A 127,893-nucleotide genomic window follows, 5' to 3' on the forward strand; every position below is an offset into this window, starting at 1 on the left:
TTATATTTGTATCTGTACTTACTGGCTTTGCACTGCGGCCGCCAGAGGTGTTGCTAACACCCTGCAACATTGATGTCTTGCAGAGACACAGTGTTTGTGCCGACCCAAGAGCGTGTCACATCCCTGCGCTGTGCCGATGAGAGCCAACTAGCTCGAAACGGCCGTCCACAGCTGGGATTGTGGCACGCTTGATTTGTAAACATATGCCTCACGTGCAGCCATGGAGCATTCGCTCATTTTTATATTTGTATCTGTACTTACTGGCTTTGCACTGCGGCCGCCAGAGGTGTTGCTAACACCCTGCAACATTGATGTCTTGCAGAGACACAGCGTTTGTGCCGACCCAAGAGCGTGTCACATCCCTGCGCTGTGCCGATGAGAGCCAACTAGCTCGAAACGGCCGTCCACAGCTGGGATTGTGGCACGCTTGATTTGTAAACATATGCCTCACGTGCAGCCATGGAGCATTCGCTCATTTTTATATTTGTATCTGTACTTACTGGCTTTGCACTGCGGCCGCCAGAGGTGTTGCTAACACCCTGCAACATTGATGTCTTGCAGAGACACAGTGTTTGTGCCGACCCAAGAGCGTGTCACATCCCTGCGCTGTGCCGATGAGAGCCAACTAGCTCGAAACGGCCGTCCACAGCTGGGATTGTGGCACGCTTGATTTGTAAACATATGCCTCACGTGCAGCCATGGAGCATTCGCTCATTTTTATATTTGTATATATATATATATATATATATATAGTTGGAATAAATGGGAGACAGAAGACGAAAGTAGGGGAAGTAACAAAAAAGGGGTTTATTAAAACTTAAAAATCATAAAAGTTAGGGAGGATGTCTACGTTACGGCGGAAGCTCCGCCTTCTTCGGGACAAAAGAGCTAAATGTGGCCACGAGGCTGATAAGGGGCTTGAGAATGACGTGGTCGGTTGGGGGAATTTCCCGCCACCTGGCGGTTGTCAATTGGGGAAATTCCAGAGCGTTTCTGTGTCAGGTCCAGGAGTGGGGTCATCGTCCTTGTGGGTCAGTGGGGACCTTGATCTGGCTGAAACGAGAAAAGGCAACAGGGTCTTATCTAGGTTGTTAGACTTCTTATTGTTGACAGCATGCCAGGGTCCTCGTTAATGGCTGATCGGAATTTGTAAATTAGGTAAGATTCCCGTTGTTCCCGGGAGCGGTCGGAGGTAAAGTTCGACTGGAGAATAAAAACTGAGGCTTCGTTGATTGAATGTTCTGGTTGTTTGAAATGGCGTGAGACTGGGAGATTAGGTTTCTTGGTAACATCCGATCGGTGATTGTTGAATCTAATTCGGAAAGAAGTTTTTGTCTGACCCACGTATTGCGCCCGGCATGTGTTGCATTGGATTAGATAGATAACGTTGCATGAGTTACAGTCTACGTCTGCGTTGATCTTGACGGTAAAGTTGGAATTCGTACTTCTGACCGTTTGTGCGGTCTGCATTAACTTGCAAATCTGGCATCTCCTGCCATTACATGGATGACAGCACGCCGGAGGGCTAGTGGGTTCGCCTACTTTAGAGCGGACCAAGCTATCTTGTAAGTTACGTGTACGTCTGTAAGCGACATGTGGTGGATTAGGAAATATGTTTTTCGTGCGTTCTGACTGGAGAAGGATACTGTGGTGGCGGCTAAGTATGTTGTTAATGTTTGGGATATTTCCGGCGAATGTTACAGTTAAGTTCACGGCATTACTTTCTGATTTGTTTTGTCTTTTCTCCAGTAAGCTTAGACGGTTTGCCTTGCGAGCTCTGTTGAGAGCATCTTGAACTAGATCGGGTGGATACTGACGATCGACAAAGGTTTGTTGCAGCTGTTCTAAATTTCTGTCCAGATCGTCGTCATTCGAGCAGATTCTCCTATACCGAAGGGCTTGACTATAGGGAATGGCCAGTTTCGTGTGGCGAGGATGACAACTATGGAATGACAAGTACTGCTGAGAGTCTGTGGGTTTACGGAACAGATCAGACGTTAAAACTCCATTGGTTAGCTTAATTTGAACATCAAGAAAGCTAACAGTGACGGCAGAATAGGTGTGAGTGAAGTTAATAGAAGTATGGAACTCATTAAAATCGCGTATAAATTCCAATAGGCTGTCTTCCGAATCTCCGAATCTTCAGATCAGAAATATGTCATCAAGGTAGCGCTTGTATAAAGTGGGTTTGTCCTCACGCGTGCTCAAGAATGCTTCTTCTAGTGAACCCATGAATAGATTTGCATAGTTTGGTGCCATTTTAGTGCCCATAGCGGTGCCGTTGACTTGTAAATAGTGGCCATCGTTAAATTCAAAGTTGTTGTTCTTTAGGATCAGTTCTAGTAGAGTAGATACGACAGATGGATCACAAGAAGAATCAGAGTACTTTGAAAAAGCCGCCTCGGCTGCAGCTATGCCATCATCGTGGGGAATATTGGTATACAGGGAAGAAACATCTAACGTAACTAGGAGACTAGATGGGGGTGACTGACATTGATTTAGTATTTGCAGGAAGTGATTGGTGTCCTTGATGTACGATAGTAGTCGCGGGGGTATGTCCTTAAGAAGATGATCTACGAAACTAGATAGAGAGTTTTTCAGTGGCTGTCCCATTGCAGGAGACGATTGGACGTCCGGGGTTCCCCGGTTTATGAATCTTTGGGAGCATGTAGAATCTACCTGGCTTTGAGTTACGGGGAAGAAGGTATTCATATACCGCCGAATCGATCTTCTTTGCGGTCTTTAATGCCTTTAGATGTTTTGTGATATCTGAAACAATCTGTTCAGTGGGATCAGTGTCTAAAGTTTTGTAAAACGTGGCACAAGCCAATTGTCGCAGTCCCTCATCGATATAATCCTGCATATTCATTACGACAATTGCACCACCTTTATCTGCCCTTTTGATTATTAGGTTTTTCGATTTTTTAAGATGCGGCAGACTACTTTGCTCGGCTTGACTCAAATTTGGTTTGGTTTTGCGGGAAGAGGGATTATATGAAGTAATTATATCTTTTTGAACTGCTTTTATATATATATCAAGAGCTTTTTCGCGATTGGGCTCTGGCGTAAATTCACACGGTGGCTTGAAAGGTTTGGGTGTTGTATCAGGCTTATCATGAAAATACTCTTTCAGACGCATACGTCGGGCAAAATTATCTAAATCGAGATGGAGTTGGTATTCGTCTACCTTGTTATTATTTGGGCAGAATGAAAGCCCACGGCTAAGAAGTGATACTTCAGAATCGCTGAGGGGGTGGGACGACAAATTAACAACATTTTGAGGTGACGTATTGGTTGTGTTGTCATGAGCGTTAGGATTTTGATTGTCACAGTGTTCGGTTTCACCTTGGGAATCTAACGAGGGGGTAATTATGTTACTACTACCTGCGAGATTCGCGTTATATTTAGACATAAGGTCAGAATCTATCTGGTCCCTTGTCATTTTTTTACGTTTGGTGTTATTCACAGTTTCTTCCAAGTTCCTAGTGAACTGTGCCAATTCTGACTCATGCGCGTCCGTAAGGGTCACAGTATCGCGGATAGTTTTAGCTTGCTGAGATATTTCTGCAGTTGTTTCCTCACAGTGGGCTATTAGAACTTCCAGTAATGCAGTAGAGGCGTTGCTAAGGGTTTCATTCCATTTCTTTTGAAGGGTGTGGTTCAGAGGGAAGGTTGGCTGGAGCTTAATCGCGAGTCCTTTAGGAATTTTGTTATGATCGCTATAGACTTGCAGTGCGGTACGGTGGGAATTGTAGCGTATATATTTGTCGTTTAATTGTCGGATTTTGACCAATGTGAAGAGCGTGTCTAATTTAGTCAAATTAATGATAATTGACAGAGGTATTCAGGAGCTATCCCATCGGAAAAATTACCGGACATCATGCTCTACGGAGGTCGCACAGAATAGCGCACGATGAATTTTTCAGCGCAATCTTTGTTAGTCCGACGAAAGGAGGTTGGAAACCCAGCCCTCCCCGACATCGCAGAAAGAGATAAAACAGGCACGGCTTATCACGTCCGACTTTCGCTGGGATAATGCTTTCCCTCTCCCAATTTTAGGAACTGTTACTTTTTCTACTATCACTCTGTGGGCTGGCTTCGGAACCTTCTTTCGTCGCACTCAGAGCGATTGCGCTCAAAAAGTCATCGCGCGCTATGGTCCGGTGCTCCGAAAAGCATGATATTCGGCTATTTTTCCCGATGGGATAGCTCGTGAATATCACTGTGAATTATCATGAATTTGAGTAAATTCGGCACGCTCTTCATATTGGTGGGGTAAAAAAGTGACCTTTACTTGGCAAATTTCCGAGTTCAGTTCGCAAATATTTACATAACTAAACTTGGAGTACATGACATTCACATTAGGAGACGGCAAAAACCTAATCAGAACAAATGCTGTTGACCGCATGATTCTAGGTGGCGTAGTTTTTTTATTATAATTCAATGACACGTTTTCTGGGACACCCTGTATATACGTATATACGTATACAGGGTGTCCCAGAAAACGTGTCATTGAATTATAATAAAAAAAAACTACGCCACCTAGAATCATGCGGGCAACGGCATTTGTTTTTACTAGGTTTTTGCCACCTACTGATGTAAACTCGTGTTACGTAAGTTTAATTATGTAAATTTTCGCGAACAGAAGTCCGAAATTTGCCAAGTAAAGGTCACATTTTTACCCCACCAATGTGAAGAGCGTGTCTAATGTATTCAAACTAATGATAATTGACAGGGATATTCAGGGGTTATCCCATGAGAAAAAATAGCCGAACATCATGCTCTACGAAGCAAGCGCGCGACAAATTTTTCAGCGCAATCCTTGTCAGTCCGACGAAAGGAGGTTGGAAACCCAGCCCACACCTGCAACGCAGAAAGAGATAACACAGGTATGGCTTGTAGCATCCACTGATCTCTATGTATAAAGGCTGGATCGCGCATGGGAGAGGGGCTCGTGGGGGAGAGGCGTGCCTTCGGGCCGCCATGTTGGTGGGCCCTAAAGTGCTGTGTGTGCCCATAGAAAACAATGGGAGGCCACAGAGATTGTGAGTATTTATTGCGCTGCTAGCATTGATCGTTGTTTGTCATCACACAATTTTGTAAGGTGCCAGTATACTGATGTATCCTAACAGTGTTTCACAGGTGTCCCGGCGTTCGATTCTTAATTACGTTATGCTTTGCATTCCGAAACTAGACCGTCACCGCAGTGCAGCGCTGGGGATTGTACTACAGCACGTTTCCCAGCAAATATTTCAATAAGAAACGACTTGAGGTTAACAACAACCATGTATATATAATATCCCGTACTGCGTTCTGAACAAAAATTGTTCCATAAAGAGCGGTCCGGGAAAAGATATACTCGCATGGCAGAAAGAGATCGATCTGTAGAATCACAGCTGTTGTTTGAGCCGTGTATGCGTTTAGTATGATTTATATCAAGCATCGCCGCAGAAAGAGCCTTTTAGTAAACGACAGCGGTTCTTTGCCTCGCAAATATGGACACACCGAAGCAGCGCAAATAATTACTTCACGCAATTAGATCACACTCGTTAGGACAGTTAATCAAGTAGTGATATAAGCTTAATCAATTAAGTTACTTAGAAAGTGGTAACACCTCCTTGAGACACAGGACTTATCTCTTTTTGAACTAAGTACAGCCGTTCTATGTATGTTTGCTTCTTCCTTTATTTGTTCTGATTATTTGCAGGCGCGGTTGTGCCAAACTGAATGTCCTTCTCGAGCACTCACATGCTTTTGTTGAATACAACTGCAGCGTGAGAAAAGCTGCTTGGGGACGGGGTCCTGCTATCCAGTGCTGACTTTGTCATGCTTGTTATGTGGAGCATGTTCCAAAAAATGCAGCTCCACATATGGTCTTCAAGTTGCAACAGGACTATTTGGAGCTTGAAACAGTTGTGATTTTGACATTTTGGCCCTCGTGTACACAGTCTGTGAAACGCAAACAAAAAAGTATAACACGATATGCTTTTGTAATGAAGATCACTGATCATGAGTAAAGAGAATATACGAGTTCAAGTTTATTCAATATTTTATATCATTCATTATATTATTCAACATTTTATGTCAAGTTCATACAACATCAAGTTTATTCAAGTTCAAGATTTATTTCTTGCACTTATGCGTTTCAGGATACAATGAACGTGCAGGGAGGTCGCAAAAGACTACATTTATTGTTTTGTGACCTTGCTACAATGGCAATATATATTTTAGGAATGACAATGGACAGGTACGATCTCTCAATTTTAGGTTGGAATGAGCAATGAATAGCAACTTCCCTCCTGATATTTCCTCATATATGCTAAATTTTAAATTTAGTGTGATCGAATATGTGATAATATAATAATAATATATAAGAATATAAGATGTGATAAATGAATGTGATCAACAGTAGATGTAAACAACATGAGTAGCCAGAGAAGTGCATTCACGATAAATAATTTTCTTCTTATAGCGTATATGTGCATGCCTATTAACTGAAACAATTATCACAGTTCCCTGACAAGTTTTAATTTCTGAGAGTGTACTGTAGGATCAGGATCTACAACAGTTCATACAAGGTATTATATACAGTGAATGCCTTTAAAAATCCCATGTGACACATATGCCTTTGCTTTCTGGAGGTGCTGTGGTAGTCAAAGTTTGTGGGCATTACGCAGGTTATGCACCCATTTCTTGAGTATGTTGAGGCAGCTGTGAAGTAACTTGCATTGATGATGATTATTCCAATTTTTATGGTGCATCGACAACAAAGGAAATAATACATCAGAACATTGGTTTGGGTGCAACCAGTTAAAAATGAATATGTTGTTTAATAAATGCATTGGACAAATGTTAAAACATCAGTTTAAAACATGGTTTACAATCCCTGTATCTTCTAAAAATTAAAAAGGTTAAAAACTATTCTAAAAAGAATATGGGGAACTCTTCTAAAAAGAATTATAATCTCTAATTATTATATTGCTGGGTGAAGGAGCCTAAAGTCTAAGGTGTGTTTCTGATGTGAACACGTAAGAAAATATGCAAAACTGAGAGAGGCTAACCACAGTGCGTGCACTGAGGTTGTTCCTTCCTATAAAGTAGAAACCAGTGGATGAGGAACGTGATACTTACCTGTACACCCAGCCGTATCACACTGCACAGATTATTCACTGGGTAGCCCTCATGACGAAACCTGTATTGAGAGACCACTTTTGCCTTAAAAACTGCTACAAATAGCACGACACGCTACAGATTATTACTATCGTAACAAGCTGACGATACAGCTCAGACACAAAGGCGTTATTCAAGTCGCGCCACACCACCGTTACGTAGGATTCTTTGTCACAAATCAAACCAAGGCACAAAACAATACCAATACATGAAAAAAGGTGACAATCTTGGTCTCATTATGACGTAATACCGAACTTGTGCGCGAAGGTAATTCAAAGAAATGAATGTGGCACTTGCTTCCGCAGAGAACACCGTGTACCATGCTAGCAATGCATGCAAAAAAGCGCTCGAGTGCTTGCACATATATTGATGACAACACTACCTGTGTAGTGTAACATGTTCTTTCAAGCATATTATACACTCAAACTGTATTTGCCGGCGGGTAAAATGCAAGTGTGCTCGATTGAACGTCGGAAGAGCGATCAAGCAACCTGCATCCAGTGCTCGTTTTGGGCAAAAAAACACTTCATAATGGTCAACTAAATATACAGAATGGACGCCTATTTATTCCTTGATGAAGAGTGACTCACCTGTATAAATTTGGGCCCCGTAACCTTGCCAGTACGGTTGGTACGACCGTAATTGCAAGAAGTTGCCATGATCGCTGCGGCGACTGTTGTGGGTACAGTAAGATGGCGGCCGGTTTCTTCACGCTCGCGCTCCCAATCCGCGATCCAGCCTTTTACGATCGAGATCAGTGGTCGCATCCGACTTTCGTTGGGATCACGCTTACCCTCTCCCAATTTCAGGAACTGTCACTTTTTCTACTATCACTCTGTGGGCTGGGTTTGGAACCTCCTTTCGTCGGACAGCAAGCGATTGCGCTCAAAAAGATGTCGCGCGTTATGGTTCTGTGCTATGAAAAGCGTGATGTTCGGCTATTTTTTCTGATGGCGTAGCTCACGAATATCCCTGTCAATTATCATGAACTTGAGTGAATTCGACACGCTCTTCATATTGGTGGTAAAAAAGTGACCTTTACTTGGCAAATTTTCGAGTTCAGTTCGCAAATATTTAAAAAATTAAACTTACGATACATGACATTCACATGAGGAGTTGGCAAAAACCTAGTAAGAACAAATGCCGTTGACCGCGTGATTCTAGGTGGCGTAGTTTTTTTTTTTTTATTATAATTCAATGACACGTTTTCTGGGACACTCTGTATATACGTATATATATGTATATATACGTATATATATATATGTATATATACGTATATATATATATGTATATATACGTATATATATATATGTATATATACGTATATATATGGATACTCATTGAACGATGCGACAGCACCAGAGGACACGTGTTTCGCCGTGTTTGCGGCTCGTCGGCCCTGGGTAGCTGCGCATCGTTCGGGATTGGCAAACCAGGGGTCACTCAGCGAGCGATATACACCTGGGAGGGTGACTGAGCACTCCTCAATGCCACAGTGCAAGCCAGTGAATTATAAAGAGAGGGGAAAGCCATTAAAAAAATAAGTAAATGATGCTAGACGTGTTTGAAATTCAAACTTACAGATTAAAATGGCTTCTATGGCTGCACGTAGAGAAACAGATACTCATTGAACGATGCGACAGCACCAGAGGACACGTGTTGTTAAGAAAATTTATTGACATGAGCACAATGAGCACAATGGAATGTACAATGCAAACAAGGTAACAATGAATACAACAACAAGCTAACAGTGAATACAACAATCAATGGAGGTTAGAGTGGACAGTTAATTATTTACATCTTTAAATAATCACATATTTATAAAATGCACATCTTAAAACCGTGTATTTACAGTGTGTGCAAACGCTCCTAGATTTACACAGACACATGTCAGCACGTGTATAGGGCACTTAGTGTTGCCGAAGGATAATGATCCCATTCTTGATGGTGAACACATTTTCAGCTGCCCACGCGTGGACAAAGCCATCGAAATTTGTATTATGGAGCTCCTGCGTTAGGAACTCTTGCACCTCCCTGCGAAGCGATGTCACGGCCGCTAAGACGGGCAAAAACCTCGTATGTTTCACCATGGACCTGCTACGAGCCCGCCACAAGACATGAAACCCCATGAAAGTCACAAGCCTGCAGAGTCGATGCGTTGGAGATCGAGGCGTCGCGCGAAGCGCACCCCACTGGAACGGGACACGAAGAGAAAAGCTGTGTGCAGCTCGGGACCAAAAAATCCTTGAAACACGGACACGTGTTTCGCCGTGTTTGCGGCTCGTCGGCCCTGGGTAGCTGCGCATCGTTTGGGAATGGCAAACCAGGGGTCACTCAGCGAGCGATATACACCTGGGTGGGTGACTGAGCACTCCTCAATGCCACAGTGCAAGCCAGTGAATCATAAAGAGGGGGAAGAAAGCCATTAAAAAAATAAGTAAATGATGCTAGACGTGTTTGAAATTCAAACTTACAGATTAAAATGGCTTCTATGGCTGCACGTAGAGAAACAGATACTCATTGAACGATGCGACAGCACCAGAGGACACGTGTTTCGCCGTGTTTGCGGCTCGTCGGCCCTGGGTAGCTGCGCATCGTTCGGGATTGGCAAACCAGGGGTCACTCAGCGAGCGATATACACCTGGGAGGGTGACTGAGCAAGGGGAAATAGCCGAAGCTCTGTGTCTGCACGTTCAGCATAAGTTTATAATTTGATCGTGCACTCCCAGCCGAGGACAGCTGTTTCGCTCTACTTGGAGCTCGTCAGCCCGGCGCAGGGAAGTGACACGATCTTGGGTCGGTGCTAACAGTGTGTCTCCGCGACACATCAGTGTTTCACGGTGACGGCGCCACCTGTGGAGACCGCAGTGCAAACCAGCAAGTACATATAAAAAGGAAAAATAGCCGAAGCTCAAGCCAACGTGCAGCCACAGAGCTTCGGCTATTTTTCCTTTTTCGGCTTTTTTCCCAACAATATATATATATATATATATATATATATATATATATATATATATATATATATATATATTTTCAAAGTCACTCTCTAATGTTGGAGGCGTTTCATAGTGCGGTGCGGCGCCTAACTTGTACGTTTCGGGTATGCCGCTAATCAAATTATATGTGCTGATTATACTATAGGTTCTCTCGCTCATTTTAATCCATTGGTCACTCAGTTTAATACAAGCGCTACCCAATTTAATCCAGTAGTCAACCAGATTAATCTAAACACCGACCAATGTAATCCAAGCAACACGTGTAAATGTACTCCGATGTATGCCGTCATGGAAATTGTCATGACTGAGACTTTAATGATTACGCCAATGTATCATGAGTTTATGACTACTGATCCAACAACCCCTGGTTTTTGCAGTGTCATGCGGTGTTTTATGACCGCTTTTTGTCATTATGACATTTCATGACTATTTTCACGATATGGGCCATGAATTGCTTTTATGGGGGCTACCGCTGCTTCAAACAGTGTCATACAGTGTTTTGTAACTATACCGACGGTCATTATGACATTCCATGACTATTTTCATGATATATGCCATGAATCGATTTTGTGGGACTACCGCTGCTTCAAACAGCGTCATAAGTGTTTTGCAACTACCGACGTGCATTGTGACATTCCATGACTATTTTCATGATATGTGTCATGAGCCGATTTTATGGGACTCCGCTGCTTCAAACAGTGTCATATAGTGTTTTATGACTACCGATGGTCATTCTGACATTTCATAACTATTTTCATTACATGTGCCATGAATCGATTTTATGGGACTACTGCTGCTTCAAACAGTGACATACAGTGGTTTATGACGACCGATGGTCGTTATGACATTTCATTACTATTTTCATGATATATGACATAAATCGATTTTATGGGACTACCGCTGCTTCAAACACTGTCATATAGTGTTTTATGACTACCGATGGACGTTATGACATTCTATGACTATTTTCATGATACGGGTCATGACTCGACTTTATGCAGCTACCGCCGCTCCACACAGCGCCATGCACTGTTTCATGACTGCCGAGAGCCATTAAGGTATTAGTAGATAGTCATAAAACACTGTATGACACGATCTGAAGCAGCTGAGTTGCATCGAGTAGGGTCATGGTATAGATATAATGGAAATATCATGGAATGTCATAATGTCCGTCGGTAGTCATAAAACACTATATGACACTGTGTGTAGTAGCGGTAGTCCCGTAATGTCGATTCATAACACATATCACGAAAATTGTCATGGAATGTCATAATGGCCGTCTGTAGCCATAAAACACTTGGATAAAGCCGAGTCATGTCTAGACCCGTGCGAATAGTGGTTTGAAAACCGAAGCGAATAGTTATAGGGCCGAAGCGAATTCGAAGTGAATAGCCGATTTGGATATTCGAATACGAAGCGAATAACTGTAGAACCGACGCGAATACGAAGCCAATGGATGCAAAATCGAACGGCTTGCACGTATAGCCGGAGTAGAAATAAAGTGCAAACGTAACAACAACAACAACAATAAATGAAGAAGTGATGATGACATGGGATGTTTCCCCGTGGTAGCCACAGGACACTACCCCATTTCACAGTGGTTAATATGAGAGGATGAATTATGGTGAGAATGAAGGCAACGACAGGTCGGAGTTCTGTTTAGAGCTCTTCAAGGAGTCCAGTGGCCTGCATGAAAACGAAAAGGGAGCGAAGAGCACGGCACTGATGTTCAGGGGAGCTCCATGGGCCAAGTACTTTGGACAAGCTGAATGGTCTATGGTCGAGGAGTTCAAGTTGGCGTCGAAGTACCCGGCGTTCACACGTGTACCGCTCACAGTCCTCGATGATATGGGGGATCGTAGCTGGGGTGCGGCAAGCTAGGCACAGTACTGTAAGCACTGTAACCCAGCTTAGCACGGAACGCAGGGGTGAAGGCGACGTTGAGTCGTAGACGCCGCAGGAGTGTCGTAAAGCTGCGAGGGAAGCCACCTGGCATCCTAAATGATAATGACGGGTCCACTGCATGGAGGAGCGACCATTGAGTGATGTCATGCAGCCATTGCTGGCGGGCCAAGGGTGACACCAACGCAGACAAGTAGGAGCGCCTATCCCCGTTGGAGAGGATAATGGGCAGGGCTCTGGAGATACGGTGGGCCGCAGCAGCCGCCAAATCTGCCTCTTCGTTGCCCTGAATGCCGGTGTGGCCGGGGACCCACTGTAGGGTCACCCGGTGTCCCTGTTCGCCGAGAACCCTGAGCGCCGTCAGGATACTAACAACCACCGGGGCCAACGAGCCGCGGATGCCCATGGTTCCTACACATTGCAGGGCTGATTTTGAGTCGGTGTATATCACCCAGGAACGGGGAGGGTACTTTGAGACAGACTTTAGAGATAACAAGATGGCATACAGCTCCGCAGAGGTCGACGAAGTGCGATGTGACAGGCGGAACCCACATGATAGTGACTCCTCCGGTATGACAAAGGCAGCGGAGGAGCTATCCGACGTAGACGAACCATCTGTGAACACAGCCGTGCGGCCTCTGTAGTTTGTATCCATCATTTCCAAAGTAGACTGCTTGAGAACCGAAACGGGGATCTGGCTCTTCGGCCCCAGGAGGCCAGGGATGTGTGTCGAGAGGGGTGGGCTCGGCAGTGTCCATGGTGCCACTGAAGGGGCGGTCGGGGCAACAGTGAAGTCAGGGATGTTTCCAGATGTTGCTGTAACACATAGCGAGAGTTTACTGTTCTTCCGCCTACGTAGCTTTTGAACCAGAGGATGACGCCGGTGGTGAGCGAGCAACCGTAAGCAAACGTAAGCAGAGAACAGGTATATTTTAATTTGCAGCGGTATACGAGCGCCAAATCTCTGTCAGTATGCATTCAGAAGGTGGCGTTGCCGTGCAAAAACACTAGCTGCTCTACGTGATCCGGCAGAAGACTACCCCTTGTGGAAGTCACGATAAGGCCACAGACGGAGAGTAGTAGCTACTTGGGTGCCTGCAATAGAAATATATTTCCGTGCCCCGTTGGCAAGCTTGTACAGCTGCCACCCTGTAGCGCGCCACTATGATAGTAGTGCGACAGAGTGGACAGAGTGTCTCTTGCAGTTTCGCTGTAGATTAATTGTTTGTTCTTGCGTGGCTTTTTGCGCGGCTAATATTCCCATAATGTAGTAGTTCCATAATGTCGACTCATGGCACATATCACGAAAATGGTCATGGAATGTCATAATGGCCGTTTGTAGTCATAAAACACTTATGACACTGGATGAAGCACCCGTAGTTGCATAAAGCCGAGTCATGACCCAAATCATGAATATAGTCATGGAATGTCATAATGACCATCCGCAGTCATAAAACTGACACTGTTTGAAACAGCAGTAGTCCCATAAAATCGATTCATGGCATCATAAAAACAGTCAAGGAGTGTCATAATGACCGTCGGTAGTCACAATACACTGTATGACACTGTTTGAAGCAGCAGTAGTCCCATCAAATCGATTCATGGCACATATCATGAAAATAGTCAATGAATGTCATAATGACCATCGGTAGTCATAAAACACTGTATGACACTGTGTGAAGCAGCAGTAGTCCCATAATGTCGATTCATGGCACATATCACGAAAATGGTCATGGAATGTCATAATGGCCGTCTGTAGTCATAAAACACTTATGACACTGTATGAAGCAATGATAGTTGGATAAAGCCGAGTCATGACCCAAATTATGAAAATAGTTATGGAATGTCATAATCACCATCGGTAGTCATAAAACACTGTATGACACTGTTTGAAACAGCGGTAGTCCCATAAAATCGATTCATGGCACATATGAAAATAGTCAAGGAGTGTCTAATGACCGTCGGTAGTCACAAAACACTGTACGACACTGTTGGAAGCAGTGGTAGTTCCATAAAATCGATTTATGGCACATAATACGAAAATAGTCATGGAATGTCATAATGACCGTCGGTAGTCATAATACACTGTATGACACTATTTGAAGCAGTGGTAGTCCCATAAAATCGATTCATGTCACATATCATGAAAATAGTCCTGAAATGTCATAATGACCATCGGAAGTCAAAAACATGTATGACACTGTTTGAAGCAGTAGTCCCACAAAACCAATTCATGGCACATATCATGAAAATAGTCACGAAATGTCATAATACAAAAAGTGGTCTTAAAACACCGCATGACACTGCAAAAACCAGGGGTTGTTGGATCAGTAGTCATAAACTCATGATACATTGGCATACTCATGAAAGTCTCAGTCATGACAATTTGCATGACGGAATACATTTACACGTGCTGCTTGGATTAAATTGGGTAGCGCTTGGATTAAGTGACCAATGGATTAAAATGAGCGGGAAAACCTGTAGTTGTCCCTCACGTCTCAGCTATTCATTCACTGTCATCTACAACGTTTGTGACACATGTGCTTAGGTGTTCAAATAGGAAATCAACATGGATTACCTATTCATAAACAGTACAGTAATTTTCGTCCAGTTATACGTGATCAATAACCTATTTTTATGTTATTTTTAGTGCTCGCGCAGCCATCGGCGACAACGACACACCTGGCTCAGCTGTTTTCGAAATTTCACCTGTATATATTGGATGTGCGGACTGCGGAATTAGTTTGAAGTGCTCTTCAGTGTTGAAACGTCTAAAGCTCCAGTGAAGCCTGTTACAAGACATGTATGTATATACATGTATAGTGTGACTTTTTCGAAACAATTCATGAAGACAAATAAATTTGCTCTATAAACTACGATCGCTTTTCGTTCCTCTACTTTGGGGCAACACGACGTTACGTGGCAATCGCCGAAAGAAAACAGGCGAATCTGGCAGAGAAAGAGCAGACGACAAACCCGCGAGGAGAGAAGGGGGAAGCGGTTATGAAAGGAGGGGAGGTCGGCCTACGCATGAGCACTTCAGCCTAGCTTCAGTTTGAACAGCAGTTTTCAGTCAGGTCGTTTGCAACAACCTGTGCTGTGGGCTTTTAGCTGGAACACCCCGGAAGGATTAGCCGTACCGTCCCTCATGGAATCATCGCTGCGAGCTGCTAATAGCGGTAGGTCATCTGCTGCGTGCAAGCGCTTCAGAACTGATGAGAGCCAGTCTCCATCTGAAAGAATTCACGTTGTCAAAGTCCGTTATTATCACGTGAAGAAAACCTTGAAGGCAACAACCAAATGGAAGACGATGAAGGATTGTAACTGTTGTTGCAAAGAAGAACAGAAAGTCTGGTATTCCTGTCATACTGCGACCAGTAAAAGCAGATGTCTCGTTCCCACAAGTGAACCCCAACACAATAGCCAGCGATGTTATGAAGGTGACCCAAGAGCGAATTAAAAGCAATCGCATCTCCCGAGATGGTAGCCTCATTATTACGGTGGCATCGCCCACAGCTGCGAAAGTGCTCTGGCACTTACAAGCATTGCGAATGTGGCTGTAACTACCCGAATACCAGAGTCTTAAGCAAGAAATGTTGGAAAGATCACTGGTCTCCGCATTCCCTATACGGATGAGCAATTACTGGACTTTCTAAAGCCAGTCGGGGCTATCGAAGTCCGCTGGCAGCGAGGCTTTAACACCGACGAAACAGGTGTCACAAGAGTCAGGCAATGCGACAGTGTGATTATCACATTCAGATCAGACATGTCCATGCCTGAAGAGGTTAACCTAGGATTCAACACTTTCAAGGTTCGGGAATTTCTATCCCCAACACAATGCTATAAATGTCTCCGCTTTGGACATATAGCCAAAAACTGCAGAGGAACGCAGAAATGTAAATCCTGCGCTGGAACGCACAGTCACAAGGACTGCAATGTAGGCGGGAACGCCGCTGCGCGAATTGTAACAGTCCACATGCAGCAACATACGGAGGATGTCCGTGTCGACGCGCAGCCGTCGAAGCCCTCAAACAGCTAGCGTATGATCGAGTCTCAGGGGCAGCAAATAGTGGATCATTGAATCGCAAGATGGTTCGCCAGCCAGAGAGTACTCAGCAGCCAAACCAACAAGCGTGTTACTCAAGTGACTTTCTACGTCTTCCCGAAGCCAATGAGTTGGGAAGGCCCTCATTGCCACCACGCAATCGGAAACCTAAACCTCAACAGCCAAAACAGCAGCCCCAAGTTAACGCCTGGAAGAAGGGCAGGGTCACGGTCACATCGAAAGTCCAAAAACCGTGCCCCAAAATTCCTCTCCCCCGCCACCAACTGCGAGCAGTGTCCCGCTCGATCCGAAGAAGTCCCAGGACACGGACTTTGTTGTCTACATAGTGCCGTTCCTGTTCGCTGCTCTGAAGGCCGTAATGGCTGCTCTTCCCAATGCCAAGGACCTCCCCGAAGTTCAGCGCGTTCTAGCCTTTGAGCCAATCCTGTACAAGACACTCGTTCACACCAGTCATAAATAGGGTATATAACAGTGCCTTTATCATGCAGTGGAACTCTCGTGGACTCAAACAAAAGATTGGAGATATAAGGAATTCCCTTCCTCGGGACTATCCCGAGCAGCACTGGCAGTACATCGGACATTATCGAGCACCAAAATACAAGGTTACTGCCAAAAGGACAGAATATATTGTATGCAAGATCAAGATCAGGAAGATTAGCTACACTGTAGCAAATGTGTACATTCCGCCATCTTCCACGTTCCAAGTCAACTCCCTCGACAGCTTATTAGCCAGTCTTCAGAAGCCGTTTATAGTGTGTCGCGACTTTAAAGGGACCATGAAATTTCCCGAACCCCCATACTTTTTTTCGATGGAAACTGTTCTTCCCGCAGAGAAACTAATATGCCACAAATTTTTCCGGACGAAATCGCTCCACTCTGCGAGGAGCGCGCGCTGGAAATGTCTCTTCCGCGTTCCTCCTCTCTCGCGCATATTTCCCTGCTGATGGTGTAACTGTACGGACCGCACTTCGGTTCCCCGTTACGTCACCGGTGTTGCACAATGGCAAGTAATGCCGCGAGCTTGCGCTGTGGCTGCCGCCACTGCCGAAATCTGCCGATCGCGCGAAAGCTGCTGTCATGGAGATTTCCACTCCCGATGAACGCATACGCGGGATCCTACGGCGCATGCTCCTGGCGGGATTCCTCGGCTCGGCAACACGTCACGATGACGTGTTGCTGAGCCGGCCGTGGTCGCGTCAAGTTATCCGTTGTGTCTCCGCTCGGCAGCTCCCCACGGCGCGACGCCAGCTGTCCTCCCTTCGCCGCTCCGTTTAAATTCGCTCCCGAGAAGTCCGCTCGCGCGACGAAAGTAAAATTTCGGTTCTAGACTCAGAAAAATGTCTTCTTTCGAACGAAACGAAGAAAAAAATCGTTTCATAGTCCCTTTAATGCTCACTCGGCTCTCTGGGGAGGTGCCAGGCTAACCAAGCGGGGCCGAGAGGTGGAACTCCTAATCCGTAAGCAAAGCACAACCTTTGTATACTCAATGGATCAGCAACAAATATCCGTGGTCCCTGATATGGAAGTGTGCTGGATTTAACACTATGCAGTCAGGATATTGTGCAACACCTCACCTGGTATACTGATACTGACACAAGAGGCAGTGATCACATACCATTGTTTATTGTACATAGCGACGTGAAGGACATAGTGAAGACAAGGAGAACCGTTTCACCCACCAACTGGAAAATGTTCCGGCAGCAGAACACATCCTCACTGCCTGGGACTCAAACAGCAGAAGAGTTTACTACAACAATCCAAAACAACATCAAAGCGACCACGAAGAGGGTAAACATCCCAACATATGTTATACAAGTATTGACGCCAAATTTGAACAGCTACGTGCAGATAGGCGCAGTGCTGAACGCAGGTATAGCAGATCAGGGGGTGTAAGTCATTGGAGAGAAGCCGTAGCTCTTAAAGCCCGCGTACAGAAGCACCTGAAACATCTTTCCATACTAGAGTGGAGGTCTACGTGCTCAGCAATGACGCCATCGAACACAACTACCCGGCTCTGGCAAATAGTGAAAAGTCTGAAATCCTTGCCCAGGCAAATATCCCCTTTCAGAGCAATCAGCTTAAAGGAAAGCCGGATGGAAAAGGAAGTCGCCGATGACTTTCTAAGGGTAATACTTGCACCTTCTGAGGCCTCCAAGGGGCTGATACACCAGCAGTCAAAAAGGGAAGCTACAATCAGGCTGAACCTGGCCTCCAATCACGGGAACAGAGAGCTTGACTCGGACTTCACCCGCACAGAACTCGTACAAACCATTAAATTAGCCAATTCAAAGAAATCATCACCTGGGCCTGATGGCATCACCTACGACTGTATTGCCAATCTTGGCCCGAGCGGAACTCAAGCTCTGCTCAAGCTGTACAACGAAAGCTGGGCCACTGGCTATATACCTCCAGAAGACAGCAATAGTGATACCTATTCTTAAGCCTGGAAAAAATCCAGCAGCCTTAAACTCATACAGACCAATAGGGCAATGGTACTTGCCCGTTTACAATGGTTCATAGAGAAGGAAATAATTCTACCTGAAGAATTTGCGGGGTTCCGGCGAGGCAGGTGCACAATGGATTGTATCATGGACTTAGTGAGTGCAGTGGAGCATAACAAGGCGAACAGCAATATCACTGTTGCAGTCTTCTTTGATATTAAAATGGCCTTTGACTCTGCCTCACATACTCTCATATTAGACGCCCGCAGATACTTCGGAATAAGCGGAAGACTATACGTCTGGATCAGAGATCTAATATGCAATCGCAGCATCTTCATGAAAACAGCAGATGGTGAATCGCCCTACCACACTATTGGACGAGGGGTCCCACAAGGGGGCGTTCTTCGCCCCACACTTTTCAATATCCTAATGGCATCTGTCATAGCGTTACTACCGCCTAAGGTTCACTGTACTGTCTATGCTGATGACATGTGCCTCTGGGCATGTGGTAGGCAGTCGGCGCCCCTTAGACGCCGGTTGCAGTACGCCATAAAAGCGGTCTCACATTTCTTTAAAGAACGATGCATGGACGTGTCTACTGAAAAAACTGTATATCTCCCTTTCACCCGCAAGCGTCTCGGCAACATCAAGCTTACCTTGCAAGGAGAACCCATCAAGCGAGTCACTACACACAGATTCCTCGGTGTTTACATTAACTGAATGCTGTCCTGGGCAAACGAGGTTAAGCGCCTGAACAACAAATACAACGCTTACATGAACCTAATGAAGTATCTCGGATGCTACCGTTGGCGAAACACGCAAACATTGGCAGCTTTGCATAATTCTTTGATCAGGCAAAGTATACACTACAGCCTCCCCGTCATACAGAACCTCTCCGTGAAGCAGGAACACACTCTAGAAGCTATCTTTGCTCGCAGTGCAAGAATAGTCCTCGGAGTTCCGAAAACAGCGCGGTCACAGTTGGTACTTGTCGAGGCAAAAGAACCTCCACTCGAAGCACATCGGAAAAGAGAAACCCGACGCCATCTGATCCGAATCATCACCAGGCACACTCAGCACCACTTGGTTAAAAAAATACAAGATCACAAAAAATCTGCATTGCATCGGCATCTTGGAGTCATACAAAAGTTTCTTCCAAAATGCAGAAAACGCACCCTTACTCGTGAAAAGGCACCGTGGCTTCTGCCGACCATGGCCATCCCAGGACTGAAATCCCAGGTATTAAAAGGAAAGCTGACCTCCCATCCGTGGAGCTAAAGCAACTTGCACTGAACTATCTGGAAGATGCCCACCCGTCAGCAAAGAAGATTTTTTACGGATGGTTCTACTACGGCACTCGGCTCAACCAGCGCAGTTTATGGAGAAGACATTTCAAAAAGCTACAAGCTGTCACATACGATATCATCCACAGCAGCAGAACTGCATGGAATATTGAAAGCTCTCACCTATATCAAGACATGCGAAATCGGCTCCTGGATTATTTGTAGTGACTCCAAAGCTGCTCTATACAGGGACTATATCTACCGGACATGACAAATTTGCTCCCCTACGAGATTCACACTGATCACTCAGATGTAATCGATAGAGAACACCATGTCGAACTACAATGAGTACCAGCTCACTGTGGTATCGACGGAAATGAACTAGCTGACAAGTTGGCAAAAGAGGCCCTGTCTCATCAGAAACGATCACCTATCCCGTTCACTAAAGGAGATGCACTAAACCTGCTCAACAGCAAAACTAAAGTATACGCGAAGAAACTCTGGCTGAAAACACTGCGATCAGAAGATTACATCAAACATATTGATCCAGAACTCAAGTATTCCGTACCTGGCAACATAAAACGGGAATACACCATATTGATTCACCGCATACGTCTCGGAGTTCTGCCAACCAACTCCGTCCTCTTCAAGCAGGGCAAAGCAGACTCTCCTGACTGCTCAACGTGTATGCTTCCCGATACCAGCCACTATGTCATCACTCAGTGCAAGAGGTTCTCCAAAGAACGTGAAGTATTAGAGAAGGAACTAAGAAAGCTTAGTCACACGCCTCTCACCTTTGCCAAGATAATGGGCAATTGGAATACTAGCTCAGACCGAAAAATTGCACTCAGTGTGCTGTGTGACTTCCTCAAAGAAACGCAAATCGTGCAGAAATATTAGGCCAGGTCCACTGAAAAAGAAACTCCGCATGTTGACGATCAGCAGATAGATCCAAAGTGCAAAGGACGATCCTCCTGCGATCTATGAATGTAATCATCAAAAAGCTACCTAATCCAGCTACCCCGCTCCCCCCAGCCGACATACAAGCGAAGAAGAGGAACATACTCCTCAATTAAAAGAAATGGAGCAGCAGACCCCAAAGTCGGGCGTCACCAAGCTCCAAAACGCAGCTACTTCTACTACTACTACTTCACCCATGCTTTTTCCCGCGCAGCGTAATCGGAAGCGCTGTGAGTGGCTCCTGGAAATCATGTGCTTTGGGAGCCCGCCATTTTCCCTGGACCATTGCGGTAATGGGAGCTTCTTGCGGCTGCTTCTAGCATCGGCGGTCGGCGCTGCAGTATCCCCCTGCGTAGTTGCTGTTCTGTGGCGCAGCAGAGAGCCCTTCTTCGTGGTGTACGCATTGTAGTATCTGGAAATCAGGGTAAGTGGTGCTTCTTATTCTTCAAGGCAAGCTGTTTCAATCAGATGTACCATTAGTTGTCCCGTTCGCTTTGCGGTGTGAGTGCTGTCTACAGCGATTGTCTCATTTGCGAATGCGTGTTGACAGTTTTTATTACTGCTGTCACTCAAAATATTGTAAGACGCTCTTGTTAATCCAGAAATTTCTTAGTGTGGCTCTAAAGACGTTCGTGACAAATCTGCGGACATCGAATGCAATATATGGATGCCTATAGGTGGGGCGCGATAGGGTGCGCCGGTTCACCAGAAAGGGGGAAAAAGCACGGGTAAAGCTAGGGTGTGACGTCACGTGCACAGTTTCAAGAATAATAAACGTAGAAATGTACGTTGTTGTTAGAGTTTGATAGTTCTCAGCCAATGCATTTCATCCTGTTAACAAAATTACCTTTACTCAAGTTGCGAAGTGTAGTCCGTTCGTGATTGGTTGTTGCAGTGCAGGTGAAATCCACCCCGCGCCGTTAGCAAAATTATGACTGACCTATTGTCAGGCCCGCGCTCGCTCTTTTTGAATATTTTATTTTTAGTTCTGTGACACGATCAAAATCGAACACGTCTCAAGAAAAGCAATTGGTCATCGAATGACGAAGTTCAAGAATCGATGCCAACGTTATTTTCGCAGCGACGCAATATCGGTTGGCAACCCAAACGTATAATCGTCTGCTTCCGCACACGCACTGCAGAAGAGCAAGATTATCGCGTTCGAATATAATAAATATGGACGTTTTGTCTTTTTTGTTGCGTGTCGAGGTAGATGAAGAGAACAGGATGCAGCAAAGACAGACCGTTTAATCGATACAGGATGAGACGACTTTTTGCTAGCATTTCTTCGACGTGTCGCAGTAAGGAACCGTTGCGAAGCAGAACAAGAATGCGTTGCCCAACTTCCTGCCATTTCCAGCCAGTGGCGGATCCGTGGGGGGGGGGGGGGGGGGGGGGAAACGTCAGTTGATACATTGGATTTCCCTCTCTCCCCTCCCCCAATACGCGCTTCGACAAAGGAACCGCCCCCCACCCCCACCCCCAAACCAATGGTCTGGATCCGCCCCTGTTTCCAGCTGGCAATTTTGGAGGTGGCAAAAAATGACTGACTGCATGATTGTCTTTTTGGACTTGTGAACATTCGTGCATACCTATACAGGGTGTCTCAGATAAATCCCCGGGCTGAATAATTCGGTATAACGGCGCCATCTATCGGGAAACTTTCTTTTTTGTTACCATCTCTGAGATATCGTCTACCAGCCATGCAATGTGGAAATGATGTGCGCACTTTCATTAATTAGCTAAAAATAAAAATCAATTACCCGGAAATGACAGCTTTCAAAGTACGCGTCCGACGGTACCGCGACATCTACTACACCATTGGGGATCTTGAGTACATACCCCTCAGAGAAGAAAAACAAATCATCGGGTCTAGTCATTTTCGCGAGTAATAAATTAGTTTCGGTTTACATATGTTCCTCGCGTAGGACCGCAAACACAAGTTCTTTCACATTGCTATCCGCCTCGGAATTACGTGTTCTTCCGCATGTTTGGCAGCAGGGAGTGCTGATGGAAAAGTAACAGCCGCAGAACCCGCTTCGCCAACCTTCCTTCCTGTTTATCTGATTGATGTACAGTCCGCTCTACGGGGCCGTCGTGTAGTCGAGATAACGTGATTTTATCGCGAAAACAAAGAATGTACGCACGAAACAAACAAGCAAAACAAAGGAGTGAAACGGGGATTCTGTTGTTGTCCTGAGCTTTCGTACCATGAAATAATCAGCTTTCTGACCAATTGACCTTCTATTCACTTTCAATCTCGAAGCAGGAGAAATGCGTATCATGCCATTTCCCCACTTGGTTTCGCTTCTGTAATGCCATATTTTCTGAGTGTCCATAGGCGACCGTTGGACGATGTATCGACGGTGGTGTGACAGTGCAGAGAGCGATGTGCTCCTTATGCACCGCCACGATGTATTCTTGTGCTTGCAACCGCAATGAAAATTCGTTCTTTACTTATAATGAAGGCAACCTCTTAAGTTCAAACTACAAAATTAGGAAAACACAAATTTGATTTATTGCGGCACAGAAATCACAGGACGTGTTCAAAATGCCTTCCTTCCGCGGCAAAGCACATACGGGGCCGCTTTTCACAATGTCGGACAAAGGCATTTCGTCGCGGTAGTCTTGGACAACGTTCCCGAGCACTTCACCCGTAACTATCCCTACTAACCCGTACTGGCTGCTGCATGGTAAGCACCAGTGATAGTGGTCATTTAATGTCTAGTGTGGCATTCATGGTGACAGCGTCATTGGCCCATACATTTTTGACGGGCACCTAACTTCACATAGGTACATCGGTGAAGTGCTCGGGAAAAATAAATAAGAAGCGTGCCGCGCGAGATACAATCATCCTTGAAACAGCGCTCTGATGCTCGCACTTTGAGGTCGCTCGTGGGCTCACCATAGAAGTCATTATCATGTATTTTATTTTTTATTTTTCATGGGTTCTGTACATAACGTTAGTGCATGCCTGCTCAGGGCGAGGGCAGTACTATTTTTGAAACGCGATGTGGGCAAGCTTGCGCTTGTCCAAGGGAGGTCCAAGGGAGAACAGGAGCGCCATCTTGTTTCCGCACCACACCGGTATCATCCCCATTTGAGGATCAAAGACGGCTAACATAATGCTCTCTGTGGGATAGAGTAGCGTGTATGATTGTTGTGCGATAATCCATGCATTGTCAATCACAGCATCCCGAGGATGTCAAGGTGAGCTCAAGGCCGTCAGCTGCTGCTTGCAAACGAAAGGAACATTTCACCCGCGCACGATAGATGGCATCGTGCGCTAAAGTGCGCAGTGCGCGTTCGCGTGCGCGTGGGTAGCGTCATATAGGGTAGCGTGGTGCGGAAACAAGATGGCGCATGCTCGCTCTTGGAACTCAGTGTGGATAATCTGAAGCATAGCTTATTTAGTGACTCTACGCCTAGCTGCTTGCAAGAATAGGAGGCTTATTCCTCGATGACCTTAATTGTGGCAGTTCGGGAGAATCGGACTAATTCACTCGACGTGGAGGCTGTTGTTTAGTTCTTCCTATCGTTCTATTAATGTTCTACAAGTCTGTCTGGCTATCATGAAGAATGGGTTGCTAGCGCCTGTCGTGCCAGGGCATCGCGAAAACAACTCCTGGAGAAGCGTGCCAATGGACACCTTGCGAATAGTATTGTAATGGGCTGGGATACGGATTGAGCCCATTGGTCACATATTCAAAGGATTAGTGTCTTAATGTTCCTTGCAACGACCGATTTGGGTTCTTTAAAAAAACATTCCCCATTTCACATTACTATTGCACTGCACTTTAACTATCCTTCAGTGTGCATCAGCAAATGTCATCTGAGGGATTCGTACATTTCCTTCAGTATAAGTCACATTCTGTGACATTTTTTCCTGGTATGGCCTTTCCCGGCGCGTGACTTGAATTTGAATGGTACAAAACCAAAGCTACTTCAATAAACAACACCCCTTCCCGCAAAAAAGTGAGTGAGTGTGGTATGAGTTCTCTTGGTCTGAGTTGTCTTGGTCTGAGTTGTCCTGGTGTGAGTTGTCATGGTAAGAGTTGTCATGGTAAGAGTTGTCTTGGTATGAGTTGTCTCGGTATGACTTGTCTTGGTATGAGCTGGGGTAGAGCCAAATTCACGGTCTCGAAACAAATCGAAAATGCTCGGTTGCTTCGTAAGATTATATGCGGTGTCTAAAACCGGTATCACTAATCAACCTATTAGTTTCACGAGTTTTCGATGTCTGTCCAGCGCAGCGGTCCTGAGTTAAGTGTGAAGCCCCTGTCGCCCCGAGCACTGACTAAGAGAACTGGAACAATAGCCAGGAAGAAAATTGTGCCTAGAATTCACATATGAGCACTTCATATTCAACTACCCCGATAACAGTTTATTTTGCGCTGCACAAAGGTTCTGCGTTAAAAGCGAAGCAATAGTGTGTTTTTGTTTTGTGTGCTCTTCAATTATGGACTTCCACCAACTTACCCGTCTTTCACTATTCTCATTTTGTAGTGAAAAGAGAGAGAGAGGGAGAATGAAAACCACGACCTACTTTATTATATATATATATCTTATAGAGTGGGTCGCGACGAAAACAAGTGTCGTCCGGCGCTCCTTCTGGGGAAAGCACCTTGGGCGGTTGGCCCACTCGCCCCACCCACGGAACGGCTCTGCAGTGCCGAGTGTCGAAGACGTTTTGGCGAATGATAGAAGCTTAGCAGGGCGGAAACGCCGGAACAGCATGTTGGTTAGTTTTTTGTCCGGTTAGTCCAAGTTCGGTGTCTGCATCTTTTGTCAGGTTAGTCCAAGTTCGATGCATGCATTTTTTGTCAGGATAGTCTAAGTTCGATGTTGGCATTTTCCCGCGCGCGACTGTGCATTTTAGGCAGCTTATTTTCAGCCCTGGGACGACGAAACATTAATTTCCAGCAGTTATGTTTCCTTAGTGATCTTCGGACGAAGGGACCGCACATGAACAGTGCTTTTTTGTCAGAGCCGCTAGTGTGATTTTATGCAGCTATATAACCTTTTGCGCGGACACAAGTATCGCATTACAGCCTATTCCTATGTGTCTGTCGTTCGGTGACTTACATGAGTTCTCTGACAATATATCCAATTAACTAACACGCATAGGTGTATTATATGCAAAAATGGATACTTATAATTTAGCATCTGTTACAACTGTACAGCTGAATTTTGTCAAGGATCGTCGCGTTTCAGGAATCATACTGCGGGAAAGGTAGTTTTCGCCGGCGCCGCGACGGCGCCTAATTTTATGGCGGGACACATCCTTCCTTTTGAGTCACGCAGCCGTCGAAACGAAAGTGACCTTGCCGACGCCCAAAATTTTTCAGTAAGCTAGACCTGTGGTCAGTTGTGACTTGGAAAGGTGCAGAGACTATGACAAAGATATCTGACTCTACAAAAGCTGGGAATCCACCGAGACGACGATGTGGTTATTCACCTTACGTGTCTCCTAATTTGATTTTTGACGATGTGGTTATGGCATTTTGGCACCATAGTAATCTCGTTTCACGGACATTAAAGGCATCACCACTCTTACCGTAAAGCAGCAAACGGACAGGTTATGTTTCCGGCATAGAACAACTTGTTGCTTGTAAGCCCAGCACAAGTTATACATGTGACAAGGAATGCTAAATAGTTTTAATTTGCTCACTGAAATTTGCTCATTAACTCAAATTCACGGGTTTTCGATGTCTGTCCAAGTCGTTTTAGCGAACGAAAGACACATTTTAGCGCCCGTTAGGATTAGCAGGGCGGACACGACGGAACAGCACGTTGGTTAGTTTATTATTAGGTTAGTAAAAGTTCGGTGTTTGCATTTCCATGTCCGGGTTAGTCTAAGTTCGTTGTTGGCAGTTTCCCGCGCAGGACTGTGCGTTTTATAGTCAGATAACATTATCTACAGTAGTCATTATCTACATGAGCTCCCGGGAAAGCGGAAGCGCCCAACGTACACGGCGTAAACGTTTTGGTGGCGGAGAGGAAGGGGCAGCTGTGGCTTGTCGAGGGAGTGTGGCTACGGGAGCTGACTGTAGGGGTTCCAGGAACGCAGGTTTGAGTCGTGCTTTGACCACAACATCCTGTTGATTGGGAAACTGAAGGGTGAAGTGCTGATGGCTGCGGGACAGGACTCCATCGTACGGTGACTGTAAGGCTTGCGCACAGAATCTCGTCGGACGAAAACGTGCGTAGCGCTCTCGATGCTGGCGTAGCTCTCTGTGCGTAGCGCTGTCGATGCTCGGAGGTGATGTGATGCATAGTGAAGTAATTCTCGACCTGTACAAACCAGAGTACGGGGTCGTGTGCCCAGAAGGATGGAAGGCGTGGTTGGACGGCCGTTGAGACATTCCATGCTTGAGTGTTCGACAGCAGTACTTCCGGTGAGGTTGGCCCGACTGAGAGGGCTCAGAGGAGCGTTAAGCGTTCGGGTCACCAATAGACCTCTACCTATTTGTAAACAAATGACGTCATAATGTTCGACAGCGCCACGAGTTTGGTAGAGTTCAAACTACGTTCAAAGCTAGTGGCGAACAAGGTCGCGTCCGAAAGCCACGGTCCTGAGGGGATTACGATGGTCTCTGAAAGGGACGCGACCTTCGGTCCTACTTTTCTTTCAGCGAACAATTGCCCATTCGTGGAACCCAGCTCTCCCCTTCCGATCTGTTTTGGTCTCGGTCTGTCTACCAACGTCATGATGACGTTTTTCAGGTAGAGGTTTATTTAAATGGTTTATTGGCAGGAGCCGAGCTCAAACCAGAAGTGAAATTTTCGCTGTTGCTGCAGGATCAAAAACTGAACAGAATCCCGAGTCACGCGCAGTCCTGTTTCACTCGTTGTCGTCACTACATCCCCTTTATTACATTGCATATAGCAAATTAAATAGTGCAATTAGAAAGAGCATAGAATGTGCTTTGGTTCGATATCAAATTCATTTATTTCCAATGTAAACTTTTGTTGGGACGAGGGTAAAATCGAGCTCCGGAGCGTTTTTGTGAATTGTTATAGAATTGAATACGCGCAAAAACTATCAATTTTTGCAAGCAGGTTGCAGTACGTTATGCATAGAATGCACGGAATAAAACTGGCGATCATGCCTTCTTTCTTGGAGAACCCACGCGCTGCCTCAAGGTGCGAGGAGAGTGTTGTTTCAAGGACGATTGTATCTCGCGCGGCACGCTTTTCTTTCTTTCTTTCTTTTTTTTTTTTTTTTTAACAGCTGCTCCCACAACTTGCATACCGGTGCTTGTATTCATCACGGAGGTGGGTGGTACTCTGACATTAAAAAATAATGCGGAAAATCTGAGAACCAAAGGGGACAGGCTTGGGGGGGCTGCACTAAAGCGAAACTGGTCGCAAATAAAAGTATCTTGCTTTGCGTTTTTCGCTTCGTTTCCAAGAAGATGGCGATTAGTAGGACTCCCGAGTTTGGTTATAGTTTGGTTACGTGTCTGGTATCACGGAAGAGAAATCCTTGTAAGTTAGAGGTTTAATACAAGGCCCGTGCAAAGCGTAAGGCGAAAAATCTGTCAGTTTTTGTCTTTTGTTCAAAACAACAACAACTTTATTTTGAGATGATGAGTGGGGAGTTTCATCGCCAGGGGCGATACGCTACCCCAATGCTTATCGCCCCTGCCGATGAAACTAGTTGTTGGCGATGAAACTAGCTGTTGTTGTTGTTTCACTGACGTATTAAGTCGCTTGGGTTTCGAAGAAACACGTGGTGCCATGAAACAAGAGTGACACGAACTATAGGGAATTTGCCGCCTACTGATCTCAAGGCTGCGGGCTCGATCCCGGGAGGGACGTGTGGCGTCATAGTTGCCTCGCGACGAAGGCACGAATTATGAATTCAATTCAATTAGGGTTTTGGTTTACGATCCGGGAGTTGGTATCTTCTATATTGTACTTGTCCTCACGCGTCACCACATGCAAAAAAAAATGATCAAATACTCAACTATAGCCAATCCCTAGGACCAGCCAAAGTGATTAGGATGCCACGACCAGAGTCACCACAGACACGCAATGACACTGAGATGAAGGTGGCCGTCACCAAGCAGCTGCAGACGGCAGAAGGCCCAGTGGACAAGTTGAGGCTACTCTGTCTGCAGCGTGGCTCTACAGGAATTCTGGGACTTGGAAGGCAAGTCAAAAACTTTGAGAGTACCGTGACACGCTCCAATAGCCACCCATCATTCCCTCCCCTGACTTGTTGAAAATGGGATGGACACTTTGCATTTTGCATAATGCATCCGACAACAAGAACAACTTCATTTTGAGATTATGAATGGGGAGTTCCATCGCCAGGGGCGACACTCAACCCCATTGCCCGTGGTGATGTGAGGAATGAAATAATGAGCCCCTTCGCAATAAGTATCCAAGTCCTATGGTGTCCAAAAGGTCAAAAGAGCTTCGAGTGCAGAGCGTTGGTAGGCTGGATTTCGCCAGGGACCAAGCAATTTTGAGAGAGAGAGAGAGGGGGGGGGAGTCCAGTCGGAAAGGTTGGTAGTGTGGGTAATGAAGCGTAATGTGCTCTAAATCTTCTAGAGCACCGCAGTGACAGCATCTGAGAGAGTCAACTTGTCTCAAGCGGTAACGCCACTGAGTTGTAAATGCCGCATCGAGTCGCATACGATGAATTAATGCAGCATCTTGACGAGATGTGTTACGTGGCATGCGGAAAGAGCGTTTAATCCACTCTTCTCAGCATAGATGGGGGAAGAATGTCAGTTGTCCATTGGCGGGAACCCAGGGGCGTCACGAGGCGTGGAAGAATGGAACGACGGTCTCCTCTCAGCAGCGCAATACTCGTCCGTCTCCGAGAAGAGATATGCTTCTGCGGCGCTGTCGGCCTGCTCATTCCCCACGCCACCACAATGGACTGAAACCCACTGGAGAACCAGCCTGGGCCCTGCTTCGTACACAAGGTGGTAAGCCATTAACACATCCGTCACTAGGGTTGCGGATGAGCCGCCTCGTATGCCAGAATTTTCAATCGCTTGCAGTGCAGATTTTGAGTCAGTGAAGACTGCCCATTCCCGCGGAGTAAAATCAACTATGTGCTGCACTAATGCGTCCAAATGAAGGGTACACTCTCTGTTTTCAACGGGACAGGAGACAGACAGATAAGCTGGAGCCGCATAGGGCGTATTTCAGGGCGTAAAACGCTCCGGTAAAAACACGCGGGCCAAACCGCATGGATCAAGTGCATCTCGTGAAACGGGGAACTCGCCGAGAGAAAATATCACGCAGTGTTGCCAGTACATGTGTAATATGCACTAACGCAAAACATAGTATAGAACACGCACATAAAATATATTTATATTTATTTGCTACAGGAATGAAATTTCGGTGCGAGAACAAGCGATTAGGAAGCAAGAAGAAGGTTAATTGTTGAACTGGTTCAGCCACTGATCTCTATGTATAAAGGCTGGATCGCGCATGGGAGAGGGGCTCGTGGGGGAGAGGCGTGCATTCGGGCCGCCATGTTGGAGGGCCCACTGGCGCCGGCTGCTCCCATAGGAAACAATAGGAAGCGATTTGATTTGGAGTATTTATTGCGGTTTAAACTGGCATGACATGCCCTTTAGTTTAAAGGAAATTTTAAAAAATACGGGCAGCCCCGCTTGAACTAAATGCAGACGACAGAATGCGTTGGGCCCACCAATATGGCGGCCGGTGATCACGCTGTGGAGCACCCTATGCGCGATCCAGCCTATACTATAGAGATCAGTAGGTTCAGCAAGGTGCACACACGGCGCCGCTCTCACGGAACGCGGAGCAATCAAGTGTCGTTTAAATTTCTTCCCACATGGCCCTCTTCAATAAGTGTCTGTATTATTTACTTCCAATATCCCAACAGCAAGGACCTTCCCTCTACCTTTCGTTATCTTGAAGTATGACAAGCGTTTTTGAGAGGCTTTCCATGACAACCATACAACAGGTGGATGCAGCGTCAAAATAAAAACAGGGGTTTCCATGGGTTACGGAACTGGAAGCTGATACGCATGCCACGCTGTATGATTGCCACGTTGCCGTCCGCGTGAAATATCAAGAGGTTGCGACGCGATCGAGCACGCGCTAGAAACCGGTTCTCCGCAGGAAATTTTGCGCCCAGCGTACTACGACGTGTTTTCCGCGCTGAAACACGCGCCATGCGGTTCCAGCTATAGACTGAAGGACGAGAAACTGTTGTCTATTAAATACAGGAAGTCAAAGCAACGTGTGGTTACCTCAATGTACAAAAGATGCAGTGAAAGCGCGGGGCATATATTTTCAACAAATCAGGGGAGCGAACGATCGATGTCATTCGGGATGATGGGTTGCCAGGGGCGTGGGCGTGAAGTTATGTTTTAACAGTGTAGATCTCGTAATAAGGGGAGATGTAACAGAAATCTAAAATAAATATCGTAGGAATATCAATACTAAGTTATTTAATAAACCATCTAGAATGGCTTAAAAACCTCCCTGATGAGAATCCCGGTCCAATTTTTGTAACAGTGTGTTTCGGCGCATGGATGCCAATGGCAGCGGAGACTTGTCTCGAGAAGAGTTCATCACAGGGTTGAACCAGTGCGGTTTCAGTCGTTTCCTCAGTGATGAGGACCTCGACAAACTCTTTGAGCAATTCGACGCCGACGGTTCGGGAGCCATCAAATACGACGAATTCATCCGGGCTGTACGGGTAAGATTTTTTATTTATTATTATTTTTTTACATTAACGATCAGTGTAATTGTCTGTGTGCGGAGTTAGCTTCGGTGTCGGCGCTTTGAAGCGATTTCTTGAAGACGTGTGGTGGTGGTGATGGAACTGCTTGCCGTAGTTGTCCACGACTATTGCAGGGAGGGGGTCGTGCTTCCTGGGCCAATTTCACAGGGAACTGTGCTGACATTTGTCTTATAGGGTCACTAAACAGGTATACAAGATGCACTTTTTTTAATGCATTGTGCTACGTTCCTGGCGGTGAACGTTTTTAAAAAATTATTGGCACCAAAAAGTAAATAATGGCTCTAAGCCGACAGAATAAACACTGCACTCTTTCCGGCTCATACCCCGCCCTGCAATGCCCTGCTACGGTGCTCTGCCGACGGTAGCGACACGTCATTTCGACGTCACGCTCCATTAACCAGTCAAAATACGAGACCCTTATACATTGATTTATTGTAATATCGGGAAGTGAGGCGAATTCTAAACATCTCTCCACTTGAAATGCACAGCATAGCCAGTTCAAACCATACCAGAAGTCCGCGGAATGTTCCATTTCATGTGCGCATTATATCTTCAGTGCTATATTGCTCCGCGAGGTCACAGCGATGTCCCCACAACCGGTTCTCCTCGCGCACGGCAGGTTGTCTGTGGTTGGCTATGAGTCCGAAATCTCCCCCATCTCCAGTGACTTGAATGCAGCTTTGCTACACGTGCGAGACGTATGACGTAGGTGCTCTCCGAGAAGGTGGGAGAGATGCACGTGGAATATGCTCTTTGAATGGCATTGTTTATTGCTAAATACGCTCGCTACAAGTAAAGGAATTATATGTTTGCATATTGTCAACCACGTTCTTTCACGAGGCGTCGTAACTGGCAAATGTTCGGCGAACTGTTTAGTGCCCCTTCAAAGCCTCTGAGCAACGCCCAAGGAAACACACAGACAGCACAGTCGGCGCCCGGATCCGAACCCGGGTCACCTCCCAGTCTCGCCGTGGAATGCCATCATTGTAGCCACTAGGCCACGGGAGCTGGTCGAAGATGTGTGTCTCAGCCGCGTACCCACATGCGGAGAATGTGCGCGTAAACGCGAGTGCGGCGCGGTAAACTCTAGCCGCGGGGCGAGAAAAGCCGCCTCCGCTTTTCGTCGACCGCGCGGTGCACGATTTTTGGCGGATGCCGCACATCTTCGGCCAATGAGGAGGTCAACGGAAGTTGCGTCCCGTTCTTGTTTTCTTCCGGCCTCCCACACTGAGAGCATTGACGGCGTCGTTCACTGGAAGGTATGTCGCAGCGGGGCTCACGTTTTTCAACCGGCGAATTTATGAAGGAAATAAAATGTCATTGCTGCCTACATTATAAAGCGTTGCATTAAAATGACTTTTTGGTCAGACATTGGAAAAAAATTTGGGGGCGTAGGTAATTAAAGTGTAAGATATTTTACTGTCAGGAATGTGAAAGCTAAGCATTGTTCACAAGAAAAGAATGCGCTATCGCCACAGCAAGTGAACCCAAATAAGCCTGCGTTTCCTGCATCTGTGGTGTTGGTTTCGCAAAAGCTCAGATGCAAGACCGGGAACTACAGTCAATAACTCGACTGTCGTTCGCCATCTTGTCAGACGTGGTCTCAGAAGCTCTCGCGTTGGACGAGATCTCGCTGTGGAGAGTTGCGAGCGGAGGCGGTATAGCTGGGACGGCATGCATGCGCACGGCAAACGGTTCCGCACATCTCTACCGCATGTGGGTACGGACCTTTAGTGACAAGCAGTTCCCAGCCACGTTTTCACCACCAATGTCGGCGTTGACGTAAAGAGAAGGAAGGAACAGGAAATGGAAGAATAAAAGGAAACATGAACATGTGGGCTCAAAAACATACGCTCTAAGAAAAAATGGAGTAATTTTCGTCCTTTGGGGGGACTAGATGCATTGCCACCACCATTGCTCCCTTTCAGGACTAAATGCATGGGAGTTTATGTGAAGTTTAGGGACTTTCTGCTGTGCTGGGGAGTAAATTTCAGGGTCAAGGTCTAAAAAGAGGGTAATTGCACTCAAGGGACTAACAGCGCAACTACTCCATAATTCACTCCTTTTTTCCCTTAGGGTGTAGATGCTGGCGAAATAGATTCGTTTCGTTGGCAATATCGTGGAATTATAGCTACATAACTGCCGGGCCCTTATGTGGTTCGGAAGAGGGAGCATCGCTTGAAGATTGCCATGTTAGGCGGGTTTAAATTGCGAAAGCACGCTGCCTGTGAAAGCAAAATAATGTAGCTGCGGTCTATGGTGCCTTAGTAATTCGCATTTGGCAAAACTTTTGTTGGTGTCATCACCTGGATCCGCGAAGTTGAGCTTGAAAATCGCCTGTACGCAGCTCATTTCACATTCTGACACACGTTTATATTTTCACTTACTTGCTCTGTCATTTTGTCACGGTAACGTGTCCCTCGCATCTAGGAATCTACAGGCATGGCAACCAAGACATAGCTTGAGAAAGCCAATGATGTCGTGCTTTTGTGAGGCCACACCTGACCTAGGACAGGTCAAGTATGTCTTCGAGAGCACAAAGAAATAAGGCCGCAAAAATGTTTCCGCTCAGATTTGTGGGACAGAGATTGAGAGATTTGTGCAAGTTGTTATTAGACGTTCGCAATTTCATGAAAATCATTTAATTCATCAGTTCCCTCAGAAGTAGAGATAAAAATTTTGTGGAATTCAGTTACAGAGCACTGAGCAGAGTAACTGAATTCCATAAAATTTTATATCTACTTCTGAGGGAACTGATGAATTAAATTATTTTCGTGAATGACTCTAAAGTGGCTAGCCGTTACAACGTCTCCCACAGAATAAAATATTAACGATTTCTGGCTTTATGTCGCAAAACAGCTATGATCACAGACTTAAAGGGACTGTGGCATGCGTCCTAGTCGAAACTATGGTGCCGTTTTACTCCTCGTTCATCATCGACAACAACGCCGAAAATCCGACGCCAAAAACTGCTGTAATTCATGGCAAGAGCAGAAGACTGATGTTGAGAGTGTGCCGGAATTCCCTCCCTGGAAATCAGAGAAAACATCATTCGGACAAGGCCAATCAGGGAGCGGCCAGAGGGCCTTTGCCGACCGGCGGCCGGGTTGGACGGCGTCTTTAGGTCGCGGCGAGTCTCTGATCGGCTTGTGGAATGTCACTTCTTGGTTAGCGTCGGACATGTTCGTACAGCCAGGAGCGTAACACCGTGTTACACGCGACATGGTCGTGTCAAAACTCACACCAATTGGTAAGCGAAAGTCGCCGTATTTAACGAGGACTTTTCACTTAGCACCATTGTGGTGCGAACGCGAAGCAGACGAGCTCGGAGACACTCGCCTGCTCTGCGCTCCCATGCGTGTGCCTGGCTTACGTCATCACGACGTTACTATCGCTGGGGCTTATCCTTAGCTGCAGAGGAAGTGCGCATCTTTAAAACTCATTTATTTAATATGTAAGCTGTTTTCAGAAGAGGAACTTGGTCAAGTACAGGGGGGGGGGGATCTATTTATTTTCACAGGAAAGGTCAGCCAGAATGGACGGCATGATTCGTTAGTGCGTAGTCCTGCGGCAGTTAAAAGTAAGGCGATGGGGGGTCAGATGTCTTCCGCCGTACAGGATATGAAGTAGTGCCGAACATTACCGTATCGGTCTTATACTAAGTTTCCGGATGCGATAGTCACTTTAAAGAGAAGCGTTTCATACAACAAGGTCAGAATTTATGTAACGAACTAGATAATCAACATAAATATTTATGTAAACAATGCAAACATTAATGTAGAAAATACAACACCTGAACACATTTAAAACATGTATTAAATAAGTAGCTTTTGTACATTAGCATGTGACTCAACATTACACGGTCGTACATACAGATCATCATAAATTAAATTTATGAGCGTAGAAGCGAATAACCCACATCGTTGATCAGGTGAGATGAGTGTCCACAAGAACCTTGTTTGAGTATACTGTTTATTATATCACAAGTGGATGCTAAAACTTGAGCAAGGCCAGTAGCTCTAAGAAAAATGGAAAACAATGGCAGTAGAAAAGAATTCGCGTTTGGAAAGAGGCCATGCTGCGGACGAAATGTGAACTCATTCACACGTACTACAGGGTGCAAATATCCTTTGAATGCAAGTTACAGGTAAAATGTAATAAATTTACAGTTACTAATTATCCAAAATACTTAGTTACAGTAATTATTTATTCTAAGATTGATGAATTACAGTAACTTAATTACTTGTTATTGATTGCTTCACATCTCCACTTCAGCGTGTCTCAGCTTGATGAACAATACTGATCTATTTGTCCCGTTCTGCACCTTTTTTGCCGATTGGTGCACTGTAAAAACGGAGTAATTTGAATCCTTTTGGGGTCTAGTAGATGCATTGTCACAACCATTAGTCCCTTTCGGGACTTAATGCGCGAAAGTTTGTGCGAAGTTTTTAGGGACTATTTCCATGCTGGGGAGTAAATTTTGGGGTTTAGGGATTAAAACGGAGAGTAATTGCAACCTAGGGCAACCTTGCAACTGATCCCCAATTACATCAGTACATCCCGAGGTACATCAGTATATCGATATACTATACGGCCTTACTATACTTACGGCCTTACTTACAGCCCTACTATTCAATGTGTCTTTGCCACCAATAAAAGCCTTCTATGGTTAATTTCTGCGTTCCAGCCACGCATGAGTCCAAGGCGAGAAGCCCAGGTAATGAAGGCCTTCGAGAAAATGGACCGTTCTGGAGACGGCCAGGTCACATTTGAGGACATCCAAGGCATCTACAGTGTCCACACGGACTCCGAGTACCTGAACGGCCAACGTAGTGAGAAAGAACTCTTGAGGCACTTCTTGGCCACCTTCGAAGAAGGTGGCATTGTGGATGGAATCGTGCGTACATTATCTTCTTCCGTTTCTTACAGGAGCATGGAAGGGTTAGAAAAATATATCTCAGGAAGAGTGCACTCTAAAAACGCATAACACGATCTGCGATAGCCGTTGAGCCGAAAGATACAGTTATCGCTTCTGATTTGAGGAGGGTGCAGAGCGAACAGCTTTTTGTGACAATTAATTTATATATAACTGCTCAAGTGTGACAATAAGGTGACCGCCTCCCGTTTTCATCAAATCAGGGGAGAGAAGGATGTCATTCGGGATTATGGTTGGCTACACTCTAAATACAGAACTTCACCTCACAGCACGCTCTATGCAAACCATTACCAGGAATGGTAGGGCCTCCGGGACTCTTAATCAGCTGGACTCTCGCACCCTCTCTCTCTCAAAATTGCTTGGTCCCTGGCAAAATCCAGCCCACCAATGCTCTCTCCTCAAAGCTCTTTTGACCTTTTTGGACACCATAGGACTTCAATCCTTATTGTGAAGGGGCTGATTATTTCATTCCCCACATCACTACCAGCAATGGGGTAGAGTATCGCCCCTGGCGATGAAACTCCCCGTTCATCATCTCAAAATAAAGTTGTTGTTGTTGTTGTGTGTCAATTATCATAGCATATCCAAATGACACGAAAAGTCGTACGCCCCTCTCTCTTGGAATCAGAAGCGATAACCCTATCATTCCTGGGAATGCCTGGTGCAGAGCTAGCAATGCGGTGAAGTTCTCTTTTAAAGTGTAGAAATTAGGTTTACAAGCCATGTGATACATATTCACACAAAAGGCATGAGTGAAGCGCGCAATCCTGGTGCACAAGAGAGCTTTCAATCTCGCGAGTAGTATACAGCGTGCTCCTGAATTAACTACTTTTTCCAATCAAGTGCAAGCCAGTTCTAACCCATTTCAAGCCAATTCTAAGCCCGCTGATTGGTCGATTCCAGCTATGTCATAGGCCCAACCCATCACGCAGACTGATCTATTCTACCCATTGGCCCCGCCTACTGGCCCCTGATTGTCTGGCCGTCACACCAATCACATGCATTTTTGGCGCACCTGTGTGCTGATTGGCTGCACTGATCCAGGGAGACTTATAGACCGCCCCAATCAGTGGCGTAGCCACGGGGGGGCTAGGGGGGCTCGAGCCCCCCCTACCTGCCACGGACCGACCCACGGAAATCGTGCAAATCCGAGGAGAAAATAATATATATATATGGGGGGGGGTGACAGTGTGACGATCGCGAAAGTTCTTACAGTTCATGGCGTCTAAGCAGCACTGTTGAATGGTTTTCAAAGTATGAGCTTTTCAAAATCCTTCCAATCTCGTGACGCCACCTCATTGGACATGACAGCCTATTCATGTAATCGTATTGTGCACGTCCAAATCAATTATTTTCGTTCTGTTTTTTTTAACCGCATTTTGCGGCGTGCACGAGTATGTGTATGTTGTCGCGCCCAGGATCAGCGGCGGGGGGGGGGGGAAGTAGGGCGAGTTTTCGTATCGAGCCCCCCCTACCGTGGAGGTCTGGCTACGCCACTGGCCCCAATCACTTATTGGTCAGTTCCACTGATTGGTTACTCATTTAAGCTCGCTCATAGGTTGCTAGACCTCAAATGGCTTATTGGCCCATAATTGCAGGATGCTTTCTCATTGGTCCAGGGTATCCTACACATCACAGACTGCCCCAATCGCTTATTCGTCAATTCCACTCATTGGTTAATCTTCTAAGCCCACTCATAGGTTGCTAAACCCCAGATTGCTTATTGGCCGATAATTCCAGGATGCTTTCTGGTTGGTCCAGGCTGCCCTATACATCATGGACTGCCGCAATAGCATATTGGTCAATTCCACTCATTGGGTAATGATCTGTTGGTATCGGTGAGGGGTCGATGGGTAGTGAAACTGGCAGGCGGTCATCGTCGCCGACAGCTGGCTTTAGCCTGTCGACGCTAATTGCTTCTTTATGTTCATTGATAGAAATGGCAAAAACTTGTCAATGCATTCGAGGACGGGATGAGGACCAGAGTAGGGTGGCGGAAGGGCCTTTCGAGTAACGTCAGTTTGGAGGAAAACATGGGATGTGGTTTGCAACTCGCGCGGGATGTAGTGCGGCCAGGACGGGGCAGTGCGCGCAGGCGTGGTATGAATGGCGTCAAACAGTGAAGACGACTGACGTAAGTGGTTGGATCGGCATGGTTCGGAGGACGGATTGAAGAAGTCGTTAGGTGGGCGGAGTGTTGTGCCACATATGAGTTTCCCGCTACTGCATGCAAGATCTTGTTTAAGCGCAGCGCAGATGGCTAGAAGTACCAGTGGAATGATATTGATCCAATGGGTGGGACCGTCGTGAGCCATGATGGCAGCCATCAATCGCCTGTAGAAACGCTCCACAAGAGCATTAGAAGCCGGATGGTATGAAGTGGTGCGATAGCGTGTCGTCCCAGGGAAGCGGTGAAAGCTGAGAAAAACTGGGCTTCGAACAGCTGGCTTCTATCGTTTATGATGTTGGACGAGACACCGTACCAGGAGATCCAGCAGGATAGGAAAGTCGAAATGACCTATGAGCAGGCTTAGAAGATTAACCAATGAGTGAAATTGACCAATAAGCGATTAGGGCAGACTGTGACGTATAGGGAGGTCTCGGCCAACCAGAAACCATCCTGGAATTATGGGCCAACAAGCAGTTTGAGGTCCTGCAACCTATGAGCGGGCTTAGGATATTAACCAGTGAGTGGAATTGATGAATAAGTGGTTGGGGCAGTCTGTGACAAATAGGGCACCCTGGACCAATGAGAAAGCATCCTGGACCTATGGGCCAATAAGCAATTGGGAGTCTAGCAACTTATGAGCGAGCTTAAACGAGTAACCAATGAGTGGAATTGACCAATAAGCGATTGGGGTGGTCTATAAGTCGCCCCGGATCAGTGCAACGATCAGCAGAGAGGGGCGTCCAAAAATGAATGTGATTGAAGTGATGGCCAGCCAATCAGCGATGAGTAGGCGTCGCCAATGAGCGGAATAGACCAATCAGCGAGCTTAGAACTGACTTGAGCTGGATTAGAATTGGCTTGCTCTGGATTGGAACAAAAGTGGTGGATCCTGGAGCCCGCTCTATACTACTCTCGTGGGTCAGAAAAGCCCTTTCCCGCCGTTGTGACGTCATCACATCACACCACAGTGAAACGCGCGCCTTCTTTTTATCGTTTCACGGTTGTACAAGGGTCGTTCAAGTTTGACAGAGATTTTTATTTCTTTCTATACAATGAAAAATTTGGGAAGCACCAAACTACATAAGTTTTTCAAAGTATTCACTGCGCATCTAGACACCGCTGCCATCGCTGTGGCAACTCTTGGATGCCTTTAGCGTAGAAAGATGTGGGCTGCAGGACATCTTTCTGGAGGTCTTCATCTGTGTGGAACGTCCTTCCTCGAAAGTACTCATTAAGGGGCCCAAACAAATGGTAATCTCTTGGGGTTAAATCTGGGCTGTAAGGGACATGGGGCAAAACCTCCCAGCACATTTCGGCCAGGGTTGCTTCCGTCAAATTCGCTGTTGATTGCATTGTCATGAAGAAGAATGACCCTTCTGGACAACATCCCCAGGCCTGTTCTTGCGAATTGCGTTTCACACGGCACCCTTTATCAACGTGGATTAGTACTGGGCATTAATCGCGACCCCTTGCTCCAAGAAGTCCACATGGATGACACCCCGTGTGTCCCAGAAGATTGTTCCCATGGGCTTTTCAGCAGACGGCTGCATCTTGCTTTTCTTTGGCAGCGGGGAAGCCTGATGTCGCCATTCTATGCTGCTTCTTTTTGTCTCTGTGCTGAAATGATGCATCCAGGTTTCATCATGTGACCGATTGCAAAAATTCGTCCCTCTCGGATTGAAACCGGTTCAGCACTTGCTCAGAGACTGTCATGCGCGCTCCCTCCTGGTCGCAAGTGAGGTGTCTGGGAACCCATCTTGCACAGATTTTGCAGAGCAGTAAGTGCTTGTGAATGATTGTCTCCACACTACCGACACTATATTACGCTGGGCTGAAATGCCCCGAATTGTTACTCGCCGGTTCTCAAAGATGACTTGCTCATTGCCTGCGATGTTCACTGGCGTGACTGCAGTAGGACGAACGTTTCCATGTGGTTCATTCTTGACCATATCCCATCCTTTGCCAAACTGTCTGCACTATTCGTACACTCTTCCCCTTGACACCGTTTGTTCCTCATACATACTGCGCCTGTAATCTTTGCAAAATCTTAGCTGGTTTGACATTCTCCTTCACAGGGAACTTGATTATGCATTGCTGTTCCACAGCTCTAGACACACTGCTCGCAACCATGATAGCTGCCACTGCTGCATGTGCACTGCTGACGTGCTGCACGTGTCGCTGACCCGAGAAGGATTGCACTTAATTCTCCAAAAGTTTCATTTAGTTGCATTTACTCACTGACTTTTCTCAAGTAAAAGTCTCGGTCAACCTTGGACGACCCTTGTATTTGGCGCCGCGCGGACTGCGTCTGACGTAGAGCAGTCGACACTCGTCAGCTTGTCTTGCTCCCACACTGTAGCAGACGCTTCTCGACAGCCAATAAAAGTGCTTGGATAAGCTGCCGTCACAACACACCAGAAGGAAATGCGTGCTGGAAATATTTTACGTGACAATTCCTGAAGGTAATACATTCATGTCATGTGGTAAAAAGATGTGTTCGAGATGCCGTCCAGGCTCCCTTAAGCTCTTCTCACTAAAATGGCAAAGCTTTCTTTCATGGTCTAAGGTGACGAAGGATGAGTTCTTGGACTACTACGCTGGAGTAAGCGCTTCCATCGATGAAGATGGCTCCTTCGACCTCATGATGCGCAGTTGCTGGAAGCTCTAGGGCCCTCACTTAGTTTTGCCATCTCCATTTCCTTCAGGATTTAACGAAATATCTACCACATTGTGATTACTTCTCATGCGTGTAGGAATAAAAGGCCGTCAAGCCGAGACTTTCGACTCCCATTGTTATCGTTTTGGCAACAGCTAACGACGAAGACGAAGTATTATAGCAACAGCCAACGCCACCTAGATACAGTAGACCTGCTTTAAGGAGCCCTGAGGTGACCCCTCAATCTTTTTTGCTTTTTGCTGCAGAGTGTTCTGTGACGAATTAAATGACCTCCTGTGAAAGAATAATAAGCGCAGGTACAGAGCGCGCGCGAGCGCTTCTGTTTCACACATGCACCTTTAAAAAATCCTCCACTCGTGAAAGAGCATATCGCAGACAGGGCCGGCGTCTGCGGGGGGACAGGGGGGGGGGCAATTGCCCCCAGACGTCCGCCGAGGGGGCGCAAAAATGACAGCCTGATGGCTGGGAGTTCACGGTGTTTGGCGTCCCACAAACCGATGACATTGGATCATAAAATGCACGCTGTTCTAAACCAACGTGCATATGTGGCACATGAAGTAAAAATTTTGAGTGTGAGTTTGATTATATAAAAAAAACGGACGATATTGAAAAATTTTCGTTCTCGATCCACTTGACAGCTTACATTGTAGTTTTCGCCTGTATACCACCTTCTCAGAATGTTTTGCTATGCATGCCACTCCTGCCGCGGTCACCGCTATTGTTTCGGAATACAACCATCGTCGCAACCAGAAGGCGTCTCGGCGGCGCCTGGACGGTTGCACTCTTCACTCTGGCATTGGACAACAACAAATTTGCGTCTGCCTGTCACTGTCAAGTGCTGCTGCTCCTACTACTGCACGTTGGCATTCCTCCCTCGTGCAATAGTTTTTGCGTGGTAAAAGCTGTCGTGTGGAGCTGTGGGCGCTGTATCGTGACCCCACTGTGAAGCATTGTGTGCATACATGATGGCCTGCCACCGTAGTTATGTCGCACGACGGTAAAAAAAAGCGTCCACTGGCAGCGATCAACTTTCGGAAGCGGCGCGAAACAGCTAAACGCGAGCGAGAACTGCTTGGTCGAGGTCTTCAAAAATTCCTTCGAGGTAATAATGATGCAGTCGCTCCTGAAAGTATAGGCAACTCACTGTTGATATCATTGATAAGATGTTGTGTGGTACGGGCGGGAGGGGGGCGCAAATCTCGGAGTGTGCCCCCCAGGAACAAAAAGTAGACGCCGGCCCTAATCCAGAACGAGAGGACGTAGTAACCCAAGTCCCTGGCACGTGACTGGTGACGCACAGCGGCACAGCTCAAGCAGGTATAAGCGGCGGAGCCGAGAAGAAAGAAACAGAAAAAAGGCACCAGGCCTTTTCCATGTCACGCGAGGATTGTGTCGGCCGTCTGCGGCAACTTTCTCTGACTGTTTTTGTAAATTCGATTGCACAGCTATAATGCACCGCAGAGCGAAACTATTTTGCATCGTGACTCCTGGTGGACAGCTTGACAGATGAGGCCGGGATTCGAGCCATGTTAAATGTCACCCCATTGCTCCTTTAAAGCCTCTTCTCACTCCTTCGTCACGTGGACATGTGGTGGTGATGATGATGCAACTGCTTGCCCTAGTCGGCCACGCTTCGGCGGGCAAAGTCACGACGATCGCAGGAGGGATCGTGTGTCTTGTGCTGACTTCACAAGGCAAGCCCACCAACTACTGAATATCACAATGAAAGCACAGTACAGTACCAACCACACTCAGAACCAAACTTGGAGAATAGTAATAAAAAGCCACCGTGTCGGCCGCACCACAAGAAAAAATACAGCAGGAAGAAAGTAAGGGTAACAAAGTGGATAGCAATTGACACGCTGAACATGCAGGGCGCAAATGCTGGGAAATGGCAAGAGATTCAATACAATGCTTCCAGAGAAGGGATACACATCTACACACTCATGGAAACCCAACTCAGAAATGGGGAAACACCTTTCCTCGACAAAAAGTGGACATGGGTGGGAAGAAAGAGACAGGGAAAACAAAAAAAAGGGAGGAGGAATTGGATTTCTCATCAACACGGAAGAAATAACACACGAAGAAAATGAAGCCTGAAGCGACTCCGAGCACCTGTGGGTAACCGTGAACCTCAGTGGGTCAAGAAAAATCAACCTCTCTGTTGTTTACATGGCAACAGGGGACAAAGACCCCACATGGAACCAGCACATATACTGCAGCCTGCAGAACGATATCAACAAGCAAAACTTAGAAGAAGCAACAATAATCCTGGGGTACTTTAACTGCCATATGACAGAGGCCTGTGGACGAGACGAACACTGCGAAGGCCTTCGACAACTGACAGAGCAGCACAATCTCCAAATACTCAATTTTGACCCACGCTGCCAAGGAAAAACAACCTGGAGCAGAAGTAACTTGGAATCCACACCACACCACAACGAACCACACCATAGAGGATTAAGGCCTATTCGTCGAAACGATAGATAGACGAATAAAAAATATTCAGCTGCGGGAGCGATCACAATCGTATAAAGCTAAGCATACAAACCACAGCCCCGAGAGCAAAAAAGAGAACCCATAAGGGCTCAACGGCAAAGATGGAGGACAGATGTTGAAGACCAAATGACGAAGTTTGCGGAAAAAATAGAAGAACAATGCTTGAACCAACAGACACCCCCAGCATACAAAGACTTTGCTAATACGATGCTCATGACAGCCAAAGAAAATATCCAGGTGAGCAAAGGCCCTAAGAAACAAAAGAGAACCCCATGGTTTGACAAAGAAGTGAAACTTGAAATTAAGCAAAGACAACAACTTAGCAGGGAACATAGAAAGGCAATGAAACTGAGTTCACCTCTGGCTGCCACACTGTGGGAAAGCTATGCGGAACAGAAAGACAAGGTAAAAAAATTGATTGCAAACGTGATAGACAGATGCCACGTTCAAATGGAACAAGACCCAGGCGAAAATTTGAGCTGGGAAGTCAACTGGTACCAGCTCGTTCCCAGTTCGCACCAACTGGTGGTCAACTGGAACCAACTGGTACCAAACTGGTGGCAACTGGAAAGTAAACTGGTACCAGTTCAAGCTGGGCTGGTGGCAACTGGGCACTTTGTGGTACCAGTTCAAGCTGAACTGGTAGCAACTGGGAAGTGAACAGGTACCAGTTCAAGCTGGGCGGGCGGTAACTGGAAAGTGAACTGGTACCAGTTCAAGCTGGTCTGTTGGCAAGTGGGCACTGTGTGCAACCAGTTCAAGCTGGGCTGGGGGCAACTGGAAAGTGAACTGGTACCAGTTCAAGCTGGACTGGTAGCAACTGGAAGTGAGGTGGTGCCAGTTCGAACTGGACCAGCTTATATATTTGGGGGGAAGTTTCGGTTTCAGTGCCAGGACAGGTTAATATGAAGATTGCAAGAGGAAGTTATAAAAACGATCAGAAAGTAACTTTATTAATAGAAATAATCATATTTCAATTTTGGTAAAGTTCTTGTTAACGAAAGTTATTTTGGAACTCTTATATTTGTATTTTGTGCGTTCCTGCTCCCGCGATGAATGATGCGTTTAATGTGCAACGGTCGCTTGCTTAGCAGCGTGCTTGTACAGCGATTTTCGCCCGTTACGTTCTTAGCGTGATGTGTGACATAGGCGCTGGTTTTATAATCTAAAGGATTTGTCTTCAAGTTACGACAGTGCGACAGTACAATGAGCGCCAGCGGCCGGCGGGTGGGTGTTATAGGATTGCAGCTTGACTACAACTGTGGAGACCGCTTTATATCGTGAGTACTATATACTTAAGTGTTTTTCCGTTGTGCACCATTTAGAAATATTACTTCCATTAGAACCTCTTCTCTTTGTTCCACGTCACATTCGTGGCACCTGCAAATGCATGGCGTTTTACGAGTAACATCCGGTTTATGTTAACGCTACCAGCAACTTTTTTCATTCATGTTTTTGTTTTTGCTTTTTTTTTTCGTTCATTCTCGTGTTTTAGATCATTCACACCACGGATGTTGTCGAACTAGCGTAGTGCGCCAGAGTAGTACTCATTGCCCCCGAAAGCTGGCGAATCTCTTAGTTGAAAGGTCCAACTACTGCACAACGAAAATGTTGAGAGATTCGCGTACTTTCCGGGGCCACGACCGCTCAGATTGAGTGACTGTCCAGGCACACACTACAATTACATGTTGTAATTGAATGCATATTCACTTGTGCCCTTTCAACTTTCCAGAAACCTTAAGCTGCTGGGGCTCAAAGGAAAATATCGATCCATTATGTGCTATTAAGAACATCTCAAATACTTTGTTAAATGATTCAAGATGTCCACAAGGCAGTCAAGCAAGGGACCAATCAACCATGAAGTATTATCTATTCCATGTAACTCTGTAGTTCATCTACTGCTATAATTTAATTACATTATAGTTACGCTACATGTACATTGAAATATGTGTAATGTTTGACTACAAATAAAATACAATTTTGCATTGCAGTTCTTTGGATCTGCCGTTGCTGGGAGCAGCAATCCTACAAAGGGGCACCGGTTACATACAAGCTAACCTCTGTCCGAACAGGCCGCTCTAAGTGAAGGCACTTCAACCGGTCCCAGCTCAACAATGAGGTTTGCAACCAGTTCCAGTCGAGACTGCGACTGGTTAGAAACCAGTTGGGCCAACTGGTACCAGTTGAGACTGGGACCGGCCACAAACCAGTTGGGCCAACTGGTACCAGTTGATTGAACTGGTCCCTGTTCGATAACACAGCTCACCCAGTCCCAGTTGAACTGGTCCAGTTGCAACTGGGACTGGGCAAACTGTGTTATCGAACAGGGACCAGTTCGATCAACTGGTACCAGTTGGCCCAACTGGTTTCTGGCCGGTCCCAGTCTCAACTGGTACCAGTTGGCACAACTGGTTTCTAACCGGTCCCAGTTGAGACTGGGACCGGTTGCAACTGGGACTGGGTGAACTGTGTTATCGAACAGGGACCAGTTGTCCCAACTGGTACCAGTTGATCTGGGACCGGCTGAACTGGTCCCTGTTCGATAACACAGTTCAACTGGTACCAGTTCAAAAAATTTTCGCCTGGGGATATAAAAGCCGCAGGCAAACAGGCCAGTAGGAAGTTCTGGCAACATTGCAAGCAGTGGAAACAGACATTAAAAGATGGCACCAGGAGCCTGAAGAGAAACCAGGAAATCGAAGAATATTTGACACGATATTATGAAGAACAACAAAGCCGGCTCACCCCAGAATTACCACAACAACAAAGTAACAAACTTCTGGATGTGGACTTCACAGAACCCATAACAATGACAATAACAATGACAGAAATGTGAAGAACAATCAAGAACCTCAAGAACGGGAAATCACAAGGTCCAGATGCAATCCCAAATGAATTTCTGAAATCTCTGAGGGAAGCATCATTGGAAACTCTTAAAGACTGCTTCAACAAAATCCTACGATCCAAGACCATCCCGGAGAGCTGGAAGAAGGTCAAGATTAAACTACTACACAAAGGAAAGGAAAAGGACCCAGTTCTTGACTTCGTATCGTCTAGTAGCATATTACTCAGTAACACCTACAAACTATGAAAGATGAAAGTCACTGAAAAGGTTAGCCAGCTGTAGGACTCAAACCCACATCTTCTGGATTACCGTTCCAGGTCTCTACCAACTAAGCTAAGCTAACACGCCCCCCCAGCGACTTCCAGGATGCGTTATCTGAAGGGACAAACCAGCCACTCTCTCTCACTCATCCTCTTTTCACTTTTACATTTTTGCTCACTCATACACACATTCATACAACGGGATCGACGCAAGCGGCAACTGTTGAACGTGAGAGAACTGATGTTCTGAGTATGTATTTGTCCCTTCTATATGTTGTTCCTGCCTCAGAACATCAGTTCTCTCATGACCTACAAACTCTTTGTCCAAATTATAAACAGAAGACTACGAGCATGCATAGAAACAGAAAACATGCTGCACGAATCACAGAATGGATTCCGACCGAACAGGAGAACCAGCGATAACATATTCATTCTGACACAGGCGATTGAATACAAACAGCTAGAAAACACTGAGCTATATATCATGTTCCTGGACCTGGAGAAAGCCTTCCACTACATCCCACAAGAAAGGCTCTGGAGAAAAATGCAGTGCTTCTTTGATGAAGAAACAGTAACACTGTTAAAGGACCTCTACAAGGGCTATCAAGCAGTTTTTTTTAACTGGGAGAACTTGCTTCGGGACCAGCCAAGATGACAGCAGGCTTGAAGCAGGGCTGTCCGCTGTCACCAACATTATTCAACATATACGTGAACGACCTGCTCGAGGAACTACACAAAGAAGGACCTGGGCTACGATTCACCACCATTACAGCTACAGGAGAAAGAGAATACACGAAAATCTCTGGTCTTGCATTCGCCGATGATATAGTGCTCCTGGCGGAATATGAAGCACCCCCTAGCAATCTGCACAAGTATAGCAGAAGAAGACTCACTGACTTTCAGCATGGAAAAATCGGCCTGGATGGGGTTCGGTGCAGCCAAAGGTCGCAACCCCCTTTTCCGCATCCAGGGGAAAGAAATTTCAAGAACCGGCCACTACAAATACTTTGGCATAAACATCTCAGAAGAAAAACACATCCTTACCATACATGAAGAGCAGTTACTGCGAAAATCAAGCAAACTAAACGGCTTAACATGGAATACAGCAAGACAGAGCTTTAACAGATACACCATAGGCCGACTACTCTGGAAAACCATGGCTGTGCCAGTCATCACATATGGAAGTGATGTACTGGCACTAACCCAAACATTCTGGAAAACAGTGGAAAAGCACCAACTCGACTTGGGGAGGTGGTGCTTAGGAGGCAATGGCATTTCGGGCAACGCAGCTATAACTGGAGAAATGGGCTGGTCAACCTTTACCCATGCAGAGAGAGGCCAGATCCAAGTTACAGTATCTGGGGAGACTCAGATTCTTGTCCCAACAAAACTATGCTGGAAGACTGTACAGGTACCTCAGATACAAAAAGTTCAAAACAAGTTGGATCCGGAAGATGTCCACCCTATAGACTCAACATACAGCAAGGGATCAGGCCGACATCACTTGAAAACAGTAAAGAATGGAAAAAACAGTCAAGACAGAAGTGGATAAAACAAATTTGAAGAAATGGAGACAAAACATGGAAAAACGATCAAGCCACGAGACGTACAGGACATTTAAAAAGAAGCCCCGCATAGCCAACTGCTTCAGAGAAGACCAAGCGAGTGCTTTACTCTTCCAGGCCCGCAGAGGCTCGCTGATGACCCAAAGGAGGAAATTAGACCTGTTCGGGGAAACGGACACAGCGTGCACAATATGCGGGTCGTCCGCTGAAGACATCATCCACGTAGTCCTACTATGTAAGAGGTTGCCCAGAGGCAAAAGGACCTGCAACATCGCCGATGCCCTCTGTTTCATGGCTGGTGTTGATACAACATGTCGATCCGCATAAAACTTTTGTTTGGCTCTTGCTTGTATCATCTTTGTCGTGACTCCCTGAACCATAGCTGGTTTGAGAAGTTCACTCTTAGTTGGCAACAATGTCCTGGTTCTTCTTCCGTAGAGACGTTGTGCCAGTGAGCCTGTGTCTCGGTCACGAGGCATATTTCTCGGTTTAAAAGAGCTCCTGCGTCACTGCCGACCAAGGCGCATGCGACGAAGGATATTTTCGCAGTCTGTACAGCCCTTTCAGCGAGGCCATTAGACCTGGTTACTACGATTTTTTGTTGGTTTCCACCGCATAAATGCGTCATCATGCGCCACCGGAAGTTCGTACGGTATGCGGGGAACGCGGTACGTGCGAAAATGTGGGCCTAGTTTTTCTGCACCCACCCTGTACTTACTCGAAAACATAGTGAGATAGTAGTTTTAGTTACTGCTTCGAGTAGTAAGTATTTGTAATTTAACTACTTCGAGAGTAGTTAGTGTCCATCACTGTACAGTGTACCTTCCTCATGGAGTGCAGAATGCGAAGTACTTCTGTGACGTCTCGGACACTGCGAGTTGCCAGGACCCCCTTTTTTTTTTAGATCAAACGGTGTAAATACTTTAGATACACCTTTTTGGGTTGCAATCTCTTACAGGGTCTTGAGTGGGAAGTGCCTCCTGAGGAGGATTTTGTTCAGGTCCGTAGGGTCGAGGTCGAGTTTCGGTATTCGCGGTGCCCCGGATCTATCCCAATAAACTTTTAAAGGATGCAACGCTTAGTGTACGATTCTGAAGGTACCTCAAGGAGTACGCTACTGAATATAGCTTCGGTTACACTCTGCAACGGAAAGTTAGCCACGGAATACCTTTAGTCAATCGACCACGCTCACGAGAAAGTACAGTTGCTAACAGCAACAGCTTTCAAAGCTAGAAAGTCCTTTGTCCTACACAGTGACGTCACTAGTGGGGTGCGGTCCGCACTCGGTGATGCGACGGAAGGGGGTGATGGGCTACAAACACCAGTACTGCCGCTTCCTTCCTTTCTCAGCCGCGCGATGACGCCAAAAACGTGAGGAGCCCTCCGCGAGCACGTGATGTTTTTTCTGCATGTGGTGTAATATTGCTATTTATGGTGTGTCGCTTGGTACGGAAAGGGATCCGTTAATTGGGGCGGGGGACGCAATGAGCCCCCGCATAGGTGAGGCGTACTCTAGTGACGCGACTGATTCTACATCAACCAGCAAAGCAGCGAGCGAGCGTGGTACTCAACCCAGTAACGGCGTATTTGCAAACGTTGGCTAGCAATGATGACCAGCAGGTGCTAGGCATTTATTTCACTCTGTGGAAAGGAAAGCACGATGCTGTGTTGCACGGAAAGGGAACTGAAAAAAATGGTAGACCCTCGAAACGCTCGCGCTGTCCTTGCGAGGCCTTCGATAGACCAAGGACAGCCCAGAGTCGGAACGCGTGCGGGTACTCGGCATTTCTGGATGTGGGTCAAATTCACGAGTTCATTACAGATGGGCATTAAAACGATATGAGTACACGAATAAATGTTGTATGTGCACCCTGTACTTAGTGTGACAAAATACATGAAAGAACTCCAGGTACAGTACACAGACCTTGTACTCCCAGACAACACGAAACGTTGTAGGGACATCCCAAACGGGTCCCAACATCCGCAGTCCCACAGGCGATGTATCTCGTACATTGGCAGGATGTGCGTTTGAAACGCAGCATTTGAAATCCGCGAAATCGCCCTATGGATGCCAAATTGGGACGTTCGGCGATGATCAGTACGGAAAGCTGCGGGAAGGAGGCCACTCGGGCGTCCATGTGATGCGAGACTGCTACGGAACTGTCGTTAGCAATGGCAAGCAAAAGTAAGTATATTTAAACTCTTGAACTGCATTGTTATGTGACTACTATTGCGGTTGCAGGCCCATCGTGACCACGTCAGTCAGATGCAGCTGAAACACCAAAGCGCGTCTCCCGCTTTACTCTTTGCAGACGAGGTGACGTGTTCGGATTATATGTGGCCAGGCTGCATAGTCTTGAGAGGTACTTCACTATTAAGAAATGTAGACAAACATTTCACCGTCACTTAGGGAAGGCGGTGCAAGGAAACTTATCAGCACTCACTTGCTGCTTTTACTTCCTCCAAAACGTGCCTTTCGAAGATGAAATGCGTTCTGTGTCAGTTGAGAACACGGCTGCGCCAGATAACATTTTCGCGGTTTCTAGTCTATTACCCTTTCACAACGTTGACACCGTGTTGAGTGAATCATCTACGGAATCGAGTTGTCAGAGCCAAGAATACGAGGTAGACGCTCCCCATCCAGTGTTCCTCCGCATGCGAACTTTGAAGAGCGGCCGAGGGTGTGGGCGCTTGCATCGTCTGTGTCACATGTAGATCTGACAAAACTGTTGAAATTACTGAAGACGCAGCCGTCATTTATCGATCTCCCAGCTTGTGCAAGGACGTTGCTACGAACCCCACGTTTTGCATCCGGTGTGGAAGGAATCGAAAATGGAAAACATTGCCATTTCGGTTTGGCCAGAGGTGCGGATTAAGTGAAATACTATACGGAATTGCGATAATTATGAACGTCAATGGACTTCCGCTGACGAAAGATCAGTTTTGGCCTATACTCTGCCACATCATGTTTGAGAGCAGGTTTCGCGTTCTTGTGATACATCTTCCATTTGTGGCATCGTTGCGTATCCACCTGTACATATTTAATTCCCTTTGTATGTTTGTCTTGCAGTGACCCGTATTCGCTCCATATCTACTTCTGCCCTTCCTTCGGCTGCCCAGACCAGAAGCGCAGTTGAACTGCACCGCATCCTGTACCAGGAACATTCCAGTTTGTACTATCTTATTCGTTTGGACAATTTCCTTCCACACTCACTGAATTTTTTGTTTGAATTTTTGATATATTCTACGGGCGTGTGGTATGTCTTGCATTTATAACATTGTTGCATATTCACCTGTACATTTCATTTCCTCTGTATGAATAGTGAGTTTTAGTGGATGGTACGTTACCGCATTTGCGTACGCAAGAGGTAGCGTTGCTGGTTCTGTGCACGCGCAAAGGATAGAGAGAGCTTCGCACATTGCGCAGAACCACCACGTTATTCCTTATGTACGCAAAGGCGATAGCGTACAGTGCATTAAAACTCTCTGTTGAATTGCAGTCAGCCGCATTCGCCATACATCCTCCTCTGCCTCTTATTCCGCTCCTTCCTCAGCTATCCAAGCCAGAAATGCACCTCTACGAGGTAACATAATAAAATTTCAGGTAAAATTTTCAGTACCTGTCATTACTTACAACATCCTATTTGAACTTTTGTACTGCCTTTTCTTGTTTTCTTGCTGCAAGTTGCATTATCAAAGTCCGACGCTGCGGTGTGATGCAGAAGGGATTTCATGAATGTTGCTGTTGCATATTATAATGCCTATACTTGCTTATATTGAGCTTAAACTTCTGCTACCTCACCATTTGACCCTTTTCGGGTTGGGAACCTCTTTACCGTTTTTACAGAGGGCAGTTTTAACAATCTATTTGGAGCTTTAAATTTCTTTAGAAGCGGCGGCTCCTATCCCCTCATTTCGATTTTTTAGTGTTCACAGGGAACAGTTATAACCCCGTACAAGTGTTTGTATTTGTTCGAACTGTGATATTTTATTAGCTTCATATAGTATTAATAGTCAACGTGCTGGATGATGACAGATGTAACCCAAACGAACAATAAAATGTCATGTTTACTCAAGGTGTGCGCATGTTGCTTGCAGTGCTTATAATGCGTTATATAGCTTAAAAAGTGGAAGGAACAGCACTAAAAGGGGGACGGCACGAGGGGGAGGGGCTTCTCAGCGATATCCCATTCATGTCTGATGCACATCTCTCGGGGACATCCACAGGATCTCCCTGAAACATTTCTCGGTGTCTCATTTTTTCATTTTTGGGACAAGTTTAGGCTGTGTTTGGAACATGCCTGGGATGTCCACAACATCCCCAATGTGATATCCCAGTAACATTTATCGGACCATTCCGTGCTGTCTGCCATCTAGGACTAAATACGATAGTGTTGATTACACAATTTAATAAGACACTGTTTCAAGCAATAGCTTCCCTGGTAGCACACTATGTTGCCGAAACGTTGCCCCAATGTTTTCTTCAAACGTTGCATAGATGTCGCTAATGTCCTCTTCAGGCCACGTTCTAGCAACGTTTCTAGAAAATGTTATACAACATTGCGGCAACATGACAACTGCAACATTCCACATAAGGGCAACGTTATGACAACATTTAGGTAATATTGGCAAGAGGTTGGCGGAGGTATTTGTGCGCTATTATTTCTACTCCTTCTTACTTTTCTTTTTTCTTTTTTGCGTCGGATCAGAGATGCATACTGACTGCAAGCACTTGCACGCCACCGTTAGCCGACTTGAGCTCTGCAAATCTCCGCTTCACTTATACTGGAGTGGGGCTAGGGGAGACCGCTTGGGATCCTTGTAGGTATCCCGTTTGGATATAGAGATATACTGTCATCAAGCAGTAGGCTCTATTTGCGAACAGGATGAGGCATATACTAAAACGCGAAGTGTTGGGGGCATGCTCATTAAGTGTAGCAGTGCGTACAACGTTTGCAACGGTGACCAGGATGCGTTCTTGTAGTTAGCCCTTGCATCTGCAAGAGTCAAGTGCACTCAACAACATTTTTGACATCCCTCCCTGTCATGTACTGCGTTTTTAATTCAAGCTTTCGTCTCTAATGTAATTACCTACTGTTTGGAGCTGTAAAACCGGTAGGTTTCCTCTGTGGGTAAGAGTGTTACGCAGTGTTATGTTGCTGGAAAGTCAATAAACAACGTTCAGGAAACGTAGAGCCGCAATATTCCTCCAACGTTGCTCTGCAATGTTGCATGAACATTGGTGAATGTCAAGTAACGTTGGTCCACTTCTGACAATGCTGCAGGAACGTTCGGCCGCAACGTTGCTCAAATGTTGACCTTCCATGTTGCTTGAACATTACTGAATGTCAAGTAACGTTGGTCCACTTTTGATAATGTTGCAGGAACGTTGCGAAATGTTGATAAACGTTGCCCCACATTGGACAACATTCGCAACATTGCTGCAACGTCGAGGCCACAATATGTGCTACTAGGGTTTATGGGGCCCACCAACGCCGACAACCATGTAGGTCCACCCGTAAAACAATTCGGGGCTTTACGTCGAATGTTCACAGACGGCTATGAGGGTCCCCGCAAACTCAGCACACGGCACACCGTATTTAACGTCCTCGTGGAAGACAGCGTGTATAAGCAATTTGTACCCTGCCACCAAGTTGCTGGCGTCCTCAGCCGGGATCGAACCCGCAACCTTGGGTCCACCTGTAACAGTTGTGCAGACAAGGGAATAGAGAAAAGTGAGGAAGGATCAGGATAGGAAGATGGTCCTATAGGGTGTAGAGGGGGTGGTGTTCCTATACATGAGTCCTGACAGTCGATGATGGAATATCCCAGCGAGCAGATGTGCGTGTCCTATGAGGTGTGTCGTATGATTGTGTGTATGAGTGAGAAAAATGTACGAGTGAAAGGGGGATGAGTGAGAGAGTGGTTGGTTTGTCCCTTCCGTTGACGCACCCTTGGAAGTCGCTGGGGAGGTGTGCTAGCTTAGCTCAATTGGTAGAGCCCTAGACCGGCAATCCAGAAGATGTGGGTTAGAGTCCTACAACTGGCTAACCTTTTCAGTGACTTCCCTCTTTCATCGTTAATTTCTTAGGCAATTTGAGGCTTTGTATGTATTTATCCTCTCTATATTGTTCCAGCCTCAGAACATCAGTTCTCTCATGTTCAACATTTGCCGCTTGCGTCGATCCCGTCGTATGATTGTGTGTATGAGTGAGAAAAATGTAAGAGTGAAAGGGGGATGAGTGAGAGAGTGGTTGGTTTGTCCCTTCCGTTGACGCACCCTTGGAAGTCGCTGGGGAGGTGTGTTAGCTTGGCTCAATTGGTAGAGCCCTGGACCGGCAATCCAGAAGATGTGGGTTCAAGTCGTACAGCTGGCTAACCTTTTTAGTGACTTCCATCTTTCGTCATGATGACGTTTGTCGGGTAGAGGTTTATTGTTCGCTGCCTCCTATTGAAAGAAAAGTAGGACCGAAGGTCGCGTTCCATCGTAATCCCCTGAAGACCGTGGCTTTCGGGCGCGATCTTGTTCGCCATTAGCATTGAACGCAGTTCTCTACCAAACTCGTGGCGCTGTCGAACATTATGACGTCATTTGTTTACAAACAGGTAGAGGATGCAGCGAACAAGTGCCCATTCGTGGAACCCAGCCCTCCCCTTCAGTAATACGAAGGGAACCCAGAGACAGGGGAAAGAAACGCGACACACACACGATCTCAGTGTTTTCTTTACCCTGTCTCTGGGTTCCCTACGTATTATCATGTACCAGCTCGCCTGCGCCCTTGCACTTCTTCCTCCCCTTCAGATTGGTTTCGTTTTCAGTCTGCCAACAAACGTCATGATGACGTTTCTCTAGTAGAGGTCGGTTGTATGTGCTACAGCACGGGAGCAAGGATCCCAGCAGGCGCGAGGGTAGACTAATGGCCAGTTCTCACTTGGGGACGCCCGACGCGGCGTCGTGAGCGCGCGACGGAAGTAGAGGCGCATTTCCGCCGCCCCGTCAGCGCGCACAATTTTCATGTTCCCACCACAGTGGCCTTCCGTCGTCCAAAGCAGACGAAAAATTAGGGGGCGTGACCTTTCTGTGTCACCTAATTGGTCGCTAGCCGTCGTTCTCGGCAGCTCTCGCCGACGTCGTGAAAGAAGTTCGGCATGGCAGTTTTTTTGGCTCGACGTCTCTCCTCTCCCGACTCCGGAAATGCGCGTCTATTTCCGCCGCCCGCTCACGACGCCGCGTCGGGCGTCGCCAAGTGAGAACTGGCCCTAAGCTTGAAAGTTTTGCAAAAAACGTGCCAGAGGTTTCTCGTCCCCCAAAACCTGAGTCCCGGGAGGACGACACACAGGCGCTTGCACTTGCCAAGCTGTTTACTGCAGCGAGCAAATATCACCGCCCTTGTAGGCCCCCTCATAGGCACCAACCATCCCTGGAATCTTTCCCCTGCTTCTTAACCTCATTACAAAACGTCCGCACTCCTTATAGTTAGTTTTCGTTGCAGGGATTTTGTGAGCTATCAGCATTCTACATTGTGCAAATTGAATGCGACATATCGCGATTTTACGGGTTTACACGATTGTTTAATACATACCCATTCACGGTTCTTTTTCACCGATGTGCTGGTGTGCATAAACATGTTCTCCAATGTTAAGGCATTTAGGCATGGAACAACGCAAAATCCTCCAATAACGTTTTAATCTCCCATGTACAACAGAATCTGAACCCAAACATTTTTACAAATATAGTCAAATATTGCAACTGCAATATTGCATCTTTGTACAGTTAGCTAAGGTAGTGTTGAAGCGTACTGATAGTTTCAGAACTTGAGCACCCCAAAAGAAATTCAGTGTATTCCTTACCACTGCTACCAGGAACCAGATGGAGAAACTGCAATTCATGGCAATGCTTTGGCACACCCTTTGTTGCCACATTGATTGGTCAGTCACTTCAGGTGAAGCTGAATCTGACAAGGCACACATCCAGACTTCGATACTAAACAGTCTATGTTGATCTAGTGTGTTTCTACTTTTCTTTTCCACCCAAAAATCTTCACCAGGGCTCAGGTGTCAGGGCATTTTACAGCCTTACATGGAGTGGTCAGGGATTTTGTGCAACTGGGCCCAGGTCATGTCAATCTTCCACACTTAAAGTGACATTGAGAATTGGACTTTTTCTAAACCCTGGTGTCAAATGTGTGAAACTCCACACAATATCATACCATATTTGCAGTGTTTATTGCAGCATGCGCCATGAAGTCACTAATGAGCACGACAAACAGTTTGTGAACAGTGTTCTGCTCACAAGTTTTGCTCTATGCACATCTATACCCTCTCAGCTGTGCTCATGTATCACACCTATTATCACACCTCCCCCAGGGCTGCAAGACTAGACAAACTAAAAAAACTTGGCACTGGACTACCCTTTGTATTACAAAAATTCTTGAGCACAAACTGTAGGGAACAATTTATCACTGCAGCAGTTGCCCTCAAGCACAGTCCTGTACAGAACGAAGTTTAGCGCCTTTCCGGCAGGACGACTTGCGTAGTTCAAACTCCTGGCCTTGCCTTTCAACCAGGAGAAGTGCTGCACTTCTTTTTCTCATGTGTGGCAGGACATCAGTGCCTATCTGAGTGAAGGCTTCAGTGAGTAAGTGCTCTATGTAGACTAAGTCCACATCACATGACACCACGGCAAGTCAATGATCATAGCTTGGACTACGGTTCATAGGGACATGCCAACCTGTAGAGGCACTAAGGTAACTTTGGAACCAATGCATCATTCATAAAGTGTCATGCATCTAGCAAAAGAAAATGAATGGCCAAAGACTGGTGGTGACATGTGACATGAAACCCAAGAGGCTTGTCTTATACCAGCTTAAGGGCAACAAACTGCACACTACTGCACACAACTAAACTACACGAAATACTACGCAATACTAAAGAGCGATGGAACTCCCCATTCCTCATCTTAAAAATAAAGTTTAGTAAGGACGTGCCAAGTAATAGAGCCCCTAGTGACATACAACAAACTATAGGCAACACCACATAGATACAAAAGACCTGCTTAATGTCTCCTCTTATTCCTTCACAAGATGCATGACATGCAGCCAAGATGTCAGCCAATGACAACAGGCAACTTCAAATACAGGCATTCTGTGACATAATGGGCCTGGGCCCAGCCCAAGTCCATACATTACCAGCACTAGATCAGGCTCAAGCCTGTGTTACGCCGCTGTTAGCCACTTTTACAGCCTGCTACACAGGGCTGGGCTAAGATATGTCTCAAGCAGTGCTCTACAGTGACTACCAGTGGCCTCCAAAAGCACGTCATTTCAGCGATCAAGCTTTGTCTCTAGGTGGTGTCGGTACAGGGCAGGTCTTGGCATTGTGCTTATCACCGATTATCAAAACTCTCATCAGTCTGAGCATGAACACGAGGAACTGCTGAAAAGGCACTCACATAAACAAAGTCTAACAAAGCCCCCCTGCATGTATCAGACAATTACCCAACAATACGTAGATTGTGGGTTAATCAGGGAGCACGTCAAAACAACAACAAGGTTTCACAACTCTTGAAATCAACTAAGACAGACTTCTAGAATGCGAGGAAGCGTGGGAGCGTTGCGTACTTAGCGAGTCACTCTTCATGAGTGCAAGGATGCCCGCCACGATTGCTTTGACTGTCATTCCGGTTAGGCCGCACTGCTCCTCCCTGAATTTGTTCAGGTACTCCCTTATATGGGCTCTGAAATGAGGTTGTATAGGTAGTTATAAGAGGGAGCTCTCAATGTGAGAAGTGTACATAGTTGTGGTCTCAACAGAAACTCTGCGGAACATGAGCAGATGCCTATCCCTTAAGCCTAATTGTAAATGAGTCTGCAAGTGCTGTGGATGCTCTGGAGTCGTTAATACCACACCACACCAAAGTGATCAGGGAAAAGCGAAAAAAAAAAAAAAGCACAAAGCAAAGATCAGCACAATCCTAAGTGCAATAGCGTAGCATGTGTACGATGGTACAATGTTTACTGCTATACACAGACGTCTGAAACAACTGAACTGAAATGTGTAGAACTGAATTGTCATTACAAAGTTCCTTTTGCAAGTTCCGGTTTTGCTGCAGCGTGTCACCAAGCACAAAGCAGTGCGCATTGTATAGACAGTGAACACAATGCATTAAACAAATGTTGCCCAAAGTTGCGTTAGTTATTTTTAGTAGCCAGGACCGGCCAGAAGGAGAGCAACAGGAAGGCTTCTGGTTGGCAATTCCATTACCACCACCACCTGAGCCATCTTTCACTGAGCATGTGTCCAGTGTTGTGTCTCAAACTATGGGCTCTATGGGGAGATGTTGTGGCCTGATCTCGCAATGGAAAAAGCACCCATGCAACTAACGGTTTCGTTTTCACCCTCACTGCATTTTCAGCAAACCCTTTTTCAGCAAACATGGTGGAATAATTCAGAAAAACACATGTTAGTAGCAGCTTTTTGCAGCCCATAGCCCCCTTTTGGCGCTGTTTGGCGCAGTAGTTCCATCACTGAAATGTGCAATACTTGCACCTCCCTATCTTGAGAATTAGAGCCAGTTAGGAAGCAGCATTTTTGTTTGCAGCACCTCAAAATTAGCTCAGTTCAGCTGTTTCTATGTCTGATCCAATTGTAATGTAGACATATTAGTGAAGAATGTTGACAGGTACAGCTGAATGTTGATACAATCACGGACAAAATTACCGGCCAAAAAGCCTCATTTACAAGGCATTACATTTCTGAATACAGTTGAACCTCTCAATAACGAACGTCGATTTAACGAAATCCTCTGTTTAACGAAAAATTTCCGTTGCACGAACGCATCCCTATAGACGCCAATGTATTTTTGCATTCGATTTAACGAAATACATTCGTTTGGTCACCTCTATTTAACGAAATCTCTGGGCTCTTCTGCGCGTGTCTTTCCCCTTCACCACGAAGAAAAGGAGGAGAAACCTTCCCCCTCTGTTGTCCTTACGCGAGTTTTCATTGGTTACTTCGGTTGTCACGTGCTGTAGGCACGAGCGTGCCGACATGTGCGTCTCCACCGCCGGTAATCGTTGCGCCGACGCTGTTTCGAAACCGGCGCGAGGGTCTCTTCGCACCTGTTTTCGGACAAGAAAACACGCACTGCTGACATCTCGCGAAGTCTAATTTGCTTGTGTTGATGAAGACGACAGTACGTTGCGGTTTTGTGCCTTTTCATTACTTGTTTTTGTTCGCGCCGCTGATGCTGACGGTGGTAAAATGGGCATGATGCCGCTGCCATTCAAGGTTCCATCGGCGCAGACGTCTACGTGACATGTACCCGTTTCTCGTTCTTTTCGGCAGTGTACGGTTGTTCTTTCCGGACGTCATGAGTGCAAGTGAACCAACCAAGAAACTTCGATACGCGATCGCGTAGGAGAAAGCAGTCGAGGTCATCCGGAGTTACGAAGGTTATGAATGCTCAGAACGATATTGTGCACAAATTACGCGTTACCTAGCGTTATGTAATGAATAAAGCTTGATATTTTGTGCCCTTCTTACCTTAGTACCTGTTTTATGACAAATGACGTTTTGCGGTACGCGGGGCGCTGGTAGTGCGTCGGCCATATTTGTTTAACTTGGCGTGTTCCATTTAACGAATATCTCGATTTAACGAAACAAAGAGCCAGCATTTACAAATTCGTTATATAGAGGTTCAACTGTAGTTCAAACATTTCCCCTGGCCTCACAGGTTGATACAAATAGCTTGCCACCATGTGCTCCTCCAATACTGTCATCCACACAGACAACACAAGTCCGTAACTACATTTCCACACCTTGGTTTCCGTATAGCAGTTACAGTAAAGGTGAAATACTCACTCTGTAAAATTTGGTTTTTCACGTTTCAGCCTCCTTATTATGTTCTCCTCCTGTGCAGATTTCTGCTGCAAGAAGTCAGACCTTAGGGCAGGCATGGAAGGTATTCCTGTTGACAAACAAGAACTATGACTTGCCTTGCTTCCCTTGGGGGACCCTCCACGACTCGACCACATGGACTCTGGGTCTGAACAGCTTCCTCCTCCAGACTGCTGGTCCATCTTCATCTGGATCTCGTAGAAGTCTCTGAATTCTAAAAATACAGCAGTTTGCAGCAGTCCTGTATGATGCGTTCAATACAGCCTGCTGCAAAGAGCACTAACACAATTAACTAACTCCAGCTGCTTCCAGCACACGAAACGAAAACAGCAGCAAGAAACGCAACTAGCAGCGAAGGACACAACTCTCGAGAGACAGGGCGCGTGGGCTCTCTCAAGTGCTGAATTAATTGAGGGGGGATCAGTATTTATCTTGGGCAGACTTTAGAAAACCCAGGGAAAACCTCAGACAGTACAGCCGGTGGTAGGATTCAAACCCATCTCCTCCCAGTCTTCAACAACCCTTGGTTACCACCACCGAACATTACCCCTTGACCCGCTTGGCCATTTGGCTGGTGTGTCAACTGAAATGATGTAATTGGCGGATCAAGCATTTATCACTTTTGCTGTGGGAAGTACGCAATTGCTCCTCAGTTACATTAGTTTTCCTTTTTTAAAAAAATTCTGTGTTAGCGCCACGAAGCAACTGTGGCTATGAGCGGCATACAGACGTGTATAGACAGCAGGAAGCAGTGGGGGGCGGGGGCTAGTACGCATCCTGGGCAGACTTCAGGGGAAACTGTGCAGAAATTTTTCTGGAAAGTCTTTGGAAAATCACAGGGAAAACCTCAGACAATACAGCCTGGCTACTGGTTATCACCAACCTGCAGAACGCCTTAACCAGCTTCATGGCACCCGGTTTTCTGCTGTAGAATTTACAATTCTACGATTTTCCATGGCAACAGCTGCTTAAAACAGGAAACACTATACAAAACATGTTTGTTGTCTTTCGTTGCCCAGAGACTTCATTAAATAGAGCCGACCAAACGAATGTATATTGTTAAATCGAGCGCAAAAATACATTGCAGTCTATGGAGATGCGTACGAGCGACGGAAATTATTCGTTAAATCGACATTTGTTATTGAGGTTCAACTCCACACAATATGTGCTTTTCCCATCTCAGATGAACATGGTGAGCACCGGTGTTCGATGTGCAGTGTTCACCACTGCATCATCAGGGTTTTATCTGAAGCGAGGATATTTCAAAGCAGGGATAAAAATGTTTTACCATGTTTTAACCGAAAAACCTGAATTACTATATCCAGTGATTTCACTGCTCTGACATTAATGCCAACACCTTAGTTTTTGCACTGCCATGAAGTCACGCCACCTCTACACGTTACCTTGTCAAATACAACTAAGCAGCAGCAGCAGCAGCAGCAGCAACAGGAACTAAGCCAGAGAGCTCAATTCAGCTCTCAATGCGTACCATTCTTGTCCGAAGCTTTGCGATCCCCATTGGTTGTAAGGGATACAGTCTCCCTCTTGGGTTCAATGAGAAGGCTATGAATTTCAGGTTCCTTAGAGGAGGCTTGCTTCTTAACCGAGGGTAATGGTGGTGATGCCTGTTTCTCCTCCTGAAGGAAGGTCTCAGTTACCACACTGTCCTGATGCATTTCAAGGAATCCTACTTACCGCAACCTTCTGCAGCTGCACTTGAAGCTTAGAAATCTTGTTGTGCAGCTGCTGAATTTCCTCCCTAAAAGAATTCAACTATAATCACTCAAATCAGACTACCTGCTTAGGAAACTTACCTATGTTCGTGAGATTGCTGGTGGAGGGCTTCTTGCAGATCAGAGATATCAATATCACGCTTTTTCAGAGCCATTTTTAGGACAGCAGCCTGAAATTGAACCCTCAATTTCAGCACAATTGTGAATTACAATTTCGGGCAAAAGAGGCAGCACTATGAATGCATAGGGCCTTGTGTTTTGGGGTGAACCTCGGAACGAACCTGACAACGTAACAATTCAGCCACCAACACAAGCACTACAGAATGCTAAGCATTGGACACTGCACTGTTGCATATCCAATGCAAGAATAATTTTTTCCCCACCTGAAAATCTACTTTTTGACCTGATATAAACAGATTTCCCTGTTTTATGGCTCCAGAGGCCTTATGTATGCATGTGCATGCCAAAAAGATTGCCTGAATCTGGCACTGTTTGAACAGTTTCCACAGGCTGCGCTGCATGAAATCAGAATACGGCCTAGGCTGTGGCAAACTAAGACTATGGCAAGCTAAAACTATGTGCAACTGCCGCAACTAAAATTTTAGAGAAAATCCCCACAAAACCCATAAGCATTAAAAACAAAACAGAATGCTCACATTCAGTCCCGCCTAAAGCAGGTACATCTTTGTGGATGTGGAAAGCATCACAAACAGGTTTTGGACTAGCCACAACTTAAAGGTCAGCTCCAGAGAAAATTTATCACAGATCACAACAAAAGCAAGCGGACACAAAGGTTGCACCCTACTGAATATACATAGAGCCTGAGGTTTTCGGGTTTTTTTCGGGGGGTAAAAATCGGGAAATAAAAGTTGTGCTTAAAATTCATGCAAATTCGGGTGAAGATAACTGCTCCGCTGGATTCGGGGAAAAATCTGGCTTTATTGAATACATCCCTCTTTCATCGCAATAATCTTGAACACATTGTGCTCTCTACTTAAGAACGGAATGGCACAAACGACACTTACGACACATCCTTATTTACAAAAAGCATTGCACTTATTTTCAGCAGCTCATTGCTCATTGTTGACCTACGTGGGTTTTGCAAGAATCTAAGCTTGCTAAACGATCGCTCCACGTCACAACTGGCATGCACAGTAAATTCAGTGCAGCAGTTCTGAGGTTGGGGAACTTGTGAGGAGGTTAACACCTTCATCTGCTGGCGCCTCTTCTTTCATGTAGTGGGCAAATTCATCACTGAGGCAGTGATGGCTAATGACAAATTCTCTGTAGTCTTCGAAGCTTCCGGTATGGGTCAAGAACCTTCGCAAGCCTCCACAGCTCAACTTGACTTAACTGGTGCCTTTCAAGCTCTGTTAAGTTCCTGGAACATGTTGCCTTCCATTTTTGCACTGCAGAAGTCATTGACAGAGAGTCTTACTGTGGATGAAGTAACCTTGAGAAGCATGGACATCACAGACTTTACAGTGCTTCCCTGAGTAGGTTTGAGAACTGCTTCCACCTTGTCCAGTGCACATGCCAAGTCAACATGAAGCAACTCATAGTACTCCGGCAGCAGCAATTTCCCACTTTCCAGCTTTTCTCGATGGTAGAGAGGTCTCCAAGCATATCCTGAAGGCAGATAGCTTTAGCATACAGCAGAGCTTTGTTAGAGCCAATTATGCTTCTTAGCTCTCTTGTCTTATCACTGGTTGCATCCTCTTGCAACGAGTTGAGTGAGGCAAAGCTTGCAGCCCCCCCCCCCCCCCCCCCCCTCTCCCGCGCTCGGTACGCCTATGATCTTAACCCTGAGGAACTGCAGAACCCATACGAGCATCTGTTATGCGAAGCTAACAAGAGCTAACGAGCTAACAAAAGCTTTGGACAAGAGTTTACTGCCTTGTCAGACTTTTGATCAAAGGCAAAAGCAGTCAAAGTGCATCAAACAAAGTGCCAGGAATGCAAGAGAACCTGTGCACAGAAGGACACAAAAGACTACACTGCTGGAGCCTTCTAATTTGCAGTAAAGAGAGCGTGAAACTTTGCCTAAATGCTCTGCTTGTGAAACTGATATCTCCGTAACAGCTCGGTCTATATAAGTGCGGTCTGTTTTCTTACAATCACTGAACATTCTTACAGGTCGTGACATTCTTATTTTTTCAGGTAAATCAATTTACAATTTATGCAATCGTCATACGTTTCTATGCTAGATGCGTCAGTTGCGACCGCATGCAGAAAAATGAAAACCAAAAATTGTCATAGTGGAAATTGAAAAAACTAAGAATGTCATGACCTCAACCATACATTTGGGAATACACTGGGAAGTTCAAGCTGTCTTCTATCACACAAACTCTGCTTTTTCTGGTAAATTCATTTTGAGGGCATTATCAACGATGGTGTAAATTTTCATCACAATCTATTAAGAAACAAAAAAGTTTGTGTTGATCCCCACGTCCCTCCTTAAATGTGTGCGCATGGCTTTTTGTTCCCCCTTTTGTTCGACAACGGAGATGTTACTGGCACCAGTCAAAATCGACACCCTACTACTCCGGATTCTACTCCCGATACTACTCCACATGCAAATGCTGCACCCACAGCTGAAGCTGCAGTTGGAAGCTGAAGAAGGTAATTTAGAAGGATATCTTAAAAATAGAAAGCGACCCAAACCAAATTTAAGCTTAAGCTGTGGCACTAGTATGAGAATAGTGCAACAGATGAAGTGCAACGTGAATAGAACGTGAAGTGAGAATAGTACGAGTAAGTTATTCACTCTATCTTACTTCATCAGGCTGGTCAGTCTGGATCTGTACTGATGCAGAACTAGTGGTGTCAGTCATCACACCCACAGTCCTCCACAGCGATGTAGGTGGTTCAGTTTGTGTTTCTTGGTTGTGGCTCACCACTGGGGCCCTGACCACAGGTGGAGGTGACATTCCACTTCCCACTGACAAGGGGGTGGCAGATCTCGGCATTGCCCAGGCCTCCTCGTCCTCTGCAGACTCGTAAGCAGAGTTACTGCATGAGCTGTTCTCAAGGGCCATGCACCAACTTTTACAGCCAGCCTGCAAAAATCAGTACAAGCCGTTAGGCATGCCAAAATTTTCGAAAGCATTTGCACACAATGTGTGCACACTGACATTAATCACAAAAAGCACTACAGTAGAACATCGTTAAGGTGCACTTGGTGGGAACGTGGGAAAAATACCAAGTAAAGCGACCTGCTACCCTCCAAAACCAAAACACCACAAAAGGAGGACCGAAGCATTTGCTTATGCTGAACAGAAACATTTTTGACTGCCACCAAGCCTGCCTTGCACTGACAAGAGCACCTCGGGTTAAGGTTCAATGGTTCACACCATGCAACAACGTGTTACCCATCGAACAAGGACGAATTACAGCTGCACGATACAGTCAAACTCCTTTACAACGAAACTCAGGAGACAGCAAAAAAAATTCGCAGTAAAGGTATTTTCGTTAAAAAGGATGTCCATTATTGGACCTATAGGCTCCAGTGGGACTGCAAAAAAAATTTGCTCTAGTGGTATTTTCGTTAAAAAGGTGTTCGCTATAAAGGAGTTTGACTGTATTAGATTTATATTACCGATACTGCAGGTCCATCTCAAGCCCAAGCAGTACCGTGGTAACATACAATCAAGTTGACATGTATAAAGTTAAACACTAACCTGACTCACAAGAAAACCTATAACCTCTACAAACCACTAGGGCTGTGTGAGTACTCGAAATTTCGAGTTCGAGCCGAGTCGATCTCGTACTCGACAACTTTCGAGCTCGCGTTAGATCCACATTAAAATCCATCACATCTAAGATATAACCTGTCAACGATTCCACCGTTTGGAAACACTCATTTTGCGCAGCCGTGATTGCTGTCACAGTTCCGCCATCTTGTTTTCACTATTAGTACAGTGCCCTAGAAGATTGTAGTGGAAAATGCGACGCTCCCTCTGTGAGGCTCTTGAGGCGGATGCCGCTGTGGGGCGCTGGCGTAGTTACCCCGAGCATAAACTGGCGCCTGCGTATTGGGTTATCGCACTTCCTATGATTGTTATTTGTGTGTGCGTGTCTCTCTGTGAATTATTCCTTGTTACCTCTTTCAAAAACTTTCACTACATGACACAGTTCTACCGGCATATGCCACATAAAACAGGAAGCACACGCAATGAGGGAGACAGGTTTGTGCTTTCAGTTATGGAATGATCGCAGGCTATGACGATGTAAAGTTGGCTGATAAGTACAAGACACAAGATTATAACGACCACAGAGTATGAATATATAAAAAAACAATGAAACTGCAATTAAATGCAACATTGGATGCACATAATGTAAAGAACAAAATTAATTACTGGCAGGTAAAAATGACAAGTTTTGTGCAGCGACTGAGCTTCGGATATTTTGCACAGTCGCGTTTCTGTGCTTTGGCTCGATTCAGCGACTTAACAAAAAAATGAAGCCTAGTGGTGACATAAAATACCATAACTTCAGCATTCAGTTGCTTGCTATGTTCAGTGCAACCAATGGCATCCTGTCGAGTTCTATGAAGAAGTGCAATGACGTCCATAATGCTTTCATGGTGAAGTTCCTGCGTACTGAAGCAGCTGATGGTAAACACGTTTTCCAAATTTTCCACGAACCTAAGCATAAAGCCTGATGGATACAACAGGCCCCCCTTATCTTTCAGCTGAGTCAGCTGAGCTGCCTGCAGGTTCTGTACATCATTCTTGTAGCAACAACTTTCTACACATGTCACACTTTGATTTAGACAGGAATTTTCTGGCAACATAGCCAGAGCTCTATATAAAAAATTAGTCTCTGGTCGCTTCTTGAGGATACATATGCGACATGGTCTGTTGACTTTTCAATTACAAGTTCGGCGCTGCTGAGGTCACCATCTCCAATGAACTTGTCTATATCAGAGTCTGCTTTGCGCATTTGTATTCCTCTATGCCGTTTGTACTGAGCAGAGCATCTAACACACCAGGCTCCGCATTTCCATTTGCAACAGATTTTGCCATACTATAAAAGCTAAGGCAAGAAACAGTTATCAAAAACTGTTGTGTTGGATGTGACAGCCTGAGGATTGCCTCACGATGCCAAAAACGGTGTCAAGCGGATCTTGACTTCGTGATGTCACGATGAACTTATACCCGACGTGCCTTGTTAAGTAGTCCATCAGGGATATCGTGCTGGCAATGGTGACCCTTAAGCCCACAGCTGTTTTAAGCTCGACAGAAAGCTACCCGGGTAGCCAGTCTTGCAACGAGGCGCGAAACAATGTCTCTAACTTCTTTTTCTTCTTCTCCATCGAGGACTAGCACACTCAAATACCAGCAAAATTTACAGGAAGCTTCACTATTTTGATGCGTCACACATCGCCTTCTTTCGGAGTCACCAAAGCATCACGCAAACCACGCAAAAATAGCAAAAACGCTGCAACGAAAATAGGCGCTTCACAGTTTCTCCTCGGGAATTCGACAGCAGCGCCAGGAGATCCAACAGCGGCCGTCCGCTCGTCCTTCCTCAGCTATCGGGCTGAAACCGGTTCCGCTCTTTCCACTATACTCTTCTAGGGCACTGTACTATTAGCTTCGGCTAACCTCAAGTTGGCTACAGACTGAGTAGTGGCTATGAATGGCAAACTGGCTACTGCTGGCCATGGAGGCGTCGCGCGCGCGGAAGGGAATCCGACATGGGAGGAGCGCATTTCATAGTTTCGTTTCTCCGATGTCTGTTTCGGTTCTGCTAGCTCGTAAAACTCGGAGACGTCCGACAAGAGTGAAGAAAGTGCATCTGCACAAAACCGAAAAGGGCTGGAAGCCTTGTGTAGGACTACTTTACGAAAATTTCCGGTACGAACGATTCCTTACCGCACCCGTAGAGAGTCGATCACCGGTGATTTACGTTTTATGAGCGGCGCTACTCAGTCCCTAGCAGATTCGGACAAGTGGTCACATTTGTTGGATACTATAAACACTACAGAATGAGTTCAATTTTCACTTTTTCTTTTCTTTGTGGTAGCGATTTATGAAGTTGGCCCTGCGCCAAGGAAGGCAGTGTGGAGATGTTATCTTGGGTGCGGCCTGGCGCTCCCCCGGCAGGCCTCTTTCACAAATGCGCAATACTCCCCATTTTAAGCATATTCTGATTCGAATTTGTTTATTACAACACCAATAACGACTCTGAATGCGTTAGACAATCAGATTTTTGTCCTAGATGTGTGGGCATATATAACTTGCACTATTGCTGTTCTTTGCTGTTCCAAAACTAACCGGGAGAAATGGAAGAGTGATGAAATAGCAATATGTGGTACAACAGGAAAGTTAAGCCTGTAACTAATGTTTTCAGCGGAAATTACGATGTTAATTTCTGTTTTACTCCTTCAATGAACTGTGTTACTCAGTTACATGGACAACATGCAGTGTTCATGTTATTTTTCACAACTCATGAACTTCTTGATCCAGAGGGTTGATATTTTCAGATATTATTTCTGACAAAGGTTGCCACATTTTGGATATTTTAGAACTTGTAGATTGATATTTTTGTTCAAGATACAGGCGTATATTCATAAGGGTTTCTGCTGTTCGCACCAATCTTTTGGTGTCCCAAAATCAATTTTGGAAATACATGGATAGCTTGGTTTATGAAACTTACATCATTAGATAGGGCATTGATTCGGCTACATTTTCCCATATAGCAACATATTTTGAAGTGATACTGTCACCCACAAAAAATATATTTGTAAAACCACCCACAAATGGCTATTTTTGTGGCGGTAAGGAAAGTGTTAAACCGCACGGTTGTAGAAAGACCAGTTTTCCTACCCATAACTTGTAAATGTTTTATGGTTGTAATATTCATTTAGCAATGTTATCATTAGGTGGCACATTTGTTTTATAATGCTCTTGTAATCTTCATTCATTTCATTTTTTGTTGTCAACTGTAGCACAAAAGAACATTTTTAAGGGGAAGTTGGCCAAAAAGCAGCGCTAAAGCATCTTAAAATTTTCTACCTTCCTGCTTCTACGCATTACCTATCATTTAATGGAATGCCAACTACTCGAACTTGACTCGATACTCGAAACAGTGATTTGGTATTACTCGAACTCGACTCGAACTCGAAAATTTTGCTACTCGCACAGCCCTACTTTTGGGGTGACAAAATATTGGTTATCCTCTGAAATTCGTTTCAAAAGAATTCAACCAACTAAAATATTGAGGCAAAGAAAATAGACAATGATTCCTCTCAGTAGAAAATGTCTGTCCGCTTTGACGCTTTTCCGTCATTTTTTACAAACGGCACGATTCAAAAGGCCCAGCACTGCATTCTGCCCACAGTCGCACGGCATTGCTGTAAAGCGAGCTTCTCCTAAAACACTCAGGCGTTAGGGGAAGTCGACTTACACAATGGTGACAAATTGACAAATTTTTCCAGCCTACTAGTGCTTAGAAAAGTTAGAAGCGAAATTCTATTTGGACTGCTCGATTATTCAGACTTTTGCATGATCCCCGCAGAGTCAGACGGAGACTGTACTATGGGCTCTATGGGGAGGAGCTTGGAAGGCACCATGTCATACGAGCGTACTACCTTCAGGAACCTACGAGATGTGTAAATTTGCTGAGAAAATTGCTTTGCAGGACAGCGCGCAGTAGCAGCGACCTCGCCAAACAGATCCTCGCATCTCGCGAGGTCAGGTGGCAGAGCACTTTTCACACGCTAATGAGGAATACCATACGCTTCCATGATTAAAAAATCCCGGCAGGTGATAACACACTAAAGTTTCTTGGAATATTAGAGCAACACCCCCACCCCAGGAGCATCCAACTCGACAAGGTGTCTACCAAATTACAGCCTTCAATTTCACTATTTCTACCGACCAAAACAAATCGGAATTTGGTGCCTCCTGCTAAGTTTTGATACCCCACTCCCCCCAGATCCCTCAAAGCAGATCATTTATTGAGTATTAGTGAGGCTGCCCTACTTTGGTGAGCTTGTTGTTTCAACTCTCTGCAACATTTCTGCAGCATAGCTGCTCAACTACTGCTTGACGCTCGTGGTTCACTACACATTGTCACAGCACTTGTCTATGGCTTGTCTTGTCTTTTGATAATCCCCCGACTTTTCCAGTCAGTCCCATCAAAATTTCAACAATTCCCAGTTTTCCAGGTTGGTAGGCACCACAGGGGAGCCCTCCAATGTATTGCTCCATAGACTAAAGCATGCTGGGAAATCAATGCATTACCTTAAAGATCTAAAGGTCTGTCATTTAAGCATTGACATATCGACAAGGTTCCAGCGTAAGTGCTAATAGCAAGCATGTTTGGTTTGTTTAATACTCTGACAAAAACAACCTCCACGCACTAGCTGTATAAAGTAACACTAATGCTGCGAACTGGTCACGCAAATGACACTCGAATTAATGACTTCCTGCAAGGCATCAAGATTATATACAAAAAGAATCTTGTTTGCTACAAACAGTTAATAAGTAGTACGCAGATTCTTTTTGCATATAATCTTGACGCCTTGCAGGAAGTCATTAATTCGAGTGTCATTTGCGTGACTAGTTCGCAGCATTAGTGTTGTGAACTTTATACAGCTAGTCATGTATCAGTATCAACCACCACCCACTGGCAAAAGATGACACTACATACTGGCAGATTATGGTGCTCCACAGTGTTTGTGCCAATAGTTGCAGTTGAACTGGCCAAGGTATTCGTGGACGTAGTGGTGGTGGTGGTAGTAATGCCCGAAGACTTCACACTTGTGCCCCTATCAGAGTTGTCACAAGCAATGTCGTCGTCGTCGTCATCCGAGCAGTAATAGAAGTACTCATGAGGTCCTTCTTTGGCGCACTGGAAGCCCTTGTGTGTTCCAACCAGGTGTGCACCTAATGTGGTAGGGAGCAGCAATGCTATTTGGTCTTGATTCAGGCCAATGCCTTTTAGAATGTCCCTCTCCTCCAACGGGCCTTCAGCCCTTAGCAAAGACCTAGTCTTCCTATAAGAGAACAGAGAAATTTGTTTGTTTGAGTTTTCACGCAATTGCGAACAATGGGGAGCCAAATATAGACATTACACGTAGGCCATAATTATAGCCAGACATTTTTGGGTGAAGCCAGGTATCAACCAGATTTACTCTTCGGAGAGCACATCAAATGATCCGATTTTTTTTTCCAGTCAGTTTCCATTTGTCATGTCATGACTCTGTACAGTTTGCTTTTGTGACAGGACATGGCACAATGCACGTTGGCAAGAAAAAAAGAAAGCTAAAATTATGTATCATGTTCGATTCGTGTAGCAATCGCAGATGTGGTGGAGTCTGAACACGACCTTCAACAGGTTGTTTTGAAAGCCCTTTTCAGCTATTGGCTGTACCAGGACTGAGAGGTCATGCAAAGGTTATGCATCACCAGTGGCACTGTACTGTCCAACATACCACTGTCGACAATACCACAGCGGTGGTATATGGCTAAAGCCAATACCTGAAATTGGAGGTTGCCTCAGAGCTTGCAGAGATACACAGTAAGGGCAATGCACTTTGTGTGTGTGTGTGTGTGTGTGTGTGGGGGGGGGGGGGGAAGAAACAAGTTCAACAACAACTTGAGTAGCCAATTACACCCGCACAGCCATCACAATAGAAAAACACTGGCTAGTTTTTTTTTTTTTTTTTTGTGGCACAAGGCAGCTAACAGGGACTAGTGACACAGGTAGTTCTTTACAACTTCCAATGATAAGTGATTCAGATGACAGCAAAGAATAGAGTCACAGGAGTCACGCAGTATTACATGCACGGGGAACTTCCCTCAAGCAATGACTACACGATTACTGGAAGTCATGCAACAACCGGTACCCACGGGCTTACTTCCGCAGCATTGTCTTTAGCCTGCCTTCCAAATGGAACTTGTGACGCAGAACAATGTTTCAGCAAAATCTATTATATGCAGAGAAATAGATGAACAAAGAGCACAGCTGATATTGGCCAATAATGGCACACAGACACAGTGGGTTCCTGTACTCTCTGCCCCCCCCAAAACCCCCCCGATATTTTACATTTCATTATTTTCATTGAGGTTTCACCATTACTTCTTATTCATAGAACACCAGATTTATACATACTGATTTTTAATGAAAATGTGGAAGACAACTGCAGTCACAAGATGAGCTTAGTCACTATGCACATCCCCATTCCACAAATAGCAATAAAATGTAGGAAAACATCAAAATAGATGCATAGCTTGGTGCTATATCAACCGAAATATGTACAGAAATTCTAGAGTAAACAGATACTCACTCAACCAGCTCTTCAATGCCTGAATTCTCCCTCGAATAAAGCTCCTCAAGGCATAATGCCTTCAGTCGATTGTCCTCCCTCAAACAAAAAACAAATTATGAAACAGGCATCCCCACTATGTAAAATGAATATTCTAGACATCATGCAACACCATAGGAGTAGCACCACGCAAATGTTTTTGTGGTGCCTTGAGAGAGAAAGATTTATATGTACAAAGCATTTGAGGCAGCCCCAACAAACACCTTACACCCAAAATAGCTTACAAAGTAAGAAACCACTGCTATTTCTTTTAAGGGGTACATTACTGGGCACTTCCAAACTCTACCTTCTCATTTTTACAGAGAAGCACAGCATGCTACTCATTTCACCCAGCGGAAAAGCAGTCAGGGCTCCGACAACCAAAAATAAATTACCTGCAGCCTTACGCTAGTACCTCTAAAACCACCAAGTAGCGGCCATGCAAAAAATAGCATGGTCGCTAACAAGAACAGCATAGATAGAAGAGGAAGGAAGGGTGTGGGGGCAGTGGCATAGCCAGAAAAATATTTCAGCAGGGCTTCTATGGGAAATTTACATAGGGGAGGACGATTTCACCAGTTCTGCTCTCTCAATTTCGGGGGTAGGGGTTGAACCCCACATAACCCCTCTCGCTATGCCACTAGAGTGTCCCCTGCCACCTGACATTTGCTTGTTTCAAGAACTGGAAGATAAGTACTCACTCTGTACTGTATACCATGAATATGCATGGAAGAAACATGCAATCTAACAATTTATCTTGTTTACATTTCCACTGTACATACGCATCCATTGAAACGCAACAAGAGTAGTATTTTTTCTTTTATGTGCCACAGGTACTAATCACATTATGTTCATTTCATAATAATTTCGTAATAATTTTTCTTCCACACATTTCTTTGGGCTACACATTACACTTTGTTACTAATTATATAAACTATGTGCATCCAGTTGCTCACTAAGGCCTGGTTTCACCAACACTTGAACAGAGATCAACGGTGCCTTAACTTGAATTTGTCACTGAAACATTCATTGTGTCACCAACTAACGTTTGTAAAAGAGAATTGTTTTCGCAACCCTTGATGTTGGATCAGAGTTTACCAATGTTGGTAAAACCGGACCTAATGCTGACGTCAACATGGGATCCCACAATACTTCACTAGGGAACACCCTGACTCCGTACAAAATTATGTATGTGCACATGGCGAACAATGTGTATAGGCAAGTGTATAGGTGGTCTTTCAAGCCAAATGCATGAACCCTGGAGATAGCAAAGCAGTGGATGTTTTTGTTTGGACATGCAGGACACCAGTCGTGTCTGTCACTGAGTTTTCAGGTTAAACACGATTTTTCACGATAGTTCCCCCCGAACAAGTTTTCAAGAATTCGGGTGAAACCAGACATTTACCCGAAATCCTTGTGGTCCTTCAACTTGTCGTTCTCGGTAGACTGTTGGAAAGCAGAATCATAACATCAGCAAAGAGCTATTTGTGACAACCTATTTGTCCTCCTTTTATGATCCCCTCCTGCAGGAGTCAAAGACGAGCTTTAGTAGAGCTTGGGTAAGTGTTTGAATACTGCGGTCATTCACTGCCTCAGTTCCGAGCGGAAATATAAAGATTCTAGTTGCTCCCCCCAGTGTCACAGAAGTGGCTTGCTTTGTATGCCTTTCGTTTAACCCCAAAATTCCCCGGTGACATATCAAACAGATCATAGCGCGCAATTTCTCCCCGAATGCTTGTGTGTAAATAGCACCCGATTTTTCCCTCCTGAATTTGAAAAATCATAAAACCTGAAAACGAAAAACCCTATGTATACTGTAAGAAGTCTCAAATGGAAAAGGAAAGGAAATGGAAAGGAAAGGAAGCTGAAAATACAGAAGCTAAACATAAAAGCAGAGAAGGCAGGAGTTTGTTGCCGCATGATCAAGGGAAGGGGTAATCGGAAATCATTCCTATCCCCACTAGACAAAAATTCAAAATCTGGTTATTTGTACTTACTGTAGAAACAACCACAACATTTGCATGTTCCACCCATCACAAGGCACTAGCAACCAACAAACCAACACACAAAACCAACAAACGAAACAGCAGGTCCTAACTATATATCTGATTTGGTAACAATATTTCATGTAAGAATGGCACTCCTCGTAAATAGCCCTCATTCAGAGTTGCAAGAATCGCGTACTAAACGTTTCCAAGTTGAATGCTGTTTTAGAAACCATAATGTCGCACAAGATTATGTGGTCTCTTGCAGAAGCAACCAACAATCTCACAAAACTAACCACAATAAATGACAGTGTATGAACAAGACTGGTAAGTTCCAATAAAATGGGCAACAGATGGATTGCTGGTTTTCCACCTTCAGCAAACTGACACAACTGACACCAATATGAGGCACAGTATGGATGGCACAGTATGTTAAAGAATGTTCAAGGGAGGGAAAGAAAAACTACATATTCCCCCGAGTTTGCCCAGCATGATCTTAAAGACTTGACCGGAGAGCAAAAACATGAAAACGCCGCATGAGGTCAGACTAATAACACCTACAGCTGAAACGTCATATGGATGCATATGGCTGTAAGGTGGTATGGTGATTACGAAACAATGAGAGTACAAAATCTGTCGGGATGTCTCGACAGCCCTAGCTTCGTTCTTGTCGAAAACAATGAGGTGGCTTTTCTTAGTCTTCCACAAATTAAGCAATAACACTACTCGTTTTCCTCCTTTGACCAGTTTTTTTGCTTGTGTTCCGAAAATTTTCAGTCTGAGCTCATCCAACTTGACATGCTAACACTAGCTCTGGAGCACATATACAATGGCAAATAGCAAGAACATGATAGTTATACTATTACGATTATACTCCTTTACAATGCCTTTATAATGAAAAGATCATTATAACGAATGTTTTTTGCGGTCTGGTATGGCACCCATAGGTTTCAATGTATAATTCGGACATATATAACGAATGTACCGAAATAATGTGATTCTGAAGTAAGTACAGCGAAACTCGCGACCTTTACAACGAAGTTTTGCAAGCAAATGTCGATCTGAGAGTATTTGTCATTCCGACGCAGCGCGCTAGGCACCACAGTTGACTGTTCCGCAGGGGTCATCAAAAGCGGGGAGAGAGAACAGCTATTCATCCTCCTGGCATTTGTCCAACCATTTTGGCATTTTGTGTAGGACTTTGTTCACATGGGTGGGGCTCAGTCTGGATTTGTGTAACGTCCGTGCTGTACATGAAGACATTCTTCTGCACTAGACTGTGGTCACTACGGCGTTACAGTAGAATCGCTTTGATACGAATATCTTGGGGTAGCGGAAAAAATAGACAGTGACTGTTCATGTTCCATTACTATCAGTGAAAGAGGCCGGTCGTGACGCTTTTTTGTCTTCATTTTGGCCTATGCTGCTGAAGTTCGAGAGACGATTCAAAAGGCCCAGCACGTGCTTTCCACCTGAGAGTCGCATGCTTGTAAAGCGAGCTTCTCCTAAAGCACACAGGCGTTAGGTGTGACTTGCGGAATGGTGATGTGTAATGTTGCCAGAAGTTGTCCTGATATATTCCGTCCATGTGTTCTGGTCACTGTTTTTGTCACACAGCTTCGCAGTTTATTGTTACAAGGGGGGTAAACTGTCAAAACAGAGGTAAGGATCCAAGTCTTTTGTAGTTTGAATGTCTGAGGTGCGTTTTGATCAGAGCAACAAAATTCTACCAATAAACAAGACAGCTAGCATTTTAATGCTTTTTTTCCTTTGAAACACGCATTTCAACAAAGTTACATTACAACAAAGATTTTCCGCGGTCTCCTGAAGTTCATTATAAAGGAGTTTGACTGTACTCTATCTTGTTCCTGCTATGTGTGATTGTATACGAGTGCCAAAGCTCGTGTTAGCACATTAAGTGAAGTTGCTAGTAATGCTAGTTGTTAAGGTGAAGCTGCAACACAAATTACAAGTAGCACCATTGTTAGCTGTTAGGTGTCCACCTCTCCCATTATATTTACGTGAAGTATACCTTAAAAGGGAGACTTCAGGTTTCGAACCAACCACCTCCCGCTCCATGGAGAAGGACTCCCTCTTTGAGGAGGCTTGAATGCTACAGAAAAAAAAAAGAAAAAAAAGCATCAAGATGAAACAGTATCTGCACTGGTCAGCATAGATTACTTGATTCTCGTTTTTCCATTTTTGTTTAGGTTTCAAAAGGAACATCAGCCTGCCCAGGGCAGAATTACAATGCCAACCGTGACAACATCTCAACACACGCTGAACCTTAAAGAGCGAGTGTCTATTTGCGGGTCTACCTCAAATTGTATGAAAGGCATAATAGACATCACGCACTGAATTCCACTGAAGCACTGAATTCTGTGCCAGAAAGCCACACACTTTTGAAGAGGATTCCTCCGAGATATCCTGCTTAAACAAAGGCCAGATATCAGAGGCACACATACCCCTCTGTTGTATCGTGACACATCCCATTAAAGCTGTGCAGCATATTTCTGGAAAGATACAGTAGAAAGTATTTGAGCAACATTATATTCACATTAAAGGCAATCCAAATGCCACCCTCGTTGCTGCGAGGTGAATTGGATATGATATTGTATCTGACTTCACTGAATTGATATCACTGAGAAACTGCAATAGAGCTGTGCATTGAAGCATGGCCAGCATGGTCCTGTGGAAATGTATCAACAAGGCTGTGGTTATGCAACGTGTCCATTACTGCAATTCAAAATTGTGGTGTTTGTACTTGCTGTACAAATCATTCACCACATGAACACTCCTTTTGGTTGGGCCATCCATCAGAATGCACCAGCAATGCAAAGCAAACAAACAAGTAAAACAATGTCATATGCAGGAACAGCAACATTAACTTCAACACCAGCACATCAGTTGATTTTGAAGCAATATTTAAGTAATGCACCACTCCTTCACTCTTCAAATCACTCCTTCAAACTAGCAAGAACAAAGTACTGTGAAGCACGAGAAAGCAGATATGTATTCAAAGGATGAAAGAACGAAGGAATTTGTATATAGCAAGGCTGTATATGACTGCGAAGCTCACGATGACAACAAGCTTCATTTGCGACTATACTAATGTTCTTCAGTTGAATGCTCTTATGGAATACTCTACCAATAGGATAAAGACTGACACACCAGAGAGGCAGTCTAGCTTTGATATAACAGATAATTATTTATTGCATAGGTTTATTGCTTTCTAGGGCCTGGGCTTCTTCACGTATGGATACAGAAGTATGAGCTAAAAGATGCTATCTGAGACAAAGAGGCACAACAGGCCGTATTTTGCTCACTCCCTGTCAGTTATCTCTTTGTAGTCATGAAACTGCTTGTGGCACCCCTCTGCTCCTATTAATTTAATTTTAATTAATTAATGACTTAAATTTATTTAATTACTATAGTATTTTAAAATGGAAGTTTTATAGTGGACCGCTGTAGAGGTTGAGACCATGAAGTGCAAGACACTGGAATTTTGCGATCAGGACTGACTCAATATTTTAGTCTGTTGCTGTGTGTAAAGTTTGATTCTAAGATTACAATTTTTATCATGCTTGGGCAGGTCAAAATGTGAAGCAACTGGGTGGGCCATTGGTGGACAATACCTCCTGTATGTCTATAAAACTCTCGCGCATGGAATTTGACCTCTCTGACGTACTGTACGTTGCATCGGGTGACTTGTGTACATGGGAGAATAACTTACAAATTCGACAATGTGCTTTACCACAGATTGCAGCCAGGAGGTTGTTCGTGATTTGAACAGAAAATTTTGATACTCATTTTGGGATCGAGAAAAGCATAATATCAGCTAAATAATCTAGTCCCTAGCAGAAGCAATCGATATGTGCGAGAAAACCTCAATAGCAGATTAGATTGATGCACGCATTACAAGTAAGCCTCAAAAGTAACTGGATGTTATCTGCAGAAATGGTGATGCTAATTTCTGTTTTACTCCTTCAAAGAACCAGTGTTGGGGATTTGAGGGAACAAATCGGATTTAAATCAAATTTGCAGAAGGCACTAAATCAAATCCAAATCAAGCCCAGATTTAAATCAAATCCTTTTAAATCCAGATTTTTCAAATCCATTACAAATCCCAAAGAGGAACTAACACTGCTGAACAGCTGTGGAATGGTCTCAGAATAGACTGCAAATTATTAACCTAATTACTAACATGAATTCCTAGCATCTACTTCAGTGGAGCATATACTGCAGCAAAAAGAAATGGGAACTTGATTGTCGGACGAATATTGTGCTGTGGGAAACGCTGTGCTTATTACTCCCTTGTCCTTGGTCTTGGTAAGGTACACCTCCCACATGGGTGAATTTTTTTATTCTACCCCGGTAACCCACGGGTTACGCACCACGTGACCCGAGTGAGATGTCACGTGACCTGTGGGTAGGTACCCCCCCGTTTCGAAATTTTCGCCCATTACGAGTTACGCCCGTCTCAGCGAACATGGCGGCAGAGGCTGACGATGTTTTTGACGAGGACATGATTGTAGAAGTTGCGGCACTTGTGCTGCTTGACGCATTTGACGAAGGGAAAGATGATGACAAAGGAAGAAAAAGGCATGCATCCAACGAAACAACAGTCGTGCTAAAGCCACCGAAATATGCTCGGAATCCTCACTCCTCCGCGGGACTCTCACTTGACGTTGTGCGAAGTCATAACCCTCTGCTACCCACCTGCTGAGCTGGGTCAGTGAGAGTAGGTACCCAGAGTAACCCTAAAGCGAGGAGAGTTGAATTTTCGCCGGTAGGTTATGACTTCACTTCAGTCACCCTTGTTTTTTCGCCCAGTAAGGGCTACCCCCGAGTTACCCGGGTAGAATAAAAAACGCACCCATGGTAAATTTCTTGATGTGCAGTTTGCACGAACAAATGCAAAGAACCATGAAATAAAGAGATGGGAGAGGAGCATAATGATGCAGCAGTTGGTGGGGAGTTGGAAGGATAACATAGTCCTAGCACTTTTTTTTGTTCGTAAATTGACCTGCAAAACCGTCGTTGCAGTGTTCTGTCAGCACCAGAGAGGAGCAACCTTTTATCCTATGAAGAGTCTCTTCTCAGTGCTCAGTCGAGCTCTTCTCAGTGGCCTATTCACCGAATATTGAAGTGTATTGGATTTAGTATCAGTACCAGTGTTGGGGGCTTGAAATCCCGGATTTGATTTAAATCCACAAGAGACTGGCAGATTTCACTTGGATTTGATTGGTGGCATCATTATGAACATGATTTGGATTGGATCACACTTTTGCTCAGAGATTTCAATTTAATCACATTTTTTGTCAAAGATTTGGATTTACATAATTTGCAATGAAATTCAGCCTATATGCATGAGCGATGTGCATGCTTGCGCGACTGTGGCTGCCTCTGTCATACTGTGTAATATAATGTTGACACTAAATCCAATACACTTCAATATTCGGTGAATAGGGCACTGTGAAAAGCTTGACAACTCTTCATATGATAAAAGGTTGTTCTTCGGTGGTACTGCCAGAACACTGCAATGACAGTTTTGCATGCTGCTTACGTCAATTTACAGCCAATACTTCATGCGTGAAAAAAAATAAATAAATAGAAGCTATGGCCTATCTTACCCTTCCAACTCCCCACAAAGTGCTGCATCATTATGCTCCTCACCCATCTCTTTATTTCACATAGTTTTTGCATTCGTTTGCACGTACTGCACATCAAGAAATGTATGATGTGGCAGATGTACCATACCAAGACCAGCAACAAGGAAGGAAGCACTTAGTTTCCCCCAACACAATATTCGTCCAACAATCCCAAATTCACATTTCTTTTTACCGCTCATATGCTCAACCACTTTTATACGCTCAGTGAGCTCTACTGAAGTAGATGTCCTCCATGTTTCACCTCCTTGTCTTAGTTTAGCAACTGTTAGGAATTCGTTTTAGTAATTAGGTATTCTGCGTAAAAATCAGAGCTTAGAAAACGGCGGTAGATTCGGAAACCATTCCACAGCTGTTCAGCACTGTTAGTTCCTCTTCCGAATTTGTAATGATTTTGAAAAATCCAGATTTAAAAAGGGATATGATTTACTCGAATAAATCCAGACTTGATTTGGGTTTGATTCAAATCCATTCTGTTCCCTCAAATCCCCAAAACACAAATTAACAGTACACAGTATAACAGAGGCAGCCAGAGCAAGCGTTGCACCACAGTTGCACAAGCACGCACATCACTCATGCATATTTGGTGGAATTTCATGGCAAATTATTAAATCCAAGTCTGAGAAAAAATGTGATTCCATCCAAATCCCTGAGCAAAAGTTGATTTAACCCAAAGTATGTTCATACTGATGTCACCAATCAAATCCAAATCAAATCTATCAGTCCCTCTTGTGGATTTAAATCTTGGATTTCAAATCCCAACACTGCAAGGAACTCAGCCACATTTAGTATATTTTGGAATATTTAGGTTGATATTTTGTAAATACATGGAAGCTTGTTTTCTAAAACCTCTATCATTCGATAGGATGTTCAATTAGTTTCCTCTATAGCAACCTATTCTAATTTGATACTGACAGACGCAGCCTATGCCGAACCAGCTCAAAATTGTTGTTTCTGCCGCAGTAAGGAAAGAGATAAAGGAGCATGGAAGGGCTTGGCTAGAGGAGTAGAAACTGAGATTGAGAGTCCTGGATGCATATTCGCACAAGTACAGCAAATGCTTGTAGAAAGCCAGAACACACTAGAAAGCAAAAGAACACAGTCCAATAATGCTCATATTTGTCATGTCTTAGAATACTCATACTCCCTGTTTACTTGTGTTTTGTGTTCCTGTCCCTATTACAACATCAAGCTCAAGGAAATCGTATCAACATACCCATTAAGCTGCGATGACACCTCTAATTCCTCGTTCCTGAAATCCAGAAAAATGAGAGTGAACAGCCTTATATGCAAATCAAAAGAGCACACTGAAGAACCTGTCCCGTTCAGTTCCATTTGAAATGTGCTAGTCCACAAGTGTGCAGCTCAGATTTTGTCTTATAAGTGAAGTCAAACAAAATGGAATGTCAAGGCACTGGACACCAGGTGCTGCCAAGAGCCAATTTGTCAGACACTCATGGCTCTTGTTAAAAGGGAGTAAATGAATAAACACACGCTTCAATATCTTCCTCAATTCGCCTCTCCAACAACCTATTGAGGAGCTAGTGTCGTTCTCATGATGGCAGAGAAAGGGATGATTGCCGATGAATAAATCTGCCAGTTTCATGCCTTCTTCCCCCCCCGACATGCTCAAAAAATCGTACAAATAACAAATCGCGCGTGGTTTCCATCTGTCTTCTTGTTTCTGTTCACGTACGCCACTCCTGTGATAGTATGTATTTCCTCTTCCCCTTCTCAACATTGAGCATTCTTCTCCGCAGTAGTTTTGCACTGTTGCTGTTTGACTTCTGTAAGCCTGGAAACTCCATCGCACACGAAGGGAAACTGCAGCAGTTTCAGATCAGCGTGGAATATACCTGTCTGCTGTTACTATCATTCATTGAGTGCTTCTACTGAGGTCTGCTGGGTGAGGAGCAGCCAGCTGGAGAGGCGAATAGCATAAAAAGAAAAATCACACCAGGAATAACTTACTGGATCTTCAAGAGTTGGAAGAGTTCAGGCAGGTTAGCACACATGTTGCTAAAAGGAAACCAGGGAAACAACTCAGGATGCTACAAACTACAGCAACATGCCTAATGTGATGATGTGGGAGGGGCTGCGCTAATGATGCGTCATATGATGAGGGTAGTTAGCATGGTGTAGTGTTAGTATCTCCATCCCGAAATTTGCGAGTGGGAGCTCGACTACTCGGCCCCCAAAGGAACAAGAACCAATGCAGATAACACTACGCATGCAATGTCTTGATTCCTGAGTACCGACATTTCGGGACTTAATGTGGACGTATTTTGGCATGCGGAAAGCCGCAAGTCACAGTATGAAGTCACTGACTCGTTTGCTATGACCTGCTACGACCCAACCAGAACGATGGAGAATCAGCACCGTGTACAAATGAGGAGTAACAAACGCGATAAACATTTACGCACCCAACTGTGATCGGCTAAATCGCAAATACATTATCAAGAATTGCCACTCACGATGGCAGGTTGCCCGAGCTACCGTTGGAGGAACCGAAACTGAGCTTTGCTTTCGGTTTTCGCTTCCGGTCACGGCGGGAAGGAGTGGATGACATTGTCCCTGAAGCAGAAAGGTCGGACGTTAAGCTATCTCGAATTCCAGGTCGCGTCTTCGCAAGACGCTGCAAATCGAAACTATGCAAATTACCATTACGAAACTACGCAAATTCCCATAACAAAGCCCTTCACGAATCCCCATCTTGTTATTAAAAACACATCGAGCTCTTAAGAGAACCAGGCAACCTTTGTGCGGAAAAACTGAAAGTTGTCACTGTTGCAAGGCGTTGCACCACGGTTGCACTAACTTGGTGTCATATCATACTGTCACCACACATCAAGTATATAAGCGTTGCTGTAGGACGCGTCAAGAGCAAATACAAACCTGCAGCTGTGAAGGAGAAGTCACGAACGCCAAAAGTGTCCTTCTTCCTCAGACAAAGTGATGTTCTACAACACGCGTTCGGAACGAGCAGAATAGTCTCGTGACACACAGAGGTGACACGCCTTCTTCTTCTTCAAAAAGCCACTAGCGCGCAGTCAACTGCTTCAGTGCTACTGTTTCCTAAAAAAACAACACAGATATCGTCCAAACGTTAAGTTCCTCACAGTGATAGCCACAATTCAGACGAATACTGAAGTTCCACGTCTGCTCCCAAACAGCAACTCGAGAAAAAGCAAAACAAACGTCCGCTCCGCCACGACAACGGATTGGATTGGCTGACGGCTTCTCAACCAGCACGCCTTCTAGTCTTATATAGTCTAGTCTAGTCTAGTCTATGGCCGACACGCGATGTCATGCACGCGATACTAGGAACATTTGATACTATGCTGTTATCCATAGAGTTAATACTATTGATAGTTTTTGACTATCGATTGTCCAACTATAGAGTGAACCGGAATTTCGATAGTTTCGCGAGATTATTTTGGACTATCGAGCTTCACGTTGCTGAAGCCAAGCCAAACCGCAACAGAAAGCGTCGAGGCGTCGAGAAGAGAACCGTCGGCCACCAATCCAATCCGGTGTTGTGGCGGTCGTTTTGCTTTTTTTTCTTTCCGGGGGAAGACGTGGCGCTTCAGTACTGGTCTGAATTGTGGCTATTAAAACCTAACTATTGTATAATTTCTGTGTCGTCTTTTGCGAACAAGAGCACGAAAGCACTGACTATTGCACACTAGTGTCACTGTCACCTCTGCGTGTCACGAAACTATTAGGCTGCGGCTCGCTCGTGTTGTAGTAGAACGACACTGACTGAGGAAGAAGAAACTTTTTGGCGTTTGCGACTGCTCATGACTGCTGTTCCACATTAGCAGGTATGTCTTTGCTTTTGACACGTCTTTTAACCACAACAACGCTTGTACGCTTGATGCTTGATGCGACAGTGTGATACCGGAGACCGTGGTGATACTTAACATGCTAATGCCTGGCAACGATGACAACCTTCACTTTCTTCCGCTGAAAGGGTTTTGGACGCTACATTGTTTCTCGTGTTCTCGATGTGTTTTGATGCTGGGTGGATATTCGTGAAAGACTTTGTGATGGGAATTTGCATAGTTTCGAATTACGTCGTCTGGAGAAGATGCAACCTAGAATTCGAGACAAGTTAACGTCCGACCTTTCTGCTTCAGGGACAATGTCATCCACTCCTTCCCGCCGTGACCGGAAGCGAAAACCGAAAGCAAAGCTCAGTTTCGGTTCCTCGAATGGTAGCTCGGGCAACCTGCCATCGTGAGTGGCACTTCTTGATAATGAACATTTGCTATTTGTCCTGCAACGGTTGGATGCGTAAACGCATATTGCGTTTGTTACTCCTCCTTCATGCACGGTGCAATTCTGCCATCGTTCTGGATGGGTCGTAGCTAACGATCTGTTAGTGACTCATTTCATGTGGTGTGACTTGCGGCTTTCCGCATGTCAAAATACGTTCAGATTACGTCCTGAAAAGTCGGTACTCAGGACATTGCATGCGGAGTGTTAGCAGAATTGGTTCTTCAGATTTCTGGAAAGAGATGCGAACACTACATCATGCTAACTACCCTCACGTCTCATATAATTGCTCGCTCAGGTACCAGGAACACGCATATAACGCATCATTAGCGCAGCTCCTCCCACATTAGGCATGTTGCTGTAATAAGTCTTTAGCATGCTGAGTTGTTTCCCTGGTTTCCTTTTAGTAACATGCGTGCTAACCTGCCTGAACTCTTCCAACACTTGAAGAGCCAGTAAGTGTTGCTTGCTGTGATTTTCTTTCCTACGAGAACAATACATATTGAGGAAGATATTGAAGTGTGTGTTTACACATTTACTCCCTTTTGACAAGAGCCGTGAGCAGACAAATCAGCTTTCAAGAGCCAATGCAGCACCTGGTATCCAGGTGCTGCAATGCAATGCAATGGTGCATTGACATACCATTTTGTTTGACTTTGCTTATGAGACAAAATCTCTGAACTGCTCACTTGTGGACTAGCACATTTCAAATGTGACTGAATGTGACAGGTTCTCCTGCATGCTCTTTTGTCTGCATATATAATCTGTTCACACTCTCACATTTTTCTGGATTTCAGGAACGAGGAATTGGAGGTGACATCGCAGCTTAATGGGTATGTCGAATATCAGTATTCTAAGACATGACAAATGTGATCATTATTGGACTGTGTGTGTTCTCTTGCGTTCTACTGGGTTGGTCTCTCAGCAGTTTCTGGGTTTTGATTCTTGAAATACGGGGGTGAAAATGCAGCGTCAATTTTGCACGGAAATTTGGGTGTTTCCTCCTTCATTCCATATGTCATCGGGGATTTTTGAGTGAAGCCCAAGTCCGATTTAACCCATCATTGTGATAAGGAGTCCAGAAACTAGATTTTGTATTGTTCTGTGGTTACACTCAAACGGTGTCAGTAACGAAAGATCAGATGCTACCTGTCATTATGTTTCGTATTGTAACCTTATGTCAGCAGGCAAAAACCACTTGGAAATGGGGCACTGAATGACTGGGGTAATACTAACATGTTTGAACTCCGTGAAACCTTGCATTTAGGATCATCAATGCAGAATTATAGAACTCTGATATGTTGGCCTCCTCCAGGTCCTGTCTTAGCTCATACAGTAGAATCTCTATTATACGAATCTCTCTGGGCGACGGAAAATATTCATATAATCCGAAACTCATATAAAAAAAATCAACCTAATATGAAAATTGAGGCAAGAAAATATAGGGGCTGTTCATTTTCTATTGCTCTCAGTGAAAGAGGTCGGCTGTCGCTAGAGCCCTGCACGGGCAGACTTTTCCGGGCCCGACCCGGACCGGGCACATAGAAAAATGGCCCGACCCGGGCCCGGACCTCCATATTTTTATGTGGCCTGGTCCGGCCCGGCCTGGTGACCCAGTGACTAGAGCCCGGCCTGGAATCTAAGCAAATAGAGCCCGGCCCGGTGACCCGCCGAGTAGATCCCGGCATAGTATTTCCAGCCGCGACGTACGCGTTTCTGGCGATTATCAAACAAATTTATCAGTAAATTTAGGAGAGAAGACAAACATACAAGTGATGGCGGTTTAACACCATAACCGCACCAGACCAAATTAAATCCAGAACGTACGCGGGCATGGGCGTTATCGTTACACTGTCAAGATTTTGCGGAGGTAGAGGATGCTGTCGACAAACTCCTTCTCCCAGATCATACCTCTCTCACCTAGCTTTGCCAAGTGATTGTGAAATACGTGAGGAGTGACGAGCAATGCAAAGTGGCTTTCAGAATGTTCTAGAGGGTCGAATCATATGCCTAATGCAGTATCCCTTGCTTGTCTTTGCAAAATATGCACAGGAATGACGCAAGCGCATGATGATATGAACTAATGCATCTCCATGGTGTGGAATTAGCTGTGTGGCACACTCTTTACAGACGTGCGCACTCTCGGAAACATATTTGTCGGCCCGGGCCTGGCCTGACCCGCGGTGGTGGCGTATTTTAACGGCCCGCGGTGCTAGTGTATTTTGTCGTCTCGGCCCGGCCCGGAGCACACAGCCAATAACAAGCCCGGCTCTGCCCGCGGGCCGGGTCGGGGGTCCGGGCCCGTGCAGGGCTCTGGTTGTCGCTTTTGCATCTTCATTTTTTTGCAAACGTTGCCAAAATTCATGAGGTTATTCAAAAATGCCCAAGCACATGCTTTCCACTTTCGAATCAAGCGACAGTGCCGTAAAGCGAGCTTCACCTAAAGGACGCAGGCATTAGGTGAAGCCGACTTGTGGAATGGTGACACCTAATATTGCCAGGAGTTGTCCTGATATATTCCCTCCACGTGTTCTGGTCGCTGTTATCCTAGACCAGTGCGACGTCACACAGCTTCGCGACTTACTGTTGCGAGGACGAGGAGGCAGAAAGAAAAAACGATTAAGATGACGAGGTTCAGGGCTGTCTAATTCCTTTCATCTTATCTCCTCCATGACCAGAGGGAGAGACATTACTTGCATTGCATAACATGATGTAAGGGATTTCGGGGTGAGGATCCCCCTTGTCAAAAATGAGGAGGAGCATGAGTGGCGCGTGCACATCACGGGGAATGATCTCTGTCACCTGCTGCGCTCGTTTGTATAATCCGTAAAGGCAAGCTAACATGTTCCTATCATCGAAACAATAATACGTGGGCAGAATAGGCATTCCGGCTGGGACCCGAAAATAACTCATATCATCCCGAAATTCGTATCATCCAGATTCTACTGTATCATGATTCACCCTCTTAAGGAAACGTTTTACTGCGGCATCCCAAGTTTAAAGTACCACAGAAGTCATTTTTAATACACTGTTTTCTTCATATAAAACTGTTAAGTAGGCCAGTAAGATGCACCATGCCAAGTAATTTACACCATGGAGTAATAATTATCGCAGAAATTGAATTTAAAATACGCCGCAAAAAGTGACCGTGCGCAACGGTGGTGAAGAGCAGTACCAGCCTGTGATCTGCCTAGAACCTCGCGCTGACGCTATAAGGAGAACGCTCGCTGATTGGCCTAGAGAAATGTTGTCTGCTACTCCGCTGTCGTCTGCTACTCGGCTGTTCGGGGTTCTGATAAAGCCTTTCTCCTTGCTCGGTCATGCTTCGGCCGCTCCTCCTATCCCCAATTCTCCGGGAAAACTGGCAAAACAGGTTTACGGCGGCAAAGGGACAAGGCGCTGACCACCACTGACTGGCAAACCGGAACGAGTCTCCTTATGCCGTCATGACGTGACGTGCCATCATACCTCCTCATCCTCGTTATAGCTAGAGTGGCAAGTTAAGGGTGAACGCGCGGAGCTGTGTTTATGTGAGTTTGGGGAAACAAATTGCACACATCAAAACCTTTCGCGCTATTCGATATAATGACGCACACACTTTCATCAGATGTCTTAATCTGAATTTTCTTTGGATGGCCCTCTGTACTCCTTTAAGGACCTCAGGGATTCCCGGTAGGAGTCGGGTTGTACCATATATCAGAAAGTGTGTTTGGGGTGAGAAATGGGGTTTAACCTGAAAACGTAGAATGCCATATGTAAACCATGTGGCAAAGACAGCAGTCTGAGTGCCACCACTTAAAGTAGCATGGAAGGCAACTCTACTGACTGCAAGATAACCGGTCGACTCATCTGCATCAGACATTGGATTGGTGGCACAAAATACAGTCTCAAAAAGAAAGAAGGCGGGTACCTCACTATTCAGCAGATATGCCGTCGCAGTCTGGCTGTAGCTGGAAGGAGCTTCCCTGACCCGTGTGATTGAAAGCTGCCTAGCGCACCACGATTGCGCTCGCTGTACTTCTGCGAATATGTATCCAGGGCTTGTAATCCCAGTTTCTACTACTCCGCCCACGACCTACTAGATTATAACAACTATGTCATAATCGGCAACCCCTACGAGGAGCCCGTCCGTATGATCCGCTAGGGCGGTACTCATCGCCCTGCGAGATGTACATCGTGATTGGACAATGGAAATTTGAATTTTGAATGTGCACAAGCGGACACACGACTACCGTAGCAGACGACAGCAACAGTTCCTATGAAAACGCGTAGAATGATGACGATAATCAACTTTAGAGAGAAGCATCTCACGTGAGACATCCACCGCTTGTGCAAAAATACTAAGGTAAGCTGAAGTACAAAGTACTGCAGATACTGAGTAATCAATAGCCGGGCCGATGAGTAGCGCCACTGCTAGCTTCTAAATGCGGCGCTGGGAAGGGGTGCCTATGACATGGTCGTTATAATCTAGTTGGTTATGCTCCTGCCAGCCCTTCCGCGCTCCTTCACTGTAGCACTGTTTCGTTCGAACTTGCTACTCTCCGTCCTTCATTTATGGTCAGCGCATGTTACAATGCGTGTACCAGACTTAACTAATCTGCTATTGAGGTTGCATTACAAGTACTTGTTGCTTCTGCTAGGGGCTACGCATTTTATGTTGAAGTCTTTATCCAAATGGTCCAAGTCTGATCCAAATGGTAGGGTATTCTGTAAGAGCATTCAATTGAAGAACATTTAGTATAGTGAGACAAACGAAGCTCGTTGAGTTTCGCAGTCGCAAACGCAGTCTTGAGTCTCTCTAATACTGATTCCTTCGTTTTTTCCATCCTTGTATAGATATCTGCTTTTTTGTGCTTCACAGTACTTTGTTCGTGCGAGTTTGAAGGAGCGATTTGCGAGCGGTGCATTTCTTAAATTTTCTTTTCAGAACCAACTGATATGGTGTTTATGCTGCTTACTAATGTCACTCTTCCTGCATATGCCATTGCTTTACTTGTGCATGATTGCATTACTTGTGCATGATTTGTACAGTAAGTACAAACACCCCAATTTTGAATTGCAAAACTGTTACACGTTGTATAACTACAGACAATTTATGTATTTGTACTTGAGTGTTCAGTTCCACAAGAACATGCTGGCCATGATACAATGCACAACACTCAGTTTTGCAGTTTTGCAGCAGCAGGGTAATATTGGGCTTGTCTTTAATGTGAATATAATAAAGTTGCTCAGTGAGGTAGTTGACTTTGAACTGTGTCTTTCCAGAAATATGCTGCACAGCTTTAATGAGGAGCATTGCAATAAAACAGATAGGTGTGTTTCTGATATCGGGTGAACCTTGGTGTAAGCCAGTATGTCCCAAAGGAATTTTTTCAAGTGTAGTGTGGATTTCTGGCACAGAATTCTCAGATATCACAACTAGTGGAATTCAGTACTTGATATCCATTGTGCCTTTCCCTACAATTTGAGGTAGACCCACAAACAGATGCCCGTCCCTTAAAATTCGGCATCTATTGAGATGTGGTCAAGGCTTACATGGTAATTCTGCCCTGGCCAGGGAGGGGGTCCCTGAGGGTTCTTTTGAAACTTTCACTAAAAGAAAATGAAGTAATCTATGCTGACCAGTACTCTTATTGTTTCATCTTGCTTTTTTTCTTTAGCATTCAAGCCTCCACAAAGAGGGAGGCCTTCTCCATGATGTGGGAGGTAGTTGGTTCGAAACCTGCTGAAGTTTCCCTTTTAAGGTGTAGTTTGTGTAAATAACAGGAGGGGAGAACATCTGACGTCTAGTAATCGTGCTATTTTGAAGTATGTTCCCAATACAGCACTTTTTACTTTAGTGATAACATGCTTGCATGAGCAACAGTAGTAGGAACTTAGCGTGCTAACATGAGCTTTGGTCCTTTTATACAATCGCAATCAAGTTGGTTGTTGTACATACTGGGCAGAGAATGAGAACTAGGGTTGTCAATCAGGATATCCAGAAGTCCCGGGATTTCTTCTGGAAAATCCCGGTTCGTGAGAGCAAATATGACAGGAAAATCAAACACCTGTAGGCCATCAGGCAGACTCACTCCTTCGCAAGGAAATTGCACTTTTTATGACTGGAGGTGGCAGAGGACCGCTGCCTACACATGCTTAGATATTTGCTTAATGTCGTTTCTTCTAGTGCAGAAGCTGAACGGGCCTTCAGTTGGGCAGCCAGTGTTTGCACAAAAGTTCGCTCCGAACTGGGGGACACCACCCTCGACGCTCTGTGCTTTCTCAGGTCGTGTGTTAACCATTGTACAATGTGATACGCCCGCAGCGACGGTGTTGTAAACTGTTTAGTGTTTCGTTTCTTTCCATTCGTCTTTTTCGTTGCTGTTCCTCATTCAAGTGGAATGTTACACAGTTTGAGGAAATTAAGGAATATTTCCTGTTACTTCAAGTGTAGCGGAACTCGCCTTCTTTTTACGTGCAATTGTGCAATAGTGGCATTGTCATAGCAGAAAAACAAAACAAAACAAAATGTAAGAATTTTGCTGTCACTATTTTACCAATATGGTTACACTGCAAATTTTTGAGTGCTTTCCTTCAGCAGAAGGTAGAATTGACATAGCGCACATGAACTGCATAGAACACGCCGATATAGCCACTTAAGGTAAATGGATGGTTACATAATGGCAGGTTAGATAAATCTGACCGCACAGGACTATACTTAGAAGCACCATCTGAACTCGTCACAATCCCGAAATCCCGTCCCGGGATCCCGGGATTGACAGCAAAAAATCCTGAAATCCCGGGGCTGCAGAAATGGCTCGGGATTGACAACCCTAATAAGAACACAACACTGGACGAGCCAAAACCAGTCAATGGAGGAAAAGGAATGTAGTGTTTGATTTGTGGGAGACGAAGGAAAGCCATCTCCTCATTTGGGAGAAGAATTGAGAGCTGACTGATGCATATGCCCCGTAACAAGCTGGCAACTCATGCTCTGTTTTATGCACATTTTTTTTAGGTGAACCTCATGGCCACATGCATCATGACTAGAGCACAGATTTTGTGCAAATGCATGTTGGAGCGTGAGTAAGGTTGCCAATATTGGCCGTCAAAGGTACCGGCTGAGGGAGGGAGGTAGAAGAGGAGAGGAGGAAATTAGAGATTAGGCAAGGGAATAGAGATGTTGAGAGAGAGAGAGGTAAACTTTTCAGGGACAACATCGTGCATTTAGCAGTATGCACATAAGCATACGAAATGTCCTATCTGTCACTGAAGATAAGGTATTGATTTCTTTCAAGAATTGTCTCACATGAAACCGTAGAATCTGGAATAGCATCGTGGAGCGTACAATACAAGAGGTGGAATTATAATCGCATAAGGATGCTGTTGTAACCATCCTAGCACTGCTCTAACTTCTGTTGCTGATCCATACTGCTCTGCTCACAGTTGGTAGGGCTTCTATAGCAGTGACTGTGTAGTCTCAGTTTCGTAAAGCCTCATTTTTCGAGCGTTGGCTGTAATTTGTGTGTTTGATCACATTGATGCGCAGAATCTGTCCCTGTTACCTTGTAGGGCGGTATTAGCAAAAGCTACCACTAGTAGTACAGAGTAATACTAGCGGTACTAGTAGTAGTAGTAGTAGTAGTACTATTACTAGTACTAGTACTAGTACTACTGCATCCTGGCAAGGTGTGTCCCTCCCGTTGTACCGCGGGAAGTAATGCGGGAAGGGGCAGTTCCTGCAATATATTTTCTGAGGGTGACGTGCCCTTGACGATTTGTGCGGGAAGGAAAGAGGAACGTCCAAATTGGCACCTTTATTCATGTTTTAATTACAAACGGCGCAACGGGCAAATCTTGTTCCTTTTGCGTTATTGTCATGATGACAGAACGTTTCGTATTACGAAGAGAAAGTTTTGCACTTTAGTTCTCGTTTAAGGTGTTACTGCACATTTTGTTTGTTTGTTGTACATATGTGTTGTCTTGTTCGGTCTACCTCAAACGTTTCATTCTTGTACATCTTTGTACTTTTTCTCGCTGAGCACCACATGATGCTGCACAGTCTATGGCATTGCATGTTGTCTAGAGTGCTAATCTTGTATAGTTGGATGCCTGTTTGATAATGCTTTTTACCTACGTAACAACTTTTTTTTTTCATTCAAGGGAGGACAATCAACTGAAGGCATCCAGCCTTGAGGAGCTTTATTCAAAGGATAATTCAAGGGCAAGACTGAGCATTGAAGAGCTGGTTGAGTGAGTATCTGTGAATTTCCCTGCATGTTTCAGTGGATGGCAGCAATTTATGTACCTATTTTGCATGTTTTCAGACATTTTATTGCTATTTGTGGTTCAAAAATGAGAATATGCATACAGTGACTAAGCTCCTCTTGTGCCTGCAGTTGAGTCTTGTACATTTTTGTTACAATTCAGGGTGTAGAAATCAGGCACTACACGAATAAGACATAATGTTTTTTTTTTTTCAAGGACAGAAAGCTGATTTTCTCGGAATGGGTAAAAATAGTGAAATTTATCTATCGTCATTAGCCGATATTAGTTATGCTCTTAAATGTTCATCATCCATTTATGTGGTCTCCACCACATTAATCCATTTTGCTGAAACATTGTTCTGCATCAAAACTTCCATTTGGAAGGCAGGCTAATGATAATGCAGCAGAAGCAAGCATCTGAGTATCTGAGCATTGCAGACTTCCCGTAGTCATCACTTGAGGTAGGATCCTCCTGCATGTACTTCTGTGGAAGTTCTGGAGCAAAAGAAAACGATTCCTTGTAGTCATCTGAATCGCTTATCATTGGAAGCTGTGAAGGACTATCGATGTCAGTAGTCTATGTTGTTTCCCTTATGACGGCAGCATGGGAGTAAAAACTGTCAACTCAAGCTGTTGTTGAAATTCTGTTCCTGTTTCTTCTCAGACAAAGGAAAAGTGTATATCTCGGAAAGCTCTGTGGTATTCTCGACAGTGGTATTTTGGACAGTCCAGTGCCATTGGCAGTGTATACCCTCTGATAGCCCTGGTACAGCCAATGTTTGAAAGAGGGCCTTCAAAAACAGCCTGTTGAATGTCGTATTCAGACTTCATTGTGTCTCAGACTGCTAGATGAATCAAACGGGGTACGTGGTTTGTCTGTCAAGCAATACCAGCCACTGCTTTCTGTAACTATTTTTGTAAATTCTTCCTTTCGCTTCGGTGTAGTAACCCAGGAGAGGGCTGTTTTTCGATGTAGAGTGTGATCAGAGACAGCTCCAGCCATTACTTCACGAAATCCGCGATCTTTGACGGCAGATAACTGTTGGAGGTTGATAGCAATCATTTTGGCACCTTTAGCGGGCCCGACAGCCTTCCTTCGCGTAGGAATCAGTCTGGGCTTCACAGTTTCGGCACACTCACTATGCTACGCTCCTGCTTTTGGTTTACAAGTCTGCATTCGCATGACGCCGAAATGGACGCGAGGCGAGGCGCCGTTGTCCAAAACACGATGATGACTGTGATGATTGAGCGTATTACGTTGCTGGTCGGCATTCGAAGTTTTGAATGTTCGCGTAGCTCTATTTATTTACACCCTTCTCTTACAGGAAAACTAGATCTCTGCTAAGGGCTGAAGGCCCGTTGGAGGAGAGGGACATTCTAAAAGGCATTGGCCTGAATCAAGACCAAATAGCATTGCTGCTCCCTACCACATTAGGTGCACACCTGGTTGGAACACGCAAGGGATTCCAGTGTGCCAAAGAAGAAACTCTTGAGTACTTCTATTACTGCTCGGATGACGACGACGACATTGCTTGTGACAACTCTGATAAGGGCACAAGTGTGAAGACTTCAGGCATTACTACTACCACCACGACCACCACCATTACGTCCACGAATACCTTGGCCGGCGCAACAGCAACTATTGGCACTGTGGAGCACCACAATCTGCCAGTATGTAGTGTTTCATTTATTTTGCCTGTGGTTGGTTGGTTGATACTGATAATTAAATTACTCTTCTGCAAGCAGTTAGTAATTATAGTAAGCAGTATGCAGAGTCAATTTGCACATCTCTGAAGCCATGGTAGAACTTTGTCATTTGCACGAGGAGTTTGTAGTGTTAGTGTTCTGAACCTAGCTCAGCTAGTATATGGAGGTTGCTTTTGTCTGACTACAGTAGAACCTCGTTTACCTGGCGGTGACGTGAAAGAAGCCTGTACGAAGCGGTAGTACGGCATAACCAAAAATCGCACTTAACGCACCCCCCTGCCGGCCGGTGGATGGGAGACAGTGTTCGACAGGGAATTTACAAAATCTGCATGCTCATGCTGACTGGCAGAAACCTGTTATTTTCGCTTGCCAGTACACTGCACGTTTCCCAGTTTTCGCATGCTGGCACGCTTTCGCCACACGCTTTCCCGTGGCTTCCTCCATTTCCTTAATGTCCAGCAACACGAAGGCCTGGACGACCTCACATATTTTCGAGGAGTGGGTGCGAATATTAGACCGCTGCTTCGCCGCAAAGCAGAAAAGCATTGTCCTCACGGTTGACAACGCATCTAACCCACAGTGACATGCAAGGCCTTTCTGCTGTGACACTGGTCCCTAATACGACAGCACTTTCGCAACCCGTGAGTCAGGGAATCATCCGTGTTGTGAAACAACTCTACTGGAAGAATCTCCTTCACAGAATTATCATTTCTATTGAACTACAAGTGTTACTCTATCCACTTAATGAGCTCTATACATTTGCTCCGGTACCCCTGAAGCCTGCGACAATTCAGAATTGCTTCAAGCACGCAAAGTTTATCAGTGCATATGCCAACGAAGACGTTAGCACCGAAGATGACAGTTGTGAGAATCTTCTAGAGGTGTACTTACTTCAGGTAATACTTCAAGTGTTGGAGCTTCAGGGTGCTCCCGGAAGTGTACAACTTAACCTATTCCAAGATGTGGACAATTAGGTTGCGACATCGGCCGAGTGGACGGACAGCGACATGACCACGCAGACACGGAAGAGGATGGTGTGCCGTGCCCGACAGTGGCAGAAGACGTCCTGCGGCTATTCGCCGGTTAGGTGGAACAGCAGACACCAAGGCTTGAAGGCTTGTCTCCTCGTCGCGAAGTCGTCGTATTGTCAAACAAAAATCACTGACTTCTGCAGGTCAGCGTGAAATAAAGATTATGCTTTCGTGGTTTCCATCTCTGTTTGTGTTTTTTTGTTTCTCGTTACGATGAGTGACATAATTAGTGTTAGCGAGGTTCCACTGTGGAGCTGTAGGAGGACAGCCCTTTCAGTTCTGTCAGCATTCCATTTTGCCTAGGTGCTGCATTGGTGTAATGCCTAATGTTTGTAAACAGAGGGTAAAAACTGTCATAGCCATGAGGAAATGCGTAGTGACGGATGCATTGTGAAGATACCATGTTGTGCTTCCCATGCTTTTGTGTGGTAGTCAGGACATATATTACTGTGAATAAAGAAAATAATACGCAAATAAAATGAAAAATCACTCTCAACATTGCATAACAGGAATAGCCATTGCTGGACGTCATTATGGTTTCACTTTTTTTCCGGTAATGGCCACTTTGGTGGCAAACGAATCATGTGTCCGGCGTTCAGGATGTCTGTCCTTATTTTGCGGTATTATTTTTGGTTTCAGAGGGTGACCAGGTGCTTAGTTGTCGGTTTTTGTTAAGCCTTACTACCGCTTGGTACTTCTTCCACGTTCCCTCAAAGTACGGTTTAACGAGGTTCTGTTGTGGTGCTTTTTGTGATTAATGTCAGTGTGCAGAAATTGCGTGTGTGTAATTTTGAAAATGTTTGCTCGTAAATGTCTTGTACTGATTTGTGCAGGCTGGCTGTAAGAGTTGGTGCATGTCCTTCGAGAACAGCTCATGCAGCAACTCTACTTACGAGTCTGCAGAGGACGAGGAGGCCTGGGCAATGTCTAGATCTGCCACCCCCTTGTCAGTGGTGAGTGGTATGTCACCTCCACCTGCGGTCAGGGCAGCAGTGGTGAGGCACAACCAAGAAACGCAAACAGAACCACCTACGTTGCTGTGGAGGACTGTGGGTGTGATGACTGCCGCTAGTTCTGCATCAGTGCACATCCAAACTGACCAGCCTGATGAGGTAGAGTGTTCCTTAATTTTTTTAGTTATTATTTTCTATTTCATACATGACATTAGCGGGGCCGTTTGGGCTTGTGACACAGGGTCAGCAGCAATTACCGATCACCAAATTTACAGCACATGACGTTGTCCACTAAACAAAAGAAAGTGCACAAGAAGCAACACAGGAAGCAGCCTCAATAAAAGACCCGTAACACCCGTAATAAAGACTCGTTAAATGAACTTTCAGTTCTCACTTGGATTGGAGGTTTTGCTCGGCAAGTTGTTGAAAATAAAGGAAGCATAATACGGCTGACAGTAGGTGCCATACCAGGTGAACGTAAACGGAACAATGTCGGGGAGGCAGTTTCCTAAGGGGTTGCCTGCCGGCTGCTATTTTTGTGTATCTGCGGCCAATAATGCTAAACATATTTTCAAAATGAGTAAGCTATACTGCATAGGGCCAGACTTTTTAGGGTTATACCCGATTACGCCCGATATTGCCCCAAAGATTGCTGGACAAGGGGGATCCAAAGTCATCACAGCTAACACACAACTTTGGAAACTGTTGTAAATGCATAAGTGTGGTCATACAAATTGTTAAATCAGAGACCCTGCTGCCTCTTAGATGCATGCACTAAATATTGATATTCTGTGTCTGCTGGTGTGTCATGTGTATTATGCCGAGTAAACCAAAGATTTACACCTGATTCAATCCAATTCAACCAGAATTGGGTTGAATCAGGTTCAGTTCAACCCGATTGCACCTGAATTATTGAAGCAAAATATAACCCGATATTTACCCCCTTGATGTTGGTGAAAAATATAACCTGAAAAAGTCAGGCCCTAGTTATACAAATGCAAAAAGGTCCGGCACACAATTTGAAGGAGTACCATAGACAGCACTCCTCAGACAGTTTTTTAGGAGAGTTTATTTCACAATGGCAAGCATCGCTACAGTGCCCAAATATTGTCACACCATATCGAAGGACATTATGCAGGCCCTCTGTTTTCTGCTGCGGCAAATTCAAAATTCCGCAGCACTGACTTGTAAATTCTGCGATTTTCTGCGGCGAGCAGTCAACAGCTGCTTGAAATGGAAGACACTTTCTTTTCTTGGATAATGTGGGAACAAAAAATATACAATGTTAAAAAATTACAGATTCAAAGCACTGTTGTGGCTCAGCATTACATACGTGATATCTTGTGTTCTCATCTGATACGGTCTGTCACCTGAAATCACTTTATACTTGCTGAAAGATCTTTCAGCATCTACAGAGTTCATAGGAACTTTATAGGAAGGAGTTTACAATACATGCCCTGGGGAAGTTACATTTTTAGTACACCCCTTTTTGTTCTTGGGTTGTAGCCATTATTTAAAAGTCTTAACTTCTTGAAGGCAACCTCCCAGATATCAGATCAAAATCCCCCACTGTTACCGCTAAACTGCATACGGGAGGGACACTGCCCATTCCTCAAGTGAAGTATACACAATAAACTTGGGCTAATGTTATCCTGAGCTAAACTACAATCTGTCTGTTTTGTCCTGCAGCATAAACAATTTCGTAAAGCAGGCTTCAATTTTGTAGGGGCTGCTTCACCTCACACAGGAAAGCGTCAGGTGAAGCCCACTTTCGGGAGGTGTCGTTCGTATTCGGCGTATAGTCAAATATTGGGTATTTCGATTCGCAAATCGTATACGTCCAGTGATTGATATTCCATTCGAATTTGAGAACTCTAATATCCACACACCCTTAAAAATAAAGGATTCCGTGAAACTCTGTGCCAAACGAAGGATTCCGCGATTAATTCCGAATTCCGCGACATTTCGCGGAATCACGGAATCACGGAAAACAAGGGCCTTATGCATATGTTAACTTTCTAGGATCGTTTTCCCAACTCTGGGAGGTGTAGTTCCATGTAGTCTGTGCATTCCGTCCGACTTTTTCAGTCTTTTTGCGCAAGAGTCTGATTAATCGGGCAGTCCAAAAAAACGAATTTCACTTCAAAAGTCAACTTTATGAAGCACTAGTAGGCTGGAAAAAGTTGTCAATGCTTTCTTGATGGACAGTCTTCCATCTCCGAGTCGTCGATATCCGGAACACTCTGAGGGAACTTCTGGCAACATTAGGCATCACCATTCTGCAAGTCGACTTCACCTAACTCCTGCGTGCTTTAGGTGCTTACTGTCGCGCGACTCTCGGGTGACAGCCTGTGCGTTTTCTAGTTGAAACTAGTTTCGGTTTCGGTTTCGTTTCGTTTCGTTCTATATGACAGTTCCTGCATCTGAAGAAGTGAACGAACCACACGAGTGAAACTTGTGGGACAAGCACTAGTGATGCGGAAAACTATTGGGGAGCAGATAAAAATAGAAAAAGAAAATGCCTCGCTCTTGTAAGTTTTACAATACAACCCAGAACAGCTTTCCCTCAGACACTGACATTGACCTTTTCATGCCGCTCAAACCAACAGCAAGGCCACATGATACTCTCTGTACTGGATTTGATTGGAATTGTAGTCTCATGAGTGCGTACGATTTTATGATGAGCATCTTCTTTTGCTGCTTGCAGTGCATCATTCATACATAGGGCCTGACTTTTTCGGGTTTTATTTTTGGCCAAATTCGGGGGGTAAATATCGGGTGATATTTTCCATTTGAAAATTCGGGTGTATTCGGGTTAAATCCCGTTACGGCATATTCTGTTGTCAGGAATTCAGGTGTATTCGGGTGATTTTTTGTTTGTTTAATAAAAATTTGTCTTAACATGGAACTAATGTTTAGCAATGTTATCAAACTTTATTTTAATGCATGCTTATGAGTGTGCCACGCGACCCGGATGTTTTCGGGTAGATTCGGGTTAAACCCGAATTTTACAGATTTCGTTCGGGGGGTAAATATCGGGCGGATACGGGTTTAACCCTAAAAAGTCAGGCCCTATTCGTACATTACAGCTAAATGGAAAGAATTGCATCTCACGTGATTCTGTTTTGGTTGTCACTGTGCCAGTGTGAAAACGAAGACTGGAACGAAAGCTTCGATAGTGAGAACCAAATCTAGCCGTCTCTGGTAAACAAAAACAGAAGAACAGTGCTATCGATAGTTAACTATTGATAGTTTTTCAACCCTATCGATAGTCAATTTGTGGATAGTTTTGGATGATTGCTATTGGTGCAGCAGTTGTCTGTTTCCCGATGTGGAAAGGAGGACGTGGTCCCCTTTTGGCCTGTTTCACTCCTTATTCCAGGTCAGTTAAAGTGGGTTGGAAGAAATGTGTAATGCGCAGTTCCTTCGCATTGCACCATGTCCACGTGGTGAGCTGTTTGACTGTTTCGGAAGCTCGCTGGCTGGGCATACAGAGTCCGAAATATCGAGCGAGGCAGGTGTATGGCATCCGAAATTTGACCGTTCCGCGAATGCGTCCGAATAATCGAGCATGTCCGAAAAATGGGTCGGCAAATGTTATGCACAGGAAAGCTTTCATAACTTTGAGCCAACATAAAGCAGGTGATCACTCCAAGACTGTATCACTGTTGAACAAAATACCCAAATATTTAACAGTAGCATTATAATCAAGTTTTGTACACACATAGTTATCACACTTAAAAGAATGTAAAGTAACTTGTAGCGTAACATGCACATGGGCTGTAAAACATGCAAAACATGTAAAACATGCACATGGGCTGTAAAACACTATTAACTGTGTTTTTGCCGGATTAACGTGTTTGTAGATAAGCAATGTAATTACAGGAATTGCACTGCTCTCATACTAGAGCCATAACTGAAGAATGTTTACTCATATCACTTTTTTCTGTGTTTGGAATATTCTTTTTGAGATTACCTTCTGCACGTCCAGTTGTGGGTGGAGGATTTGAATGGGGAGTAGCATTGGGAGTAGTAGTCTGTGTCAACCTTGAATCTTGTCCATAACACCTGTAGTCGAGGAACAAAGGGGTAGCATGCAACGACATGCACACACATTTCAAGACAATGTTGTGCAAAGCAAGAGTCCAAAAGCAAGTGCTAAACATCCGTTTGTCAATGCTGGTATAGCACACACTCCTCACAGCCCATATTCTGGTCTAAATTTGTGCAGCACAGCCTGCAGAAACTATTCAAACTGTGCCAGATTCAGGCAATCCTTTTGGCATGCACATGCATTCATAGTGGTGCCTCTTTTGCCCAAAACTGTAAATCACCTTTGGGTTTTATTTCAGGCTGCCGTCCTAAAAATGGCCCTGAAGAAGCGTGACATTGATATCTCTGATCTGCAAGAAACCCTCCACAGGCGATCTCACGAACATAGGTAAGTTTCTTAATCAGGTAGTCTGATTTGAGTGATTATAATTGAATTCTTTTAGGGAGGAAATTCAGCAGCTGCACAACAGGATTTCTAAGCTCCAAGTGCAGCTGCAGAAGGTTGCGGTATGTAGGATTCCTTGAAATGCACAAGGACAGTGTGGTAACCGAGAGGCCTGCCTTCAGGAGGAGAAACACGCATCACCACCATTACCCTCGGTTAGGAAACAGGCCCCCACTGAGGAACATGAAATTCATAGCCTTCTCATTGAACCCAAGAGGGAGACTGTGTCTCCTACAACTGATGGGGGTCGCAAAGCTTTGGACAAGAATGGTACGCATTAAGAGCTGAATTGGGCTTTCTGGCATAGTTCCGGTTCGTGATGCTGCTGCTTAGTTATATTTGATAAAAACTAATGTGTAGAGGTGACTTGACTTCATGGCAGAGCAAAAACTAAGGTGCTGGCAGTAATGTCAGGACAGCACAGTAAAACCTGTATATATCTCTACCCTAATTTTTGATAAAAGCCGAAAAACTCTGAAATCCAAAATGAAAATTCAGCCAGTGAAGAACATGAAACAGTGCACATCGAGCACAGGTGCTCATCATGTTCATCTGAAATGGGAGAAGCATGTATTTTTACTTTCCAACTGAAATTGCCCAGTTCTCCAAGTCAGTGTCTACATATGACTAGGGCCTGACTTTTTAGGGTTAAACCCGTATCCGCCCGATATTTACCCCCCGAACGAAATCTGTAAAATTCAGGTTTAACCCGAATCTACCCGAAAACATCCGGGTCGCGTGGCACACTCATAAGTGTGCATTAAAATAAAGTTTGATAACATTGCTAAACATTAGTTCCATGTTAAGACAAATTTTTATATATAAAAAAAAAATCACCCGAATTCCTGACGACAGAATACGCCGTAACGGGATTTAACCCGAATACACCCGCATTTTCAAATGAAAAATATCACCCGATATTTACCCTCCGAATTTGGCCAAAAATAAAACCCGAAAAAGTCAGGCCCTACATATGACATCCAAATGTAAGTGCCATGTTTGCTTGCAAAATAGACGTGTACCCGTAATGAACTTCCACATGGGCACCTAAACATTGATAGTACAGTCGACCCCCGTTTATCCGGACGGTGCCGTTCCCGGCGAAATCGTCCGGATACCGGGGCATCCGGATAAATGAAACGACCGAATAGAAACGTCCTAATGAGCAAGGTTTAATTAAAACACAGAAATCTCGTCAATGACAGCGGTTACATAGTAGTGTAGGCACTCGATTCCTGCAAACTTTTGCTAATTGCATAGAGTTGAGCCACGCTGTTGCGCTGCCCGAAGAATGTCAGTGCGGGTGCAAAGTATCAATGTCCATGGAGCCTTGTTTTTCGTTGGCGTCATCGGCACCGTCTTGCTGCACATCATCGGAGGCAACAGCAGCAATCACACCATCACCAGTCATAGCTGCACACGTGTCATCATCCTTATCAACGTCAACGTAATCAGAAACCGCAGCATCATCTACGGCAGTCGCAGTGAGCCTCTGCATCAGGGATCGCAGCTCAGCTAGGGGAATGTCTTCATCGGCCAACGGGCCGTAAGCAGCAGGCCCTTGGGTTGGAGTTTTCCCCTCAAGAACCGGACAGTTGCTCGAGATATTTCCAAATGACTCTGGTCAACGTGACCCAACGCACACAAATAGAAAAGGGGGTCATCGTGTACGGTTGTCTCCCCTACAGCGGAATGTAGGTCCCTGACATGTGACGGGAATAACCCCAACACAGCGAAAAGGGTGGCGAAGCGGGGTCAGCGTCTCCTCTTACTCACTGTAGTCCGGATAACTGAAGATGGATTACAAGAATTTTCGACTTTCGTTCCCTGGAATTCTTGTCCGAGTCCGGAAGCTGAAGTCCGGAATACATGGAGGAAAATACATGGAGGAAAATCCGTTCCCGTGCCTTTTGTCCGGTTACCGCGGGATCCGGATAAATGAAGTCCGGATAAACGGGGGTCGACTGTACTGGGCTGGACCAAGGTATACGGAACGTGCTTCGGCGCATTCCTTCCTCAGAATCACATGCTAGCAGCGAATGGGATCGTACAAATTAATTACGTAACCCAGTCACCTGTTTGCAAGCCTGTAAAGTCCCATTCGCTGCGAGTGTGTCACTCTGAGAAAGGAATGCGCCGAAGCGTGTACCGTTAACTTTTGTCTGGCACTACACGTACAGTGCCGGACAAAAGTTTACGGAAAATCTTTATCAACTTGCATGACTTGCAAGTAAAGTGCCTACAAATCTGAAATACTGTTGTAGCTTAGCATCACATGGTAGCTTGACGGGATATCGCTAATGGGATCAGCACAGAAGTAGAGTAGTAAAGGTGGTAAAGATGGGGAATGGGTGTGATCTCAACCAATGCTGTTGACGTGAGATGCGTAGTACATGTTTGCTTTTCTCTCAGTTAGATGGGAAAGGGTGTTATGAGCCGTAGGTACTACATCCATCTCCGTCACCAAAGCTGTGTTCTTCAGCAGTGATGGAAGTACCGTGCCATTTGCACCAAACTGCACCAATCAGGGGGTGCTGTGCCATCCTGCACCATAGAGGGTGTTTGTGCTGCTTTTGCGCCAAAGCGTGCAGTAGGAAACTACTCCACGTGCGTCACGAGCAAACAAAACCCGAAGCGAATGAGGCGCACCAGCGTTCGACCAAATTTAAATGTGAGCTGACGTTTTTAAACATGAACATTGAAGCAGGAGCTGTCGCAGCAGCTTACTAGCCTGCTAATCTGTCTAAGCCGATGCCGGCTAGGCCTGGCCTAGCCCTAGACAAGCAGTCTCAGGACGCAGATACGCCCCGTCACGTTGATGCCCCAACAATCACGACCATTTTGTATTATCTTTTGTGTTTTCCCCCAGCTTGGGGACACGTGCCAATGTCAAGTATACACCAACTAACTTGCATTTTGCTATGTTCATCGATATCCGAGCTGACAGCCACGAGGTGAGGTGGCAGGCTGGCAGGACACTGGAGATCGGCAAGGCAGGACCGTAGTCGCTCGACATATGAAGTTATGTCGACTGGAGTGGTCGGGGCAGAAGGTGGGAAGAAGGCGCCCGGAGTACGGAGCGTGGTCCCGTAGACAAGTTCAGCAGGAGTACACTGGAGGTCCTGCTTGACGGTTGTTCGTAGCGACAGCAGTATGAGAGCTAGTGCTTCTGTCCAAGGGCATGTGGTAGTGGGCTTGAGGGAGGTCAAGGCTTTGGTGGAGGCCCTCTACCATTCCGTTAGCTTGGGGGTGGTATGCCGTGGTACGGGTCTTGTGTCCACCCAGCAGGGCGGGGAGCTCTGCAAAAAGACGGGACTCTAACTGCCTGCCTCGATCCGTTGTAATGGTAGCGGGCGCGCCGAATGGGGCGACCCATGTCTGGACGAAGACAGCTGCTACCGTAGTAGCGGAGATGTCAAGAATAGGCGTGGCCTCCGGCCATCGAGAGAACCTGTCGATCATCGTGAGGACATAGCGGAATCCGTTTGATGGAGACAGAGGGCCGACGAGGTCGAGATGTATGTGCGTGAAACGGATGTCCGGTTCAAGGAATCGAGCAGGGTTCGAAGTCGTGTGCCGGGTGACTTTGAACTTCTGGCAAGCCTGACAGGAGCGAACCCAGCGCTTGACATCGCAGCGCATTCCGAGCCAGACGTAACGGAAATAAATTAGCTGTTGCGTGGCCCGGAAACTGGGGTGCGCCACAGAATGGAGGTGATCAAACACCGAGCGGCGTACTACAGGGGGTAAGAATGGTCGAGGAGTGCCACAGGAAACGTCGCAGCAGATTGGGGTACGAACTTCGGGGAAGGTTACGTCCTCAAGAATCAAGCTTGTCGACGCCGACGACCGTAGAGACTCCAGTTCTTCATCTTGGGCTTGAAGTTCGGCTAGCGGGTCAAGTGCAGGCTGCGCAGACGCAAGGGCGGAGAGTTCTATGTCGACGCGGCTGAGGGTGTCGGCGATGGGGTTGAGGTGGCCGGAGATGTGTCGGATGTCTGAAGTTAACTCTGCGATAAAGGCAAGATGTCGTTGCTCACGACCGCAGTAGTTGGCTCTAAAAGAACGGAATGCGTAGACGAGCGGTTTGTGGTCCGTGAAAATTGAAAAAGCACGGCCTTCGAGGAAATGTCTGAAGTGCTTGACGCTAAGGTAAATTGCGAGTAGCTCCCGACTGAAGGTGCTATAGGGCGTTTCCGGTGGACGCAACTTGCGGGAGAAGAATCCCAGGGGCTGCCATGATCCAGAATCGCCTGATGTTTTCTGCTGGGGGACCGCACCTACGGCTGTGGAGGAAGCGTCCACCATGAGGGCGGTTGGTGCGCCATGTACCGGGTGCACCAGCATGGTGGCTTTAGCAAGAGCTTCCTTGATGTTGGCGAATACGGCAGAAGTGTCTGCGGTCCAGGACAGAGACGAGGTGGCGGAGCGCCTGATGGACAGGAACGATTCGAGTGGTCTTAATATCTCCGCACAGTGCGGGATGAAGCGACGGTAGAAGTTTGTCATCCCCAAAAATGTCCGTAGCTGCTGCAAGTTGGCGGGTTGCGGAAAATGTATGATCGCTTGGATTTTGGATGGTAGAGGAGAAATGCCAGCCGAAGAAATATGATAGCCCAGGAAGTCCAATTCGGGAACGCCGAACTCGCTCTTGTTGGCATTATTATGCCGAAATCGGTGAGGCGGGAAAGTAGCTGGCACAGGTTGGCGTCGTGTTGTTCAGGTGTTGGACTGGCCACAAGAATGTTGTCGATGTAGGCATGGACATACGGCAGGCCACGGATGACACAATCGATGAACCGTTGGAACGATTGAGCTGCATTACGAAGGCCAAATGGCATCCGTGGAAATTCAAAGAGCCCGAAAGGGGTCGTTATGACCGTTTTTGGGATATCTGCCTCGGCAACGGGGATCTGATGGTATGCCCGTATGAGGTCCAGCTTTGAGAATATAGTAGCGCCATGTAAGGATGTTGTGAAATCATGGACGTGGGGGATGGGGTACTGGTCGGGAATGGTAACGCGATTTAAGGCTCTGTAGTGCTCGCAGATGCGCCAGTCGCCGGTCTTCATAGGCACCATGTGCAGCACCGACGCCCAGCTGCTGGAGGATGGGCTAATGATTCCCATTTCCAGCATGTGGTCTAACTCCGCGCGTGCAATGGCCACCTTCTCCTGCGGAAGACTGCGAGGACGAGTGAAGACCAGGGACCTGTGGTTTTGATATGATGAACCACGCTGTGCTTCACAGGCTGGGTTCAGCCAGGAGGGCGAGCTAGCTACGGGAAGTCCCTCAAGATGGCGAGGAAGGGGTTGCTTGAGTCTTGGTAGAAGGCAATTCAAAGTGATTGCAAGGACGAATGGGCTCCGATAATGGGTTGGGTTACGTCGGCCACGAGAAAAATCTACCGAAAGCTGCGCCGGAGGCAGAGATTTAGGGTGAGCGACCGCTGGGCATAGACAGGGATTCGGGAACTGTTCACTGCAGTAAGGGAATACAAGGATTGTTGTCGACGGTCTGTACGGCTTGCGGGGATTACGCTGACTTCTGCCCCAGTGTCAATGAGGTTACGTCGGGCAGAAGCTTGCTCGCGGACGTAGAAAAGGCGACTGGGGGAAGAGCCTGGGCCATTGGTCGCCATCAATGGTCCGCCGACTGGTTTCCCTGTTGCCAAGAGCAAGGTAGGAAGCAGTGGTGTGCGTCAGCACCCAAGCGGCGGTGGTACCAGCACATTGCAGGGCTGTGGTCTCGGCTGGCGGAACGGTTGGTGGAAGGGGACCATCTTGTTCTGCGGCCACTTCGGTCGCGACTTTGCCGTTGGAGATGGGTTTCTGGTCTTGACGCGTGGGAAGCGGCTATGAGCGCGGCCAGGGAGCGGAACTCGCGACAAAGGTCGTCAATGGTGGACTGCGGGGGCTGGCGCGGTTGAGGTTGGGCAGGTTCCGAAGGGGGCAATGCAGGACACACAGCAGCTACAGCTGGATTGGCCACCTCCATAACCGCGTCAGCGAGAGTGGCCAGCTGGTCGAGAGTCATGTCAGCCGCTGTGGCCAGGACCATTTGTACATTTTGCGGGAGTCGGTGAAGAAAGAGCTCACGCAGAAGGGCATCGTCCATGGAAGCTGATTGATCGCCGAGCAGCTGTCGCATGCGCCGCAGTAAGTGAGAGGGCCTGCGATCATCAAGTTCCTTGCCGAGAGAAGCTGTTGCAGGCGTGAGCGGCTTGATAATGTTGTTCGCTGGAGAAGAGCTTGCTTTAGCTGGTGTCATACGGCGGAGAAGGGGGAGGACTTGCCAGTATGTCGTAGACTTCATTCGCAGCAGAGGGAGTAAGGGCTGAAATGACATGGTAAAACTTGGTCTGTTGTGCGGTTATGCCAGCCAAGTTAAATTGCGCCTCAGCTTGGAGAAACCAGACAACTGGGTTGCGGTTGAAATCCGGGGGCAGCTTCACGGCGACGGCAGCCAGTGAAGACGTCGGGAGTGGAGCAGAGCTGGCTTGCGGGTCCCCGAGAGGCATGGCAGAGCACGGGCCAAGGTTCTAGAATGTTCGGTCACGGAACGTTTGGGTCACCAGTTGTTGGAACTCAAGGAGAGACAAAGAGAACCGGCGGGTTTGACGGCGAGAGCCAAACTGATTTATTTATGAACGAGGATGATGATGGCACAACTGGGGCTGCTAAAAGTCTTTGGTGCTATTTTCAGTGCTATAGGGGGTATGCAAAATTCTTCAGATCTCTGTCAAGAATGGACCTCGTCGGCTTCAACAATGGACTTTGGTTATGTCAAGCGGGTGATACAACATATACCGTATGGGAAATGGGAGTCGCATTTAGGGCGGACATTTTCCCACTTTACACCATGACACATGGGGAAATGATTTGAGCATATCGCTGATGGATAACACATTTGGAACTTGTTATGCGTTGACGGCGCCCTCCTCTCGAAGTGTACACTAGCCGTAACTCTTCCATCATCAGTACCGCAGTGCCTCCAACAAAGTATACGTGAATCATATAGCAACTGAGGAGAAGAATGGCGCGTTTACATAAGGAAAAACTTGGCTCTGCATGCACGAGGGCTGTGTCACGGACAAAGTTAAACGGGCACGGGTGTTTGCGCACACGCTGTGTTCATTGCTATAGTCGTTGCTCGATATTTGAACATCGCGTTGTTGGGTGAACAACTGTATGATCGTTATTCTGCGTTAACTATGCGTATTAGGTAAAAAATTATATTTTTTGTACTGCAATCTGTATGTTCTGGATGCTTCACGCCTTGAGCCTCCCTTGCCGTTCTCAACATAACCAAGATGGCCGAATTAGTCTCTGGGGTGTACGGAAGATGGCGCCTCGAAGTGCTCGAACGGCAGTTTGAACTGTAGGACGGGACAACGCAATGCTTGTCCACACCACACTTCAAAAATAGTACTGCTCTCGCCCTAAAAACGACGAACAGGCATGCACTACTTTGCCTCCCTTCAGAGCGATCATTAGAACGCCTGTTTGAAGGGAGACTGCTGTTTTGAGCTTGTTGGCTCTCATGGGCGCTGCATAGAGATGTAGGCAGTTCCAGGTGCAATTGGTATACTATGCACCCTTACTGAAAATCCTGTCATTGTCAGGGGTATTTTGGAAAGACGATTGCGAGGCGATATCTGCATTCACGTGGGAGCTGAACGTGGAAAGTATCCTCAGAAGGTTGTTTGGGACCAATACGTACCGCTGCCAACTTGAGGGTAGCCGACTGTTTGGTGTACAGATAGCCGACCCGACTTTCTCCTATTTTTGAAAATCTTTTTGCTGGCCAGTTTTACTGGGCAGCGAGTTGATCCCCTCCAGACCACGAGGCTTTCTTGCTTTGGCGGCGGCGAGTAAGTGGCATCGTTCTGTGCCGGTTTTGTTTTGTGCACTGACTTAACAGCAATAAGCTTGTTCCACTAAGTTGTCCCAATGAGAACATCAGGTCTTTTCGGTCACCTGATACCGGAGCCGTTTTCAGAACAAAAATCCGTTCGATAGATCGTCCGCAAAAAATTTTTGAACGAACACCATTTTTTCTTTATTTTGTTCATTGCGCATCCTCTGAGACTCGTCTTTCCTTCATCCCCCCCAGTGTGACAGGGTGAAAGCGCACACTATCGCTTCTTGCGTCCTCGAAAAAGATTTAAAGAAAACAGAAAACGCAACCCAAGATAGGGCAGTTCCGATAAGAGTCACCCGATACATTTGTTTTTGTTTTGTTTCGGCAGGTTAAAACTCACCTTCGACGCATGAGGCGGCACTGTGCTCCTTCACCCTCTCACATTGGGGGTGAAGGAAAGACGCGTCTCCGAGGATGCGCACAGAACAAAAGGAAGAAAAAATGGTGTTCCTTCACGAATTTTTTGCGGACGATCTATCAAACGGATTTTTGTTCTGAAAACTACTCCGGTATCAGGTGACCGAAGGGAGCAGATGTTCTAATTGAGACAACTTCATTGCTTTTATAATTAAAAAGTTAATTATTGAAAGTTAATTGGAGCAGTGTCTTAGGGGTTTGCTTCCTTCCTAAGGAGTGCCCTTCAGCATGTGCTATATTGCAATTGATTTCATCTCGAAAAAAGTGATTGATATATATTTAAAGAATATGTTCGCATTTAGCTGGGACACCCTGTATAGTTACTCATTATTCAATTCAATATTCAAAAGTAAAATATTTGCAGTATTTGTATTCGATTTGTTTTTGTATTTGTATTCGATTTTAACATTTTTACTATTAGCACAGCCCTAATTTATGTATTCCAAACTGCAGAGCAAGCTACGTTCATGCTTTGTGCACATCTGATCTGGTCTTTACCAGTGATAGGCAGTACTTGAAGTACCAAGTAGTACTTTAAGTACATTTCTGTGTACTTGTACTTTACTTTAAGTCCATTTTAAATCGTGTACTTTGTACTGTACTTAAAGTACTTTTTTTAGTACTTTCCCATCAAGTGCTCAAGTACCCAAATTTGGACTCTGACAAAAAATCACAAGAGTATCAAAAATGCACCCTACTAAAAGCGCTAGAATGGCAACACGAAGACGAGAACACACAGATAGGGCTATATGTCTGAGTTTTCGTCGTCTTGCATCATTTTAGCGATTCTAGTGAAATGGAGTACCAAGATTCCCAATATGACATTTTACCAAAGTGGATTTTTGTGCTTTTAAAGAGCATATTTGCTGAAGCAAGTCTCTTGTTGCGAGGCTTGGAATGCTGAAAAAGTATCAACTCTTCTATGATTGAGTAAAATGAATGGAATGCAAAGACACGCACACATTATGACACTGCAACCGGCAGCACAATGACTTGGTCAATTGTCATTTCAGCTTTCCCAATGCAAGGTTCTATGCTTTTTTTATATTGTTTCCTTCATTGGCAATTAATAATCAATTTATATCACAATGTGTGATTGCATTACACAGTGAACACTCTGAAAGCCACACATGCTTTCATTTTTACATTTTGCATTTTTTTAATTGCACTGTAATTGGTCACATGGATTACATTGCTGCATATCAGTCGCATAAAAATGAAGGCTTACATCGTGTTTCACCCTCTTTAATTTGCTTCATATTCTCTTTTAAACATGTTGTATTTCAAAAAGCAGCAAGGAATGCCCAGAAATGTATAATCTCAGTTGGCTTGTACTTTTTTTCTCCTGAAATTACCTAGCCTCCTATACCCGAAGATTAGTACCGGAACACCACACTAGGCGGGTGATCTTGGATCAGTCAGCACAGCTGTCTGATTACCTCTCTACATGTAACTGCAAATTATAACATCTGATTAGCACTTAACCTATAGGACATTATGGTTTCAGAGCATTTGTCAAGAATCTTCACTAAGGTTTTGCCAAGAGAGCAAGACATAGATACTAAACAGTGATATGCAAAGTGATACAAATTAAATTGGCGATGTACTTGGTGAGTACTTAAAGTATTTTGCCTAGTACTTTGTACTGTACTTGAAGTACTAATGATACCAGGTACTTGGTACTTTACTGTAAGTATAATTTTGAGGTACTTTGCCCATCACTGGTCTTTACCCTGACAAGGTTTTAGAAGGGCACGTGTTTCAAACGCACAGTGCCTGCCAGCTGGTCCACTCACCTTCGGAACCATTCACAGCCATTCACAACCATTGGATGCTGAGATAACGCAAAATGTGTTGCATCATTTCAAATGGCTACTGGAGCAGCATGCCTTCTCAGAAATGGGAAAGAAAACCTCCAAATAAGCCTACTAGATGCTTGCGGCAAGCACAATCGAAAAGTGCTTCCGGAAATTGTTTTATCAGGGCAGTGCCTGCATGTCCACAATCAGGAAATGACCACCTGACAATCAATAACTGGGAGGTACTTGGTATTGAAGGATCCACCAATGGCTTTCATAGCCGCACACGATATTGTGGTGTGCTGACATGATAATCGAGAGACAATGGAGACAGACGAAAATAATCAAGAAAACTGCACCGTACCTGGGAGGTACATGGAGTGACAATGATAACAGAGACAAACATCTGCCAATGATGGCCAGAGCTCTGCACACCCTCTACATTCTGAAGTGTGTTGCAACCTCTGACAGCATGTATAAACACGTGTGCACGTACTGAAAGTAAAGGAAATACACAGCCCCTTATTTTAATGATATTTTGGATTATACAAATAATTTCCGCTGCCTCAGATTCATTTCATTGATGCTGCATTGATTCAGAGATTCATATCATACGCTGCAGTATTGCGGCTAGAGGTAGTTACTGCTATTAGTGCTCTCTGCAGCAGGCTGTACTGGATGCAAGACTAAAACTGTTGTGTTTTTAGAATTCAGAGACTTCTACGAGCTCCAGATGAAGATGGACCAGCAATATGGAGGAGGAAGCTGTTCAGACCCAGAGTCCATATGGTCGAGTCGTGGAGAGTCCCCGCAGAGAAGCAAGGTGAGTCTTTGTTTTCCTCTGTTGGCAGGAATTCCTTCTTTGCCTGCTCTAAGGTCTGACTTCTTGCAGCAGAAGTCTGCCCTGGAGGAGAACATAATAATGAGGCTGAAACGACAAAAACCAAATTTTAGAGAGTGAGTATTACACCTTTACTGTAACTGCTACCCGGCAATGAAAGAGTGGAAATGTGGTTGTGGGCTTGCATGTTGTGTTGGGGTGACAGTATGGGAGGAGCACATAGTGGCAGGCAGTTTGTATGATCCTCCGTGGCCTGGGGAAGTGTTTGAACTATTCACAAATGTGATGCCTTTTAAATGAGGCATTTCGGCTGGTTGTTTTGTCTGTGATTGTATGAACATTCAGCTGTACGTGTTAACACTCTTTTTTAATTAACTAGTCTACTGCTGGACTGATTCAGACATAAAAACAGTGGAAGTGAGCCAATTTTGGGGTGCTGAAAGCTAAAATGATGCTTAACATTCCTAATTGGCTGTAATTCTCGTGATGCAGGGAGGTGCAAGCTTTGCAAATTCTTTTGTAGAAACGCAACGCTATGTCCAAACAAAAAATGTCTCCTTATTAGCACGAAGTTTGCTTAACGAAGCAGTCTAGAGGCACACAACTTTGTTTTTGGTTGGTATGGAATGTTAGGTGCCCGAAACCTATTTCCCACAATTATTACAATGGCAGCAAACTTGTGATACCTACAACAGCCCCCCTCCCCTCCCTCCGAATCTCCTGTGCGCGAAACGCCCTCTGTAAAGAAAAGGAAGAGGAACATCGCGGGACTACTCACTGCCATTGTCATCAGACATTGAACCTTGCTTCATCCACCCCTTACGGACGTCTCCTGCTTCTCTCTTGTTATATTGGTGCCGAAACCCAGGAGCCCGGTCCACATACGAAGCAAAGAGGGCAGGAGCTACAGGGCGTAAGGGCCTCATTACCCGTAATATCATGGAGGCCTTACAGCAACTGGAGGTAATACGTAAGCATCGCCATTCCATATGTTTGAATGTCTTATGCCTGATCGAGCGCATCGATGCGCTCTTACACGAAAGTTCTGGTTGCAAGTGTCTGGTGGAAAACCTGAAGCTAGTGGATTGATGGTACTCAGGACTGCAGCACCTGGATGAGGATATTTTGGCTGTAGTCAACATAGATGCAATAGATAACGAAATGTCAGACTGCGATGTTCATCTCGAGATGGTCATTTCTGCGAAAGTAAGTGCAAGCGATCATCTGGAACGCTGCTGCATGGTTTTACAGACGTTAACGACATACAGCTTGACCGCAAGTCAAGCCGAGCGAAGCAGCCTTCCCCGATCAAACATTCAACCAATGCCGACACCTCTCTCACACCAGGCGCCTTCCGAAATCTCGTCCTTGTCTACGAGCACAATACGAAGGCCCCAAGAAAGAAATGCGGAGCCTGGTGTCCGGATCTCAACTGATAGCATTGCCAGAGAAGGGCATGAAGTGCTTGACGGCTCGGGCCGGAATTCTGAGAACGCCGAAGCTTCTGAGCCTGGCTTTGTGGTTTCTGTGCACTTTGCTACGCTGGAACCGCAAATTCCGTCTACTTCAAGCTCTGGACCACGAGAGGACCAAGGACTAGAAAAGTGCCCGATTCCTTCCCCGGAGATGCCCCGCAAAGGGCCCATCTGACCCCAACTACTCGGTACGTGACCCATCAGAAGATTTCTAGGGTACGGCGATGGCTTGAGGGTTTGCTGTGCTGCACCTGAGAGTTGTGCACTTGCACACACTGCCCATACTGGCCCCAGTGGGTTAATGTGTAAGAGGTTTCTCGCTGTGCGAGTATCTGTGCATGTCTTCGAGCCGGACTGAGGCGCACCGACTCCGTGCTCCACGCCATTTCAGGACACTGTGAACCTCACAGGTTCACCCTCACCTGACCTTACTTCTATGCATCGTCTGTGGCAGGGAAGTGTAAAAAAAAGGAAGAGGAACATCGCGGAACTACTCACTGCTATCGTCATCAGCTTATGTTCTCTTGTGTCAGACATTAAACCTTGCTTCGTCCACCCTTTAGGGACGTCCCCTGCTTCTGTTTTGTTATACCCTCCTTTGCCTTTCTGATAGACGCGTGATGAGCGCCTGGACGCACATCATTCTGACGTGTGAGGAGGGGACGCTCGAGCCTCTTTGGATCTGGGATCACGTGATCAAGGTGACGTTGGCCACCACCAGTCAGCAACCCACGGACATCGTTTTCTCCTTGCTTTCCTTGCCCTGATAGGTGGAGCGAAGCTCCATTAAGTAAAGCTTTTTCCATCTTCGCCATTCTTCTTGCAGTGCGATTGTACGCATATTCCACGTGCCGTGGAAGTCTTCCATGTTATTTGCATGTATTTCTGGTGGGATTGTTGTCAGCCGTTTTCCTGTGATGGATTCTGCCTGTGTTAGTGGTGCAACTTGGCAGAGAGTTTATGACAGCTTCTATTTCTGTCACAGGTCTTCGTATGTGAATACTTGTCAGCCAATTGTCTTTCTTAAGGCCTACTTGACAGATCTTATCAACCTTTAATAAAATCCTCCCCACCACAGTGCGTTTGTTGGAATAAACTTCCAAGTGATGCTGTGTGTTCCGAGCCAAGTTAGTACTACATTATCACGGATGTGACGCCCTAGTACGCTCAGCTCGTGATATTTCATAATGCAGTAGGGAGTGCTCGCTGTGGGAGTGCTGTTGGTTTCCGTGTTCTCTGTATAAGAGCGTGTATGTTTTGTGCTGTAGGAGAAAGATCTCACTTCATATTGATGACTAACTGGTAAACTAGCAGGGCTCATTAACTAGTACTTGCCAGAAATGCATGCTAAAATTTTTCAGAAAATTCTAAGCATAATTACTTTCTTATTGCAGACACCAAAAACCAAAGCATGAAGTAATGAAGCTCAATTTGTGATGTACTGGCTGAATACCTCATTAAATATTGATACCGAAATTCTACAACTATTGTTCAGTAGTTTAAAGTAGAGCCCTGCGCGGATGAGATTTTTGGCATCCGCATCCGACCCGCATCCGCGCACACGTGGTCCGCATCCGCAGCATACACAACAGTTTACATCCGCATCCGATCCGCTGACAAAAACGCACCATCCGCATCCGATCCGCAAAATCCGCACGTTTCGAAGGACGCGTAAAGACCGCCGCAAGCATATGTTGGTATAATTTCGGATATGCTTCCACGCTGTCATGGAAGGATTCATGACGACAAGCGACGGGAAACGTTTCAACAAACGCGATAGGGAGAGACATCTGGAACGCGTGGAACGCTACCTTGTCGGTGCACGTGCGGTTCGAGACGTCAGAATACGTCTCTCCTGTCTTGGCCGCGCATGGTCAAAGGTGAACCCGAGCATCCGCCCGCTGTCGCCGCGCAATGCAAATAAATTGCTAGTGGACAAATTACAGCACGCGGTATATCCGCATCCGATCCGCTACCGATCCGCTACCTTCGTAACCGCATCCGATCCGCATCCGACCTCGCGCCACCCGCATCCGATCCGCACACCGCAGAAAGTTCTAAATTTTCATCCGAATCCGCAAGCATCTTGCGGATATCCGCGGATATCCGCTTCCATCCGCGGATGGTGCAGGGCTCTAGTTTAAAGTACCTTCCCTAGTACTTTGTACTTGGAAGTACATTTGCAGTATGGTACTTTGTACTGTACTTAAAGTACCAATGATGCTCAAACTTGGTACATTTGAGGTACTTTGCCATTCCTGACAAAATGAAATTATTAGTTTATAATTATTTGAAATTTAATTGGGCAAAGTAAAGTTCTGGACCCAAAATTATTACGCACAATATTACTTTTACTGATCATATCATCCTACATGTCGTCATTTGCAGATTTATTTACTGTTAAGCTTAGAAGTGAGGCTGTTGCCATCCGCTCTCATTGTCTTCTGCGGGGTTTATGTTGAGACCAGAACTATGTACGCTTACCTTTTCACATGAGTGGGGTACACATAACATTCTTCTTTGAGAGCCCTTCTTCTAACTACCTGAACAACCTCAATTTCAGAGCCCATATAAGGGAGTACCTGAACAAATTCAGGGAGAAGCAGTGTGGCCTAACCGGAATGACAGTCAAAGCAATCGTGGCGGGCATCCTCGCACTCATGAAGAGTGACTCGCTAAGTACGCAACGCTCCCATGCTTCCTCGCATACTAGAAGTCTGCCGTAGTTGATTTCAGGAGCTATGAAACCTAGTTATATTTTTGCTATTGTTGTTTTATCATGTTCTCTGGTGAATCCACAGTCGGTGACACCTCCTGATATATTGTTAGTTAATTATTTCATCAGTGGGCCTTGTTACCTTTCACTTATGTAAGTGCTTTTTGAGCATTTCCTTGTATTCATGGCCGATCTGCTGAGAGTGGTACTTGGAATTTGGATACTGGAATTTTGATAATGGTGATAAGCACACATTGCCAAGACTGCCCTGTACTAACGCCATCTAGAAACAAAGCCTGATCACTTAAACGACTTCCTGTCGGAGGCCATAGCCTTGGAGACGAGCTGCCATCAGCAGCATGGGCAGGCATTGGTAGCCACAGTAGAGCACTGCATGGGACGCATCTCTGAGGGCCAGGCCTGGCCAGGCCCTACGACTCCTTACCAGGCCTGGGCCAGGCCCAAAGTATGTCTAGGTTTCCTGGGCCGGCCCAAACCAAAAATCCAAAATCTCTAAATTTCCAGGCTACCCAGCCTGGCCCATTGTAGTGGGCTGTAAAAGTTGACTGTGGCTAACTAACAGTGGGGTAACACAGGCTAGAGCCTGATGTCGGACCTGCAATGTACAGGCCTTGGTTCGGCCTGTGTCCATTATGTCAAAGCCCGATCCCATGCAGTGCTCTAAGCTGCAGAATACTTGTATTTGAAATTGCCCATGGCGATTGGCTGCGTGTCTTGAATCGTACGAAGGAATGACAGGACGCATGAAGTAGGTCTTCTGTACCTACATATGTAGTGTTGCCTGTAGTCAATTGTGCGGTATTTGGGTCTCTACTACCTTATGGATCAACTTGGCATGTCCTTAGTACTCGTTAGTATTATATGAAGCTTGTTGCCCTTATGCTGGTATGAAACAAGCCTCTTGGGCTTCATGTCGCATGTCACCACTACAGTCATTGGCCATTCAACCCCCTTCATCAGAGCTAGGCATGTTGGCCATCATGTTGCTTTTCTTTTGCTAGATGCATGATACTTCGTGAATGATGCACTCTGGTTACCTAGTTACCTTAGTGCCTCCTCTACAGGTTGAGTTCAAGCTGTGGTCATTGACTTGCCATGGTGTTGTGTGACATGGACTTTCAGTCTACATAGATCGCTTACTAACTGAAGCCTTCACTCAGATAGGCACTGATGCCCTGCCACACATGAGAAAAAGAAGTGCAGCACTTCTCCTGGTTGAAAGGCACAGCCAGGAGGCACTACGCAAGTTGTCTTGCAGGAAAGGCGCTAAACTTCGTTCTGTACAGGACTGTGCTTGAGGGCAACTGCTGCAGTGATAAATTGTTCCCTACAGTTTGTGCTCAAGAATTTTTGTAATACGAAGGGTAGTCCAGTGCCAAGTTTTTACTCACATTTGTCTAGTCTTGCAGCCCTGGGGGGTGTGATAATAGATGTGATATGTGAGCACAGCTGAGAGGATACAGATGTGCATAGAAGACTACTGGAGTCGTGCTTATTAGTTACTTCATGGCACATGTTGCAATAAACACTGCAAATATGGTGTGACATTGCGTTGTGTTACATCCGTGGGCGTGTGCAGTTTAATCACGTTTGACGCCAGTGTTCCAATCTTGAGCTCTCACATGGCAATCACTATCGTTATTTTGTCAGTTTGGAAAAATTCCAAGGGTCACGTTACATACGGAATATTGACATGAAGTGGGCCCAGTTATATCAAATCCTTGACTGCTTACTGAAATGTTTACTGGATCCTTTTTGCTATGCAATGTAATCGAAACCTTTGTTTTTGGTTGTATGCTAAAAGCTGTACAATGGTGAAACATGGTAGGATTTTTGGCTGGAAGAGAAAAGTGGAAAGAACACACAAGATTAAAGAAACCATAGAGTGGTATGATAGTGTTTAGTATTTGCCTGTGCCTATCGTGTGGAGTCACTGGGTTTGTGCCTTGTCAGATTCGTTTCAGGTCACCATTCAGGGTGGTTTTACCAGCTTAATCCTACAATATGAGTTGTGCCAAAACATTGCTCTAAATTTGGCTTTGCTGTTGCTCCTCCTGGTTCCTGATCCTTGTGTTGTACAACTGTGGGTAAACTTGAGACTGTAGCAGTGATACGGAATACATGGAAGTTAAGAGTGCTCAAGTATCAACATGCATCAACATACAGCTTTTACATTTGCAATGGTCAATATCGGCGGGCAGTAATAGGTAAATGGAAACCGCTGCTGTACAAGGACAGTGAACAAAGATGCAAGATTGCATTTGCAATATTTGACAACATATTTGAAAAAAATGTTTGGCTCGAGTTCTTCAGTTCGTGTCTTCAGATTGGAGGCTAAAATTTGAGCTGTGCGAATATTCGAAATTTTAAATATGAAACTAATATCTGATGCAATTTGAATGCTATTCACAACCTATTTTCAGTAGACAAAATTTTCGAATATTTTTGGAATACCCTGGGTGTCTACCAACCTGGAAAACGGAATTGTCAGGGAATTTTGATGTGACTGGAAAAGTCAGGGGATTGTCAGGGAATTTGGCCAAAAAGCAGCTGAAGTCAGGGAAAATCACGGACAAGTGCCATGATGATGCGCGGCGAATTCGCGAGTGCCAACCGGTGGTTGAGCGGCGATGCCGCAGCAACGTTACCGCGAGTAGCAGTTTGCCAGTACGACAAGTTCTTAGGCAGAAAAGTAGGATAGCCTCACTAATACTTAGTAAATGGTCTGTTTTATGGTCAAAATGTAGGAGTAGGCACGAAGTTCCCTTTTTGTTTTTGTCAGGGAATTCGCTTGAATTAGGGAAAACCTGGAAAAGTCAGGGAATTTGAAGGCTGCAGTTTGGTAGACACACTGATACCGTAGTACTGAAGCGAGGTATCCCTATCGCCATCCTGCAAGTGGGCTTCGCCTCATTACATCCAAGCGTCAGGTGAAGCCCACTTCACGTTACCGCCATTGTTTTGGTGTGCGGCTCCATTCTGTAAGTCTGCTTCACCTCATTACACTCAAGTGTTATGTGAAGCTAGCTTTACACTGTTTACAATATTGTCACTAAAGCCTACAACTTCTGTGAGCTCATGGTCAACACTGTACTCTTTGCACTGTATGTTCCAGTAAATCTACTCCCAACTTTCAGAGTTATGTTAATTAACAGATGGAAATATGTGCAGTTTCTAAAAAAAGTAAGGAAATTCACAATGTGAACATAGAAATGAAGAGATGCACATAAAGCAGGTTGCATGGAACATGTTGACCAGTGTACCATACACAACACACACGGACCCTTCTCTCAGGTTACGCTGGGTGTTACGCTGGGTGTTACGCTGGGTGTTACGCAGGTGTTACGCTGGGTGAAAAGGCTAAGTATGGAGCAGAACATTTGATTCGCTGTCTGAAGAAATTATTCGGATTTGATTCGAAGTGCAAGTGAAATATTCGTAAACTATTTGCAGTGGACTATTCGCACAGCTGTAGTTAAAATGTTGATAATTAGGATTTTGCATTGTGCAATGGTTAACATTGGAAAGCATGACAGTGCACACACACAATTCAGAGGACTCGCTGTTGGGCACGTTGGTGACTAGACATGAAGATAAAAAAACAAAGCGCGGAAAGACACTACGGAAGAAGAGAAGACTGGACAGGCTCTGACAGGGACGGGACAGGGACAATTGAGAGGGAATGCAGTGCCTTATGTTTGCAATATTTCGCTTTCTGGATTTTTATCACTGGTTAAATCCAGCAGCTCTCCAGGGCCCAACAAGAACCAAATGAAACAAGCACCTGCACATTGGTGAAAAAGGCAGGGGTTAATGTTGCATTTAAAACAATTGTGCCTACCCCTAAGAGCGTGGTATTAGTCACATTCAATTTGCACAGTGTGGAACGCTGGTAGCTCATAACAGCCCTGCAAAGAATAATACATAGGACAAACTTCCAGATGTGTAAATATGCCTTCGGCAGTAGTAATCACTCGTTGAAATATTCTTGTAAATATTATGTTATGCAAAGATTGCATAGGGAGACTTCATATAGAATGAGTACGGATCTTTTGAAATTAGGCTAGGCTGAGAAGGATGCAGGCGAATCACATTTAACAGGCACAGATTGTGGTCAAGTCTACCAGGGGCCGGTATCAATTTCAAAGGGTTAGAGCCTGTAAGCAGGGTGTCTACCAACCTGGAAAACAGGGCATTGTCAGGGAATTTTGATGCAGCTGGAAAAGTCAGGGGATTGTCTGGGAATTTGTCAAAAAAGCAGCTTAAGTCAGGGAAAGTCACAGACAAGTGCCATCACAATACGCAGCGAATTGTGAGTGCCGATCAGTGGTTGAGCGGCCACGGCACAGCATTGTTGCCGTGAGTAGCAGTTCGCCAATACGACAAGGCCTGAGGCAGGAAAGTAGACCATACTCACTAATAGTCAATAAATGACATGCTTTATGATGGATTTGTATGAAAAAGCAGCAGCAAGCACAGAATTCCCTTTCGTTTTGGTCAGGGAATTTGCTTGAAATGGTCAGTGAAAACCTGGAAAAGTCAGGGAATTTGAAGGCTGCAACTTAGTAGACACCCTGTGTAAGTGATCCTAAAAAAGGTGCAATATATTGGCTTTCTGCAGTAAACGTTCTTGTTGATGTTCAGTTTAAGTGCCTGTGTGTCTTCCTTTCATGTATCCCAACATGAAAGGAACATAGAAGGGCACGTCAAAACATGCCAGGGGTAGAAGAAACTGGGATTACAAGGACTGGGACCCGGATTCGCAGTGAGAGCTTTCAATCTCACGAGTCAGGAGAAAACCAGCTCCCGCGGCATAATGGTTAGATCGCTTTCTACGCCGAGAGTGGGAGGTGACGCGGGTTCGAGTTCCCGCACTGGCTGTGCTGTCTGGGGTGCCCTGGGTTTTCCGGCAGACTTTCCAGACCCCCCCCCCCTTGTCCCCCACTCCTTCCTGGTGTCTTCTCTGCAGCTGTGCACGTCTGTACGCCGCTCATGGCGAAACGTCTGAAGGAGAGCAGTTCAAGCTATGTCAACAGAGTTAACCCTGCCGCCTGCTCCTCCCGGTGCCTTGCTCCCGCGCTATAGCAGACTATTCGCGGCTGGTAATAGCAGTGCTCGGATGATCTGACGTCACAACACGCTAGTGTCCGACTTTCATTTCGCGGAGATTCCGTTGCGGGTGCCTGAGAAATTCGATTTTTCGTTTTCGTCGCAGTTTCCAGACGATTTTCGGTACCTGCTTCCGTTTCCTCAGCTGGTCTTCGTTTCGATTTCTGGTAAAGGTAACGAAAATATATTCGTTTCCTGCAGAATTTGGGTACGTTTCCGTTTCCAAACCTTACTATGTCGTAGCTGAAGTAGGAAAACACAGAAGTCGTATGTGGTCTTCCCCGACCGCTCATACTCTGCACAGACTGAGGCACCAACTTTGCACAACTTCGGTACAAACTGGAGCACAGCCAACAGTTAGTTGCGCGCGCAAACGGCATTGCGGTTTCGACCGGATTGGATTGGATCGGATTAGTTTAGTACCCGTGCCTACCTCTAGAACATGTCTGCATGAATCATTCGCGTTGGCTACATGGGATTAAAATTTGCAATCTGATCACTGATGAGGTGTAAGTGAGAGAATACTAAAAGGTGCACATTAATTTATTAGTACCTTCAAGGCAAAGCACTACAGAGGGGAGTGATGGCTTTAATTCGATGGAACATAGCATTCATACAAAACAATGACGATTGAAAGCTGTTCCACTCCAGGCTTGTTCTAGGTCTGATCAAATTCAAGGTATTATGGAGGGGTAGGAAAATTACGCTACGTGAATTCCCCTAACGTGACCAACCCTATTCATAGCTCATTGTCCCATGTCACAGCTCGCTAGGAGGAACTGGGAGACCGTCGCTGCGCCCATTCTTCTAAACTGATTCTCTCAGGAAATGCGCACTTTCCAAAGAAAATATTTTTGACAGTGACAGTTCCTGAATGTAGTATGTTCATATACCACAGGAAGAAGAAGCGGAAAACTGTAGGACGTGCCTTCTATGCTCCATCTTCCGATCCTGATCTTTTTCTTTCTTCACTCGTCTGCACAGCTGTTACGGATGGACCCAAGGTCGCGGGCTCGATCCCGGCTGAAGACACCAGAAACTTAGTGGCAGGGTACAAATTGATTAGGCACGCTGTCTTCACGAGGGACGTTAAATAGTTAAATTGACTCGCATCTGGAAACGTGTGTATGAGACCGATATTGAATGTTCGGCACCGCTTCACTGTCTACTTGGCAAGGTTTCTTATCCGAAAACAGCTTACTAAACGAGTTTTACCGATCCGCACTCCCCCTGCCGCTAACTAAGACAAGCGATACTATCATCATGGTGACGTAAGCCAGGCACACGAATGGGAGCGCAGCACAGGCGATTGCCTTGTCTGCATGGAGGAAGGAAAGAGAGGAGAAGCCCTGTTGCGCCGGGAAGTGAAGTCGGGATTGGGGGCCACTCCAGTGACATCACCGCTCGCTTTCGGTTACATACACCTCTATGGGAGCCCCAACGCATACTTTCGGAATACTTGGAGAGCGGTGGTAGCGCGCCAAGGTGGCTCCCACAGTGGTGTGTGCAAACTGATCTCATTGGGCTATTTAGGTAACCTGACCCCCGCGTGGCTCCAAAGAAGCTATAGCTCATCTCCTATCCTCACGTCACTTGTTGCCCCACGCTACTCTCTTCTGTCGAAGAGCCGTTGGGGCGCCTCCTTTTCTTCTTTCCTCCATGCTCGTCTGCTTCCACCTTCGCACCACAATATGCCAGGGAAACGGTATGTTACCGGAAATGGGAACGGTATCGGAAACAAACGCATGCACAAGTACTATTACCGCAAACGAAAGGGGAAGTGACACCACACAAGTATACAAGGTGTCACACAAGTGTGCCTTCGGCACATGGGCACCTTCTTTTTGTTTTCCTTTCATGCGTTTGTAGATGTAATTGTCAATACATTGCACATTATTCTGAATACGAATACACGATGAGAACTGAGAACATTGGGAAAGAAAGCACGTGATCATCAGTGTCGTTCAGTAGCCTGAGTCATCGTTGCTCCTTGTGAGACTCATGCAGAGGAAGATGTAGGCATCGTGCGGCATCACCCAAGACGGCAGGGTATCTACATTTACGTAGCTAGTCCCTCCCTCCGGCCCGGTGCCCCTGCCCATGATCAAAATGACTAGAAGGGCCCAAGCAGGCCCCTTAGAACCAGGACCACGCTCCTGCTGCGTGCAATGCCACGGAGCAGGAACGAAGGTTCTGCGACCTTCGTGTTTAGTAAGTCTCGGGAGCAAACCGGCGCATGCGCATTAGCAGTCAGAGCTTTTGTACATCTCACAGAGGGGCTCGGTGGAAGCCTATCAAAAGGCCGAAAATCATAACGCCGAACTATCAGAAGGCCCAAAGCCAAAAGGCCGAAAAATCATAACGCCGAGCTGTCAACAAGCCGAAAATGGAAAGGCCAAAGAGACACAAGACCGACCTAGGGTGAACACCCCAGTGAATGACCACTGAATGGGATTGTTTTTATAAGATTATGAAAAAATTTTGTGGCTCTTGTATTAGAAATCAAATAATTGGAATGCATATTGGTGCTCGCAAATAGACTGGCTAGAGAGAAGAGAAAAAAAAAAAAAACATTACTACATGTTTACCACGAAAAGAAAGCGCCTGGTGGGTGAATGCCAGTGAATGACTTGTATCACCAACTGAATGAATTGTAGAGGAGATGGCGTTTTTCTACATTTGGTGACCCCAACGCGATTTGATCAAGCAACCGTCTGAATCGCTTGCTCTACAGAATGGTTAATGCTCCGGTTAATGACCATCGTTAATGCATTAATGTACCCCTACACAGGATCTCTATGACAAGACCTGTAGGATTTCTTTTTCTTTTGCTTGGCTTACAACTTTCGGTACCGTTCTATTTGAAGAACTGTATAATTACCACGCTTAATTGTCCCCTGACGCAGGAGCACATATATGATTTATTTGAGAATGGTCATTCACTCGGGTACTCACCCGACTTATGGAAAGCCGAACAATTAGGTGCGGTTTTGAGTCACAGCTTTTTTTTTTAAATTCCGTGTTAGCGCCGCCAAGCAACTGTGGCTATAAGCGGCGTACAGGCGTGGACAGATGGAGAGAGGACAACAGGAAGGCGTGGGGGACGGGGGTTAGTATGCGTCCTGGGCTGAGTCAGAGCTGATAGGGAACTGGTTTTAGGAATGACCTAGGTTGAAGCCGTTATTGAAAATGGGTTGAGAATGGGAAATGTCATCGGATAGCTAATAATTTTTCATGTTAACTTATTGCAATAGTGTACAATAACACAGTGGTTCATATGTACATTTTTCCTTTTTGTTTTCCCCCTAAGTGATGGAAAGTACGTTATTAGCACGAAGTTCGGTGAAATAATTTATTTGCTGTATTAATTCACAACCAGTCTATCCTACTTAATTTCTAGAGCTACTTAATTTTTTTTATCGCAGTTGGAATAGCAGTTTTCGTATCTTGGGTTCCTTATTTTTCGGCCTTCTGATAGTTCGGTCTTCTGAATTTTCGGTCGTGTGATTGTTCGGTGTTTTGATTTTTCCGCCTTCTGGCTTTCAGCCTTATGACTGTTCGGCTGTTTGATTTTTCCGCCTTCTGGTTTTCTGCCTTCTGCCTTATTAGTTTCGGCCTTATCATTGCCACCAAACGCACCACCACCAAACCACCAAAACTCATTCGGAAGGTCCTGGGATATAGTGGTGACCTGGAAGGCTTTAGGAACGTCATGCTGTAGTCCTGCAGGTATCCTCAGGGCAGCACTTCTTATCTAGCTGTTCAGATCTCGTACTTTCTTGCACGGTGCCTCTAGGCCTATCAGCCAGGGAACAGATAATTCATTTGTGCGATGCAAGCTCAGAATCGGTGGCCCATCGTAAATTTAATTAATCCATATGAAAAATAATAAGTCGTTGCTAATTATTAATAAAAAAATACGGCTCACTCTTCAATATTTCGCGAGATAATCGAAGTTTAAGGGCGTACCATATTTGCGGCATGGTAAGACACCCACCATGTCTACACATGTCATGTCATGTGGACACTATGGGGCGGGAGCGGAAGAATGACTCCTAGCTTGGACGGCGGATAAACAGGTTTCTGCTGCTTTCTGGAGAGCGAGGAGGAAGACGTCGCGCAGGGACGCCGACAGGGTGGTGTTCGCGTTTTGTAACATTTCAAAGAGCGCTGATGTAACAGGGCGAAGGCCGGTTCAGTGCTATAGGGGAGGGGCCGAGTGGCAGAGGAGAAGTTGGAAGTCGCTCAGCGGAGAAACGGAATCATTGATGCTCATGTGCCCAGTGCTCGGGCGCCATACTTTCGCGTTTCGGGCAAGTGTATAGTACGTTTCGTGCAAGCTTGGAACATGGTATGTGTTACTCTATTGGGTGTACGAACACGTTCAACGCTAACCCAGAAGTGATTCCACAAGCCGATCACAGACTATCCGCGACCTGCAGACGGCCGCAAAGGCTCTCCGGCCGCTCCCAGTCTGCTCTTGTCTGGGCCAAACAGCACTCCAAGTTCTTACTATGCTTGCATTACATCAATCGCACAGAAGCTGCTCCACTTTTCGCGTCTGATTTGCGGCTTTATTGTCGGTGATGAACGAGAAGCGAAATGGCACTGTACTTTCGGAATCGACGGGGACGGATATGCTACAGTCCTCAGGTGGGCAAAATTAATCCACACACCGACCACTGTGGTGTCGCTCATAATCATAGTTGTCTCGCCACGTAAGGCCACGAATTATATGTTACGGGTGGACCTACATGGCTGTCGACGTTGGTGGACGCTGCAAAGCAATTGCTTTAAAAAGTGTCTTAATAAATTGTATGATCAGCACTCTCCTATTCAGTCCACAGATGACAGGCTTTAGTACAAGGTCTGTATGCCCCACCTGGAGGACTCGTTTTAGAGCGCAGCTCGTTTAGGGCGCCCGTTCCTGGGTTGAGCGGCGTCGCTCTGTAATCGGCAGAGCGAACGAGGAGCGAAGCGAAGGACGGGAGAGCGTGATGATGAAAGCAGCGGGGGAGAGTACGGCGAGAGTGAACAGGGCGCGAGGAGGAAAGTGAAGGAAGAGGGTTCCACTACAGTGGCTAGAATATACTGACTGGTGTGCCGGCCGACAGCGTTGTTGTATGGGAGAGGGGGACCCCGTTAGCGATGATCGGCATAGGTGGCGCTCGCTAAAGGAGTCGTGCTTCCCCCTCGCCTTTCGCGCGGGACTGCCAGTTGAATATGTTCATGGGTTCTCGCTTTGCTGTGCTGTTTTACATTAGTTTGCTCCCCTACGGACCGTTCTTGTTGTGTGAGCTCTTTCTTGACTCGAACGAATGCTCTGGCTTCCTCAGGTATGATCCCAGGATGGACGGTGTTGGACAGAAAAGGAAACGTGAGCCCAGAGATCGCGCGTGTTTTGTACCACTTGGTAATAGTGGATATCGCTCTTGCAAGGAGAACGTAGCTTTGTTTTCTGCACCTAAAGACCCCGAACTTCGTGGAAAGTGGGAGTCCAATATTCGAAGGGATGATAAGAAGCTAACGACAGGTAACGTGGTGTGTGAAAAGCACTTTGAGGGTCACCTGATAGAACGCAGCTTTTGCAACTACTATCAACAACGAAGTGAACCTGCTGTTGAGACAGTCTATCTTTGAATTGAGGTGTTGCCCATGTGTCTCAGCGGATACCATGCTAGTCATGTTATTTTTCCTATAGGGCAATATTACCTTCCGGCATGGGGGATGCTTTCTAGATTTTGTCAAGTTATGTGTTCTCCCTTGTGCAATACTGCCCTCTTGTATCAAGGGGTGGATATCTACTGACTTATGTGTTGTCCCTAGTGCAATATTACATCCCTGTGTAAAGGGATGCTTCTTATCTGACGATTTATCTGTTCTCCCTTGTGCAGTATTGGTTTCCTGTATGAAGGGATGCTTTTTATGTACGTATTTTATTCTTCTCAGACAAAGATGGCCTTCGCATATCAGGGAAAATGTTTTATTCATTTATTTATTCTTCCAAATTAAGCGCCCAAAGTGTACTTACCACCCGCGTCTATTTTTCGGGACACAAACCGATCTCTGGCTGTGGTGCTGTTCGTTGCTGGTGTAGTTCCTCAAAATAAAGTCTGAACAGAAGCCAGCGTTCTCTCTCTCCAACTAATGTCATGCTCGCATACCTAACAGGCCGAACACATCTTTTGGAGACAGAAAATCGACTTGTGTCGTGTCCGGCCGCCAAAAGCAACGACGTTCCGATGCTCCGCATTTCCGAGGGCATATTACCTTGTTTTTTACTTTCTTTCCACTCCAATCCCGGCACGATATATCTAGGACCCCAGACCGGGTGCCCATAGAGATTCTAGCAGAAAATGAGCACACAAAAGTGAAAAAAAGGAAAAAAAAAGAGATACGCTAAGCGCAACTCCGTATGCAATCAGCCGCTTGTTCGCGCGGGTAGCACATGTACTCCCCGTAGCGCCCTCTCAGTTGATCATCGCGAACTCGTCATGCTCGAGCCGCTCGGCCGGCACACTAGTCAGTATATTCTAGCCACAGTAGTTCCACGAGAGCAGTCGAAGGAGCCACGCTCGGTCTGCGGCATCTACCTGTACTCGCATTTTGCATGACCTGTCGGTGGCGCATCTAAACTCCAAGATGGCGGACGTATCCAGGTTGTCGCTTGGTTTCGATTTTGAGATTTCTGAACTGCAATGTTGAATCCCGATGCGTTGAAGGCGAACGATTATTAAACGCTGCTCATATACTTCTGGC

The 127,893-nt window shown here is 45.5% G+C and overlaps 3 protein-coding genes across 15 annotated transcripts; 2 read left to right on the plus strand and 1 right to left on the minus strand.

Moving 5' to 3' along the window:
• The first annotated feature begins 21,095 nt into the window (after positions 1 to 21,095).
• Positions 21,096 to 41,452, plus strand: LOC135385573 (calcyphosin-like protein). Of its 4 annotated transcripts, none has more exons than XM_064614971.1 (5): positions 21,096 to 21,242; positions 28,797 to 28,976; positions 31,334 to 31,517; positions 36,250 to 36,459; positions 41,235 to 41,452. In XM_064614971.1, the coding sequence occupies exons 2-5, from the start codon at positions 28,828 to 28,830 to the stop codon at positions 41,334 to 41,336; spliced, it is 645 nt and encodes a 214-aa protein (XP_064471041.1). In that variant the 5' UTR covers positions 21,096 to 21,242; positions 28,797 to 28,827; the 3' UTR covers positions 41,337 to 41,452. The 4 variants fall into 4 exon arrangements, with proteins under 4 accessions (XP_064471041.1, XP_064471039.1, XP_064471040.1 ...); XM_064614969.1 differs by having other exon boundaries at positions 21,097 to 21,242; positions 28,808 to 28,976; XM_064614970.1 differs by lacking the exon at positions 21,096 to 21,242 and adding an exon at positions 25,425 to 25,610.
• A 14,732-nt stretch (positions 41,453 to 56,184) lies between these two features.
• On the minus strand, positions 56,185 to 83,339 carry LOC135385574 (serine/threonine-protein kinase phg2-like). 6 transcript variants are annotated; one of them, XM_064614972.1, is made up of 16 exons: positions 83,013 to 83,339; positions 82,592 to 82,691; positions 82,089 to 82,136; positions 81,334 to 81,369; positions 76,914 to 76,961; positions 76,481 to 76,561; positions 72,446 to 72,523; positions 70,807 to 71,152; positions 64,923 to 65,204; positions 62,227 to 62,315; positions 62,108 to 62,171; positions 61,902 to 62,049; positions 60,511 to 60,626; positions 60,377 to 60,441; positions 58,135 to 58,250; positions 56,185 to 57,128 (listed from the first exon to the last, which is right to left on the minus strand). In XM_064614972.1, exons 2-16 carry the CDS (start codon positions 82,684 to 82,686, stop codon positions 56,992 to 56,994), a joined length of 1,749 nt encoding a protein of 582 aa, XP_064471042.1. In that variant the 5' UTR covers positions 82,687 to 82,691; positions 83,013 to 83,339; the 3' UTR covers positions 56,185 to 56,991. The 6 variants fall into 6 exon arrangements, with proteins under 6 accessions (XP_064471042.1, XP_064471043.1, XP_064471045.1 ...); XM_064614973.1 differs by having other exon boundaries at positions 60,377 to 60,438; positions 83,013 to 83,338; XM_064614976.1 differs by having other exon boundaries at positions 57,040 to 57,132.
• Positions 83,340 to 83,610: 271 nt separating this feature from the next.
• LOC135385576 (uncharacterized) lies at positions 83,611 to 117,570 on the plus strand. Of its 5 annotated transcripts, XM_064614981.1 has the most exons (14): positions 83,611 to 83,941; positions 84,257 to 84,356; positions 84,803 to 84,850; positions 85,193 to 85,228; positions 92,541 to 92,630; positions 93,970 to 94,315; positions 96,216 to 96,494; positions 100,688 to 100,776; positions 100,832 to 100,895; positions 100,956 to 101,103; positions 111,680 to 111,795; positions 111,865 to 111,929; positions 115,852 to 115,967; positions 117,190 to 117,570. In XM_064614981.1, exons 2-14 carry the CDS (start codon positions 84,262 to 84,264, stop codon positions 117,321 to 117,323), a joined length of 1,626 nt encoding a protein of 541 aa, XP_064471051.1. In that variant the 5' UTR covers positions 83,611 to 83,941; positions 84,257 to 84,261; the 3' UTR covers positions 117,324 to 117,570. The 5 variants fall into 5 exon arrangements, with proteins under 5 accessions (XP_064471051.1, XP_064471048.1, XP_064471049.1 ...); XM_064614978.1 differs by lacking the exon at positions 83,611 to 83,941 and having other exon boundaries at positions 84,027 to 84,356; XM_064614979.1 differs by lacking the exon at positions 83,611 to 83,941 and having other exon boundaries at positions 84,027 to 84,356; positions 111,868 to 111,929.
• Positions 117,571 to 127,893: the final 10,323 nt, after the last annotated feature.

Source organism: Ornithodoros turicata, chromosome 2, assembly GCF_037126465.1.
Source record: "Ornithodoros turicata isolate Travis chromosome 2, ASM3712646v1, whole genome shotgun sequence".
In the NCBI taxonomy this organism is placed as follows: Eukaryota; Metazoa; Arthropoda; class Arachnida; order Ixodida; family Argasidae; genus Ornithodoros; species Ornithodoros turicata.

Bases quoted from the DNA above. Each gene is read 5' to 3' on its own strand.
- LOC135385574 (XM_064614972.1), bottom strand. From the start codon at position 82,686: ATGTCATCCACTCCTTCCCGCCGTGACCGGAAGCGAAAACCGAAAGCA. The intron at 81,370-82,088 runs GTAAGTTATTCC...TCTGGATTTCAG, and splicing joins TTCCAACTCTTGAAGATCCA to GAACGAGGAATTAGAGGTGT. The intron at 60,627-61,901 runs GTACGCATTGAG...CTGTATTTTTAG, and splicing joins CAAAGCTTCGGACAAGAATG to AATTCAGAGACTTCTACGAG.
- LOC135385576 (XM_064614978.1), top strand. From the start codon at position 84,208: ATGCAACCTAGAATTCGAGACAAGTTAACGTCCGACCTTTCTGCTTCA. The intron at 84,851-85,192 runs GTAAGTGTTGCT...TCTGGATTTCAG, and splicing joins TTCCAACACTTGAAGAGCCA to GAACGAGGAATTGGAGGTGA. The intron at 94,316-96,215 runs GTATGTAGTGTT...TGATTTGTGCAG, and splicing joins TGGAGCACCACAATCTGCCA to GCTGGCTGTAAGAGTTGGTG.
- LOC135385573 (XM_064614971.1), top strand. From the start codon at position 28,828: ATGCCACGACCAGAGTCACCACAGACACGCAATGACACTGAGATGAAG. The intron at 28,977-31,333 runs GCAAGTCAAAAA...TTTTTGTAACAG, and splicing joins GGAATTCTGGGACTTGGAAG to TGTGTTTCGGCGCATGGATG. The intron at 36,460-41,234 runs GTGCGTACATTA...TCATGGTCTAAG, and splicing joins GTGGCATTGTGGATGGAATC to GTGACGAAGGATGAGTTCTT.